Raw genomic sequence first — 130,766 nt, 5'->3', positions numbered from 1 at the left:
TTGGTCAACTTGATGATAATACAGCCTCTTTTAAGTGAAATATGAACCCTCGAATACATAGTAAAGAATAAAAAATGCAAGTTATATTTTATTGTGAAATTATGGCTGTAGTTGTATACTTTGCGATGTAGTGCATAGAGAGTTTCCCTTCTAAACGACTACTTACAAACAAGTGTTTTGTTTCCATACTGTTAAATCTCAGTTAGTTGAAAGAAATGTACCAAGCAAATAAACTCCTTTTTTTTTTCTTCTCCAATAGGCTCTCATCTCTTTGCTTGCAGGGCTATCAAATTTTTGAATTTTTGTCGCCAATTTAATTCTGTAGCGAAGCTCCTCCATCATGGTCATAGCTCTCATCTTATTTCTCAAGAAGTTTAGCATATTACCATGGGGCTTACTTCCCTGCTCTTATAATGGGGAATCCCTTAAGCTGAGCCCTATGTCCTCATTTCCTAGCTTTGTCTACTGACATGCCTTTTTGGGATTTGGTTCCTTTTTTCAGGGACAAGAACCGATCAGTTACTCCCCTTCAAGTTTTATCCTGTTTCTTAGCAATTGCAAGCTCCTTCAATCTATCAAGTGTACATTTTTCTAGAGTTTCTAACAACATACAGGGTCAGTTTTCTCACTTATTGGTTCAAAATCTTCAACTCTTTTCAAGCCAACAATTTTAAGATAACTCTTCTTCTTGACGGCCAAGGTCCCATACCACAATTCAACACCTTCACATTATTCTGGATTTTCACCTGCCCACAAGGCAATACTTCAATCTGCCTCTAGTACCATTCTTCGGATCACATGTTTTTTTTTTTTGTTTTTTTTGTTTTTTTTTCTGAAACCACGTTTAAGTATATGGAATCTCAGTTTTTGGTACCTAAATAATGGCTCTATTGTTTAACCCTTTAAGTGCCGATGTCGTATATATACGACATGGGCTATATAGGAGGGCGAAGCCCTCCTGTAATGCCCAGTTTGAGTTAGAAATCGTTATTTTTGGTCGAACTCGTAGGAATTAGATTGTCCTTTATGGTCAAGCAAAAAGAATTTCAAAAATGAGTCTTTCCAGCGAGATTTTAAGCAAAAAAGTCAAAAAAATGCAAAAAATTGACAAAAATTCACTTTTTTGAGATTCTGACCGTTTTTAGACTATTTTTGGTCAACGAGTGATCCAAGAACCTCCAATTTGCCCTGTTTTACTTTATTCTGTCTTCTAGTGAATTGATTGAGTTTTTACACTGGCCTTCCATCAGTAGTCAGGTCCGCGCAGCGGGGCTGACTGCTTTAATTCCTAACCTACCCCCCCCCTTGGCCGCCGCCACCACCCTTTCCTCAATCGGGCGGCGCCGGAGGCGCCCAAAAGAAAGAGGAGACTCTAAGCTATCCAACGAGCTATATACGAGCTTCTAATTCTTTCTAGATCAGGAGATATAAGCCCTTAAAGTTTGAACTAGCGATTTTTAAAAAAAAACTTAGAAAAAAAGACCCTGGCACTCAAAGGGTTAAGAACAATAGTATGTTAAGCATAAGAATGTGAAGGGCAGACAAAATATTTAGAAAGGGAGGGAAATTATGTACTTTAAGTATCAAGTACACATGCCTGTTCCCTGGCAGTTTTATCCAACCTCTCACCTTCAGTATTAAATGTTTCCTCCAACACAAACTTTACAATGATATACCTGTCAGAATCAAGCCACAAACCTTAACCATTCAAACAATTAGATACATGCCCTTTCCTATCAATTATGCCCAGTTGCTATGAGAACATTTCCAACCAATTATGCAATCCAGTTCTCATTTCATCCAATGGCAATTTTAACACGGCCCCCAACTTTAACCATTGAGTTAACCCTTCCCGGTAACATAACCAACATCGTACCACGTTTTTTTTTTTTTTTTTTTTTTTGATTGGTCGAGCTTGGCGCTTTGGACAGTTATTGGGTGCTCTTGAGTCATTGATCTGCTTACTAAGACCCTGACCCAGCGAACATTTTGTACAATTTCTGGATGGTCAGACACTAACAAACACAATTTCAGTCCCACATTTACCTTTTCTATTGGGACCAACATGAATGGTGAAGTTGTATTACCAGCAACTGTGTTAAGTTTTTCGTTTTATCTATGGTGTATGCTATGTTGCTGTTTTTGGATTTGGGGTGGCTTTGGGGGTGTTGGCTTACCTTCGGTAACCTTAGGGCCTAAATATTTCCCGCCAATACTTTTCCGCCATGTTTCTTCTCAATGATCGGCTGACGGCAATTATCTCTGAAACTACGGCCAATATAGATCCTATAAAATAGACTCCACTTGCATTCTCCACCTCTGCCAAATAACTCAAAAATAATTTTACCGCCCACCCACCCAACGCATGTCCTTTCTTGGTTTGCTCCTTTTTTTTCTTTTCTCTTTTCAGGTTACACGACGGGTCGATGTCATCAACCAATCGCCACCCAGCGCCTCGGTCCTAGAGTTTTTCCTGATGGCAGGTTTTTTAGCCCAAGGACCGACCATTTGGGATGTGCTGTGCAAATTTTAGCCGGTGGTTTCATTTCTGAATCTACCCTTTTCAACAATCCTAATTATGTGGTCTCTTACACTGCTTGGCCACGGTCCACAGTGCTCACATATACAATTTTTACACTGCCTGGCCACGGTCCACAGTGCTTACAGATACAAACTTTACACTGCCTGGCCACGGTCCACAGTGCTTACAGATACATTACAGCTTGACCACGGTCCACAGTGCTCACAGAACTTTTTTACACTGCTGGGCCACAGTGCTTACGATACAAACTTTACACTGCCTGGCCACGGTCCACAGGCTTACAGATTACTATTACACTGCTTGACCACGGTTCACAGTGCTTACAGATACAATTACACTGCCTGGCCACGGTCCACAGTGCTTACATATACAATTTTACACTGCCTGGCCACGGTCCACAGTGCTTACATATACAATTTTTACACTGCTTGACCACGGTCACAGTGCACAGTACACTTTCCACATACACATTTTACACTGCCTGGCCACGGTCCACAGTGCTTACATATACAATTTTTACACTGCCTGACCACGGTCCACAGTGCTTACAGATACTATTACACTGCTTGACCACGGTTCACAGTGCTTACAGTTACAATTTTTTTTTTTTTACACTGCATGGCCACGGTCCACAGTAATTTTTTTTTTCTCTTTGTTAGTCTCACCTCCTTTAGGGGTGTTGGCTTACCTTCGGTAACCTTAGGGCCTCCTTACATTCCTAGTGTCATTGTCCTGGCTGCTCAGCCCATACAGTGCACAGGATATCATGGCTCACTTGTTTGATTAGAATTAAGGTACACAGCACATCCCCAATGTTACCCCAAAGCAATCCATTGATTTTCATGCTATTTCATTTAATAAATTTCGACTTCATTCAATTATCTTGTCTCCATTTTATTTTCACTCAGATCCATTCTAGGCAAAACAGGATCTTCATTTCGAACAATAGACTAAGTAAAATTTTAATCCAGCCTTATCATTCGATCCCCATTAGGTAAAATAGGATCATCATTTTGGAATACTACTCATGATACTTTTACTGTGTTTATTTCGAACCGTTTTATCAATCGTTGCCCACAGGTCAGATAATTAACACTGGATAAACGACTCATAAAATGATGGAGAGCGATCATTGTATTTTCATTGTTTCGGAAAACAATTGATGTTCTAGCTTTGTCCGCAAAGGACAACTGTCATGGCGGCTAGAAGATGTCTGATTTTTTTAAATGTTTATCAGTCTTATTTTTAAAAAGTTCTCTAGCTCTTTCTTTTTGAACATTTGCAGAAAAAAAGTTTGAAAGTAAGGCTAGCATTCCAAGTTGGATACAATCTATTGTGAGAAAAACATCATTAGACAAGAAATTCAGACAAAATGCTTATAGTGTCACGAAATTGTCAATTGGAAATATCTTTCCAATACTGTCCCCAGAAGAGCTGAAATTAACATACATAAGACTTGAGTGTCTTGACTCCGCTGTGGTATGAAAATCCTTTGAGGTTGAAGCAAATCANAAAAGACTGAGTGTCCTGGCTTCACTGTGGTATAAATCCTTTGAGGCACGTGGTGGCAAGGTGGTTTTTTTTAGGTTGAAGTTTGAAAATTTCCGGTGTCAACATTAAATTTCTTATACACAACACGTCTTTTGCATCTTTCTCACATCTTGAAAAGTCATAACGACTTATAATTTTAAGTTAAGTGGGAAAATCTAACTCTCACAGGAAAGTTTTAAGTCTCTTTTGGGAATTGGATGAGTGATTTTCGTGAAGAAATGCAATAAAAATGCTTCGAAAAATCATTAAATGAGGGAAGGAGAGTGAACAATAATATTATTACTGCGGACATAGCTAGTACACGAGAAATCGGCCAAAATCTGTTACTTGTATATCCAGTGTATAATAAATCTTTGGCTTTTCTTTGTTTATCAAAGGGACTAATCTATAGAATAAACTTTCACACGTAACCTTGTTAGCATTGGCTGCGTGTATTATCATGCGAAAATTAAACTTGTCATATTTTAAAAAGACTGGGAATTTTGACGAGGACAAAAACTGCTTTATGATGTTTTAATTGATAAATTTGAATATCTCTAAAAGTACCTATTGAAAGATTGTGAAATTTGTGATTGTGATGGGCTTTGAACCAAGGCGTCATGGAAATATCAGACGTGTCTCATGGGGCTAGAGTTGGGGCTTTTAAGCAATTTCCATAGTTTTGCCAAAAAACTTACATTCTTATAGTGTATTTTGGGAAGACTTTAAAAAGAACCCTGTAAGACACTCCGCCTCTGGGAAACCAATGCAACCCTACGATAGAACATGTTACTTTCCCTAAGATTAACACCTAGCATAACATGTCCATGACAAAAACAAAATCTTGGATTAGAATGCAAGTAAAATGATTAATTATTTCTTAAAAAAACAGATTAAAAATTACAAAATTGTTTAAAATGACATTTTTGCAACAGTATTTTCGTTTTAGCACAAATTAATTTTGAAAATTATTTAGTGCTCTGGCTCGGTCTTGTATTTTCCTTTGAACAAAAGGGTTCATTTTCGTTAAATTCCAATCCCTTGGGCACGGCATCACATTTGTCCGTGGAAGCAAGAAGTATGGTGTGGGTGTTGGGTCTTCAATGTTTCCACTGAAGTGTGGTCCACGGGCTGGCATTTTTGGCAAGCAACTGGTGGGGGTGCCATTTTCGGTGGTAACACGTCGTCATGTTTGCTGTACAAACATTGGTTGCATTTTTCACTGAATTCCAAGGACAATGGCCAGCAGGCTTGACAGTAAGCTAATCCGTTTGAGCATTGGAGAAAGTAGTTTTTGTTGAGTCGTCCATAGTAGATGTATTGGAAGTTTCCGTCAGCTTTTCCTTTGCAGAGAGAATCGGGACATGGGACAGCAGGAGGTGTGGTGCCAGTTTGGGTTCCAACCTCGAGGGCGGCGGCAACTATAAGTAATAAAAAGAAGTTGTGAGAGCTCTATTGTAGGTACATTCTAGAGGATTTGTTTCGCTCTGAATAATCTACGACACAAGGCTGTTAAAAGTTTAAGCAGATTTGGAAATAAAAATATCAAAATTTAACTTACCAGCCAAGAGAGCAAGAGAGACAATGACAATCTTCATTTTTTGTTTGTTATATGGTCAGTTGATGAGAATCGATCAAGTGATGCTGAACTGGTATATGGTTTAGCCTTTTATACATTTTCGATAATCCCTTTGTGACATAACATTCTTAAAAACCTAACGCATTTATTTAAGTTCCGCTTTAGTTAAAATCCTTGAAATTAGCGAGACTGAATTAACTTTGATCACTTCAATTAACTACTTTCAATACTTTAATTGCAGAATATAAACTGTTTTAAGGAACGGCTAAAAGATTTTATTATTCTTATTCCTTAGCATTGAATATTATGTAATGCTCAATAATTATATAACGTAGAATGAAAATTCTAAGCTGATGAAAACAGGTGCATTTTTTTAATTAGTTATGGCTCATTTTAAAAATTTTAAGAAATTTAGTTGAGCGGTTACTTCATTCCAGTTTATCTTTCTAACAAGGTTTTTACTTTAATCTGATTTTATTCATTCTTATTCAAAAAATTCTTCACAAAATATATAAGTTACAACCAGAAAAACTGCAAATGTAAGAGTATTATGCATTCAAGGTAAATTAATTTCAAATGTTTGTGTCATCCCTGACAATGGGTGTAAAAGTTTTCGATGCTACCAACTTCCTTTGATGAAAGTCTATTTTTGAATTATTAAAATCTTCATTCCCAAATTTTTTCCTATTGTGCATCGGGAGGCAAAACAGGTGACAGGTATGTGCAAACCATATGGTACCCTTATTCATACCTTAAAAGCCCATCAAAATCACTAAAATCGAGAATTTTCCTCTAAAAAGGTCACGATTTTTGAAAATTTTGACCAAATTTTGGGAAAAAATCGCCTAAAACTTTGACAAAAATATCAGAGTGTTTCAAAAATTTCAAGGCTTTTCCTCTTTAAGGGTCGATTTTCAACTTTTTGGCTCGGGCATATCCGCCACCTTACAAACCTGCTAACACCACCCCCACCCCCGGATCACCTATCCTGCACGATGTTTTTAATAAAGAAAGTTCTTCAATAGCACATTATCGGTAAAAAAATGGACGGAAGGTTTTTTATCGATAAAGTGTACTGTATATCTACAAGTTTCCCAAGATTCAACATATTGTGTCTTTATTTCTTGCAACTATCATCATATGTATAATAGCTTTCCAGAAGTATCATTGCTGTAGATCTTATTGGTCTGTGCAGCGATGGTGGCACACGAGCCTGAATTTAAAAGAAAAACTAATTTAGAGTAACTTCTTTTAACCTTTTTATACTGTTTTATTTTAGCTTCGTATTTTTTTTGCTATTCTGAAATTTCTGATCAAATCAAATGAAATGTCTTGTTAATAAGAGGGCATAAAGTTACAACTTTTTTAAACATTCCTGTGTTGCAAACCCACTGGAAATGTTGACTAAAAATTCATCCCTGATTTTCTCTGCAAAGGAAAAGCTGACGGAAACTTCCAATACATCTACTATGGGCGACTCAACAAAAACTACTTCCTCCAATGCTCAAACGTCTCTTATACCAATTGCTGGAGACCGCACATACGATACATTTATTGTGGATTTAATTCCCCAGTATCGCATCACATCTAAAGGAAAATCGAAATTATTTGGAGATCTGGTCACTCGATTGGTATCATCTTTACCAAAAGGATATACCAGAGTCGACTTGGTGGCCGATTGCTATCGAAATTTTAACATCAAGGCAGGTGAGATAGCTAAACGTGGGGCGCCGGAGTCAGAAAAAGTATTGATCAAGTCTATCAACACAGCTACCTAATGATTTGAATGCATTATATTCGAACGCTGAAAACAAAAATCGTCTTATAAACCTAACTAGCGAACACATCAAGACAAACCCAAAGCAATTAATTGAAATTCTTGAATGTGACACCATAGTAATGTCTGGGGATGAATATTTTCAAAAAGCTACACAAAAGAATGTGACAGATGCGGAAAGTTTGGTATCAAATCAAGAGGAAGCGGATACTAAAGTTGTATTACACGTCTTGGATGCCTGAAGAATGATGGAAATGTTTGCATTCGCTTGCCATCAGGACATACTGATATTTTGGTAATTGCTATTGCATTGTTGAGTCAATTCTCGTGTTTTGATCAAAATGGGAAATGGGGACAACAGGAAGAAAGTTTGGCTTGATTTCATCACTCTGACAAGCAGACAATACATACACGCTTTTTTTTATAAGAATGGTGTAAATCCATTTCATCATGGATATTCTTAACTTTTTTGGGAAAATTATCTTAAAATATTCTTACAGCATATTCTTAGGTTAGAATCCTAATTCAGACTAGAGTCTTTTAACATTTAGTTCATACTTCTCAAGCATAAGATGGCATTTTTGTGAAAGGAGTGAGCCTTACTTGTGGGTAATTGACAATTTATAATTGAAAATGCTCAAAAAATGGCATTCTTAGCTTGTGTAGCAAAATTTCATGATGGTGATATTCTTAGCATTATTCTTAATTTTTTTGCCATTTTCATCATGGACATTCTTATAAAGTGTATTCTTATTAAAAAAAAGCGTTAATGCTTTAATGGGGTTTTCATCCTTTTACCGGAAATCATTATGTCTCTGCTTTTTTCGTAAAAGTAAACAAATATGCTGGGATAAGATGGTTGAGGAAGGAGAATGACTGGATTGAAATGTTTGCAAACCTTGGAGAAACATGGACACTCTCTCAGAGTCAAAAGCATGACTGCAAAAAGCTTGTTTGCCATCTATATTCTTCAAAGAGGTCAAATGTTAATCAAGCAAGATTTGAAATTTTTGAGAAAAGTATCTTAAATCAAAGCAAGTAGCTGACCTCTCTCTAATACCACCTTGTCAACGGACCTTAATGCTACATTTTGAGAGAGCCGCCAATTATGTTGCAAAGATTTGGAAGTCTACTAGTGTAGCAATGGATGATCTACCAAGCCCAGCTCAACATGGATAGACTGAAGATTGGGACATCTTATGGACTAATGAAATGTTCCCTGAAAGCATGACTGATTACGTTTTTTTTAAACGTAGATGACGACGAGAATTATTTTGAGGACGATATTGAAGGGGATGTTTTTGATGAATCAGATGAAGAGGGTGCAACGATAGCAGTGATGATGAGAAAAATAATGAATAGAACTTTAGAGTGACCATAAAACAGGCACGACGGAAGCTTTTTATCTGGTACGGCGATGAGGAAATTATTTAAGCGATTTTATAGCGATTTGACCGACGAAGAGGAAAATTCGGGTATTTTTTGTGAAAATCTGGTTACGGCGGCCGCCGACCTGCCGTACCCGTTGCGTCGTGCCTGAATAAAAACGATTTAAATTAGATTTTGATTACTTTTTGAACAGTTTTAAAATAAACTCGTTTGTCTTGAACTTGAAACTCGAACTTGAAAATCTAAAAATAAGATCTTTCAGAATCAAATGAATCAATCATTCTATAACCCTAAAAGAATTATTTTTATCAGAACTTTTCAATACGTTTGTTAGTCTTAAAAGTTGAACTTTTCAAAAGCTTGAATAGTTGAATAAAAGCTTCTAAATTATCATCAGAAAACAGTGTCCATATATTTATAGCAAAATCTTTAAAAAAATCAAATCTTGAGTATTCTGGTCTGTCTGTATCTCTTAGTACAGATTTTTCAGAAATCATTTCTAGTTATATACCTTTTTGTAAAATTTGAACACGATCAGGGGGCCTAAAATGGCACTTATGCTGTGTTTTTGTGATGAAATTGCCCAGATTCGTTGTTCATATGTCAAGGTTCCCAAAAAAATCCAAATAATTAGACGACAATTTCAAAATTTTCTGTATGAAAATGTATGGGCATTTTTTCGGAAAATCATGAAAAAAGCAAAAATTTGAATATTCCGGTCTGTAAATTATGACTGAATGAGTTAAAATTTCTGAAATTTTTGCATGAATCGTTTCAAGTTATATAGCTACATGTTCATAAAGTTCAAAACAAATCGAATAAACAGTTTTTGAGATATGACATATTTTCGTGACAAACCCCATGATAAAAACAAAATATTTGATTTGAATGCAAGTAAAATGGTTAATTATTTCTTTAAAAAACAGATTAAAAATTACAAAATTGTTAAAAATGACATTTTTGCAACAGTATTTTCGTTTTAGCACAAATTAATTTTGAAAATTATTTAGTGCTCTGGCTCGGTCTTGTATTTTCCTTTGAACAAACAGGCGTTCCATTTCTCGTTGAATTCCAATCCCTTTGGGCAAGCGATGCACCCGACAGTTTGTCCGTGGAAGCAAGCGATGTATTGGTGTGGGTTGTGTGGGTCTTCAATGTTTCCACTGAAGTGTGGTCCACGGGCTGGGCATTTGTCTGGGCAAGCAAAGGTGGTGGCTGGGTGCCATTTCTCGGTGGTGACACAGTCGTCATGTTTGCTGTACAAACATTGGTTGCAGTTTTCGCTGAATTCCAAGGACAATGGCCAGCAGGCTTGACAGTAAGCTAATCCGTTTGAGCATTGGAGGAAGTAGTTTTTGTTGAGTCGTCCATAGTAGATGTATTGGAAGTTTCCGTCAGCTTTTCCTTTGCAGAGAGAATCTGGACATGGGACAGCTGGTGGTGTGGTACCAGTTTGGGTTCCAACCTCGAGGGCAGCGGCAACTATAAGTAATTGAAAAGAAGTTGTGAGAGCTCTATTGTAGGTACATTCTTAAGCATTTGTTTCGCTCTGAATAATCTACGACACAAGGCTGTTAAAAGTTTAAGCAGAATTTGGAAATAAAAATATCAAAATTTAACTTACCAGCCAAGAGAGCAAGAGAGACAATTACAATCTTCATTTTTTTGTTTGTTATATGGTCAGTTGATGAGATCAAGTGATGCTGAACTGGTATATAGTTTGGCTTTTTATACATTTTTGATAATCCCTTAGTGATGTAACCTTCTTAAAAACCTAACGTATTTATTTAAGTTCCGGTTTAGTTAAAATCCTTGAAATTAGCGAGACAGAATTAACTTTGATCACTTCAATTAACTGCTTTCAAAAATTTAATTGTGGAAACAAACTAATTTTAGAATGGGCTAAAAGATTTTATTCCATACTTATTCTTTAGCATTGAATGGTCATTTATTATGTAATGCTCAATTATATAACGTAAAATTAAAAATTTAAGCTGACCATAACTTTTAGTTCGTTATGGCTCATTGGGCTTTTCCAGAAAAAAACCGTGCACCCCCTGTTGAGTAGGTCCAACCTTTTGTGACCTACCCCCTTGGAATTCCAGGCAATTTTTGGATCATACCCCTCTGGAATTCCGAATTTTTACAAATTTTCAATCACTACCCCCTTGAAATTCCGCTTATTTTTGACGGATTTTCGTCTACCCTTATGGAATTCCACTGCATTTCAAACCTTACCCCCCTTGGAACGGAAATGGACCTCCTCAACAGGGGGTGTACGATTTTTTGCTGGAAAAGCCCATTTTAAAAATTTTAAGAAAGTTGGTTGAGCGGTTGTATTATTCCACTCAAAATGATCTTTCTAACAAGGTTTTTACTTTCACGCCTGATTTTATTTATTCTTATTCAAAAAATTCTTCACAAAATATATAGGTTACAACTAAAAAAACTACAACTATAAATATTACACATTCAAATTCATTTCAAATGTTTGTGTCATCCCTATGACAACGGGTGTAAAGGTTTTCTATGCTACCAAACCATTAAATGATGCAGGTCTCCGATGAATGCCCATATTTGAATTATTAAGACCTTCATTCCCAAAATGTTTCCCATCGTGCATCTACAGAGTTACCCCCGGGAGGGAGGGAGATACTTAGGCAAAATAGGTGACGAATATGTGCGAAGTAAATGGGTTCCCTTTCTTATACCATAAATGCCCCTCAAAGGTTCCCAAAATCACTAAAATCGAGAATTTTCCCTCTTAAAAGGTCAAGATTTTTGAAAATTTTGAGCAAATTTTAAGAAAAGTCGCCTAAAGCTTTGACAAAAATCTCAAAGAGTCACAAAAAAGTCAAAACTTTTCTCTCTTTTATCGATTAAGGTACATTAAGGGTACTGTTTATTTACAAGTTTCTCAAGATTCAATGCCAACAAAGTATGTCTTTATTTCTTTTGACTATCATCATATGTATAGTAGCTTTCCAGGTCTGAAGTATCATTGCTGTAGATGTCATTGGTCTGTGCAGCGATGGTGGCACAAGAGCCTGAATTAAAAAAATAAAAGATAAATTTTAAGTAAATTCTTTTAATAACCCTATTTATACCAGGTTTTATAGTTTTGTATTTTTTATTTTTTAGAAATCTACCGGTACCAAATCGAATGATATGCTTGTTAAAAAGAGGGACTAACAATTTTTTAAACACCCCTGTGTCACAGGCCCGGTGGGTTTGACCAAAACTACGTTCCCGGCTTGAAAAAAGCCTACAGCTTCAGCTTCACTGGGAAGTTTACTTTAATTTCATTCCTATTGGAAAAGTTTCTACCGGGCTGTGAGACAGTTGTATTTTGGAATTTGCAGGTAAGTAAAACTATCGCGACTATTTTCTGAAGAAGATGATCATAATTCTTGATATGTGTAAGTCAAGATGACGTCATATTTTCAAACGGAAGTACCCTAAAAAGCTGGATACTGATCCCATGTTTACCTTTTTAGTAATAGGTAGGGGGTCAAATCCCGGCTTTTTTGGGTCTTTTCGCTAAAAGAATGACCTGCGAATATCAAAAATGAATTATTTGAGAAATTACTCACATTTGTTGATGCGTTTTTCCAGCATGTCCAATTTTTCGACCAACTTGTTGAAAATGAGGTAGGTTGCTGGTGACTAAAAATAAATAAATAAATAAAAATCAGTTAAAATAGTTTCGGACTTTTGTTGGCCTCCGAAAAGAGGGTGGACGAGGAGGGTTCTAATTCCTGAAAAACCGAAAAATATTGTAGAGTAAAAATGTTCTAGTTATAAAACACATTGTTTTTTATAAGCAACTCTATTTTTCGGATCGGGACTGGGTTGATAAACCAGCTCATATTCTGCCAATTTCAACCCTGATTATACCATATTTATGCTTTATTGGGTCAAAAGCTATCATCTGCAATGGTTAGACTATCTAATACTTTGTGAGAAGAAATTGGCTAATTTGTCCTTATAAACTATTTGACAACTTGATTGCTTATAAAAAGAAATGTGTATCAATTTTTCTTTTCTTTTTTGAGCCATTTCGCAAAAAAATAGGTCTTTTTCCAATATCGAACCAATTTTAGAATTCTGAAAATACCGAAAGGTTTTTGACAGATTTCCGAAATTTCGAAATAAAAACGGTCGATTTCTGCAGTATTCAAATCTCCTAAGTCCCTCATATTTAAGGGAACTTCCTTAAAAATAGATTTGAACAATAGTTTCTTTGTGGGAGTGATGCTTCAGTTGTTTTTCGGTATTCTTAGTTTTAGTCATGTATGAGAAAATTCGGTCGACTGAATTAAAAAAAAATTAAGCAAAAGTTTCTCGTTTTAGGCTCAAATGAGGAAGAAATTACTCCAAAAAAGTGTTTCAAAATATCCCTTTAAATTCCCCAAAATCCCCGGATATTCCCAGAGTAATATTTAACATTATGTGAATTCCGTGAATCTATAAAATGATCTCTACCTCAAGAGCTCCAAGAACGTCCTGAAAGTCCCGATATATTCAAAGAATCCCAGAAAACCCTACAGTCTCCAAAGAAATTCCCAATAGCCAATGTCCATTCCAAAGAAATCCAAAAATTGCAAAAAAATCATCAAAATGCTTATTCACAAAATTCTCTAAGCTACCTACCCACTTTAAGGTTGGCGGGTCCAACAAGAAAAAATGGACTTAGAGATTTTTCTACCCAACCTTCTTGAATCTAAAGAAAATTGAAAATTGAGACTCTCGGGCTCAGTATGTTGCCAGATTCTTTTCAATGAGAGTTTCGGAAACAAATAGAAAAAATGTGGAGATTACAGGTAGAACATTAGCTCACGTAGATACTATTGCATCTTGGATTGTAATTATGATAATGACCTTAAATTAATATTGACACAGACCACATACATAAATCTTATGATGAGCCTCAAATATTCTTCATTAACGTCACACATCACCAAATAATTCGACCTACCGCTGCAAGATCACGTAGTCATTTTCCACACACAAACTCTTCTAATGTGTTTTTAATAATATTTCTAGCCTTAAGTATTTTATTTAATAGTGATAGCTTTTTATTGCATACAATGAAGATATGCTGCCTCCGGAACTACCCCTATTACTTCAGCCGCAATAATTTAAAGGCTTTCAAACGCTCACACAGTCACTTATGCGTAATTCTGGTAAATTGATTTCCTGTCAATAAATTTGCATATTTTCTCTGGAGGGTAGAATTGTTCCTTGTTAGTTAGGTTGATTAATATACGCACACGTCTCGAAAACATTTATGAATCTCTTTCAGTAATGACCTATTAAATATGGTTTATTCCACAATGATTCATAATTTGTTTCCCTACCGCATAGATAACCAATTTCTAACAACTTCACATTCTCACTTCGCCAATAACTGAAAGTTACTTTGGGTGATGTAACAAATGGCGAAATTCAACCCTTCCTTCCTTTCAGTAAAGGGCTGGTATTCTCAGTAAGATATTTTAAGGGGGGTTTGTACTTTTACGGTGTGACGGGATTGGCCCTTTTTTAGTACGGTATTGCGGGATTTGACAAAAAAAAAGACGGGAAAACTTTATTTTAAAATCAGACGGTGACGGTATTTGACCTTATTTTTTTGTCATTATGCCGGTATTTGAATCTGTACAAACCGGTGTGACGGTGTTATTATTTTTTTCAATTTTGGGGATTCCGGGATTCAGCAAAATTTTGACGGGAAAACGGTTTTTCGAACCCCTACAAACCCCCCTTTTAAGTAAGTTTGCACAAGATTGTGGGTCCAACCCCCAGTCGGTTCTTCATACCAAAGATTCCCAAAATGCCTCTCTCCTTGATACTCAGCAATTAAGAGAAGGATCAAGGGTAAGTGGAGCAATCCAGGGAGAAAGTTTGGCGCCTTCCCCTACCTTCGGGTAGATAGCTATCGAAAGAAGAGCCTTTGGGTCGCCTTCGAATGCAGTCACAGACTTAGTTACTTTACTTATTGGCCATTTTATTTTTAAGCCGGCCATGAGATTTTAATCTGAGCACTAAGCCGAGGGCTGTTTATTTGAATAGACCCTTGAAAAATATTTTTAACCCTATTCATAATAGACTTTTAGGGGTTGTTCAAAACCAGGGGGGCTTTTCCTGTACCACTCCTTAACTTTTGATCTAGTTGGTCTTTTTGATCTTTGTCATATAAGGTAACTTTTGACAAAGAAGTGAGTAAAAACCGAAAATTTATTCATAAATTTTCGGTTTTTTTCATACTAAGGCTTTAAAAATATTTTTCTGGATAAAGTGCAAAAAATCAATCGAAGCTGAAGGAAACGGTTATCAAATACAATAATGTCCGCAAGCTCGGTCGTTACTTGACCTCGGGCAATATTTCTCTGTAAAGCCCTCACAAACCGGTCATTATTGTATTAGAATAACATGCAGTTGCGTCCCACGAATCCTACGGATCCTAAGGATTGGCCCCCTACTATGCGCATAATTCAATATACCAAACGTAACAGAAAAAATCCCTCCTCTTCCTCTTCCTTCAGTTACAACAACAAAGTAACGCTTTTTGAAATCAAATTTATGACAGTGTATCAAAAATAAACAAAACCTCATAATTCACCCACTTAGAAAAGCCAACCCCAGCCACGGGGGTGTAATTAACTGTTATAAAAATTTCAACCACAAAAGTTGCTATGGCAATGTAAACAAATTGCTATAGCAACAAAGAAGAACCCACTCATTGTTTCATATACTCAATCATTAATTACTTTGAAGCCACTAATGACTTTTATGATGCACTAATTTATGTGAATTTACTGCAAGAACTTTACATTAAACCAACAGAAACGAATTTGGAACTTATGCTATATTTTGGAATTTTTCCAGCACGAAACAACGAAAGAATAGTATGGACTCTCTCAATTTATAAATGAGAACTTTGGGATTTAATTTTATTTTCGAAGGGAAATTTTTAATGGAACTAAAAATGCACTAAACTAAATGATCTGACTCTGACTCTTGACTTTTAGATTTGGGGTAAGAGTAAAATTACATCTATTCATGATATGCACCATTGCAATGTCTTCCACGCATCCAACAGCTGATTGGTTAAAAGTGACGTATTGACGGATTTTACGTTATCATTAATCAATCAGCTATTGGGTCCTTGATGTAATGTAATCTGTTAACTTTTTAACCTCTATATAACACCCTATTCTCACAGACCCGGTAGGATTTTTTCAGCCAGTAGGGGGTAAAAAACTCAATGGGGTCGATATTCCCATGTTTTTACTGGCTTGGGGACTTAAAAACCATTGCTTTCGAGCCAAAAAATTCAGAAGGGATAAAAAAATAGCACATTTAATTATTTTACAGTGAGGATTTGCTTATCCACTGGGGACAATACTTTCACCAGTTTTCTCCGGTGGGAAAGGGTCCCAGTAGCTGTGTGAGAATTGGGTACTTTTTTCTGTAGTAAAATTGCTTCATAGTATTTACCATAGTTTACGCAATACTCATCAGAAATTTTGAAATACTAAGTAAAAAAGGTCATTAATCTCATAATTAAATTTAAGTGCACTTAAGTGGAAGCTATTTTAATTTGGTTCAATGGAAATTATGTTGCGGCTATCTGCAGTTTGAAGAAAAATGGTCATCATTTTCTAGTAGACAGGAAAAGCTCTAAATAGATGTGTCAATTGATATGTTGCAATTTTGATGGAAAATGAACAGTTAGTCTTAAGGTTTGTATTAGAGGAACAAAAGATGACAAAAGATTTTTAGACCCACAGGCAGAGAAATCAAAATCCAAGTTTTATGGTTAAATTGTTTAATGGCTGCCGAATCCAATATCTAAATTGTAGCCCACTAAAGATGATGTAAACACCCCTGTCTCTCAGCCCGGTAGAACTTCTTCCCACAGTAGGGATGAAAATTTCTATCGAAATCCTAAGGAAGATAGAAATTCTATTGTCTTCAGGTAAAAAAAATCAGTGGGGTTGTTTTGAAGTGCAATATTTTCTATTGAATTTCATTAACTGGGATGAAATCAAAGTCAATTTTCCAGTGGGGCTGGGGTCCCAGCGGGTCTGTGACACAGGGTGTATGTAATGATGTAATGTATAATCTTTATAGCTTTCTATTGATGAGGTAATTTCTTGAAGCAGATTACTGTATATCGTTTTTTTTTTTATTTGGATAAAATTACTTTTCTCTGATTTCAAGATTTCAGCACGTTTACCGAATATCGTCCTGCGGGTAAAAAGGATGAATGTTTCAAACCCTTCCAAAATGTACATTAAAATTACCTCAAGCATTTAGCCATTCAGGTATTAATAACACTATTAAAGTGCGCTTCAATCCGATATAAATTAGCGGTTACTTTATTTTTCATGATCACCTTGAAAAAAATTAATCATCCGTTTTGGCAATGGCATTTCGCTATTACGTAATAATGCTTTCTCATGCTTTACTTGTTATATTTTAAATTCAAAATACACGCAAAATTATTATTAGGGTGAAAAACTTCTCCCGGTAAACTTAAAATTATTTTCTCCATAACTCGAACTACCTCCCTTGATTTTCAAATCATCCCTTTAACTGCCGATGTCGGCATATCTATGTTGAAAAATAACTATTAAACAATGTTCAACTCAAAATTATAGTCCTTGGCTGATATTTCATATATTATTCAGAAAATAAAGTCAAAATCGCTACGACATCTGGCAAATAGGTCGAACTAGACTGGAGTCGTTTATCATGCGTGTAATACTAATAATACCAATACTACTAATAATAGTACGGGATTTAGTTTGTATAAACGACTGGAAGAATCCGGTGTTCCAGCCTTATGGATACCCCGGCTAGCTACGCAGAAACTTGCGTGGCGAGAAAACAATTTATCAAGCAACAACAAACTCTCAAAACAAAATCAACTCAAATGAAAAACTTTCAATACACAAATCCACACATATTTTTTTTCTCAAGAATTATTTTGAGCATAGGAAAAAATTATAATTGCAATATTGACACTTTTCTTTTGTTTGGAGTTAGTGTACAAAGGTTTCTAGACGACTAAAATTGTTCCATTCATTACTTTTTGCTTTATTTCTACTATATATAAATTATGTAGTCGTCCAGCTTGCTAGACTAAGGTCGAACCTTCTTTTTTTCCCGCGGTAAATAGGTCGAACCTTAAAAAATACGAACGGCAGTTAAAGGGTTATGGAGGACTTGACTGTAGATTAATTGCTATTATGTTCATCGTTATTGAATACATCGTACATCAAAAAATAAAGTTAGAATAATTGATGGTAGTCTGATCAACAAATGCGCAAGATTAGAAACAAAAGGAGCTGGTTGACCAAGTATTTAAACTTCTAAGATCGACCAAAATAAAACCAAAAAATTTAACAGTACCACAAGTAGACCTTTCTAGGGAGGCGGTATATGGGGGTCACTGGGCCACAGATACCAAAGTATCAGCACATTTTTCCTTGAATCACACGTTCAACACCACTACAAAAGTTGCAGAAATCCTTATTTTTCACCACATATCTTGTTTGACACCAAAATTTCCTCACATTTTTTCAAACACTGAAACAACGATATTAAAACGGCCAATGCCACCACATCGTCAAACCTGTAACCTCTTTTTACCAATCTATTTTTTTGAATCTTATTTCTGATGAATTTCTTTTTATTTAGTAGAGGCCAATGGTGAAATAATTGTAAACAACATAGGGTAAAAGCAGAAATATTGATCCAAATAAAGTCTTGAAAAATTCAAAATCCAGATATTTTTATCAGTTATTTTTCTTTGTTCAAAATGCGGAAATTAATCACCCCCACGCTTAAAAAGAAATTATTTCCTCTTGGTTTCAAAAAATTCTCATTGGATCTTAATGAGACAGAAGTTCTTTCCTTTTTATACATCATAGACATACTTCCCAAAACTTTTTGAAACTTTACCCTAAAACGCCCACGTCTTACGGATTTTTTTAGACCCCTGCTCCATTGGAAAATTTAACCAAAATTTATAGTCCCCAAAGAAAAAAAATCCTTACAATTCCAACCCCATTATAAAATTGATTTTGATTTCATTTCTATCCCCCACTAGATTTTTTAAGCTAGGAACAAAAGAATTTCTATTCCAATTGGGATTTCAATACAATAGAAGTTTTTATCACTACTAGTATGGAAAAAAAAATTCCACCTGGGCTATGAGACAGGGTCCTATATTAAAGGTAGAACATCTGATTTAAATATTTTTAATATGTTTTGGTTAATATCACAAAGGTAGATTGTCGTGGTTCCTATAACAAGCCGAATGCCTCTCATGCTATAATGATAATTAATTCCTCGCAGAAAATGACTTTTGGTTCTACGTATAAACCACAAGTAAATAAGCTTCGGAAGTCGTTGGGCTCATTTGAAATAATGATCTTCCTTCTGCAAAATACTTCAAGGAGATACGTGACTACAGTTACCTATTTTACTCTGATTTCTTCAAAATTCTGAATATTTTCCTTATAATTGTTACCTTATTTAGTATATGCCAATACTTTGCTCTTTCTGTGGCGAGACCTCATTAATTAATACGAATTTCTTTCAATTTTACTTTTACAGGGACCTTCTTAAATGCATCTTGCTTTAACGGTAGATATTTTCTTTCACTAAATATGGAAAAGGTAAGATAATTTTCTCGTTTGATTGTTCAGTCAGCGCACTATTTAAATTCTATACTAAGTGCTAAGCTAAGAAGGTGATAATTTAGGAAAAACTTAAAGTAATCTCTTCTTTTTAGTCAGGGAAATGAGTTGATCGAAAATTCCAAAAAATATGATTTGCTCTTGTAAGATTTTCTCTCTTTATCTCCATTTTTCTCCGATAAAATATTTGAGCAGTCGCCTTTCGTTCGCTGCCTCTCTTAGGCAATTAATATTTCAAAGTTTGCTAAATAGTGCCACTTTATGCTTTGTTTACGCAATATATATTGATGCGCCACAAATCATCAACGCGAATGTTAATGTTTTGATTTTCCTGCAAAAACATTTATAGATTTTTCCGTTAACTCTAATCATCCGTGTATGAAAACGTCCATTCGATTGTTGGCCAATTTTCAATATTTTGAAAATTGAAAATTGATTTTTTGCAGCAATTTTCAATATTTCAAAAAGTTCAAAAATTGAATTTTAGATTTTTATCCAATTTTAGATTTTTTTTCACGCTAAAAAAAATTTGAAAATGTAATTTCGGTCTTATTTTTAATTTCATAAAAAATATTGACCTTCGAAATTTATTGAAATTCCAATAGTCGAAAGGGAATGGCACTAGCGGTAGGGAGGAAGCCTGTGAACTAAATCCATAACACAACCTTTTGTCTTTGGGGATCTGGGAGCAAGAAAACATGTGTGTAGTTATGATACGATACAGAATACAATAATCGTTAAACGAATCCAACTGTTGACTCGTAGATTTACTTATTTGAAAACACTTATTCATAACAGTGTCCCTGTCAGGTCCGCCCCGGTGAATAACCTGGTGAAAAAAATTGCCTAAATTTAAGCTCAATTGAAGAAATGACTCACCCCAGGTAATTGAAGCTGAGTGATCTCAACCCCAGTGAGAAATTGAAATAAAAACTGTCCACCCCCGGTGAAATTTTATATAAACCAGGCTACCCGGTCAAAAAGCACACTTGCACTTGGCAAAAAAACAGGTAGAAAAGTGTATATATCAACTAGAAAATCCCCCAAAAAACTAGAGTCGCAAAAAAGTGTACCTTTAGTAGATCTGGAGATTCAGAACGCCATATGAGTAATCCCCAAGAACCTAATCGAAAATCACACCAATCAAAAAAGGCTCAAATTTCCACCCCAGTGGAAAGTTTCTTTAAAAATCTTCCCGCAGCCGATTTTAATCCTTTATCAGACTCACTCCGGTGAAGTTTTATTTTCCACCAGGTCATGGGTCCAGGGGTGTTTTATACGAAATTATAAATAGATATCCATCTGACATGTGTTAATTTGTTTTGTTTTGAATTTGGTTCCCAGGCCTCCTCACTAGTGCCATTCCCTTTTGACCCCTATCGGAATTTCAATAAATTTTAAAAGTCAACATATTTTCTGAAATTAAAAATAATAGACCGAAATTACATTTTCAATATTTTTTGAGACTGAAAAATAGTGAAAACTGGATGAATATTCAATTCTCAATTTTTTTTGGCGTGGAAAAAAATGTAAATTGGATCAAAATTTGAAATTCAATTTTTGAACTTTATGAAATATTGAAAATTGCTGCAAAAAATCAATTTTCAATTTTCAAAATATTGAAAATTGACCAAAAATCGAACGGACGTTTTCATACACGGATGTCTAATTCTACAAAAAAATTACTTGAAAGCTACAAAACTGTCTAGCCGGATAAAAAATGGAGCTCGTTAATTGAATTCTCAAAATAATTTTTGACTAAAGTCTGTTCCAAAAAAATGGTGTTGTATATTTTGATACATTCCTATTGAAATGTAAAGGAAATAACAATAAGTGATACCTTGTTGAAAAGATAGTCTTAAGTGGATGATTTTGAGACTTCAAAATTTCGAAACAATGTTGAAAATAAAGGAAGATAGACCAAAACTTTTCTTTATACTTTTCTGAAAATTGGAAGTTCGCCGATTTCAAAACTTTTTATTCATATCTTTCATAGATCTCTCTAAAGTAGGCTAAAGTAGGCAAAATCTGATTTTTTCTGGTCACATTGTATAAAAATTTCAAACAGAAGAACTTTCCAATCTTGAAGGTTTCTATTCAGGGGTTTGATATCGAACTAAGATGTACATTCTTATACCCCTGATAGAACCACTGCACTGGAGAGAAATTATTGTTTCGATCACAACAAAAAATCTAAAGAAGTGAGCAAGTTTTCTTGAAGGATATCCGATACCAAGGAAATCTTAACCTTTATGCAAGTCAGATCCGACGACCATTTATTTCAAGGTTATCGGCAGAGAAAGAATGTTAAATCAGGAAAGAACCTATTAGACCTAATTTTTATTTTTCATAAATTGTAATGATTAGCACTTTCTTTTCTACCCTTACTAAGGAAACAGTTATAAAAAGTTGAAAGAAACCGCCGTGGAAATCAACGGTGGGATTCTTGAATAAATTTTCAACGTCTCAAATCTTTTTTATTTTTCTAGCTATTTATAAAGGTCATTTAGATATTCCTGCGGAAACTCATTTTATTCATAAAAGCAGAAATCCTGAAGCATCAAAAACTTTTACCGGTATGTCATGTACAATGTACTCCCCGAAGTAGAAACCTAATGTTTGTTTTCAATGACTCTGCATAATTTTGAAAAAACACTTATGACTCATCCTACACTCATGTGTCACAAACCCGCTGGGACCCCAGCCCTACTGGAAAATTTGGCAAAAGTTTCGTCCCCGCAGTGAAAATATCCTGGAATTTCAGCCCCTTCGGTGAAATTGACTTTGATTTCATCCCCTCTGGAAATTCAATATGTTTAAAAATTGCACTTTTTTGGATTTTTTAATCTTGGAACAATAGAATTTCTATCCCAATTTGGATTTCAATAGGATTTTTTATCCCTATTGAGGAAAAAAGTTCCACCGGGGCTGTAAGACATGGGTTTCATCCTCTGGTCAGACATTTGATGTGGACTATTCATCTTTATGTGCGTACCTCTGATGCTTGAAATAATGTTAACGTGTAAAAACATTGAAATCGGTGACAAACAATGGGGCATATCAATAGATGAACACATGCTAGTATATATATTTTTAGCAAAAAATTGAGCCTGACGAATAAAATTGGAATTAATAACAGACGAAATTTAAACCTGTCAGATGCAAATGTTAATATTTTTCTAAAACACCCTCAAAAATGATTAAAGAAAGCAAAGGTTTTCCCTAAAATTTGATACTTTTTAGAAATTAATGAATCTCCAATCCTCTTTGATATTTTCGGTGGCTAAACAATAAAAGAACCTCACTAATGACACACCCCTGTACCCAAGTTTACAAAACAAGAGCGACCATACTTGCGAACAGTGTTGGATACCGGACTCGAATATACTACTGTAGATAAAGTTCTACTTGTGCGAGATGTGTAAGGGGTGTGAAACCGCAATGCAAAGTGCTTTTGATGTCTGATGTTTTGTCTGATTTGTGATTTATACATATATTGGCATTTAGAGAACTTACTGCCGATTTCTAAAAATATAGATGTCATTTCTGGCTGTTCTTCCAGCTGTTTTTTCATTATAAAAAATTTTCATATCTTTAATGAAATCCTTTTGTTTGTTGTCAACTCATTAACAAGTCATCAGAAATAATTAATTACATTTTGTTGTTTTTATGAAGAACACAAAACAAATCAATTGAAGAACATTAAAAGATCAGTTTTGAACTTATATTCAGTATTCATATAGAATATAATTTTTAAATTATTAAATTTTGAAAATTATTAGAACTTAAACTTAAACTTTAAATTAATAAAGTTTCTTAGATTTTGATTATTTTTGTGAGTGTTTGATTCTTATAAAAAACTTTCTAATCTTCATGATGAAGAACATTTAAATAGGAAAACACTTATTTACATCTTCACATGTAGCATTTCCTTATATTAATTGTATCCCGTTTCCTTCCCTAAAAATGTTTTTGATATGATTTACTACACTGACACCGCTTAGCTATCCACAACTAACCATTTTTAATACAATTTTATAAGCTTTTTTTTACTTATTGCGTGCGATCCAAATTTTATAAGCTCTTGTCGTTAAGGAACCAAATAAAGATTTGATAGATTACCTGATTTTTTTTATGATCTTTATGTGAGCCGCGCGGCGGGTCTTTTAAACTTTGCGTGTTTTGCAAATGTATACTAGTAAGAGCCGGCTCCGCGGAAAGTTTTTGCATAGCGGAGCGGTATATAAGAAAATTGAAATCGCATTTTAATGTTTGTCGCATAAAAAGTTTTAGAATTACTTATTAATCCTTACTTTACACAATAAATTAATCGCTCAAAGAGGTTTTTACCCTTGTTTACAAATAAAGAAACTTGCTTTAAAACTTTAAACCAAGATAATTATGTCTTGGTAGAATACATCTTTTTGACCGTAGTCGAGCCGTCAGGCACCTGCCACTTTATTATTTAATCTACCACCTTAAACTCGATCCAATCCTTTTTACACACATTTTTCTAATGTCTTGAAGGTGCGAAAAATAGGACTGGGATGGTTTTAGGGTGGTAAAACGGACAAAAAAAATGCCCACGCGGTAAAATGACGGCTACGGTCAAAAAGGTGTATTGAACAATACTAGACCAAGGAACTTGACTAGACATTGCTATTTTCTATTCGATTTACAGGGGGAAACACAGAAACAAGGGAAAATTTCCCTTCAAAAGAAATTACTTTTTTGCCCTTCTTCCATTGACTTTAGAATTCAAAAACCCTTCCATTGTCGTTGTGTTTGAAATACTTGTACCTCAATTCACATAAGAGTGTTTCAACAAAAAATCTTTGATGCCCAGTATAATAGGATATGTCAGAAGGTAGTTCTCTCATTTTTCAGGACTAAAAGTTCAAAGTGAAACAAATGACATTGGGGTATATCTCGCCTAGGGTTCGAGGACCCTTGTGCCATAATTTTACCGAACCAGATTAGGAAAAAAAGTTACCTGTACTCCTAGAAACACCCCTTTCTCACAGACCCGGTAAGACTTTTTTGGCCAGTGGGGCTAAAAATAACGGACTGAAGCTCGATGGGGATCAATATTCCCGTATTATTTATTTTGAAGTCAGAAAATTCAGTGGGGATGGGCAAAATAGCATAATAATTTGCAGCGAGGATTGGTTTATTTGATTATTTTCAGTGGGGACAAAAATTGGAGTATAATTTTTTACCGGGGACGATATTTTGGCCGATTTTTCCAGTGGGAAGGGCCCCCAGTGGGTCTGTGAGAAGAGGGTGTCTAGAAGTATTAATGTTTGAATAGGTCGTTGTCGTTGCTAAAAGGGGTTAATATTTTTGAATCTTTACATATTGTCGTGACTATAAAAAGGTGGAATCTTTCAAGAAAAAGAAAATTTTAATGATGGACCATAACGATCAATTAACCTTCATTTGATGTGACCAAAACCGAAATCGTTAAAATATTGTACAAGTAATTATCACTTCACCGTGCTCCGGATATTTTATACATATATTGGATCTTGAAATTTTATCTCTCAAACTTAAATGGAAGCTTCCAACAGGCTTTGAGATACCACCCATCAACTTATCTTAGCAAAATAGACGATATTGTCTTAACGTGAAAACTTAGATTTGACCCCCGAGAATTCCCCACAATGCTTTGTGCGGACAAAAGTTCACGGTGAAATTTTTTCCGCACAAAGCATTGTGGAGAATTCTCGGGGGTCAAATCTGAGTTTTTATGTGAAGTCAATATCGTCTATAGGAACCCGTTTCGAGTCTTTTTTTACTAACTATCCTTCTAATAAAACTCGATTTAACATCAACCAAGGTCTTATTCGCTTTGTGGGCGAGCGAAGTTCTAAAGAAATAATTAAAGAATATTTATAATAATTATAGTGTATTACGCAAAGCTTCTAAACAACGTAAGGATTTTATGCAAAATAAGACTCTCGGAAATGAAACCGATGAAAAAATAATAAATCTAAATCATTTATTGTGGAGCAACTGTTGTTTCAAAGCTTGTAGGTCCATGTCTTGAAGACCCACAGTAGTGCAGAAATTAGTGTAGGGAAGCAGATTTTGCACAAATTTTGCGCCGCTCTTGTCTACGCTACTGGCTCCTATAGTTCAATTAATTCATCTTTCGTTGCCAACCCGTTACAAAAAGAGACTTTCGGCATTTAATCTTAAAACTTAAGCAAAACAAAAGTAATTGTATGACCAGCAACAAGAAGTCGGTCAAAATTTTTCAAAAATAGATTTTTCAAGCTCCTAGAAGAAATGAGCGCCGACACGAGCGAAACAATCATAAACACTAATCTAGCGTAGTAAACAGATTGATCGAAACGGGTGCGGCAGATTATCTTTGATAATTGATATCCTTATTTTGAGGATACGAGGATACACGTTTTTTTTTTATAAGGAACATGTTTATAAGGAACTCGAGGCTGAAAATGGTTCAAAAAATAAGGAATTGTTAAAGAACTGCTCAGGCTGAGAATAAGTGGATTTGAAAATAATGTACCTTATTGGGACTAATTTGACCAAATTTTGATCTTTCAAGGGGCAAAAAGTTCAAAATTTCCTATGTAGTAAGGAACTCGATAAGGAACTTTGAGACTGAAATTCTCTGTAAAAATAAGGAACTCCAGGCTCAGAGCAAAGTTAAGGTTCCTTATAAAAAAAAAAACGTGTACATACACTTTTCCTCTCTCTTAAAACAATTTTGATTGTTGAATGTAGGGTCTTCTACCTTGAGTACACGTTTTTTTTATAAGAACATCTTTGAAGGGGCTTTGAAGCCTTCGGATGTTCTTAACTTTTTGAGTTTTAAGCTTAAAAAATGTTTTTAACATGTTCTTATTTTGACCATTTTGTGAATATTTTTGACCATTTTCCGAAGAAATCGGGTGTTCTCGATTCCACAAAGCCTTAAAATTTCCACATTTTGGCCAGCGAAGCCTTATGTTCTTATATAGTTTGTTCTTATAAAAGAACGCGTATCACAGTTTGTAGGACTTTCTCTAAAATACAACCTGTGAAAGCAAATACTCCAATAACTTTTTTGAGTTGGCTGTCACCAAGGAATCGATGAGTAAACAACTAGAATTGTTTCACAATTGTCAAAAAAAATTGACCTGCTAGCATTGTCCCCAAAGGACAACTGCTTTGAGGCTCAAAGGTTTCTAATTTTAAATTTTTTCATTTTTTCACGCTGGAAATTCGAAAATAAAGCTAGAATTCTCAATTGGGATGTACATTTATGAAACTGGCATGAGAAAAACATTATTAAACAAAAAAAAAATCAAACAAAATTCCTGCAATGACTAGAAATTTCAATTTATGAATATCTTTCCAACGCAAGTATAAGAAGAACTGGAACCTTAATTAAGCTTTATTCGTTTTCTTTGACCGAAGATTTAGAAAAAGCTACTAACAGCACTACTCGAAGTGAGACAATTTACTACAAAATTTTCTATGTCAAACCTTTATAACCATCAATATGATGTAGTGGTAATACAGGTACTATTATAGTGTCACACTAGTGTCACAAAAACTCATATCAAAAATTTTGGTTGACTAAGATCAAAAAATTACCTCCAAGATATAAACAACACTCAGTGGCTAAGATTTCGGCTCAACTGTGTATCAGGCTTGATCGGTTGGAAAAATATATGAATGAAACTTCAATCATAAAAGCTTAAAAACTAACATTAGGTGATTAGATGATAAACCTACTAGTATTTTTCTGACAATGAACTTACCAGATCAATGGATTGCTCTTCAAATCTTTGTGCAACCGTATGACCAAAGAATAACTATACTCTAACCGAAATCTTCAATTGATGAGTCTTTACTGCCCCGTGTGCCACTTTTTATACCTTATCTCAGAGATGAAGTAATGTTACAATTTCAAATTGATTAGTGTTAAACGAACAAATTAATAGTTTTTGCGATCTTTTCCGAAATTGCGCCGCTTCAAAAAAACCTTAGTCACCGAAACGCAACTTTGAAAAAAGATCACATTTGACCTTCGTTTTATATATTTTTTTTACAAGAACCACCGAATTTTGGCTACCTTAGCTGTTCTTAATCTTTTGAAATGTTAAGGCTGAAATGTTCTTACAATATTCTTGATACGCTTAGTTTCTTTTCTTAAAAACTTAAAATGACTTTAAAATCTGTTAAGATCAGTAAGGCCTTAGTAATTTCTGAATTCTGAGGCACAGAAGGTTCTTAGTTTTGGCCAATTTTCATTCTTAAGTTCTTATAAAATTGTTCTTTTAAGAAAAAAGGGTGAAAAGATGATCTCTCCTTAATGTCTTGCACAATACATTCTCCTACCATTTTAAATGGGGACTTTGTAGCGCGCTTTCAGCAAATTCAAAATGTTCCCTAAAACACATCCTTCGCAAAAAACGCCCTTGCTAATCAAATCTAATTGAAATGCCTTTAATACCTACCATTAAATGAAGGAGGGGTTGAAAGGACTGCCGAGTAACGACTTTTGGTTTTCTTTAGCTATTTAAAAACCAATGATTTACGCTACTTTAATTTGAGAAAATTGTGGGTGCATTTTGTATTTAAATGGTAATGTTCAGGTAGTAGGCGTTCTGCTCATTGCAAAATAAGTCATGTTCTTTGATGTCGTAATTCAGCCAGAAAATTTAGGTAAGGGAAAACTGATGAGGAGTTTAATACGTTGTTTTTAATTATTTTGCCATTAATTTTGAAGTTAATTTGGTTTAATAGGATGCGTTGTCATTCTTCAGCACTGACCTTAAACCTCTTCCTTATCTCCCGAACTTTCATTGCACAAATTTGTTTTAGTTTTTGTTTAAGAAACACGAAGACTTGAGACTAGAATTCCCAGGTATCCTTACAGTTCTTTTTATGAGCAAATCTTTTCATGGGCTTGTATTTGACACCCCTGGCTCACAGCCCCGCTGGAATTTTTTCCTCGATGGGGATAAAAACTCCTATCGAAATCCCAATGGGGATAGAAATTCTATTATTTGGATGGTTTTGGAGTGCATATTTTAAACTTTGAATTTCTAATGGAGATGAAATCAAAATCAATATCGGGGATATGGGGCTGAAATTTCAGGGTATTTTCCCACTGAGTAAAAAAAATTCTGCCAAATTTACCAGTGGGGCTGGTCCCAGCAGGTCTGTGACAGTGGGGTGTTATTTGAATTCCTATGCTCCATCCTTCATCTTTGACACTGCAGCTGACGCTTTTCTTACGCTTACTACGTTCGCTTAACATACATAGTCAAAACTGTTTTCAAACTAAACTTATGGCATTTTCCCGATAATTGTTATTATTATCCTGTTTCGATTTATTTCCCCGTTTTGTGAGTGCGAAAAACATATTTTCTGCGGTAAATGTTTCCAAAATACTTAAAATATAGAATTTCCAAAGTTTTCTAGGATATTTTGTTGAACTATCCAGCTTTTTTAAGAACTGTTTTAAAAATTTGTCAATCTTGTTATTTGCGCATTATTTTATGTAACTATAAAATAGAAGGGAACAAGGAAATGAAAAGACGTTGAGTAAAGCGAGTCAGCCGAAAGTGAAAGTTATATCACTTTCTCTAATCAGGAGCCGCCCATACCAACTGAAACGACTGTGCCACTCCAGCTTGGAGGTTTCAAATTATTTTAAACGGTCATTAACTCTTTCAGCGAGTATGCTCAGTCAAATTTTCTGTATTTATGAACTATTCTTTCGGCTGCCGGTAATTTAGATATTAATTTAGATTCTAAAAATCAGCAAAAAAGAGCTTTCCAACGAACCTAAACATGAAATATTTATTGCTTTATCCAAAGCCGAGAAAATTGCACTTGAAGTTGACGTACCGTGGTTTTGAAAACGCCCTTAAATTTCAGTATCCCAAAGTAGTGAAGGAGCTAATAGCTCATCTCATTGCCTCAGAAAAGTGAAATTATTCATATATTTCAGAATATTTTTCTAACTGGAATTATCTTTTTCACGAGATTATATTTTTCATCCCTTTTCAAGAGATTTGCCCCGCACTATATGTGAGGATGTCCTTCTCAAACACAATGACAGAGCAAAAACTCAAAGATGAAATCAAACCGACAAAATAACAGGCACACACAGAAAGAAAAAACAATTTATACAAATATTTTCAGATTTACGACTTTCCGAATTCAGTTTTTATTGTTCCTTTCTTCATTCTATTTCCAACCAAAATGTGTCTTCTCTTTTTGCCAAGGACAACAAAATTTTCAGGGTTGACAACATTATTGTATTTCCTTAATGATTTTTCACTTCAAATCCGTAAACAATAGGAAATTTACATGTCTACTGTGTCAAAAAAGCAGTTTGGAAATTTGAATAGACAAAAGGAGGCCAAGGAAATACCGTGTAGGCTTTTGTTTTTTCCATGAATGGGATATGCCCAATATAACACCTCTTTTTTTTAAAAACAAAATGAAGATGAATTCGAGATTTACTGAACATGTTCTTCATAAATATTACACGTTTTTTTCATTAGAACAAACTATGTAAGAGCATAAGGCTTTGATAGCCAAAATGTTAAGAACAATTTAAGAAGATTTTAAGGCTTCGCAGACTCGAAGCAGCCAATTTCTTAGGAAAATGGACATAAATACATAAGAAATGGGAATAATAAGAACATGTTAAGAACATTTTTAGCCTTGAAACTCAAAAAGTTAAGAACATCACGAAAGCTACAAAAATTTTGGATCTTCTTACAAAAAAGAGTGTACTTTCAAAAACTAAACTGTAACACATGTAACTAAATGGGATGTTCCATTTCAATACAGTAGGAGAAGGGCTTGGGCGAACCTCCTTTTGCTTGGAAAAATTCTACTTGACACAGTGTAATAATGAACAAAACTAAAATTAGTAGTTTGCCTCTTGGAAATTCCCGAATAGCTTTTACCCACCCCCCCCCCTGTAACGCCTGTATAAAACTTTCGACTAAAATTTGTTTCAAAATATAATTGATGTTTTACATAGTTAGTAAGGCATAGGTTTCATTATGTATTTGTCAGCTTAGAGTTATGTTACAAGCTTCATACTTAATATTTATCAAATGTCAATAATCAAAAATTCTAATGTGATGAAATAATTTAATATGCGAAATGTTTTTCCGCAATATGGGGCGTGTCTGATTTAATTGGAGTTTTTCTTAATAATTATATTAACAAAAACAAGACAAAAAGTATCAAAAACTAGAGGGAAGTTCTATGCGACCAAACTTCTTTCCGTTACCAATTTTCAAAATGGATCTTATGGACAGATTGAAAAATGGCTTGTTAATAAGTTATCAATTATCGACCGTAAAACATTTAACACAATAGAATGAAAAATCACAAACTTTTCAAAAAGACAATAGAAAAAGCTATTAAAACTCATTGACACAGCAGTTTGTTTTAAATGGCCTGCATCGAGGTATAATTATAACTTGTTACAATTATTGACTGAAAAAGACAAAAAAAAATTGAAAAGCTGAAATTCCAGACAAGAAAAAGAATAGAAAGTATCTTTATTTTCATTTGTTAATATTTTTCATCATTAAATTTTCAAGATTAAAATTTTTGCATTTCTAAAATATTCAATATAATTATTTACAATCATTTCCAATGAAGATAAACTAAAGCATTGGATAAAATATTCTTTTCTTAAAAAAAATCAAAATTACAAACTTAAGAATTAAAAACAAACAAACAAACAAACGATGTAACGTAAACATAAAAGACTATGTATGTCATTGCATAATAATTTATGTGTTTTTTCTGTTTTTGTTGTTGTTAATGTTTCTTTTAAAATCAAATACCAGCAATTGCTTTAATCTCTCGCATTATCCTACCGATAGAGTTCTTTCCCATTGGGACTTTATTGAACCAGACGTTTCCTTTCGGTTTGTGTTTGGGAGTTAAGTAAAACGATGAGATCCCTTCTGGACGATGCGCTTTGTAGATTTCGAACGCTCTAATAGGATCACGTTCGCCTCCATCCGTTTCCTTAACGACACCTTTGAATTTCTTCTTTTTCGGTGGTTCAAGCTTTGGTGAGATTGATGCAGGATCGTTTTGGCCGTTCTTGGTGTATTCCATAAGAATCTTTCCATCCATTGCTCTGGAGATTGCAAAGTCCTCGGTGGTTAAATCATGATGAGCCATGCGTCCTCTGACCCCGTGATAAACAGTGTTATACCACCATTGGAGTCGCAGTAGGGGCCGAGGAGCATGTGTCCCGATAGCGCCAGATGCCCACATTTTCTCAAGCTGTTCAGCTGTGATACTTTCAATAGCATTCGGATGATTCCCTTTGCCCTTGCGTTTTAAATCGTCTCTTTTGGTAACTAAATGTCGATTGACAATGTCAAATGTTTTATCAGTTAAATCGAAATTATCTGGAGCTGGTGGACATTTTCGGTACAGAAAGTAACGACGAAGACCATTTCTGTAAGTTGTCAGAGTCACCGGTTCATATTCGTTACCAACTCGTCCCGGACGTGTATCGCGGATATCCAGGAAGAAGTCTTTTAAGAGTTCAGGTGCATTGTAACTGTTCACGCTGTTCATATCAATTTCTTTGTTGTAGCGTTCTTTGTACCATCTCTTGAATCTGCGAACTGAAGTTTTGGTGCCTTCGATTGTGTTCTTGCATTTTTGTGCATCGTTGACTTGTTCAACATCTGTATCGCGATGTTTGTTTTCCGAAGGTTGTGTAAAGATTGGTGGTACACGGGAAAGGTTGTTTGGCATTGAGTTCGAGATACTACCATTAACATTGTTCATTAAGTTAGTTTGTTCGTTGTACCCGTGGTATAAACTGTTTTGATATTCCTCGTTTGATTTGATCGGTGATGTGATAGGTAACGGATGGTCTGGTGATGGGAATTTAGTGAGGCTTGGAATGTTATATTCGGTTGGTGATGATTTCATGGTAGAATGATTGTATCCTTGGGATGAATGATACATGCTCATGAATTGATCGTTTGGTGATTGGTTGTTCATCATTTGTTGAGGTGGTGAATATGACTCTCCATGGTTGCTGGCGGTGTAAGAACTGGCTGAATTAAGGCGAGATACTACAGCATTGTTTGGTGAAGATCTTGAGAATTGATTATTTGTTGTATGATGTGATACTGGTGATATATTCATACCCATAGCTGTTGTTGAATCACTCATTGGGAAGTCATGTGTTGAAGTATTGTTGTTGTATTGGTGTGCTGCTGGGATATCTATTTGGAATCTGTTATTGATAAGGTTAACATGTGTAACATTATGGTTGAATGTGAAATTATTGGCTGGACCATTCGGTGAAGTTTGTTGTTGGTAATTTTGTGAAATGCTCCGTAAGACATCAACATTTCCTGAATGTTTATTTGAAAGATTAGATTCGTCATTGAACATATGATAATTGTTATTGTAATTGTACTCTTCTAAAGTTGTTGCTGAGTGTTTTCGGTGTGGCATATCAAAGTTAAGCCCTGCATGGAAATCAAAGGAACTTCCAAAAGAACTGCGTGTGTGTATGTATGCCGCCATTTTATCTTCTTCTTTCCTCATTTATAAATTGTCTGAAAAAATCATTGTTTATTTTCCTTAGATTGTTATGGTTAGCAAACAAACAATTCTAAACCAATGTCCGTGGTCTTTGGTCAGTTTCACCAATGATGTCAATAGACCAAAAAGCAGCAGTTGATCATAAAAGTAATTCGATCCAAAAACTATATTATCAATTTCATGTGTCAGTCACCAAGAAACGTAATATCAATATTTCAAAAATATACAGTAACTGCTCCAATCTCCTATATCAATCTTTGTGTTACTTATTTTCTGATTTACCCTGTTTTCGACCTAGAGAGGTCTTTTCGGAAAGGTAGTTAAAGAGATATATAAAACTGATATCAGCCTTCGCATTGCATATATTTGTTTTCCAAACACGAAAACGAGGCTATGTAATTACTTATAGTCTTTTAAAAGAAACATTTATTTACTGAGCATTAATTGTTTTTTTATGAAATTCAAACAATGGAGGCGTAATTATATCTGTCAATCAAAAACGCGAGCCAATTAAAAGTAGCGATTAATATTAAAAACAAAGCCTCTGTTTCGTTCGTACTCAGACCTTCGGAAACACTTCAATACTTTGTTTTAACATTAATGTACAGAAAAGTTGTATTTTCAGATTTAGAAAAAAAGTTATCAAGTTGTACATGAAAATGGTATTGTACAACACGTAGCAGCTTATTTTGAAAATGAAATTTTTCTCGCAAATTCGAGTAAAGTTGCGATATCTACTTTGTTAAAAAGTGACAAAATAGCATTATGAAGCTATTAAAAGAAAATTCAAAACAAGGGCAAACACTCGTAAATAATTTTCGATGAAAAAAAAAATTAAAAGAAAAATGTTCTAAATAGTGATTGTAAAACAACAATTAACATGTCATTTACAAAGTCATTAGCATTGTCTAGTGTGGAAGTAACCGCATTTAATGACACAATGTCAAAAGATAAATACTATGGGTAACCCAGAGTGGTTGGGAAGGAGGTCCTTTCTATATAAGTGTTCATAGTCGGTATTGTCAGATCCTAGCCAAAAAGTTCAAAGCCTAACAATTAAGACCTAATCAAGCTGAAATTGTCGTTTGCACAACTTTAATAATGACTAAATGTTTTGAGGGCGCCTTTAGCCATTTTAATCAATAATTAAGGCTGGTTTCATTTGTGTAGGCTTTTATTTTCGATGATATAACTCTTTCTAAGAATATCCTGAACCCCTGAAACCTTAGGCCATTCTTATTTTTTTTTGTTTTTTTTTACAATTATTTAGGTCGCCTGATCTCTTTTTACCCATCGAGCTCTTTTTGGCGTGATGTCCAATTGAATTAAGTAAATTTTATCAAATATGTTTATCATTAAAAATATTGATCGTCAGACAAAGTCAGTATTGCATTGCTAATTAAAATCAATACCACGTATCATTGGTTGTTTATGTTAAATCATCAGAACGTTGACCAAAATTCATGATATTGTACTCTGTTATGTTGCTTTCCTAGTTTTGGCATTTCAAACCTAAAAAATATTATAATAATTCTCGATCAAGTTTTGTCAAGATTTTCTAAATTCACGTTTTTTTATAAGAACAAACTATATAAGAACATAAGGCTTCGATGGCCTAAATGTTATGAACAAGGCTTTGTGGTCTCAAAAACACCCTTTTCCTTAGAAAAATGGCCAAAAATACTCACAAAATGGTCAAAATAAGAACATGCTAAGAATATTTTTAGGCTTAAAACTCAAAAAGTTTTAAGAATATCCGAAGGCTTCAAAGATTTTGGATGTTCTTATAAATATACTTTCCAAGCAGCTGTTATTTTCCCTTAAACTTTATGAAGGAATATATTGGGCATCTTAGCACTTTTCCATTTTGAGCTCTAAAAACTCAAAATCTTTGAAGTCGCAACTTTGAAATCACCCGTCATTAAGTTTAACGACCAAAATAACATATTGTGCGATTTTTGTCTCTTTATTTTTCCCATTCTTCAAATTTTAGTCCAGAGTTTCCTTTTTTAACACTTTTTTCGACCCTCAAAGCAAATATCGAAATATAAGCGTGAAAAAAAACTTTTACAGGAATCAACATCATACGCAACATTTAATCCTAGCGTGAAAATATTGTACATCTTTTCCTAAGTATAAATTTTTAATGATCGTCCATGGAAAAGGTGCTTTAAATTTTCTCTTTTGTACGAAATTTCAACTTTCGATATTGACTTTGAAATATGCGAAATCATAGTTCAAAGATATTGGACATACTAGATTAAACCATCTGCCAAGATGGGATTTGATCGTTATTAATGAAAAGCAGTTTACCATGTGCATTACTGAATATTCAAATATTTTCTAGTAAGCCAATATCATGAGTTTTGTATTCAAATTGAGAGATACTTAACTGCGAATCCAACTCTTGTGTTTGAACTTCCACAGGGTATACATATGTGTAAAAAAGGTTAAAATTTCTCAATGAAAGCTAAGCCCAGCATCAAAAATGGGGATTTTTGTACTTTTACAGTGTGGGAAAACAGTATTTCAAAATCAGACAGTGATGGTGTTTTGCCTTATTTTTGTCATTATTCCGGTATTCTAAACTATACAAGCCGGTGTGATGGTGTTTATTATTTTTTCAATTGACGGGATTCCGGGATTCAGCCAAAATTTTGAATCATAAAATACAGTAAAATAGGAAAAACGTCGCTAAACTATGCTTTGGTGTGAAAGAGGCCAGTGTCGTAAAAATCATAGGAATCGTTGATGTCCCCGACAACACGTCCATCAGAATCATAAAGGGGTCAGATAAGCCATGGGATCGAGGAAAGATTGTGCGCTATAAACAATATGCTCAGACCGTCATCACGCACAATAAAGTTCCTACAATTCTGGCATTTAATGTTGGCACAAAATCAAATTTTTGGATATTTTTCCCCCGGACCCCCTAGTTCAACGTTGGAAGACCCTATCGCAAGACCTTAAGACACGGGATTTCTCCCGCAACTCAACATTGAACCAGGGGGGCGGGGGGCGGGGGGAGTCACTTTTATCAATTTTTCACTTAAAAAGTGTGCCAACAATTAAATGCCGGGATTGTACCTACCAGTGGAAATTGACCTCTTGATTTATCCACAGTGATGGGCAATTCAGGCAATAGTCATAATCTTTAATACTTCCAAAGCCATTTAGTAAAACAACTCTGCATCTTAATTTCTAATTTGCTTGAAAAAGTGTTTTTGTTTCTTCTATTAAATTGTGGACCCAGTCAAGTAAGTTTCAATCGTTCTTGATAAATTCTCACAATTTGTCAGATTTTATTGATCCATGTTGTGAAAAATAACACGTCGATTCTCTTTAATAAACAGATTATGGGATTATGGACTTTAATTTCTTGAAATCAGTTTTCACTTTCCTAATGATGACATCTGTCTATGTACCGGGTATGAGTCTGCATATTTTTTTGCTGAAATCAACGCTGATAAGTCATTAAAAGCAGCTAATTTCTACTTAATTGATGGGTCGTAAAATGCCCTGTTGTTTCCCTTGTTTATCTAATATTACGTAATGACCTTCTAGGCTTAAAAACTGGTCGAAATTTTGAAAAGAAATCTCTATGGCCAATACAAATATTTATAACACTTTTAGCATTGAACTTGATCAAATATCAATAGGTAAGTTTTCACAAATCTGCTTACAAATAATGAGAATAAAGCTAGAAAAGATTGTACTATGTAACATGTGTAATAAAAAAGCTTGCATCGAGTAAGTGGGAGGTACCATTGCCAAAACTATTTCACATTCAAAGTCAATATCCACCTATTTCATTTTTTTGTTTTAGATCATTGGCACTAATTATCGTGAAATCGACAATGTTTCATTTTTTTTCTTTCTTTTTCTTTCAATCTTTATTTCTTCTTGTCTGATAATTGAGAAACACTTCGCACATTTTTTCAAAGTTTTAATTGTTTGAAACAAGATCCCACCTACTTTATATTGTACCCTTTGTCTTCTATGTTGAGAGGTAATTAAATTACAAGCGCAAAATAAGACACATTTCGTATCTATTTGTCTTGCAATTATTTTAGATTTAATATTTCACAGTCATTGGCGCAACTAATTTTCTACTTGACGAAACAGATGTACTTTTTCCGTATACGTCAACGAGATAACATAAAGAACTTTTTGAAAAATAACTCCCATGCTTTATTAGAAAGAAATGATTGAAAATCCTACTTCACCTGCATCATTACATTAAAATATTCCTCAAAAGTAAAGAACTTTGTTGTGAAAAATGGTTGTTGCCTATATAAAAGCACAACAAGTTTTTGATTAACATAAACAACACCTCTTACCGACCCTTATTAGACATCTTATTAGATGCGACTCAACAATAAAACCTTCATGTCTATCACAAGAACAAACGAAGTCTTCTTCATAAATGTATTTTAAAGTTTATTCGCTATACAAACCCTATTTCTATTGTTTATTGAATAACTCATAAAATAAATCTACAACGCAGACTTTTATTACTCTTTGCAAATGTTTGGCGGTGGAAACACTCAGTAATCGTGCATTAAAATGTTTAATTATTTCGACTTAGGTTCAATATCTTTTTAAATACAAACAGTTATACTTTAGTGGTTTCCGCACTGTATATATTTGGACAGTATTCCTTTCCCAGTTTTTGCAATTTCAATTTTTACAGGAAATTAAGCGCACAAGGGGTTCAATATCACGCCATAAACTAAGCTATCAGTATTGAAACTTTATAATGAAAGAATCTTAATAACCCCAAGGGACAAGACAAATAAAAAGAAAAGTCATTAATGAGATATGAACCCGGATATTCGTCAAACATAGCGGAAACAGAAAAATTAATTTCAAGATTTGTTTCAACGTTAATGGCTCATAAATAATTTACACAACAAACGTTTTCGTTAACAACTCTTTTCAACGAGCTCTTCTTCAAAATAGGGCTAATAAGTTACTATTGTCTAGCCCTCATTTTCGGTAGTCAATATTTTTCATTCTATCTTTAATTTCTTTAGAATTGGTTTGTTTTTCTTGTCTGTTAAAAACAAATATCATTGAAAAGGAAATCGTTAAAGATTACGCATCAGCCCATTTAGAACTTTTAGCATACGGAAGTTAAATTCGAAACTCATTACAGAACTACCTTCGCCCAAGAGATTTTCATATCGAAAGCTGTTACGCTCCCTAAGCCCAGTTTCATATCTAAATGGGGGTCTACTTGACCAATGTTCACATCTTTTATTGCTATAGTTACTGGTCAGTAAACACAAGTTACCCCGCTCTAACCTGTAAAACCTCACCTTAATAGCTAACTCATTATAAGCCCACTTCTTAGAGCTATTATCTAATAGGACGATAATCACTATCAGACCTTAATAAACATCATTAATTATGAATTCTATCCAATAATTTCTATCTGCTTTGACTTGAACATTATTGAACCCGAAAATTCAGACGATACCAACTTGTTTACCTTGAGGTTGTGTAAGTTCAAAGTTGTATTGGTGTGATTGTTGTGATTTTTTATACAAGAACAAACTATATAAGAAGAAGTTAAGAACATCCAAAGGCTTCAAACATTTTGGAGTTCTTATAAAAAACGTGTAGTATGCTTTAGGGATAATTAACTCTTTCCATAACTTTTTGATTAAATTCTTTTGGCAGTATCGCCAAACATTTTGCTATTTAATCCACCCTTTTGGGGGATAGTAATGAAGCTAAACTATTTGAGGAAATTATGGATGCTTGATACGTCTCTATTTATCATAAATAGTGGACACTACCTCTATTTGTGATAAACAGAGACGTAATTTCATCATTAGCATCATTTCATCCTTTTTTGTCACCGGAGATAAGTATATTACTGTATATAATACACGTTTTTTTTTTATAAGAACAAACTATATAAGAACATAAGGCTTCGAGGCCCAAAAATTTAAGAACATTCTAAGAACATACAAAGGCTTTGGAGACTTAAAAACATGCAATTTCTTAAGAAATTACATCAAAATGCTCAAAAAATGCTGAAAATAAGAACATTTTAAGAACATTTTTAGGCTTCAAATCCAAAAAACTAAGAACATCCGAAGGCTTCAAAAATTTTTGATGTTCTTATAAAAAAAAAAACGTGTAGCAACATCTAGATGTGGCAGATCTTTTGTTGGGCGTAATTTCCAGGTTCAATGTCTCAAACAACTCTAAAAAATATTTCTTTATACATCGTTACACCTTCTTTATTCCTGGTTATATTTAGATACTACGTGATAGTGTAAATTAGAGCCGGGTGATGAATAACCGAATCTTTAATTGCTTTATTCCTGGTGATATAGAAGAGGGTAATTCCTGTTTATTGTCAGTTGTCAGTTAATAATTGACTTTATCTTTAGGTTCTGTTAATTGCTGCTAGTTGCTGCGGTTAGAATTTTAGCTCTTTTTTTACCTATGGTTAGTATGATATCTCTGAGAAAAGTAAATTTGGTGTTTTGCTTAACGCAAGCTTGAGCCCTAGAAAAATTGCTTGCTTATGATAAGTTCTCGACTTAATTACTTTAATTTTCCCAACCTTTAAGCCTGTATTTTTTTCCTTGCCTTGTTCACTATTGACAAATGTGACCTTTTTAGCCCAATTGCAGCGCTACTTTTAATATTCTAGGGAACCCTAGTTCGAAGAATAACGTCGCCATATAAACCTTTTCATGCTTTGCAATTCATGTATTTCCCTTAGACAAATTCACACGTATCAAGTTGTCAATTCCTGTTGATCTTCCCCTTGTTATTTTTTTTCAAATGCCTAAAGAGAATAGTATTTATTTTTAGGAGTATAATAAACTTCGGATTTTAATGACTTCCGAAGATATCCGTTTTTTGTTACATGTCGTAGAATTCGGATGAACAAAATAATGAAAAACATTTTTCTTGGTTGCCAAAGGAAAAACAATTTTATTTCTTCCTGCACAAATTCTATTTTTCCTCTCGTTTGCTGGGCTATCATTAGTGTTAGAATCTCCGCCAGAATGTCCACTAGAGGCTTATCTTGATTTATATTAGTTAAGAAGGTGAAAATATGATTAATTTAGGGCTGTTTTTATGGAGGCGGCGTGGCCCGGCTAAGTGAGGTGGGATAGATTTTCGAACGTTACGTTGCAGGTTTTGACGAATCAGATGATGCAGAAAAATATATCACTGGATGTTTGAAAATCTATCCCACCTCACCTAAGCAGGCCAGCCCACCTCCTTATGAACAGTCCCTTGAGTAACATGTTGTGGATTCAAATTTAAGTTTGCATTTGCATTCCTGAGGAAGGAGCAAATGGAGAGCATATTTATGTTGACCTTATCAAAGGTCGTTGAAACAAAAGCTAATTTCAGTCCTTCGTCTAGAGTTACAAAAAGGCGAAATTCCAGAAACATTCCCACTGGCACGTAGGCACATAACATCTTGTCATCTCACAAACCTAGCAGCTCCTGGGTTCGAATTTCAAAGCATGGATTTAAGTAAGATTCTAGTAATTTAATTATTTGTTGGATGAAGAATTTGTAGGATACATAATTGAATTTGAAACCTTCAACCATTGGTTGGCCTTAGTTTGCTGTAATGATGGCAATGAATCCCATGTAGCAGGAACTAATTTAAAAATGCAATTATATTTTTTGAATGTAAATGACGGTCATTTAAGGTGTATTTAACTCTGATTGTAAATTTTTGAATGCAAACAATCACATACACGAGTAAATTTCTTACCAACCCTTCTTTAAAAATATCTATCAATCTCGCAACCAGAGCATTTCGGATCTCTCATTGTTTTTTTTATGTACGTTGGTACAATCGTACTTTTGCGAGCGTTTTGTGAAAGGAATAATGAAAGAAATGAAAAAGCAAATACCTGGATAAGGCTGAAGAACTAAAATGTTAATTTATTTCAGAAATAAATAGCCATCACTAAGGGTGTGTATGAATTTGAAGCAGGAAAATACTTTTAGGGCACAAGTGTCTTGTCTAAAAGGCGGTTTCATATTCTTCCATGCACGCATTGATCAATTCACGAGATTAGATTTTACCGGTGTAAAGAAAAAGAAAGAAGTAGCCACGAACCTCCACATTGTATCAAAGATGCTTTAAATGAGCAATTAAAGACCATTAATATGTCATTAAATGGTCAACCGCATTGAATTTAAATTCTTGAACTGCTAATCTAGAGCTCGTTAATATCGATGTAAATGATTCTGATGAATTTCAATGACTTCACTGTGTGTTGTTGCGTCACTCGGGAAATAAACAAATTCGCTGTTTTTTTTGCGCAGGCGGCTTTGCTTTGGAAATAACAAAATAAAAACATCAAAACTTTAAACATTGAATAAATACGCATAGAACAACAAAGTGATCAGGGTTTTTTAATGTATTTCTACCTACTCGTTCTGAAGTTTAATATGCACATTTCGGCAGGACCGAAAATACCCATAAAATCGGAAATTTTGATCGATTAAGACACCTCGCCCTTAATTTAAACCACCTACTGGAAATTAGCCTGCGGGGGTTGAGATGTTTTTCATTATTCGGCCTCACCTAAAACACATTAACCTCCAGAATAGCTCATTAGAATCTGTGAATCATCCGATTAATGGTCTCTCGAGTACTGATTTGGTCAATGTATTAAAATATTGGTGCATGTTTTCCGTCTTAGGTGCCACACCTGCAAAAATACTCTAATTTATAACTCACATTAACTATATTAAAACACCTGAAATATCTACCAGGCTTTTCACTTTAGACCAAGCTACATGGAGATTGTGTACAGAGCTGACTATATTAAAACACTTGAAATATCTACCAGGCTTTTCACTTTAGACCAAGCTACATGGAGATTGTGTATAGAGCTGACTATATTAAAACACTTGAAATATCTACCAGGCTTTTCACTTTAGATCAAGCTACATGGAGATTGTGTATAGAGCTGACTATATTAAAACACTTGAAATATCTACCAGGCTTTTCACTTTAGACCAAGCTACATAGAGATTGTGTATAGAGCTGAAGAATATGTAAGTGCACCATTACCTCGTTTAAACATTCTATTGAAGTAAGTTTCTTCTTAAGATGTACTTGAAATTGACTAATAGGTTACTTCTGCCATGAACGGTGAATTTCCTTTTCAAAAGAAATATTTTCTAACATATTTTTCACTTTATCATGCTAGATGCTCGAAAGAGGCCTCGAAATTGTTTTTGACAAGACCAGTACTGTTGCATTTTTATCATCGTCAAAGACCTTTCACAGAATGCAGACTTTTGAAAAAGTTTAGCAAACTGATTATTTTCATCTTATTTCTTTGCAGATTCTTTTTGGAAGAGTCCGTTTTATTTTGTTAATATTGTCTCGCCCCTCTTGCACCTAATTCTTGTTTTGTTTGCTATATTTCAACCAATGCTTCAATTCTATCAAATTATAATCTTTGAAAAGATAATTCATAGGTCTATAATATTTGAGCTTAAAAGTCTTAAAACCAGAGAAATCTAATTAATTGCATGTCAAGTTCCTTGAGTAGAGAAATGAAGTTCCTTGATTTAGTTTAAGTCATAACTTGGATATTTGGGTTTAGCTATTGCTAAATCTTCGTTTTAAAAGTTTTTTGAATTATTTTTTCAACGGTATATCACTTGTTGGAAGTGAAAAATTGGTTGAAGAATGTCAAACAAAAAAGAAATACATTAGACTCCCGGTCATTCGAACCTGCACTTATTCGAATAATTCGGTTATTTGAAGTGAGATCGCGTTCCCCTTGGATCTGCTTACTCAACCCAGGCAAAAACACTCTCGGCTATTCGAACTTCAGTTATTCAAACTTTCAGTTATTCGTATTTTTGAAAAAATTAAACGGTATTAAATTTCGCGAAATTTGGCCAAAAAAATCGCGAAATTAAGTACCCGCGAAATTTTGTAACACGCGAAATATAATACCAATAAGGTACATTACAGGCTAAATCATCCTCAGTTATTCAAATTTTTACCCTCAACTGAACCGCAATGCCTCATTACTTCAGAAAATTCCCTCCAATTAAGGGTAAGTTGAGAATCTGGTGGGAAAACGAATTTTTCGGTTATTCGAACTCCCGGTTATTCGAATTATATTCTTACCCCACTTGGAGCTTCGAATAACCGAGAGTCTACTGATTTAAAGCAATAGTTTAAAAATAGGAATTTTTACGTTCCCGTACAATTTAATTTTTTCAATTCAAAATTTTTTTTTTTCGATATTCAAGCATTCTTCCAATAAAAATTCAAATCAGATTTTAAGAAGTCCAACCAGAAAAGTTTTATTCCTTTTTTATAAGCCAGGAAAAAGTAGTTTGGTGAACATCTAAAATAACTTTAAAAACAACCCGTGCACAAATGAGATTTTTTTCAAACCAAAAAATATTTAACTCGCTGAAACAAATTCTCTATACAGAAAACTGATGAAGAAATATTCTTACAAGTAAAAAAATGCTCACAAAATGGTGAGAATAAGAAACATTTTTTGGCTTAAGAATCAAAAAGTTAAGAACATCCGATGGTTTCAAAAGTTTTGGGTGTTTTTATAAAAAACGTTTCATATATATTTTGAAACACAATATTGTTTATCCTGACCTATAAAGATGCATGCACAAACTTTTAATGTTTATTTTTAATGAGGACATATTTTGATGAAAACTGAAATTATCTCTCAATCAAAAGTTATATTTTTCCTTTTAATCTTGACCTTTAAGGATGCATGTTTTCAAGGAAGAAATTTTGCTTAATGAGGACGTTTTTTGATGAAAATTGAAATTATTTGGTACTTAATCAAACTTATAGTTTTCCTAAAAAAGCACCACTAACTAATCCCCTTGAATGTGTTTATAATTGAACGTGATGATAATAAACTGTCAGAGTGCAACTGCTATTGGTGTAAACTGAATTAGGGACATTATATTTTACTAAAACAAATTGGAAATTAAATGAAACGTTAATTGAAGATACATCAGTTGCACAAACTACAATCATGGTCGAAATATATTGAGATTTTAGTGTATTTTAACGTTTTTCAGAATTTAAAGTCCGAGCGAGAATCGCTATTTTAGCACTTTCACTTTCTTTCATTGAACATTTTGATTTTGGAGGGGTTCGGTGGCTTCTAGGCTATATTCCAAGTTATATTGGAACAAATTTGAGCTTTTAAATCCTGAGATCCTAAGGCCTAAGTCTCATGTTAAAACTCAGAGTTAGAACTCTATTTTCAACTTTAGTTTAACGCGCTTAAAAATCATTTGTGGTGTTTAAAGTTTCTCAGGGAAATCCCCTCTGTCTCAAATATTTTGTCCATGATTGTAGGGGATAGACAACATTTTAGATTCAGAATTTTTACTTCATACTCTGTGATCAAGGAACAACTCCATCCTTTATAAAACAGCTGATGTGTTTGGTGAATCTTAATTCTAAAGAAAAACCCTACAAGGCGGTTTTAGACCATGTCGAACTTTTCAGTTGAAGAGATTTGTAATTGTAATTTCATTGTATTTTAAAAACGACTGGGACCGTTATAGTAGGATAAAGTGGACAAAAGAATACCCGCGCGGCAATTGGCAGCCACGGTCGAAAAGGCAGTATACAGAACTTGAAGGAAATTGAAACATAGGTTAGCCTACTATAATTTGTTAGATAACTTAAGCTAGACTAAAAGAATGTCATTAGTTTTCTCTATCATCTTCATTACCTTTATTGCTAAGTATCCGTTTGCACTATGCCCAACATTTCTTAAAATTATTGAAATTAATGACCTCTCAATAACGTCAGAGATAATGATTTGAATTTAACTAGGTCATTTTCTAAACATTCAAATCTGAGCCCTTAGTTTAAAGAAAAACTCGTAAAAAGTAATCAAAAATGCCTTCCAATTACGTGGTCTACCCGACCTTTATGGCTATTTGCCACAGTAAAAATGTCTAAATTTAAGCATTAACTTTTATGACATGAATTAATTACTCAAACATTTAAAAGGCAGCTCACGAGATCCCAATATCTAATGGCAATACACCTTTTTTCAACTGTAGTTGTGCGGTCAGCGAGTGCCACTTTATTATTTAATTTACCACCCTAAACTCGATCCCCATCCTTTTTTAGACTTTTTTTCTATTGTCTTTAGACGCGAAAAAAAGACTGAGACGGTTTTTGGGTGGTAAAATGGACAAAATAATGCCTGCGTGGCAATTAATAGGTTGCTGGCATCCACTAACGGATTCGAGCTCCTATATACTACCTGGGATTTTTTAGAGGTCTGCGATTCAGACTAGGCAATTGGTGGCTACGATCGAAAAGGTGTATATACATAGGATGCAAAACTTTAACTGCAAAGTTTCACCCCCAATACACAAATTCGATAAGTTTACATAGATGTGTAGCATCACTAAGCAATTGAGTTTATTTTTAACGGAAAGATTTTTACTTACTAGTCTACAGACATAATGAGTCACATTCCGGTGTCAGCAATACCATTGACTTCCAAGCACGAAGGGCTAGACTCAAGACTCCTGGATTTCAAAAAATACAGTTCTCAAAAACAAAGAAACATCCAGAACGCGCCTGGAACGCACCGCAATCATGACGACAGATTGTATCTCCCAGGCGCGTTCTGGATGGGAAATAAGTAGATTCACTTTTTCTTGCCTGAGAAAGGTTAAAGATTCTACTCTAGTCCTTCGGACTTTAAACTCAATGGTCAATACCTCTTTCGAGTTTCCTTTCAATGGTTGGCTCAAGTCAATAATTTCACAATTGTGGAATTTGGTAAAGATCACCTGAATTCTTCCTTGTTTTTGCAGACAGTAAATAATTGAACTAATTGTTTTCGAAACCTTGGATGTCGAACAGGGCAGGTTTTAAGTTGACAGTGCTCATTGATTATAATTGGATCCGGCTATTGTTTTTCATCTTTATAAGAAAATCTTCAGGAATTCATAAATTTCGAATCGCCAAACATACCAAAACCAGCCTTCCAGAATACAATGACTGAAAACACAATGCCTTAATATAAATTAAAAAACATAAAAAATAAAACCCACATTGAAAAAGTCTTTTTGCGGTATTGTCAGGCGATTGTTTGGTTTTAGGCTCCTAAAATAGTTCATTAAACCATTTTACCACTTATCAAAATTGTCAGGATTTAAAAATAGACATCAATTTATTTTCAGCTCAAACCGTTGCATGATGGAGAGAAACTGTTTTGTAGGTGAGACAACCAATAATTATGCAACCATGCAGATATTCAAAACAAAAACATTTGGAAAACACACAGACAGCTACTGACTCACTTCCTATAAAAAGCATCAGGTGCATCTCTATGCAGAGAATACAAGCTTCTAGCAGATGAAATTGCGTTCGTTCTGGCGCATCTCCATGCAGAGAATACGAGCTTCCAGCAGATGAAATTGCCTTCGTTCTTTGAAGAAAATGTTCTGTATTTCAAAAGAAATCTTATGACATTTCATTATTAGGTTATCTAGACGGTGTTACCGTCCGTTACAGTGATATTAACCCTTAGGAGGCGAAAGACGTATATATATGATGAACTTTTTGGCCTTTTTCAAAAAAGTTAGCGGCTTTGAAAGGTTAAAGACGGGAAAATAGCGGTATGTCGTTATGGCGTTATATGCCTTTGGGCTTATTTCTTAGATAGTGATTTGTCTTTAGACTATAGCATAGTCTATAGGTTATCTCGCGATTTAGAAACTTTCCACGATAAACGCTTTTTATATAAGAAAAACTATATAAAAACATAAGGCTTCGACGGCCAAAAGGCTTTGAGGACCCTAAAACACCCGATTTCTTAAGAAAATGGACAACAATTCTCAGAAAATGGCGAAAATAAGAACATGTTAAGAACATTTTCAGGCTTGAAAAATTTGGATGTTCTTATAAAAAAACGTGTAACAGACCAAGGATTCAATTTTTGCCCCCGCAACGAGCGTAGCGAGTGAGGAGGCCTTCATAGCTTCACGCAAGGATATTGGACAGGAATCTCGAATCTTTGCGCGCGCGTTTGTTCGTATTGTATGTTCCGGCCAATTAAGTGTTCCGCAAAAATATGGCGGTAAATTATACAGCTGTAAATGTTATACACATTTTCATATTACGTTATATGCTATTACCATTATTATATATTGCATTTCATTAGTTTTGATTTAGGATTGAAAAGCTGAAGCGAGTGTTATAAATGCAAATTATGTATTTTCCAAAAATCAAAATGTTAAAAACATAACTAAAAGTTTCATGCACTTACGTACAATCATCAGATGTGACTAAAAACAGTGTTGAAAAGAAATTTATGTACAAGAAAAAAATTTCGATTCATTAAAAAGTGATTAAAACATGTGATGGGTAATTATTAAAAGATCGTTAAAAGATAAACTAGCAATTAGCTGTCGCTATGAATGCCCAGCCGATAGCAGATATTAGCCCAGAGGAACTTAGTCATGAAGAGAGCAAGGGAATCATAATCAGACTATAAATTGGTGAAATGAGTCTTCATAAAAAGTGCTCAATGTTACTAGAGCTGTTTAAAGTTAAGAAGCACGAGCCGATGCGGTTAAAATTTTCTCAGTAAGATCCATACATAACGAAAGTGTCAATCCAAAAAAAACATGTTTAATCTACCCTTTCTGATGCAAAGTGACTTAAATTAAAACCATTACAGGTTTCGCAACATATTAAGAACTAGAATGATATCAAAGTTGATTTTCTTCAATCACAAGATAAAAATCTAATAAAAATCCCTTTTGAAAAACCCAAACATAAGAATGTGTACTGTGAAACTGAAAGTGCTTCCCTTTCATAAAGAATATACATAATGCAGATTAAAAGGTGAATTTGAAAATGAAATTGAATATAATTTCAGTCATTTGATTTGAAATTTAAAAAGTAAGTAACTTTGGACTGGTGGCATACTGTAGATATAATTTCTTTGTATCAAAGGTTACTGAAAATTATCTGAAAAACTTTAACAATCTTTATACGTGTTTCTGCAAAAAGTTTTCAGTTAGAATAAAATTTCTTCATGGTTACTAAAGATATGAATTTGATAGTTGCTCTCAAAATTGCCAGGGGAATTTTCAGATACCGTGTCCTGTTACAACCACCGTCAACATGGTTAAAAACTTTTCACTTCACATGTAGGTACAACATTGTGTTTGTATTTTATTGGACGTCTGGTTCTAAAAAGTCAAAAAGTTTGTTCAGATTTGATTTGAGCAAAGTATACTCCTGTGTTCAACATCAATACGGTACAATGTGCCGTGGGGGTATTAGTAGAGAGAGTGTTCGAGTCTGTTCATAATATGAGGCTGAAAATCTTCGGCGTACATTACATATCGAAGTACCGTTCTGACACAGTGACATAAACAGCATTTTCAAAGTTTGCTTTTTAAGCTTCAATATTGGCGTAAAGAATTATTCACAAAATAGCATCAAATACTTCATAATCCATCGTTTTCCGCTTTTTTTCTGCTTCTGTTTACATTTTTCTGCTCGCTGCTTCCCATGCACAACCATTTTTTTTGCTGTAACACTGTGCTTCATTCAAATGTCCACGAGAATGAATCAGTTCATGTTAGTCATAGTATATTTTCATTCATTGGCATGTCTCACTCACTAAACCTTTTGTAAGAAACGCGATGTTGGTACCAGTTTTTGGCACGTTTTGGCGCAAGGCTTACTCTTTGAAAAATTACTTTCGGCGCATGCAATATCCATATAATTATAGGGTACTCTGGGTTTTGTCTTTCCACCAAAAATTTCAATTTAATTTCCTTCAAAATGAAATCACTATAGGTAAACAATATGAATTAACGGTCAATTTCCTTTTTGTCTATGCCTTTTATATATCAGCAGGGTTTCGTTAGAGCAGCGCATAACACTCTGTCTGTGTGTGTGTGTAACAAACTGTCATTGAAGATGTCCATCGTCCATTCTGACAATTGTATAAGGTTTGATCTAATATCAGTAGTTTGATAGTTATTCATTCAGTAGCAAACAATGTCCCTCAAGTAAATCCAGTTGAGCAACTACGTTAAAAAGATATTAACCAAGCAAAAATAAAATCTTGTGTGCTGTTTGTTGTTTGTGAAAGCTTTTAGCTGTGTGGACTGGCAGTGCAGACGGGAAGCTACCTTCTCTGTCCGTGCATAGCTAGGAAATCAATACAAGTAGCAGCAAAAGAGATATCGCGCGCGAACATTTTTTAACCGCGCGCGGCCCGCTCAGAATCGGAAGAAACAACATGAACATGAATCTGAATCATGAATATTTTTCTGGCGAGCAGGTCCGCTACGTGAAGCAACAAAAGCCCCTGCGGGGCAAAAAGACAAAGGTAGTAAAACTGTAAAATTCTCAAGGGTCTGGTGGGACATCTTTGAAGTTTTTTAATAAATACTTTGCCGCATGACGACACGTAGAAATTAATTCAGATCGTTTATTTAATAGTTTTTCCTTTGACGAAATAATGTGGTACTTTTCCGTAAGGCATAGGTCACATGATTTGCTTCCATTTTTGTACGGTTGGGCGTGGTCGATAACTTTCCACTTCAGAATTGGTTCGATGTTCTTATTCTGTAGAGACCATACATATTTTGAGAGCTCCGTGGAATTTAACTTGTCTTCGTGACGAAAAGTGTGTTTGTGTTGGTACCATCTTGTTTTGAACGTGTTTTCCGTCAAACCGATTATACTGAACCCCTTCGTCATTTTCTGATTTTTTGACCGTACATTGGTAAATCAATTTGCTCTTTTGACAGTTACCGTCAAGTGGGCATGATGCTTTTTTGCGGCAATTACACATTTTTTCTTGAAGAGGTTTGTGGTTTTACTGAAAGCACTTTCTTGTTGTGGCCGGTTATGATTCTTGCGACGTTAGGTAGACAACTATAACTCACTTTCACATTATTGCGATTGAACAATTTATGTAGTCGGTGGTGTTTTGGAAAGTTTTTGTCGAGTATTTTGAGAAATCGCTTTGCTATGTCCGTTCGAACGTTAAGGCTGTAGGGAGGGTTGAACCATATGATATTTCTCCATCATTGTCGTTTAGGTCGTTCGGCTTTTTTGTTGAATTTGATTTTCGACTTGTAACCACTGTTGCTCAAAGCATCATTGTAGAAGGGTGCAGCACGTTTGAAGATCTTTTCGTTCGACGATATGGTGCTGATACGATCTGCGATCATTTCAGGTATCCGTTTTATAATGTTTGGTGGGTGGTTTGAGTTGACGTGAACATATACTGGTTGACTGTTTGGCTTTGAGTAAGGTTCGTATGTGCCGTTATTGAGGTTTAGGGTGAGATCTAGGAAGTTGACGATTTTAAGTTTTGTTGTGATTGTTATTTTAAGATCAAATTCTTTCTGAAACATTTCAATCATTTCTTTCCGGATGTGGTCTGCTTGCGGGCCACTGATCCGGATGTGGTCTGCTTGCGGGCCACTGATTCCGGATGTGGTCTGCTTGCGGGCCACTGATTCCGGATGTGGTCTGCTTGCGGGCCACTGATTCCGGATGTGGTCTGCTTGCGGGCCACTGATTCGGATGTGGTCTGCTTGCGGGCCACTGATTCCGGATGTGGTCTGCTTGCGGGCCACTGATTCCGGATGTGGTCTGCTTGCGGGCCACTGATATGGCCACTATAAATGCAAATTATAGAAAAAGTATATAATTACACCATAACAAGGATTACAATATTACTTTAGCAAATCAAAACAAACAAAATGGCAGACTGGTTATGATGATGAGCTGATTCGATTCATTGAATGGAAAAAGTGTTTTGTATGTCTAATTTTGTTTCTTGTCTTTAAAACTGAATAAATACTGTAATTTAGTCAGAAGTTCATTTCAGCAATGATTTCAATTCTTTTTCGGGAATCTTTAAAGAAATTTGCTCAAGTTTTCAAATGTACATTTTGTTGATATTTTTGTTCAAACTTATCAAACTGTAATTTATATTGTCTGTTATTTTATTAATAACTACCTTATTGTTTATAGAGCTTCTTAAGCTTTAAAGACCATTATATGGTCGTAACTCGGGAATATCTTTCTTAACTCGGTAAAACAAGATACCGGCAAAGTACAAAAAAGTAGAATGTAGCATATGAATCCAAAATTGAATGTGAATCGATGTAAACAAACTTTTTTTTGGTCTTCAAAATAGATTTACCTCACTTAGAGTGTTTTCACTGTTGTTCAGTGTGGTAAATCTATTTGGAAAACCTGAAAAAAAGTTTGTATAGGCGCATACATTCAACTTTTTCAGTTGTGATAGCCTACGTAATAACTTGCGCTCCAGTAGTTTGGTGAAATAGCTCCAATTCTGGCTTTCCAAGTTAGGAGGGACCTTCCCGAAGGCATTTAACGGTGGTTAGACTAGGCACACAGACAGTCATACAGAAACACCATAAAGTGAAAGTATATAGCTATAAACTCAAAAAGTCTAGCTTCCTGAAGGCACGTCTCTTCATTGTCTGCGCTGCGATCATCTTAATGGATTCAATCAGCTTTTAGTTTGGAGAAAAGATTGCATCATGAAAAAGTACTATGCACTTTAAAAAAAATTAGGCGCATTTCAACTTTTCTCGACTGTACGTCTGAATGGACCACAATGGCATATCTTTATTTTTCTTTTGACCAACAACATAAAAGATTTTGCTTGAGAAGTACAATCAAAGCGTAGGCGAGTGGAGTCCGGGCCTTAGCTAGGATTGGTTTCTATTTCGCCCTATTTAAGATGGCGCAGAACTTTTTGATAAATTTTATCCGCAGTATCCTCTTGACTATTGTTTATTAGGCAAAGTAGCAATAGAGAATCAATCAATCAGTAATTAAATCAATCAATAATCAAATCAATTAATTATTCCTGATTATTTTTTATGTTTCAATCTTTAAAGCATTAAAAGCTTTATCTCGTCAACCTGTTCCGACAAGCTCGTTTCTTGAACCTGTATTACATTTAAAATATATTCCATGTAAATTGGAAGTTTGTTTTAACAAAAATTTTCCTCAATTTCAAGTGCCTACTTTTGTTTCTAATGATAAATATCCATCTTTGAATTTTGAGGTTTGTTCTACTCGTCAAAAGAAAGCAAATTACCCAATATTTACCCCCTCATTAAAAAGATCCTTCAATCTTGCAATTGACATTGTTATGATTATACAATTTATTATAGAATTCTTTAAATATTATATTGCTGCGGTGGCATGTTAGTGTAAGCTATGTACTAAAGTCTGTTCACGATAAGTGTGCACTCTTTTTTCTTTTACCTATAACTTTTGAAGGAATTCTTAAATCTTTATAAATTTGGTATCGTTGGAGAGATATTTGGGAGTGGAACAATTTGAAATAAAAAAGTCTTTAAAAAAATTCTAAAAACGAAGATGAAAATGAAGAAGAAAAAAATGAAGATCTTGTAGAGAAGTGCTATAACTTTCATTTTCATTGGAAAGATTCTTTGATCTTAGGAGGTCATCACTGTGAAAAAATTTGGTTGTATCAAACAAAATGTTATGCTATTTTCCCATCTACACTGAATTTTCTAACTTGAAAACAAAAGAATTTAAATCCCCAATCATCATTGTGTTTCATTCCGTTATATTTACCCCCCCCATTGGCTGAAATAAATCCTACCAGGTCTGTGAGAAGGGGGTGTTACAGTTTGTTCAGAAAAAGCTTCACAGATTCGTTCAGAATATCTTATCATTTTTCTGGAGCTAAGAAATTATTGCAATAAGATGGAATTTCAAATGATGATGTAATCAACTTCCAATAGAATCTCGTTAACTCTTGTCTCTTTGGATTTTAATAAACTATATGGGAATTTCAATCATCATTGTGTTTCACTCCGTTATTATTTAAAAAAAATTCTACCGGGTCTGAGAGAAGGGGGTGTAAGAAATCACTTGATGATAATCTTAATCTATTCTCGCATTAGCAGCCTGCCCAACTGTCTCAAAATATCCCCAATTATTAGAGATTTCCACCTGTCAAAATTTAGCGTTTTTTTACATAATCACTTTGATTACATAATTGGCTTAAGGTAACAGAGATAAGAACTAAATGGAATCTCTTTGTCCTAAAAGAGACCCCCAAGCGGGTTGCGTGATGTCGTGATAGGAAATTTTTTCGTGATTGCGTGATCAGAGGTCAAAACATGATCGTGATTTGACAGATTTTTGAGCCGTGATGCGTGATTTGTATTTTTCCAAAGGGATGCGTGATTATCCAAATTCTTTGCTTTTTACGTGATCGTGATTGAAGACAAAAAATTGCTTGATATCGTGATCAGAGTTACCGCTGGGGTCGCCTCCTAAAAGTAGTTTAACTCCATAAATATGCAATGAAATCTAACATAATTGCAGTTGTAAATCCACTCTCGTTAATTTCAGGGGTTTTAACGAAAACAATATATAAAGAGTGTCCCAAAGGAATTATCGAAAATGTATAATTCTTCAGACAGCTATCAGTTCAGCATCCCTTGATCGATTCTCATCAACTGACCATAAAAAAAAACAAAAATATGAAGATTGTCATTGTTTCTCTTGCTCTCTTGGCTGGCAAGTTGGTTAATTGTTCTCAAGTGCCGTAAAAAGGCTTTTCTTTGTTTATCAAAGGGACTAATCTATAGAATAAACTCTCACACGTAACCTTGTCAGCTTTGGTTGCGTGTATTATCATGTGGAAATTAAACTTGTCGTACTTTACAAAGACTGGGGATTTTAACAAGGACAAAAACTGCTTTATGACGTCCTAATTGATGAATTTGAATATCTCTAAAAGTACCTATTGAAAGATTGTGAAATTTTGCCTAAGGTCCCCTGTTTTTTCCGCTAAACTTGTGGAATTATTTGACAAGTGAATTCCCTTGAAATTGCTTGTCTTTTAAGCAATTTTTAATACTATTATGCTGTTCAGGGTTTCAGTAGCGTGTGAAGATCTACCCCACAACACAGAAACCCTGAAAGCAGACGGGTAATCTATATCAATCTAATTTTACCAGTAGTAGGTTTGTTAAAAAAAAAAAAATTGAAGTCAGTGCTGCTTAAGGAAGAGCTGAGAAAGTGTTCTTGGAGCAGATTGGGCTGCTTGAAAATGAATAGAGAGGGATTGCTTGAGCATAGAAGGTGTAATCAGAACAATGTTTTGAAGAAAAGAAGATGAGATTGGGATGGGCTTTGAACCAAGGTGTCATGGAAATGTCAGACGTGTATGCTAAATAAATCATAACATGGGGCTATGTCTCATGGGGCTAGAGTTGGGGCTTTTAAGCAATTTTCCATAGTTTTGCCAAAAAACTTACACCCTTATAGTGTATTTTGGGAAGCCTTAAAAAAGAACCCTGTAAGACACTCCGCCTCCGGGAAACCAATGCAACCCTATGATCGACAATGTTACTCTCCCTATTTAACACCTAATCCATAATAAAAACAAAATCTTTGATTTGAATGCAAGTAAAATGGTTAATTATTTCTTTAAACTACAGATTAAAAATTACAAAATTGTTAAGAATGACATTTTTGCAACAGTATTTTCGTTTTAGCATAAATTTATTTTGAAAATTATTTAGTGCTCTGGCTCGGTCTTGTATTTTCCTTTGAACAAACAGGCGTTCCATTTCTCGTTGAATTCCAATCCCTTTGGGCAAGCGATGCATCCGACAGTTTGTCCGTGGAAGCAAGCAATGTATTGGTGTGGGTTGTGTGGGTCTTCAATGTTTCCACTGAAGTGTGGTCCACGGGCTGGGCATTTGTCTGGACAAGCAAAGGTGGTGGCTGGGTGCCATTTTTCGGTGGTAACACAGTCGTCATGTTTGCTGTACAAACATTGGTTGCATTTTTCACTGAATTCCAAGGACAATGGCCAGCAGGCTTGACAGTAAGCTAATCCGTTTGAGCATTGGAGGAAGTAGTTTTTGTTGAGTCGTCCATAGTAGATGTATTGGAAGTTTCCGTCAGCTTTTCCTTTGCAGAGAGAATCTGGACATGGGACAGCTGGTGGTGTGGTACCAGTTTGGGTTCCAACCTCGAGGGCAGCGGCAACTATAAGTAATTGTAATCGGTCTATTGTAGGTACATTCTAAAGGATTTGTTTCGCTCTGAATACTCTACGACAACAAGGCTGTTAAAATTTTAAGCAGATTTGGAAATAAAAATATCAAAATTTAACTTACCAGCCAAGAGAGCAAGAGAGACAATAATAATCTTCATTTTTTGTTTGTTTTACGGTCAGTTGATGAGAATCGATCAAGTGATGCTGAACTGGTATATAGTCTGGCCTTTTATACATTTTTGATAATCCCTTTGTGACATAACCTTCTTAAAACCTACTGTATTTGTTTAACTTCTGCTTTAGTTAAAATCCTTGAAATTAGCGAGACAGAATTAACTTTGATCACTTCAATTAACTACTTTCGATACTTTAATTGTAGAATAATATAAACTATTTTAAGGAACGGCTATAAGATTTTATTCTTATTCCTTAGCATTGAATGGCCATCTATTATGTAAGGCTCTATTATATAACGTAAAATTGAAATGTTAAGCTGGTCATAACAGGAATTTTTTTAGTTAGTTATGGCTCATTTTAAATGTTTTAAGAAAGTTGGTTGAGCAGTTACATTATTCCACTCTAATTTATCTTTCTAGCAAAGTATAACTTTCACCTGATTCTTATTCAAAAAATTCGTCACAAAATATATAGGTTACAACTATAGAAACTACAAATATAAATATCATACATTCACATCCAATTCATTTCAAATCTTTGTGTCATTCCTGACACTGTGTGTAAAATTTTTCGATGTTACCAACCATTAAATGATGCAGGTATTTTTGAATTATTAAGATACGGGGTTACCCGGGAGGGAGGGAGATACTTAGTCAAAACAGGTGATGGATATGTGCAAACCATAGGGGTACCCTTAAACGCCCCTCAAAGGTTCCCAAAATCACTAAAATTGAAAATTTCCCTCTAAAACGCTATAGTTTTTGAAAATTTTGAATAGATTTTGGGAAAAATCGCCTAAAACTTTGAAAAAAAATCTCAAAAGGTCTCAAAAAAGTCAAGATCTTTTTCTCTCTAAAGGTTTGGGGACACGAGGAGTTTTTTTCGTGTTGGTGCAATGCAACACGCTCCATCCCACCAACACAGGACAAAAAGTGCGTGTCTCATGGTTTCTTTTTTTTTTCATGAGACAAAAAGATAATCAATTTTGCTCCATTGTCCCAGGGATATAAGTGAGACAAGCACAAATATCATTATAAGAAAAATGGGGTGGAGACACGAGAAATCGTTTCAGGTTGATGGTATGAAGCATGTTGCATTGCACCAACGTGAAAAAAAGCTTCTTGTGTCCCCAAGCCTTAAGGGTCTATTTTAAATTTTTGGCTCGGGCATATTCGTCACCTCAAAAACCTAGTACCCTTTTCCCCGGTGGATTACCTATCCTGTGTGATGTTTTTTAAACAAAGAAAGGTCTTCAAATATCACCTCATCGGTTAAAAAATAGACGGAAGGTTTTTATCGATGAAGTGTACTGTATATCTACAAGTTACTCAAGATTCAATGTCAACAAATTATTTCTTCATTTCTTTTGGCTATTATCATATGTATAGTAGCTGTCCAGGTCTGAAGTATTATTGCTGTAGATGTCATTGGTCTGTGCAGCAATGGTGGCACACGAGCCTGAATTTAAAAGAAAGTGATGAATCTTAAGTATTTTGCTTTAACCCTTTTTATACTAGGGTTTTTAAGTTGTTTGTTTAACCCCCGGGGGGGGGGGTACTTAGGCAAAAATAGGTGCTGGGTATGTGCGGACGGTAAGGGTCGGGTTTTTCACCTTTCAAAGTCTCTCTAAGGGTTACAAAAATCAGGAAATTTCAAAATAGTCTCTCTAAGGGTGGGAAAAATAACGATTTTTAGAAAAAAATTTTGATTTTGAGAGAAAAAATTACAAAAAAGTCTCACTAAGGGTAGGAAATTTTTGAAAATCAGAGAAAATCAGAGAAAAAGTCTCTCTAAGGGTCACTTTTTCACTAAAATTTGGTCTCTCTAAGGGTCGGCTTTCGGAGGTCCCGTCCGCACATACCCCTCATTCACCAACCCTAGTACCCCCCCCCCCCCCCCCCGGTTTAACCCTTTTTATACTAGGGTTTTTAAGTTGTTTGTTTCATCCACAAATTTTCGTACCAAATCAAATGACGTGCTTGTCAATAAGAGGACTTAAAAATACTAGTTTTTTAAACACCCCTGTGTCAAAGAAGCCCTGGTGGGTTTAGCCAGGTTTATTTCGTCCTCGGCTAGAGAACATCCTACTGTTTCATTCCTCCTTTCAAGGTAAAAATTGGAATAATTTCCACTGGGGCTTTGAGACAGTGGTATTTTTGAATTTGCAGGTAAGCAAAACTATCGACTATTTTCTGAAGAAGATGAAAATAGTTCTTGATATGTGTAAGTCAAGATGACGCCATATTTTCAAACGGAAGCACCCCAAAAAGCTGGATTTCGAACATTGCGTTTATATCGTTAATATCAGGTAAGGTCAATATCAATATCAAAATGAATCATTTGAGGAATTACTCACATTTGTTGATGCGTTTTTCCAGCATGTCTAATTTTTCGACCAACTTGTTGAAAATGAGGTAGGTTGCTGGTGACTAAAAGAAAGATAAAAACAAAAATAGTTAAAGTAATTTCAAACTTTTGTTGGTCTCCTAAGCTGGGTGGGTGGGTGTATGAGTGTTTTGATACCGAAGAATTTTGTCAGGGTAAAAATGTTTTAGTTATAACTAGACGGTTCCTGTCGTCGCAAACGCCGGTTTAGCTTGCGCACCAAAAGCCTTTAGGATAATAAGATGGTATTGTTGATGCTGTCTAGGTCTAACTTTAATCTGAAGTGGAATTTGAATTAGTTTTTGGAGTACATCAAGTAGTTGGAAGATACCTTTTTATGCTTCAAATTGAATGTGAGAATATGACTTGAAATCTTCACAATAAAATTAGCTTAGTAAACAATAAACTGTCAATTATGAGAGTTTCTTCAGGAAGTTTGAAGGCGATTTCAACTTAAATTTTTCCCACTTTCACCCCTGATAGTATTCCATATTTATGCTTATTGGGTCAAGAGTTTTCATCTGCAATGGTTAGGGAGCGGTCATAAAGTATCTACTAGAGGGGGGTGTGCATAGCACTACTTCGTCACATATCCTTACTTAGTCTCCTATTGTTATTTTCTCTTTTACGTCATAATATATGCATGAATAATCGTATAAATTATTTCTGATCGATCTTGAAATTAGAGGTGGTTTCTACTTGCTTTTTTTTATTGTATTGTTCTGTAACACCCGGTGGAACATAAATGCATCTAAATTGCATTGTGCAACTTTGACGGTAGAAGTTCTTCGGAAACGTTGACTAAGCTGAGAGTTTTAAAGGTGACAGACTATGCGTTGAGAGTCATAACACTAACAGCTGTGGCTAATGCATGTTGCTTTCCAGCACGTCACCACGCAGAATATTATAACGTACATAAATGCAACAGCGATATGATAAGATTGGAGCCAAAAGGGAGTTGTCCCTGTGAGTTCAGCGAAACAATTTTAATTAGTTCGGGGTGGCGGGTGGGTTTCACCATTTATGTTCCACCGGGCGGAAACCATGTATGTTTAGCTGTTTAATTTTTAAGCATAAATTATGACGTAGAAAAGAAAATAACAATAGGAGACGAAGTAAGGATATGTGACGAAGTAGTGCTATGCACAGGGGGGTGGAGGATATTTTGAAAAATCCAAAAAAAATTTCGCACCCCCTCCCCTAACCTGGAAAAAACTTTCGAACCCCCCCCCCCCTCATAAGGCCCAATGCCCAATATTTTTTCGCACCCCCCCCCCCCCCTACTAAGAAAATTTTTACGCGAAAAAGAATTCATCCAGATGCGGTACAAAGAGTATTATTTGTTTGTATGACAGTTTTTTATGTCAAAATAAGGTAAGGGAGATAGTTTAGCCCTGTTAAGTTAAAGTATAACAGGGTTAAGACAAGAATCATCAAGTGGTTTTCTCCGAGTTTCTGTAAAATTTGGAAAAAAATGCGGCTTATTTTCCCCAGTAGCGACCTGGCTTAATTTTCTGGGGGTGCAAACTATGAAATTGGCGCCCCTGGTATTTTTTGTCCCTACTTGCGCCCTCCATTATTAAGTGAAAATATTAAACTGTAAGAACAGTATGGTTGAAAGTAACGCCCGGAATCTTTGAGTCAAGAAACTTGGAATTTGTTTTTTGTATTTTGAAATGTTAAGTTGTTTTGACATTAGCAGATGCTAAGGAGGCGCAACCATGGTTTGCGCCGACGGGCGAAAATTTCAATATTTTTCACCACCATTTTAGCTAAAAGACACTTTGTTTTGACAAATTTCTTTTAAGAAGTACTTTTTCAAACCACTCTGATGAGCTGTGAGAGCCACTAATCTACTTCCCTCACCTAGCTCAATGTTACAAACCAAAAGGGCAAGGCGATGATGCCCAAATAATGCCAATATGAAATTGTACATATATCCAATAAGATAAATTATGAGTTTTTGAAATCTTCAAACGTAAAACTATGAAATTAGACTTCCTATATTTTCTCTTGAGTTTCCAAAAAAAAATTGGACCCCCCCCCCTATACCCTCAAAAAGATTTTGGAACCCCCCCTAAACCCCTCGAAAAAAAATTTCGAGCCCCCCCCCCTAGAATCCTCCACCCCCCCCTAGAAGATACTTTATAACCGCTCCCTTAGACTACTAAAAAGCTTTAGGTATTTTTCTAATATCGAACCAGGATGCCGAAAATACCAAAATTATTTTGTAAGATTCCAAAATTTTAAAGAATAAACACCACCCTCTCGATATATTTAAGGGTAGTTCCTTAAAAATAAATTTGAGAAATAATTTATTTAGTTTAGCGAGGAATTTTGGAATTTCTGGCAATAACTCTACTATAAATGATCTGAAAATTTTGTCTTTGTTTGTTTATCCCTCGAAACCTTGAGCAAGGTAGAGTAATTTACACCAGAAATGGAGTTTTAATCCCGACTATGAAGCACAATTGAAACTATCTTGATTTTCAGAAGGCTTTTCCTGAAAGGCAAATTTTGCCAATAATTTTCCAAATTTAATCTAGTATGTGAAAACGAATCCCTTGATAAAGCTTTACGTGAACACAAAACATGGAAATAATTTTATTAAATCCCTTGTGAAATTTCATGGAATCCCAGTAGGTTCAAAGATTCACTTTTTTCTATATTTCCCTTGGGAAGTAAAATTTTCATTGTTTTAACCAGACAAATAACTGACAAATGAAATGATAAGATTTTCGTTGAATACAGTAACCAACTGTGGTGTAACAAGTACTGTAAGAAGTTTTTGATGTGGTATCATGTATCTGGTAAGATAAAACTTTTTTGTCTTATGAGTATTTTTCGCCCAAATATTACTACGCCCATTATTAAATGCCCATAGAGGGATGACTGAGAAATACATTCTCGACAGACCATTAGGTAGCATGGTGGCAAATTTGGTGAGCTGAAGGCGTTGAGTCTTCAACCTTTTCCAGGTAAGAGAAAGGATGTCTAGTGCTTTTTTGCTTCCGTGTGGCAAATTCTTTGAAATTTAGTCTTTTGTGTGAAAACTACGCAGGCCGTACAAATCACTGAAGTGTTACAAAAAGATGGCTTCAATGGGCCACAAGGTATTGAAAGACGGGGAACTCCGAAAGTATGATTTTCTTTTAGGCTCAAATGAGGAGAAAATTACTCCAAAATATCTTTTACAGTAAATTTCTTAGACATCCACAAAATTTCTTAAAATAAAAGAATTCCTAAATCCCTGAATGTTTGACCTTATACGAGCTCTAAAAATTAAAAAACTTTCAAAAGTCATGAATCTGTGGAAGTGTCCCTGAACCTCAAAAGTTTCATAAAGCTCCTGAAAAGTTCTAGCATATTTAAAGAATCCTAGAAAAATAGCCTTGAAAAATCCAATCGCAAAATATCCTAAAATGCTCATCAACATAATAAATACTTTAAAACAATCTCTAAGACACACCTCCTAAACTTGCGGGTCCAACAAGAAAGAATAGACTAAGAGAGTTTTCTACCCAGCCTTCCTAAAAATAGAAAAAAATCAGAGTTTAGACTCTCGGGTTAAGACTGTTGCCAGATTTTTTCAATATGAGTTTCGGAAACAAAGAGAAGAAATTAGGAGATTACAGGTAGAACATTAGCTCACGTAGATACTATTGCATCTTGGATTGTAATTATGATAATGACCTTAAATTAATATTGATACAGACCACATACATAAATCTTATGATGAGCCTCAAATATTCTTCATTAACGTCACACATCACCAAAAAATTCGACCTACCGCTGCAAGAGCACGTAGTCATTTTCCACACACAAACTCTTCTAATGTGTTTTTAATAATATTTCTAGCCTTAAGTATTTTATTTAATAGTGATAGCTTTTTATTGCATACAATGAAGATATTCTGCCTCCGGAACTACCCCTATTACTTTAGCCGCAATAATTTAAAGCCTTTCAAACGCTCACACAGTCACTTATGCGTAATTCTGGTAAATTGATTTCCTGTCAATAAATTTGCATATTTTCTCTGGAGAGTAGAATTGTTCCTTGTTAGTTAGGTTGATTAATATACGCACACGTCTCGAAAACATTTATGAATTTCTTTCGGTAATGATCTATTAAATATGGTTTATTCCACAATGATTCATAATTTGTTTCCCTACCGCATAGATAACCAAATTCTAACAACTTTACATTCTCACCAAAAACTGAAAGCTACTTTGGGTGACGTAACAAATTTCGAATTTCAACCCTTCCTTCCTTTCAGTAAAAGGCTGGTATTCTCAGTAAGATATTTTAAGGGGGATTTACTTTTACGGTGTGACGGGATTGGCCCTTTTTTAGTACGGTATTGCGGGATTTGACAAAAAAAAAGACGGGAAAACTTTATTTTAAAATCAGACGGTGACGGTATTTGACCTTATTTTTTTGTCATTATGCCGGTATTTGAACCTGTACAAACCAGTGTGACGGTGTTATTATTTTTTTCGATTTTCAATTTTCGGGATTCCGGGATTGAGCAAAATTTTGACGGGAAAACGGTTTTTCGAACCCCTACAAACCCAAGGGTTTAAGTAAGTTTGCGCAAGATTGTGGGTCCAACCCGCAGTCGGTTCTTCATACCAAAGATTCCCAAAATGTTAATTAATGCCTCTCTCCTTGATACTCAGCAATTAAGAGAAGGATCAAGGGTAAGTGGAGCAATCCAGGGAGAAAGTTTGGCGCCTTCCTCTACCTTCGGGTAGATAGCTATCGAAAGAAGAGCCTTTGGGTCGCCTTCGATTGCAGTCACAGACTTAGTTACTTTACGTATTGGCCATTTCATTTTTAAGCCGGCCATGAGATTTCAATCTGAGCACTAAGCCGAGGGCTGTTTATTTGAATAGACCCTTGATAAATATTTTTAACCCTATTCATACGCTTTTAGGGGTGGTTCAAAACCAGGGGGGCTTTTCCACCACCCTTAACTTTTGATCTAAAGTCTGTCTCAAAATAACTTGCAGCTGGAGAAAAAAATGGCTGTAACTTTTGATAGAATTCGAATCAAGTTGCGATTTTGTGCTCGTTAAAAAGATATTCGTGAGTGGAATATTATCAAGTAAGAAATTTGAGAAAAAAAAAGGAAAAAGAAAATGAAAAATGAAGAAGAAAAAAATAAACTTTTTGTAGAAATGTGGTATAATTACCATTTTCACAGGAGTGACTGATCGACAAAAGGCTGTTTTTTTGTCGTTTTTTAACGTACTTGCTAATTTTTTATTTGCTAATTAAGTTGAATTTGTTTGTTTTAATCATAACAATGATATGTATTTCCCCATAAACGTTTTTTTCTCAAAAGGGTAGACCTCGCTGGTCTGCTTTCACGTGCATACAGCTTAAAATAGTCGAATTTATCATACCTGAGCCATAAACTTCTTTGCTTCTTCCATCATTTCTTTGTCTCCCATTTCCTTCTTTTCGTCTTTCTTCTTCTCTTCTTCATCCTCCTCTTTCGTTTCTTCGTTATCCTCAGCAGATAATCCCTCCTGAACATTCCCTTGATCAAAAACTTTCAAACTTGCTTCATTGCTACTTTTATCAGGAACAGTTTCCTGTTGTCCTTTAATAGGCTCTGGCGAATATGGCGCTGGTTGTGTAGGTTTTTGTTCTGATTGCTGTTGCTCGTGGTCTTCTTTCATCTTTTCTTGGATTTTGGATATTGATTTCAATTGGTTTTGATGCTCTAAAGCATTTACCTGTCAAAAAATATATTGAAAAACTTTTTAGACACCAAATCGTATCTTATCTTCAATGAATGTATTCTATGGATACTATTGAAGAGAAGAGAGATTTTGAAAGCATATAGCCAGGTAAGTTTCATTCTAATTTTAAAAAACCATAGTCCCTCTGTATTTAGTAATGTCCAAGTAAGCCAGACAGATTTTAACATTTAGGGGAATTCGCATTCTGAAAAGTCGAAAGAATTGAAAATCTCACCATTATCTCATCTTGTTGTTTTTGCAATGTGGTATCGATATGGTTCTAGAAAAAGCAACACACACGGGTATTTACAATAACTTTACAATTGATATTTATCAGAGATTTGGAAAATGGAGATATGAAACGCATTCATTTTACAATCGGCTCCATTTCGAACTATACATCAAAAGAGACTACTTAGGACTCGTATATGGTGATGACGAATATCGAATCTTAAAATTTCTCGAATAATCACTTGTATTTTAGTATAATTCACCAACAAATATTTCTTGTATCAAATGAAATTGTGATTTTTCAGATCTCACTCTACTAACTATTATTATCCATATAGTGGTCATTAAGTAAGCCATTAAAGGTTCAATCGGCGGGCGGTATTGAAAGGTTTTGTGACTCAAATTGTCATACCCGCGCTAGCTAGAGGAAACTAAAGCGCCAGGCTTCAGAGGGCTCCGCTTCGCGTCGGGCTCAAATGACACTATCGGGCGAATAATCATACTACGCGTGCAGAAAATAACAACAACGACCTCAAACTGAACGCTATTGTTATATTGGTTTCTGACCGAAAAGAAAAGGTTTTATCATAATTTTCATGGTTTAAGAACGATGTAGAACCTTAAATATAAAGTTTTTAGAATGTACTCTAACTTACAATTTCAGATTTCAGTTTCTTGTTCTCAGTCTTCAATGTCGATGTTTCCTGAAAAAAAAATTCGACCAGTCTTAACTGCCGTGATACTTTGAAATTTCTTATCAAAGTGATGATGGCCCAGAAGCGTCACATAGGCAGATAGAGGTTACGGGAATGCCCGCTCTTTCGGCAAAAAGTTCCGCCATTAGAGGGTCGATAATTTTCCAAATTATCGGCTTTTCTTTTCGATTTCTTTCAAAATTCTTGGGTCGGTGCATATCGAATTAATCTGCAACTTTTTGAGCCATTATAACTTGGCTATCTTTGAGTTAATTATGGTAAGCTCTTTCTATTAAGATCAGATTTGGATTATATGCTTTCTATCAAAATAACCAGCAGCGAAAAAGATCGCTCAGAGTATTCAAATCAAAGGAAATACAGCTGGAGAAAGCAGTGCACACCGGTTATTGGATTGGAAAAATTTGCAAGAAAATTCACCTCTTATCTAATCAGGTTGTTTTTCTTTTCTGTCCAAAGAGATGGTCTCATTCAAAATAATTACCTTTTCAACGTTTGTCATTCTCTTCTCAAGTTGTTGATATTCTTCACTGCATTTGATGCAGACTGAAATAAGGTAAGGAATAAAAACTCGATATACTCCCCGGCTATCAAATATGCTGGTTTGAAAGCACAATATTTAACCAATGACAGTGGTCCAGCTACAGTCAACTCTCTCTAATTCGAACTAAGATGCTCTCTCAGCTGAATAGTAGTATAAATCAATCATCGTAATCCTAATTATTCTCTACTTCGACAAAGATTTTTGGTCCCTTGAGGATTGAATTAGAGAGAGTTAACTGTTAAAATAAACATCATCATTCTCAGGCTTTAGTGCCACCAAAAGGATGTTCAATATTATTCGAATCCTCTCCTCGTGTGATTCTCAAATGGAACAAAGATATTAGCTGGCTGGCTGTGGACTTTATAAAAACATTCTTATAAATGTTGACATGGTTTTTAAAAAAGTAAAGCCTTCTTACATTTACAAGATCTACCATCTTTTTGTAAGATGTATCCTGGATCACATTGACACTTGAACGTTCCTCGATAATTGATGCATTTTTGTTGGCATTTCCCATTGTTTTTTAGACATTCGTTGATATCTAAAAAGTTGTAAAATGCTATACAGTGGTGTCTCTTTAACTCGAACCTCTATAACGCGAATGTTTCCATAAACTCGAACAAGCTTTATTAGTCCCTTCAGCTAACAATACTTTACTCTATAACTCGACATTTCCTTACTTCGAACAAATTTTCTTCCCCATTTTAGGCTGTGATCCCCTGAATGGATTTTGTTAAAGCTAAAGGGGATGCGTATCTCAATTCTGGGGTAAGCTCCAGAAATCCAATGATTGTATTATTAACCTCTAGTCATTCAAATTTTTAATTTAAAGATCTCTCATACAAAACCTATGAAAGTAGCTTCAGATTATTGTCTCAGAGGTTCAAGATGAACATTTTACAAGAATTTTTGTCATTGGATTGGTCGTTAACTATTCAAACAAAAACTTTTATTATATTTTTCTGAAGAACGCATCATCTCTACTATTTTGAATAACCAATTATGTGAGCATCTTATAAAAACTTCAATACAACTGGTTTCAGAAGGGATATTGAGCTATCAGACGTCCATACCTTTGCGTAAGAATAATTTAGTTCGTTGACAGTAGACTTATATTTACCAAGAAGCCACCTCCGAGCTTGAAACAATAACAATGAAATACTGGTCATACCTGTTTGACAAGATGGACCCTGCCATCCCGGTGTACATGCACATTTATTTGGTCCTGTGCATAAACCGTTCCCATTACAATTGCCTTTGCACGTTGCTAAAATAAAAAGGGATTTTGGTCGTTTGGAGCGGGAGAGAATAATCAATAGACCTTTTCATAAATTACGTCATGAACATTATTTGCATCGTATTCAAATAATTACCATGGTGGTTATGTTCCTTGAGACATTAAATGATTTTTTTATGAATTTCAAAACGAGGCAAGTGATGTTCGTGACGTAATTCATGGAAAGGTTTATTGGTTGATCTATTTTCTATATCAACATGAAGGTACCTTCATGATATCAATAAGTGAGCGGTTCATTCCTAGACTCTAGCGTTTTTTTTACGCTGGAAAGTCTACTGTAGAGGTAGACTAGAGTCTACTTCTGGCTGAACTTTGCTTTTTGATAATTCTTGATGACGCTGAGTCCAGTGAAGTAGACTAGGAGCGTTTGGAGCCATTATGAAAAAGAATGTTTAAAATCCAAATAACAAAAAAACTACTTGGAGTTGAAAGATATAATCAAAAATGAGAAATAAACATCAACAACAGATTTGCAATCCTTTATTCTCAAATAAAAACGTTGCTTCATACTGTTTTTACCTTCCAAAATCAACTAAAATCTGGCGGACTGTTTTACAGTCCGCCTAAGCAAAAGCATATTACCATATACTACCGGGCCACTTAATCGCGCCATCCAGTCTATAAAAAAGCTTTAAGTGGACCCCGGGCTACTGTAGAGGATGAAAATTTCTATCGAAATCTTAATGGGGATAGAAGTTATATTGTTTCCAAATCGAACAATCCAATGAGATGGTTTTAGAGTGCAAAAGATTTTTCTTGGATTCCAAATGGGGATAAAATCAAAAACGACTTCTAGTTGGGCTGTAACTGTAAGATATCTTTTCCACTGGTTCCCATTGGGCGGGCGTCCAACCAGGTCTGCGAGACAGGGGAGTAGAAGCTTTTTCAAACAGTTTTCTGATATAATTTTAGACTAGCAAACTAGACTAGCTTTCAGCCCTTGCCGCCGACAAAATTTCTTCACACGCTTACCTTACTACTACGCTCACTTATCCCACGTGATACCGTTCCAGCCCGACTAACGTGCCAGTCTTACACAGTTTCGACGATTTATTAAGTCAAGTTGGAATTCTTGTTAGCATTTAATAGAAAATGTACAGTTAATACTTACGCTGGGTACAGCCTTTCTTTCCAGGGACTTTCTTCCATCCAGCACAACAAGAAAACTCCACTTTTGATTCTTTGTGTTTTTGATAAAATGTCTTGATCACTTTGGTGTATTTCTGCCTGAAATTGTTATATGAACCGTAATCGGTAATGAGTTTTGTAATGGAATAGAACTACCCTGAGTATCGAGGTTAAGTTTTCAAAGAAAATAGTAACCTCTGAAGACAAAAAATATAAATTTTATCGCGCATGTGCCAATCTAATCACTGTAGAAAAAATCAAAGATGAAGACCAAATATTACCATATTAATGTCTAGCAGACTGTATCAGTATGCAGTTTACTATTTACGAATTCCCCAGAAACCTCCAAGTGTAGTTGAAATGAGTTTATTTCAAAAGAAATCTTTTACATGATCCCCAAATGTATAACAGTAATTACTAAACTTTTAATTATGGAAAGGTCACTTTAATTGAATCGAAATAATAGACAGACTTTATGTTATGATTCTCTATCACTGACTCTGGCTGCGTTTAGACCAACTGGCATTTGTAATTTGGCATTTGCTCATGAGGGATTCGATTTTAATAGCTTTTCCATTGTATTTTCTGTCATGGCATTTAAGGAATCGTCTTTTTAGAGTCATTACTGAAAGGGTGATTCCCTCAAGTTCAACTTTGACAGATCAAACAATGAAAAGTATGGAATTTCTCAAAAACTGCAGTCATTAAGACTGAAACTTTTTGCCGTAGGGCTAGGCTATGGCAAATCTTGCAAATTTTACAATCTATAGAAAGAACTGAATTAAAAAACGTACAAATACTTTAAAAAATCAAAAATGTCATTTTTTCTCTTTGTTTTGGTTCCTTTGTTTGATTTGAAATGCCAGAAAAGGGGATTCTTTTGCTCAAAATGGCATTTCAAATGCCAACGAAATGCCAACACACTGGCATCATTAGGCATTTGACAAACCGAACAATTGCGCGGAACAATAGAATTCAAAAGAATACTGCAAGCAATTACAAATGCCAGGCTGGTCTAAACGCAGCCTTTTTACAAAGCATTGATGAATTTTTGTAAGTTGTGTTTTCAACGAAGGGAATAAAAATATCGACTATGACGCTCATCCAAGATCTTGGATGGTCGTCATGGTTACTTTTGTCTTCGCTGATTGCGTGATGAATAGAATCTCGATTCGTCGGCACAGAGTAAATATATGATTTTGAGCTGTGCTTTTCACGGTAGAATAGAACCTCTTTTGATGGCCATCCACCCAAAGGTATGAGAGGGTGTCACTTTTTCTCCCTGGATTGCTTCCCTTACCCTTAACCTCTATTTGATTGCTGAGCATTAGCAGAGGCGTTAAGTAGACCATTTGGATAATCTTTGGTATGACCCGAAAGATTGAATCCGTTACCCTGCACACCGTAGCCCAGTGCTGTAGCTTTATACTAGGGCAACTAAATACTAGCATGTTAAAATTGCTTTGATAATACCTCAATATTTCACAGATAAAAAACTTTTACGGAGTAGTATAGAATCAAAATATTTAAACTTCGACCTTACCTGTATGCAGTGCACATTCCTTTCGTTTTCTTTCCCCATCGATCGGTGCATGGTCGGAGAAAAGTGATGAACTTAGGTATACAAAGTGTTCTTTCTACTGGATAATATTTGAAGCTTTCTTTCGTTCTTGAACATACATGACGGCTAGATAAAGAAGAATATAGATGAACCAGGTCCGGTGGAACAACCGTAAAAGTGAGGTGGCTGACGATTCAAATGAGATAAAATTCTGAAGAAAATCTCATTTGCTCAAAAGAAGGGAGGCTGAAGTCTCCCCAATACCCCCGTTTCCACCGGGTCTGTGAACCCCTAGCTTCAAGTGTACTCCATACTTAGCTTTACTATCGATTTATTATCAATGCGATATAGCTAGACTACTCCAATCCTAATCTATCAATACTACATTAGTTGTCCGCTACGTATCAGTTTGAACTATAATAGCATTTTATATACATTACAGATACATAAAACATAAAACTTTACTGTCAGAGGAACCAATATATTTTTAGAGATCAAGAAAATCATTTTTAAAAAAAGACTTGGTTCTGAAAGCGTTAGCGTTATCGAATTATTCTTATTTGAGGCCGTCATTGAGCTAGGATAATGGAGTAGATTTAGAGAACTTATATTCATCGGGGTAGCGAGAATGGGTTAAACGACGATCCGGGTTGTTATTCATATAATGAGGGTATTGGTATTTCGAAGCTTTTTAAAAAGATATCCCTGTCTCACAGCCTCGGTGGAACCTTTTCCTCAGTGAGGATAAAAATTCCTATTGAAATCCGAATGGGAATAGAAATTATATTGATCCAAGGTTAAAAAATCCAGTGGTGAGGTTTTGGAGTGCAATTTTTAAAGACTAAATTTCGAGTGGGAATGAAACCAAAGTCAATTTTGAAGTAGGGCTGAAATTCCAGGGTATTTTCCCAACGGGGACGGAATTTTTGCCGAATTTTCCAGCGGGGCCATGAATCTACTAGGATAAATTTTGAGTCAATTTTTCTTATATTCGTCGATTTTGACGTGGCCGGGGTCCTAGTGGGTCCGTGACACAGGGGTGTAATAAGGTTAAGAAGGTTAGGTATAATTAAGGTAGTAAAGCAAGTTATATTACGATATACTTTGTGACACCCGTCTATGCGACATATATACCTCCTTTGTAAGGCTTTTTAAAAAACAAAAGGAAAGGTTTTATGGTTCGAATGTCGATATGTCATGAAAGATTGGCAAAAATTAGGCTTGTAACTTAATATGAATGTAATGCCGTTGTGTTTTGTGAAAAATCAGAAAATATATTTAGCTGCAAAAGCCCTTCCAAATAATAAGGCTTTCTATTAGGTGTTTTATATGGCGTGACGAACAAATACAAAGTTTCCAAAACAGCTCAAAATCTTTCTGACCAATCTTTATAATGTGGTGTAATGATTCATGTTTTTGGAAAAAAAAATAAAGTGTCTTTAAAATTAAGGTCAAACACCTAACACCTAACACCTTTATTTGGGGAGGGGTTGTACTTTTACGGTGTGACGGAATTGGCCTTTTTTTAGTACGGTATTACGGGATTTGAAGAAAAAAGAAACGGGAAAACGGTATTTTAAAATCAGACGGTGACGGTATCTAGCCTTATTTTTTGTCATTGTGCCGGTATTTTAACCTCTACAAACCGGTGTGACGGTGTTATTATATTTTTCATTTTTCGGGATTCCGGGATTCAGCCAAAAGTTTTCAACCCCTACAAACCCCCTCCGCCTTTATTGTGGAAAGTCTAAGGCTTTGTCGAAGGTTTTTTTCGACATTATGGGGCGTTACTTAGGAGCAAAAAGGGATTGTCTCGGACTATTCTTAAAATAGAAATTTCAGGCTTGGAATTTCTTTCTTTCTTCCTACTATACCTGGATGATGAAAGCTTCAATAAGAGGGACGCCCCCTGAAGGGACAATTCTACCACTAGATAGAATCTAAAATAGTGGCCACAAATTCAGAGGTTATTAAATTAAATTTCTTTATTTGCAAGATCTTGGCGATAAAGGCAACCTAAGGAATTTCAAATTTTGTAACAATTCACAGTCACAAACGAAATAGACCCGTTATGTAAATGAACTCTGATATGGTTCATGGTTTCTAATTTCAACCATAGTAATTTACACAAGATCTTTTATCACCACATTTTAGTGGCCAAATCTATACCATCAATAAGACTGAGAGGATGGTCATAATATCAAGACGGAATGTTGTCAAGCAAAAAGTGAATAAAACGTTCAATTTCTAAGAGATGGCTGAATGGTCGAAGGCATTAACTCAAAACCAACGGTTGATTGATTTCGTTAATTCCATGGGCCTCCCTCCTAACTACTAGAAAGAAACTCCGATTAAAAATTCCCCTTAGACTTTATTCTTATCGCGGAAAATTAAATTCCTAGCAGGGGAAAAGAAGAAGAAGATTTTGAGGTTGAACGAATGGAATAAATGGAATCCAAAAGATTCCTTGACCTGAAAAAATGCCTCTTGATCTGGACTACATTTGAATCTCTATAGCTCCAAAGAAATTTAATATTCTTGAGAGTAAAATTTGTAAAAAAAACTTAAGGGCTCTGACCATAGCGAATGTTTGATATTTGCCACTTACAAAATATAAAGTTCTACTTGATGTAGCACACAAAACTGTGGCATGTTATACATTTTCTGTTAGGCCAATTATCCGTGAGAGTGAAGATTTAAAAATCGCAATGAAAAAATTTGATGAAGAAGAAAATGAAGACTTTTGCAAAGAAGAGTATTTCAACTTTGAAGAGCTTATTTTCGACGATTTACCGAACTAAAGTTATTTTTTCGGAAAATTTTTCTAAAAGCTTATTTGCTTCAAAATCTTGAAAATATAATAATGGCTTTTTGACCAATTTTCCATCCCAAACTTTTCATAGAAAAACAGCCATAACTTTTGATACATTAATTTAGAAAGATTTTCCGAAAAATTTAAAACAGTTTATATTTTAAAATGGTTCATTTCAATGTTTTTAAACTGATGATGGTGGTCGGATGACACCGAAACGTCTTAAATAAATTTTGATTTTATGAAAATAAAATGAAGTCGCTTCTGTGTTTGAAATTTTTATTGAAATCATTCAGGAGGATCAACCAATTTGATTGAAAATGGTTCTCCCTAGTAGGATCCATTCTTCTGAACTCAGTGGACCATCTCCGTCAGTCGGAAAGAGTAGTACCCCCCCCTTGGATAAAATACATTAATTTTTCCCTAAAAAATAGGAATAACACGATAAGAACAATTTGAGGCAGAAATTGTTTGAACAAAAAATAAGTTGGATATCAACAAAGATTTACTGGTTTTTGTGGAGCTTAAACTTCACATCGGAAGCAATCATTGATATATCTTACCCAGACATGTGCGTGTGCTGTGTGTCTTTTTTGCTTGTCTTTCCAGCTTCACTACAACCAAAACATACTGCTTGAAAAAGCAACAAACCGAAAATATGAAATTGCATCGTTCTGACCAAATTACAAATTACAATATGCAACACCTGGTATTGAAACAAATAATTTGTAGATTTGCCAATACTGCTGTAAACCCTGTAGCTTATTCTCCGACAAAGCGTTTGAGGATTCAATCAAGAAAATGTCATATACAAAAAGCAATCAAAACGGACATGAAAATTATGTCAAATCTCTTCAATCTTTATCACTTGAAGTAGTATAATGAAAACCCTATGGAACCGCAAGATTTATCACTTTCATTTAATCTTATATCTTAGCCTTTACTTTCTTTCTTATTTATTATTCACCCATAAAGTTAAAGAAAAAACTCTTTGTGTTAAAAAAATCATTGATTGAGATATCAACCAAAAGTCTTTGGGACTTTAAAAAGTCTACATTTAAAGCCGCAAAAATATGTGACGAATTGATTTTTCACTTTGAATATGTACAATTTTGCAAGTTTTATACAACTGACAAGCTGTTTTAAGAAAGTGTTTTATAATAACGAATTCTCTTGATAACAGATCGTAACCACTTGCTTTACCACTTGCAAACATTTTAGCCATCTAGAAACAACAGACAGTGTCAGTCTCTTCAAGGTGTTGATAGCCAGTATGTAACTCTCATTCACATCATTTACTTTTGTCGCTTAATTTAAGCAAAACAATCATGTACTGGCTAACGTTAAAGCGGTGTCAACTCTTTCCTCAAAGGATCACGCTAAATTTAATGTTAAGTCTTTCTACGCCAATTTTAGAACTGCTTTTCATTCAAATGGAAATATGGAAATTTTTCTAGTATTTTGATTCCTATCCTACGACTCGTGTTGCGACAGGTCATATTTAATGGTGAGTCCACTTGAAGTTCAAACAAATTATAGAATCTCTATCTAAAATTTGGGAAAGAGATGTAGAAAATGCCAGAATTAGCCGGAAAAACGATAAACGGTAAATAGACTGATTCTTTTGTATTGTTTATGTGAACCTACTCCACACGAATCGCTCTTCCACAATGTGTTGTTAATCCATATTCAAACATATTAGTTTTAAGGTGTTTGACTTTTCCTGCTTAAATAACTGGTAATTCATTGGACTATAGAATTATGAGTAAAATGAAAAATTGCATATTTTTCTTTAATTAAAACTAAGGCAGACTCCCAAAGCTTTGGAGAAATGGTAGCCACAACTGTTATCAATGAAAATAGCATTAATAGATTTTTTCGAAAATCAATTTGCTGCTTAAAATTTTAGGGTATTTTCCTCTAAGGTCAATACCCGGCCGATGATAAACGAATAAAAATGTCTAAGTTAGCATATTGATATAACATCAGTGACTAATCTTATGAGGTTTTCTACCCTTATCTTGGTGAAATCTGCTGATAATTTTTTCCTTACACATTTCCAAACTAAGTCATCATACATGTAAAGTAGCCCCATTGTGCTTTCATTTACTTATGAACTTGGTCCCACTGAGATTTTAAGATAAGAATCTAACTTGCTTAACTACTTAATGACAAGCGCAGATGCATATAAGACGTATTGGGCAAGTAATGTCTGTTTGGGGACAAGTACCTAAGCAAAAAAATCTTATCGCAATTTCTTCCTTACTCCGCTAGAAAAAAGACGTAGTACGTCTGGTACAGATATAAACCAAAATATAATCGAGTTTTACACAAACAAATTCAAAAATTTTAGCACAAGCTAATTAAATTTTTAAAATTATGGAATTCTTAAATAAACATTTGTTGAAAAACATAAAAAGCATCCCACCGGAGACACTTGAATCAATTTAAAGTTTTATAGTTTTTATCGCCTAATTTGTCATAATTGCTTTTAATCATTTTTATCACCTAAATTTGTCATAATTGCTTTTAACCTTTTTACGATTTTTTTACGATTTTTTCCACACTTCAAATCTGTACATAAGACGGTTTTTTTAAAAATGTTTTTACACATCTGATGATTGCGATAAGCATGAAACTTTAAGTAATGTATTTTTAACCTTGTAAATTTTCGAAAGATATAATCTAGGAATTCTTAAATAAAAAGAAACCACAAATGATTTTCAAAATGCCCCAACTCTTGTTTTAACTCTTAAAAGTTTAGGATGTCTCAATCAAAAGCTCCAAACGTTCCAGTAAGACTGAGAATTGCGCCTGGAAACACTAAACCCCTCCAAAATAAAAATATCCAATAAAAATGAAGTGAAAGTACTGACATTTCTATTCTCACCCGAACTTTGAATTTGAATAACGTTACCCAAAGTTCTCAATAAATTATGACCTTTATTGCAGAGCTCTTTCACGTGATGCAATTCATTTTAGCAGTGGAAATTTTACTAATTTTAATTTCAACTCCCAAAACAGCAACGATAGGGCGACAATAGAGTGTTTAACTTTCGTATCTTATAGGAGGCCCCCAGCAGTTTTCATGATGGCGTGATTGGCGTTTTTCAAGTTCGCGATTTCGTGATTGAAGATTCTTAAGTGCGTGATTGCGTGATCAACGTGATCGTGATAGAAAGGAAATTTAACTCATGATAATGTGATTTGAGAATTTTTACGTGATTACGTGATTTGAAAGTTGACTGGAGGCCTCTTATAGTCTGGTTGTTTCAGTGTATGGATTCTCAACAACAAGTCTTTGTGAAAGTCTCTTTTGGTGCACCAATGATTTCACACGGGTAGCTTTTCTCGGTTTAGTCTCCTTGTTATCAATAACATCGTCTGTCGAGCTTGGTTCGAAGTTTTTATCTTCATTCGTTTGAAAGTCAGTATCATTTTTTCTTGAAGCTTCGGAAATATACTCATCTTCAAGTATTAAACTTTTTCGTTGTTCATAGCTGAAAATATTACTATTAGATCGTCGCAAACTTATATTCCTCCCCGTTCTATCCTTTCTATTTGGTAACCTCTCTGATTTGGTTCTGCGAAATGGAATATCCTGTTCTGCAAATTCTCTTTCACAATTTGTGTACTGGTTCGACACAACTTCATCATGGATATAAAAAACATCTTCTTTGTTCGAGTCCTCAGTTTCAACCTTCACAGTTTCATTAGCACGTTTAATTTCATCAATACCTATTGCTCCCAAGAGCGTCAAAACAGTATGTCGATTCTCAGTCACCAAGTCAAAATCTGGAGAACTTGGTCGTTTTGATGCAAACACATTCCAACGTCTGAGTTGTTTATTATCAAAAGTAAGCGTCGCTTCAAGATTCTTTTTCTGTACGGAACCATTCAAAATCTTAGTTGCGTAATGATTCAATTTCTTATGTGCAGGATTTGGTTTAGATACTATAAGATGTAGAACTTCACTTGAGGCTAGCCTCTCTTTCAGTTTTCGTATTTCACGTTGTGATCGTTGGAAGAGGAGGACTACAAAGATGACGATGAAGACGATCATGGTGATTGGGATGGTGATGAAAATGATCGCACGCCGTGTCTCATCTTCGTCCTCCAGCGATGATTCTGTGAAAAGAAGTCAACAGTTACAGTGGAATCTCCATAACTCGAACACGCAGGGGGGACAAATATTTGTTCGAGTTGTGGAAGTTTCGAGATATGGAATACAAGTTTTTTTTTATAAGAACATTCACAATTTTTGAAGCCTTTGGATGTTCTTTACTTTTTTAGTTTTGAGCCTAAAAATGTTCTTAACATGTTCTTATTTTCACCATTTTGTGATCATTTTTACCCATATTCTTAAGAAATCGGGTGTTTCCGAGACTGCAAAGCTTTAAAATGTGCTTAACTTGTTCTTAACATTTCATTTTTGCCAGAACAAGCTATATAAGAACATACTTATATAGCTTGTTCTTATAAAAAAACGTGTAAGCCATTGTTAACTGAAGAGAATAGAAAGTTTGTTTGAGTTATTAAGTGATTTCAAATACACTACCCCCAAAATTGTACAAAATAGACAAAAGTGCGAATCTCATTACAGCTTTTTATTCGGGTGGGGTCAAAATTAGGACGGCATGGGTTGCGAAAAAAATTAGCAGAATAAAGTAGGGTTATATGAAAATGAGATTTTCTTGTATGATATGATGCAACTTTAGGGGTTGCCTTTATACTGTGCGTGACAAATATATGAGAAGCTTTTTGTTATCTACCACTCGCAACAACAAGGTGAAGATTAACCTTTTTGCTTATTTGTAACTCCTCAGAGATTATGGCTTATTTAACGGTTACTATCGAATTTCAACACGTTTTTTGAGGTTTTTTATAGAAAACGAGAATAAACAAACTGTTGATGAAAGATTGCAATAGATTCAAAATAAAAATGTGAAAGGTTGTTCCTCAATATAATTGCTGTTTTAATAAGGAAAAAGGATTGAAATTGAAAACTGGTTCTGTTTCTCAACGTTTAACGGCTATAACCAAACCCATTAGTCGATTCTTTGCCTAAAAAAGCCCTTTTTGATTTCACGTGGACCTTGAAGAATTTAGAAAGAAATTAGGTTTTTTTGGAGCTGGATACTGTGCAGCTACCCCTCCTGTTGGGATGGTTGCGAGACGCTTCTATATATAACTCGCTTACACGCATCAAAATAGCTTTAAAGGACAAAGCTTTTAGACCCCGACGCATATTTTAAACGGGTTAAACCATCAACGGTATAACCCTTACACACCTCAATATAGCTTCAAAGGACAGTTTATGGACCACAACGCGTACTGTAAACTGATAAAACTATCGACGGTGAATTCGACCTTGGATTATCATTAGAAACGTACCTTTCTTACAAACAAAAGGATGTTCTCCATTACAATTCGTTTCCAACCAGAAGCCACTTTCCATCATAATGGAACAATCACCATTTCGAAAAGGGGGTCTACTAAAAGCCCAATTCTTAAAATTACCCTCGCCATTATTTCGAATCCAACTGGAAGAATTTTGACTTGTGATCATCAATCCTATCCATATTGGATCCTTTCTAATCATGTTTGTCTTGATATACTCGTTTTCTGTGTCATCCACATTATAAACAATGTCAGCTGTCCCTCCGAGAAAACCTTGGCAATACTTTCGTGCCTCCTTGAAATGTAGATGTTTATTTACATACACTAGACAAGACGATTTGTAATGTATCCAGCCTTCGGCTTCGTCTCCACAGGCTAAAAAAAGAATAAAAAAAAGAGAAAATATTTAAAATACGTTCCATAAGTTGACACGTTTTTGATACTAGTATAAATTCGCAAAATTACAGGAAAGTTTCTTGTCAAATTCCTTTTCTATTAAGAAGCATCTAAGACCTTCATTGGTTGGGCATTGAAACACCTCCAAATTTTTCAAAGAATAAATGGTCTAATTATTACACCTCCTTCTCACAGACCTACTGGGACCCCTTCCCACTGGAAAAATTGGCAGAAATATCGTCCCCAGTGAAAAATTTTCCTTCAATTTTTGTCCCCACTGAAAATAATCAAATAAACCAATCCTCACTCAGTGCCGTAGCAACTGGGGGGCAAGGGGGGGCTATGCCCCCCAATAATGTTTTCAAAAATGGTTATTTTGCAAAATGCAAAGTTTTTCTTTTTTAATTTGTCATAATTGTCTTTATGTGCATGTTTTGATTGTATTTTTAAGCAATCTAGAGCTCAAATTTTCAAAATTCCCCCCCTCGGGCCAAACCATGGTTGGCCCTCGCGGTGTCACTAAACTTCACCCCCCCCCCCCAATATGAAAATGCTTCTTACGGCACTGTCACTGCAAAATATTGTGCTATTTTTCCCATCCCCACTTGATTTTCTGACTTGAAAATAAAAGAATTGAAATCCTCAGCAATAAATAATATCAACCCCTTTTCGAGTTTCAGTCCTATTTAAAAAGCCAAGAAAAAGAAAATACATACGTTTTATCTCTGCATTTGCTTTGGCCAACCTCAATATAGAAGTCAAGTAAAAACATTGAAGCAGTCTTGAGTAATTCATCTTCTACCAGCAGTCGTTTGCTTTGAAATGATACAATGAAAGGAGTAGTTAAGCAAGTAAGAAGCTAGTCTGTTATTACGAATACTCGTAGAAGTCAAGTACCATCGCTAAACTAATCAAACGATCCTGCCTAACTTGTGCTAAATTCGAACAAAAAAAATTACAAAATGAATATTTATATATGTGAACTTTTTCGATTGAATTTTTTGACATGGTAGTACTCACAATAAAGCATCTTGTTATCCAAGTATCAACTTTTGATTGAAATTTCTATTAACTATAGTATGATGATTTGGCAGTACTTGAGCTTTTTACAAATGAAAGATCTGAAAACTCTGAAAGCTTTACTAAAAAACAAACACTGTATTTCAAAACTGACAAGCTATCTATCAAATTCAAAGATTTTGTCCAGTGAAAGTGTCTTGTTATCCCAACAAGCAAATTTATAAGACCCATAAAAGAATAAACCCATTCAAACTTTCAAATTCATCAACCTTTAAAACGTAATGAAAATACTTCTTAAATGCTGCCGAAGAAAATATTTAAGCCTCAAAATCAACATTGAGGATTTGCAAGCACAAGATTTTCACTGTTGTTAAATAACATTCTCACTCAACACTTATGATACATGGATTTCTTACATAGCCTAAAGGTAACAAGACATTAGAAATAAACTAAAACAATTTAACCTGGAACGGTGTAAGACTAAGAGTCAATAAAATGGTTTCAAATATTTGCGATTGGGACTTAAGGGATCATCAGATGATTTTTTACATTTTGCTTAGAGATACCTTTTATGGCACTAAGAAACACCTCCAAAGTTTTTGACCCAATTATTTTCCAAAGCTGAGATATTCGACTTTGAATTTTCAAATTTTTACTTGAAAACAATAGAAATTCAACGTAAATACTGCGTAAAGACTTTTTAGAGATTTCTAAGTCAAATATCTCCGAAAATCCCAATGCGGGTAAAAATTCTATTGTTCCCAGGTCAAAAAATTCAGTTAGAATTGTTTTGGAGTGCAATTTCTTTTTACATTGAGTTTTGAATGATAATCAAAAGAAAGTCAATTATCCAGTTGGCTGAAATTGTAGGGTATTTTTCACAAATGGGGACAAAGTTTTAGCCAAATTTTCCAGTGATACTGCGGTCCAAGCGAGTCCCAGACACAGAGGTTTGTGTGACTTTTTCATTCTAACTGAGGTGACTAAATGACGACTTCTGACTATGTATACCTTGAAAATACACGTTTTTTAATAAGAACATCCAAATTTTTGAAGCTTTGTACTTTTTGAGTTTTGAGCCTAAAGATGTTCTTTACATGTTCTTATTTTCACCATTTTTTGAGTATTTTTGTCCATTTTTCTACGAAATTGAGTGTTCTAGAGTCTACGAGGCCTTAAAATGTTCTTCACTTGTTCTTAACAATTTGGCCATCGAAGCCTTATGTTCTTATATAGTTTGTACTTATAAAAAAACATGTACATCATCCTCAAAATGAATCAAACATTTTAAATCTCCCAAAAAAGCAGAATTGTCTGAAAAATGAATTATGAATTTTTTTCAAGGACTCCTTCTTGCCCCCAACATCTAACCAATAAAAAACCTCATTACGGTTAATGAAAAATAAGTCCCAAAAACACAAGAAAGGAAATTCCTTGGAACCTTTACAATTATTAAGCTTTATATATTAATAGAAAAAGAAAATATATATCTAAAAAGAAAAACAATTGACATCTATATACGATAGATAAGCAAAGATAAGCTTGTCTGCCTTCCTTCCAACTTAGTTCCGAACTATTTTTCATTTTCCACCTCTAATTTTCCTGTATAATTTTTCATATCTTTTGTATAAGTACGTAATCTCAATTCGTATCTCTATCAAGCCTTCCTATAGTAAAAGTCCTAAAACTTCTAATATTATGAAATATTTCTATCACTCTATATACTAAAATTTCTCTGATATTAGCGATTAACTCCTAAAAAGTCTTATTCTTCTTTTCTTCGGTTTTACTAACTTTTTTTTACTCATGCTACATTTTGTTAAATTCACATAGATAAGTTAAAAAAAGTTTCAACATATAAATATTGCTTTTTTTAAAGGGCGAAAATTACGAAATTCTATATTCTCATTTTGGAACAACAAACAAAAGACGTATTGTTTTAGTCTCAGAAAACAATCAACAAATGATGCCATCATGAGGCATCTTGATAAAAACACAAAAGCTTCCATTTTATGTTTCAGAGTAATAAGAATAATGATTTCTTAGCCCATCAGTTGAACCAAATGCCAAAATTTGTTTTAGAACAATAGATTTCTGTTCTATATTAATCTTCCTACTGTTCTTTAACAAATTTTTATTGTTTTTAGAAAATCGAATTTTTTTAGATATGCTTATAGAAAGCTTTCACCTTGTTCAAAAATACACGCTTTCTTTTTGTAAGAATATACTTTATAAGAACATTCATGATGCTAAGAAAATTGTCATCATTGAATTTGGCAACAGAGCCTAAGAATGCCATTTAAGAGAATTTTAACGGGATTTTAACTGTGAATTACCAACAGTCCCAAAGAAATGTTTCCCAAAAAGATTTTGCCATTTTATGCTTCATGTACGTTTTACAAATTTAACGTAAGAATGATTTGGGATTATGTCCCCAAAAAAAGTTAAGCTAAAGGGATAATCAGATGGTTTGTAATATTTGGCATGTGGGATCCTATTGTCTTGAACAAAATCACAAAAAAATAATTTCCTAACTATTAGTTGAGGTATTTTTTGACTTTTAGGATGAAAATAATAGAATTTCAACATAAGAACTGTGTAAGAACACATTTTCAAAAATCTCAAATTTTGATATCTCGATTTTGGAAGATTATTAAACAAAAATACTTTGAGGTTTTACTAAAGACCACTGAAGGTTTCTGTAATTAAATATATCAAATCATCTGATTATCCCTTTTAAGAATGTCTAAGATGAAATGAAAAAAAAAAAAAAAACATTCTTATAAAAAAATGCATGTATGATGCTCCATACCGAGGAGTATGGCACACGGTCACTTTCTCATAATTTTGTTTTTGCATTGTTTTTTTCACAAAGATATATTTTAATCTCTTTTTCTCCTCAATTGCTGCTTTCTCTAATTCTTTTAAACCTAAAAGATTTTCAAAACCGTCCGATTCGGAATCAAGGTATTATACAACTTAGGATATGAGAATCCCTGCTGCTGGAAACGTTCTTTATTTGCCATTGGGAATTTGTATTAGTAGGCTTACAACACGTGTAACAGCCGTTGCGGTAAAAGAGTTTTTTTTCGCTTTAATAATCTTAACTCATAAAATGATAGAAAAATAAAACTCGTAATAACTCTTAATCTCAAATTTTGTATTTTGAAAAAATTATTTTTAATCGGATTGAATTTCGTAGATTTGAACGTTTTCAATTCCACGATCGATCTAAAACACCCCAAAAAATTTTCCATTGAATTTCAAATAGGGATGAAAACTAATTAAATTTTTCAGTGGATCTGAAGTTATAGGGTATTTTTCCCACTGGCGACGAATTTTAGTCACATTTTACTCTATACCTTAAGGGCTCTGACCATAGTGAATTTTTCATTATTGACTTGTTTAAAATGTGTTTTCTGACTGATGTAACCAACAAAACTATGGCATGTTATATATTTTCTGTTAGACAAACTATTCCTGAATCTGAAAATTTAAAAATTGCATTGAAAAAATTCGATGAAGAAGAAAATGAAGACTTTTGCGAGGAAGAGTATTTCAACTTTGAAGAGCTTAGTTTCGGCGAAGAAAAAACATTTTGAAAAGTTTTCGCAGTAGATGGTGTATCTTTTACCGAACAATAAAAATTTTTGCGGAAAACTTTTGTAAATGCTTCTTTGTCTCGAAATCTTCAAAATAGTGGTTTTTCGTCAATTTTTCATCTGGATTTTGCTTGAAAAAACAGTCATAACTTTTGACGCATCTTTTTAGAAAATTTTTCCGCAAAATTTTAAATAGTTCAATTTATTGCGGACAGTTTGAAAAAAGTTCGAAACAAAAAGGTTAATTACCCATTAAAACTTAGCACTTTTTATAAAAGAAGGTGATGCAACATATTATTAACGTCTTTTTAAAGTTCATAACGTCATTTTTGCAATTAAGTTCTTAATTACTCTTAAGGGGTTTGATTAAAAAGCAATTTATAAAAGCAATTCTTCTTGTTAAAAGTGTTAAAGAATCTAAAATATAACTTTTATGTTCAGATACTAAAATCAATTTTCTGACTATGGTCAGAGCCCTTAAAAATTACGCGTTTTTTTATAAAGACGTAGAAGATAAAGAAGGTCCAAGATTTTTGAAGCCTTCGGATGTTCTTAATTTTAAGTTTTAAGCCTGGATATTTTCTTAAAATGTTTCTATTTTCAATATTTTTTGAGTATCTTTGTGCAATTTTTTAAAAAATTGGGACAAAAGAAATAAGTAATTTTTAGAGTCCGAAACACCTTAAAATGTTCTCAAGTTGTTCTTGATATTTTAGCTGTAGAAGTCATATGCTCTTATATAGTTTGTTTTATATACAGTTTTTTGCTTAGGATTACATTGATGATGATGACTGGCTGCTCTTTGCAGAGGACACCCGGTTCCGTATTGAGCGGTCTAGGAGTCGTCTCATTAGAACCGTCTACGCGATGGTTTATACTGCGACCAGCTTGCGAGACACTGACATACAGTTTTTGGATCGAGTGCGTTAATTCCAGCGTGAACCGCTAGGGAACAAGGCCAGCGCACTCTCACCTCATTCACGATGGATTGTGGAATCGATACCTAGCACAGTCACCGACAAGCTTCTTGAATTTCTGTCTACCCAATTCCCCTCACATGGCATGGGTTGGCCCGGGCGAAGGTACATTCACTTGCCAAGTGAATCACAGCACCGAGCGGGAATCGAACCCCGACCTCCTGGACGGCAGTCAAGATTGATAACCACTACACTACTGCGCCTACAGGATTACATTACATACATATATACATAACAAGCATGTTAGTTGTCAATATATAAACTATCGTTAGGTTTTCTATTCGTCCCGAATTCGTTCGATTTTTTCGACTGTCCCAAACTTTCTGACAAACTTTCCTGGTCTGTAACAAGTATTAACCAAGCTATAAATGAGCTTGTTTTTACTCTAATTTCTATCAAACTTTTGGAGGCAGGCATTGGGAACCTTTTTATTTTAAACTTGTTCTACTGATAATCGAGACAAAACAGAATAAATTAAGGTATTTTGCCTTTCTTATCCAGTACTTAACCAAATTTAACGGACTTCTCGTGGGCAGTACATGAATTACTGTAGACGGGTAAATACAGGAGGGACTTTATACAAAGACATGTTTTTGATTAGATTTTCTCCCAATGTAACCATACTAAAAGGTTTTTACAGAAGGGACCTTCGATTGTGACAGTACTAAACTTTTATACCGTTGGTGGTTCGGTGTTTGAAGGAAAAGGTAACAGTATTTCGGTGTGTGAAACGTGCTATACGGCTATGAAATAAGAATCTTCAGCAATTTTTGCCGTCAGTGTAAACGGTAAAGAAAAATGCGTCGGTAGTTCAAACTCAGTCCTTTAGTTCGCTCTTTTTATGGTTCCGATAAAGCTCACAAGAAAGGATTGTACCAACGTTCATCAGTAAAATCAAAAATTGGTGCAAGTCGTTCTGGGTAAGAGATTCCTTTACATATGGGGAAAGTTGGAATGGTCCCAAATCAATTCAAAAGAAAACCTATGCCTTTCCATCACATTTCCGTCGTCATGGTAGATTGTTCTTTCGGTGGGCGTGAACTCAATCTCGCAGTTGTTGAAGCCGTAAATTTCGATTTGTCTATACATTTAAACAACACTTTTAAGTGTTGTCGAAAATCTCTGTTGAACCAAACAAAAATCACCGCATCAGATATAGGATTTAAATTGGCAACAGCGACCGAATAAGAAAAAGCCGACATTTTGATTTGAACCTTGGCAAAAAATTCCAAAATTTTCATTACCAAAGAAGGTAACCATAATAAAACATAAGTAAGAACGCATCCAAAGCAAACGTAGAACGCCATAACCTCTTTTGCTTTTGGGCCTGATTTCCGAGTTTTCTCCGATCCCTCCATTTTGACTGTTTGTGTCTGAATCTTTCTCTTTTGTTTCCGTAACGTGTGATATACCAAACCATTAGCTGTTAGTAAACAAACCATCAATATCAGTATACCAAAGATGAAAGTTAACATAGCTCTGTCATCTTTAGAGACATTGGTTTTCAAAGATTCTTCAGTGGCAGTCATATAATGATTACAAATGTAGAGGATTGAACAAATAGGTGGAAAAGCTAGAAAACAGATATGTACTCCGCGATGCAATCGCTCGTATCGGAAAGGCCATTTGATAAACATGCAACGATCCACTGTTAATACTACCAAAGATAGATTTGCATACGTATATCCTCCAAATCCAATATGACTTATATAGGGTATAAAGTGACCCACAACATTTAGGAATCCACAGAAGAAATGACCGATACTTAAGCTTAGAATCAACTGGATTGGTTTCTTAGATCTGATTCGTGATGAAGTCAGTATAACAACGATAATAGCGAAATGGATTAATAAATATATGAAACTGAACACCGCATTCACTATTTCTCCAGTTCTTTGGCCCTCGTCTTCGTGCTCGTGAACTTCCGTCATAATTCAAAGATTTCTTTCAGCTTTGCTGATCTGATGTTACAAACTGTACCAAACTGTTCTTAAAACAAGGATCTGAAAGTTCAGACAGACGAAGACTGTTCGACTTTGTTCCCTTGTATTCCAGGTTTTTTTATTACGCTACTGGACGCAAGAGTATACCCTGGTGTTGGCTGTATCTACGAAGAATGTTAATTTGATTGGTCGACAGCTTATTCGTAGGTTTCAGTTCGTAGAGTTTATTTCTATATTCTAAGTGATCTTCTTCGTCAACCGTCTTTGATACCTTTTAGCTAATACATTCCTGATACGAATTATTTATATTGTAAAATTTTATTGTTTTTATTTTTCTCCATAATGGTTTTTTATATTGATATATTCGTGGTTCTTCAAATTCAATTTTTTTCCAGTACACAAAATCAAAATCAAATTTCTTGATATTTTGACTTAAACAATAAAAGATTTCATAAATTAAAAACCAAACTCTAAAGGCAGGTGCAAGTACTTGAGAAAGAATCACCAGGAATAGCTTGATATCTTTTAACCAAATCAGCCAATAAATTGATAAAATTTCGGTAAGTTATAATCAAAATATTTAATTAAGGATATTTTAAACTTAAACGAAAATATATCTTGGCTTTGAGGCGAAAATGAAAAAATATTATTTTAGATCTTTTAGGTAAAATGACGAACTTGCTCAATCAAGATTTGAAGAATATTCCGAGAATTTCAAAATAAACGTTTTATTTTTTATAAGAACATCCAAAATTTTTGAAGCCTTCGGATGTTCTTAACTTTTAAGTTTTAGAATTTTAAGCTTAAAAATGTTCTTGAGCATGTTCTTAAGTTCACCATTTTGTGAGTATTTTTTGTCAATCTTTCTAAGAAACCGGGTGTTTTAGAGCCTGCGAATGCTTAAAATATTCTTAACTTGTTCTTATTATTTTGGCCATCAAAGCCTTATGTTTTAATATAGTTTGTTCTTATTAAAAAAGTGTACTTCAATAGGATAGAAATTGCCCCTGCTGGTGCACTGGACTTACGAAAGCACCGAGCGCAAATGTTTTAGACGTCACCGAATAACAAAACTCATTAACACGGTTTCATTCGAAACACCGGGCGTGAATTACCGTACGCCCGGTGTGAAAACTCTCCTTTTTCGCACCGGACACAATTGTCCGATTTCCCCTCATTAACCAACCCGGTACATCCCATGAAATAAAATCTCTGTAAAATATCATACAATACAGCATCGAAGTACGAACAAAAGCAAAGAGACAGTATGACTATAAAAAAAATCAGCTGGCACACAAGGACACAACGATTATTTAACGTTCACAACGTCCATATAACGTTAGATGACCGTTAAAACAACGTTGTTCCCAGCCGGGAACATTTTTAACCAATATCAAAGTTCTTGAATATTGAAACTGTCCTAATCAAGGGTCCACCATCCTTACAACAGACTCAAAATATTGAAATTAGACGAGAGTGTGATATCATATTGACCTCCAATAACGATGTCGACTCTTCTGTGAAATTTTAAACATTAAAGGCACCCCTTGAAATCATAATCATTCGCCATAAATCTAAAGAATCTGCTAATTGAGGGTCTATATATTTCAAAAAAATAATTAGAGAAAACATCCCTGATTAGTTTCCGCAGCTCAAAATAGATATAACTTTGAGGATATGAATTATTCATTTGGCTTTCATAGGTCACGTTTTTCATTCCTGCCTGGTGGCCAATGATGGAATTTTTCCGACGTAGAAAAGCCAAGGAACACAACATAGGCAAAGCAAGTAATCAGTGAGATACGTGAGGTATGGGACCCAGATGAGGGTACAAAATAGCTAAATTCTTTAAGGAGCATTGATTTTTTATTGAGCAAATTTCTAAACACTTATTAGATCATATGAACCAACAAAGATTCTTCAATGTCAATCCCAGATAAGTCTTTTTGAGAGGCCCCCCCAGCGGACCCTAAATTCACGCATTCACGCAAAATTTTTTCGCAATTCACGCATTCACGCAAGTTTTTCTCGAAATTCACGCAAACCCGATTTTTTGGGAAACTGGGGAAATTTTCGAAATTATCAGAGAAGTCGTTTGTTTTTGTTAATTAGTCGAGAGTGGGGCAGACGTTAGAAATTACAATCTACTATAAATGGTAAAATGTCCTCGTATACGAGGCCCCCCAGCGGAACCAAAATAGCAAGGCTGCTACACTCAAGATATTTTCGCCCGGATCTGGTCATGCACTTGAGAAAAACTTAACTCAGTAGTGATTTTTTCCTGTACACCTGACTATAAAATAGGTCAAACAAACTCCAGGGTGACACCATAATGCTTAGCTAAGGGGTAAGGAGGCGCAACCATGGTTTGAGCAGAGAGGGAATTTTTTGCATTTCTGTCACCTCGCGTTTGGATAAAAATGCTATCTTTAATACCATTGAAAAAGAATGTAGTCTAAATTCGTTAAGAGGCGAGGTACGATCGCTTGATAGTTTGCAAAATGAGGTAAAAGGATGAACATTTGTTGCGAGCGAAGCGAGCAAACAAAATTTTTAAAAAGAATAGTTTTAATCAGGGCTCGCGTCTTGATTTCCTAACGTGTAGGGGTCGAAAACATAGTGATAAGGGAGGCGCAACGCGCAACCATGGTTTGCGCCGACAGGGGAAAATTTCTATTTTCACACTCTGATGTGCTTAAATACGACTCCATTTCAGACTGATTTTGCCAAGAAATGAGGTTCTCAAAAGTCTGCATCATGGGTATTAAATATTTCTTTGAATTAAAAATTTTTGGTGAGGCCTGACTAAACTATACTTGCACTCGACTTTTGGCGAGTGCCGCACTCAAAATCTCGGACAAACGTGCCACGTTCTGCAAACTGGGTGAAAAGGGAAATTCCCCGAGTTCACGTAAAAAACAGGGCAGATTCACGCATTCACGCAGTTGAAATGGATTTTCACGTTCACGCAAGTTTTTTTAATTCACGCATTCACGCAATTTTTTTTCAATTTTCACGCATTCACGCAACCAAAAAAGCCCATTCACGCATTCACGCAAACCGCTGGGGGGGGGCCCTTTTGATGACGTCTTCTTGCTTGCATATATATAACATAGAGTTGGGGAGAATTTTGTAGCTATATCGTCAGCATAACAGTTTAATTTTCTCTGAAATTAAACTGTGAAGACAAACTATCCAAGAATTTTATCGCGTATGTCTTAATCATATTGCTATTCAAAGAAACGAAGAAGGTGACCGCACAAGTTAGGCTTAAGAAGGTAGTTATTTTTCGATGAGTGAAAATATAATTGGAAATAGTGTGCATAAAATATCATCGTCAAATTGCTTTCAAAGAATAGTGTGACTTTGTGTTTTAATAATTCTTTATATTTACGATATGACAAAATAAAAAATATACATTCTAGAAAACATCGTTTGTCACTTCAGGACTGAAGGTATAACATCTCAACAGAACCCAAGGGTCTGAAATTGGAGAGAAAAATGATTTTATATCCAACATCGAATTTTGGGTACTTGATCCTTAATTAGTATTAGACTGCTCAGTTGGGAATCAAAGCAGGTGTTATCTAGGTGCAATGTTATCGTCTTCACATGAATAGTTTACGTGAAATGATATTTGCAGAGTTTACATATTGGTCATATAAAGTATGATACGGTAGAATTTCTAAAAAAGCTGCCAACTATCTTACAGGACTGTAAACATTCCGCTCACAAATTTGCCTATCGGCTTGGAGGTTACTTCTTTAGACTACAACATAACATAGTCTGGGATTCTCCTTTAATATGTTTTTTAAGTCAATGGTACAGAATAGATGCCTACGAAGGATTCTATGATGGTGATGTAACTTTGCTTCATAAATTCTCTTGCAAAATAGAACTTAGAACTAAACTAGAATGTACTTACTGGGCAGACTTTATCGGAAGAGATTTGAGCGGCAGCGAGTTCGATCAATTTATCACCGTATTTCTCGACCAAAACAATGCACTAAAATGTAAGATTTTTGAGATTTTAAATTTTTGAAACAGTTGATCTCCCTCTTTTTACAAATGCCTTGGCTGTCTAGATTTCCCTTTCAAACCTATAACATTATTTTCGTCTGGAAGATAGATTATGCATTATTCAAATATGGGCAATGCAAATTCGTTTGAGCTATAGTAAGCTGGAGCTAAGCAGACAATCCCCGGTGAGTACTAGGTTTGCGAGATGTCTGAGAAAGTTTGACTTAATTTTCTTTTTAATGGTTTTTGTGCCCCTTTGAGGGGATTTCGAGGGTGTGAAAAAGGGACCCTTATAGCTTCGCACATACCGGCACCCATTTTGCCTAATCCTCCCCCCCTCCAGGAGACAACCCAAAGTCAGTAAGGTGGTAACTCAACTGATCTTCTTTTTCTCGATTATAATGAGATTTCATTGTTGTTTCTCCGTTGGAAGCACACCCTTTTCTGATATAATACTTCCAAAAAGTTGAATGTTATATTTTATACTCACTTCGTTCTTGAAGACATCAGGGAAATAGGTGCATAATTTTTCAACGGCTGCTTCAATTGCTTTTTCACTCTTGTCAGAAACAAGAAGACCATCTAAATAACCGACAGCGTATTGGCAAGCCTTGCAAGAGACTTCTTTGGTAGGGAAAAACCAAGCTGAAAAAATATTGAAAAAATAAGTATAAAGTCACGCTTTTTTTCATAAGAATGGTGTAAATCCATTTCATCATGGATATTTATAACTTTTTTGGAAAAATCCACCTAAAATATTCTTAAAGCATTCACCTAATTCAGACTAGATTTAACATACATACATACATACATATAGATACATCTCAAGCATAAAATGGTATTTTTGTGAAAGGAGTGAGTCTGACTTGGGTGGTAATTGACAATTTATAATTGAAAGTGCTCTAAAAATGACATTCTTAGCTTGAGCAGCAAAATTCCATGATGGTGATATTTTTAGCATATTCTTAATTTTTTGGCCATTTTCATCATGGACACTCTTATAAAGTGTATTCTTATTAAAAAAGCATGTATTACCGCAACCCCGTCTCTGTGTCCCACTTGAGATAAGAAAACGGACGACTCTTTCGAGTTTTAATCTATTTAATCCCAACCTTCCATACATGTTTCATATTTCTACTCATTGCAAATTCATAGGGACGGATTAAGAAGGTGTATTTAACACTCTATTTGGGTAGATTTAAAGTGGTAACAGATTACGTATTTTCTGGCCCAGTACGCTAAGGCTTTAAAGAAGTGGGCAAAATATACAGATTAGTTTTTAGCAATCTTTAGAGCTTCAAGCGTGTCGCATTAAGAAAACTCCACATCTATTATATCAGGTAAGGTTAGATTAAGCCTCACTCAGAAAAGTTCAATCAGAACTTGTTTTAAATGGAACAAAATAATCCATACCTTGTGAGCTGATAACTGCTCCGAGAAGGACAACGAACATTAAGGTAGTCTTCATTTTGAGATCAAGAAATATTCTTCTAGTCACCAAACAATGAGCTTTGAATGAGATGTAGATGAATAAGGGATTTGAATGCCGAAATCTTCCATTTTTATACTGTGGCGTTTGCAATCTGAAACGTGGTTTAAGTAATATTGTTATTTCAGTTAAGTATATATTTTGCCACATTGTAACATCATTAGAATCTTTTTCATGGTATCAAATTTAATGATTGAATGATTGTCGAAATTATTTGAAATCGATAGAAAAAGAAAATGAATATTTGACATAGAGGTCATCTGTGTGTTGTGTAATACGTGAATCATATACTCCCCGTGAATTTTTTTCCCGCGATACTAGAACCGCGTACAAAATATTTTAATACGGCATTTAATTACCTTTTAGTATTTTCCGACGTTCTGACTGAGGGATTGGACGTGTGCGAAAGTATATAGATGTCCGGCGTCTCAAATAACCTCTTAATTTAGAAGTCATAACATTCTCCCTCCTCGATGGAATTTACTAGATAACGCAAATCGAGGGCTCTGACGACAGGGCGAGTATTCGGCACCCCTTATAAACATAAATCGTTAACTTGTTGGAAATCAATGGTAGCAGGTTGATGGATTTTGACAGCAGCCTTCAACTGAATGCCTGGTGAGATTCAACACTGGTGTTTGCCAAAGGACAATGGTCGAGCTGGAATGCAAAGCTGAATACTGCGTATGGAGTAGTGCACTGTGTTCTTACTTAACGCGCAACATAAACTTGAAATGATTACACACACTCGAAACACCATGGTCGAAGTCCCTGACAACGCACAACCTGATAGTCTTGTTTTTTTGGGGCGCCCTGAAAGGCTCTGTAATTAGGATCTGCAAAGCATAGAAGGAGAAAATTAGATTTTTCATCCTATAACCAAAATCACAAGGATCACAATTGACAATGTCTGTGGTCAATTTCTGCCCCTTATGTTATCCATAATCAAAGTCATAATGTTTGATAAAATTCCCTGCAAAGTTTTAAAATTCATTGGTTATACTTTTTCAAATTTTCTTCGAATTTTCTTGAGCACTACAGTATGTGATTCTATTTATTTCGCACTGTAGAATAATATTTGAGTGCTCGAATTTACTTCTGGAGTGTAGAGTTTTAACTCTGAGTTTTTATAATAGACTTAAGAATTAAGACCTTGGGATCTCGGAAACGAAAAGTTCAAAATGTTCCATGAAGGCTGAATTAATGATAATGTAGTCTGGAAGCCACTAACTTTTCCCAAATCAAAATATCTAATGAAAAAGGGGGAATTACTGAAATCGCATTTCTCGCACGACTTTAAATTCTGAAAAACGTTATTATATATTTAGTAGGAGGCTAATCCTTATAATCTGTAGCATATTTCGTGGGACTCCCACGGACTGCATGCGATTGGTTCGAAAGAAGATAGGATTGATTTTAAAACTTTTTTGAGAGAGGTCCACAAATTAGGCCTGGCAAACGTTTTTATGGCCGAAAACCAAAAAAAACTGAAGTTGTAGGCAAAACTCCTAACCCCCAAAATGAGGAAAAATTTGATGATTTTTTAAAAGTCATAATTCAACAAAATTCATTGCTAACATCGAATGGAGCATGAAATTCTGAGCAAAAAAGTATACTACAACAAGTCTCATATTATACTCCAACACACAAAAAGATATGATACCATTTAGTTCGAAGTCCTGTGAAATGAGTTTGATTGGGGTCAAAAGTCTGAGCTAGGCTAAGACTAGGCTAAATATCATGTGTAGAAAAATCGAAAATATACCCTTAGCCATGTTTGGAAATGTTTAATGTTATCAGAAAACAAAAATTCTTTACCCATATAATTTGAGCACCTATTTTCAATACAGTATTGAAAATGATATGTTTAAGTTTCGAGAGGAATCAGCTGCCTGTAATGATTCGATTATTGACACTCTTGTAACGTATTACGTTTTCATAATGCAAGCCTTTCAGAATCGGTGTTACGTTGCACGAAAACCTAAAATGAAAGTTCTAAAGCATAAAATGGTTTACAAGGTTACAAGAATCTTTGAGGTTTAAGGTGGCTCTCATTAGGGGATGCACTTACTATAGACAAAACGCCCTTTATAAAAGGCTGTGTTCTTTAGAGAGTCGCGCTCATTGGAGCAGAGTGCTGCGAAATAGTTGAAATACGGAAAAGCACACATTTTCAGAGTCCATTTTTTAGATCGGCGTAACAAGAAAAACAAGTACTCCTCCTCAGAAAAGTACTAATATTTGGCGTACCGGGACTGCTCTCCACGCAAAAGAAAAAAAGTACTCTGCCCGGAGTTTTTATTTCCAAGTAAAATATAACTTTCCGGTACTTCTTTCCTGAGAAATTTGTATCTCCTCCGCGGGAAATAGCACTCCTCGATAAAGATCCTTCGAAGAAAAATAGTGTACATCTTTAGAGAGTTGTTGGGAAATAATTCGATGCTAAAGTTTGTCGAGGTAAGCGACTTTTTCTCCCTGGCTGTACGATTAAACTTATTTATAGTCTGCTGACCTTTTTTCTTACAAGATAAAATAAACTCCAAATAGGGGGGGGGTTTCAGGGGGTACCCGATTCCGCTCCTCCGCCAACCATGAAACCCCCCCCCAAATACCGTCACCCGAAAATTTATAGGTTTTATTTTAGGCCTATTTCGTGCGGAAAGGTATTCCACTGCAAGAAGAGGCATATACGGACGACTCTGTACCAATTTGTATTATTACTAGCCATAGCTTTCACTAACTGCCACCCGCTAGTACAAATTCTTGTAAAAACTAATTAATGCTAATTAAGGCTTTGTAATGCTTTATAGCAAAAGTTTGGAAATTATTTGGAATAGTTAGAATGATTCTTCTCAACAGCATTTTCTTTGAGATATCAATGAATAAGCTAACATATAAATGAAACATATTTTTTTTCTAAAAATGTGAATTACTTTTTACAAAGAATAAAATACGAATCTTAAAACATTCATTAGGAAAAGTGTCCATGTAGAATCAATTACAGATACTAAACCAGTCAAAAGACATGCAACTATATTTATTTCAACCAATTTGAAATATAAATGAAACATAGTAGAACCAAACAGCATAAGAAATGCTATGAGCCAGAAACATAACGAGCAGGAACCAAAAATTGACAGGTAACAACGTAACGTCAACTGCTCCAACTTGGGACTATCTTACGCAACATGGGACGGCCATTCCACCACCATTTCATCGAACCTCCAGAGTCATTTGAATTGAGTTTAATGAACCACGTATTAAAAAATACACGATTCTCTTTCGATTTTACAGTAAGTGAAAATACAGACCAGATATCAACAAGTCCCAAGTTGCGTACACTTGTCCCAAGTTGGAGCAGTTGACGGTACTTAGGAGTTTTTCCAACGGTTTAACAACGTGTTTAACAAAGGATATCGTGATCCAAAATTGTTTACATTAAATGGATTTTACCAGTAATCTAGAAGCTGTAACAGCGTCGTGTAAAAGATGGAAGATGATAGGACGTAGCGTTGTAATAGTATCAGTAACGAGGCAATATTGATGAGCAGGAAGCAGGTATTAACAGGAAATAGCGTACATTCAGGACTTTTTCCAACGGCATGATAAGGGATCTCATGGACAAAATTGTTTTTACATTCAAAAGATATGCCAGTTATCTTGCAGTTGTAACAGCAATATCGTGTAGGAGGATGGAAAATCATGACGTAACGTGGTAATAGTAGCAGTAAAGAGGTAATATTGCGTTGTCAAGGTAAACGAATCCACATTCATAAAATAAGAGCTTTAAATTGAAAATAAGAAACATGAAATTAGATTCTATATGATGAGTGTACTGAAATTTCCTCAAAATAGTACACAAAAGGTTCTTTCAATTTCCGATAATAATTTCCCAAATAGTGCCTGGTAAGTGTCAACAAGACACAAGAACAAATGCTAAACATAAAACTGCATAATAGATCTATAAAAAAAGCACACTTTTAATGAAAAAATGTACTTACTGTCAAAGTACTATAATACAGGATCTTTATGCATTCTTGTTGGGAGTAGAGTATGCTGAATGACGAGTGTTAGAATTTTGTTGCCAATTCAATTTCCAACAATAATCACTTTTGTTCATTTTATTCATTCATTATTATTGTTCTACTATTATCATTTTAATCATTGTTCATTATCGCTCTGTGGTAAAAATTAAACATCAATTCGTTCACATTATTGTAATCACTTAGAACTTGGAAGTAATAAATGTAAGGTATTTATATCTAGTTGTATCTCACTCAAAGTCACAAATAATACGTCTTGACTGCAGGAGAGACTACTTGTTTTTAAATTCTTCCAGAAATTTCCACGCATCTACATTTTCTTCCTTTCCTGAATGTTAACCAATCGGACAAATTTTATATATAAGCGGATAAGAAGAAATGAAAACCCGCCCTAAAAAGCAGTGTAAAATTCCCGCGGCGCCTGACGTGAAAAATAAAAGCTGTAAAAAACCGGCGGAAGATACCGAACATTTACGGAAGAGACTAACTACGGGTAGGCTTGCGCGACAACAACAACAAAACAAAAATGCGAGATTCCAGTCCAACAATCCTTGCGCCTGAAGCTATGAGTGCCTCCTCACTCGCTGCGCTCGTTGCGGGGGCAATTATTTTTTTTCTCTCGCTCTTAGTATCAGTCTTTTTTTGGTTCGTTTTTTCTTTGTGATGATTGGTATTCTATACTATACTTCTGATGTATCTTTCTAACAAGCACAGTCATTTTTTAATTTTGCAGACATCGGAGACCTGTTATAACAGAAAAGCTACTTATATCATCCAAAAAGATCATCTGAAATTCGTTGTACGACGTCCAATCAACGCAAAGATCCGGAATTCCGGTCTATGGGTTTTCGGTCTTTGTTTTAGTTTTATTCAAACGATTACGAAAAAGGCGCTATTTTCTCCAAAATTCATTGATACAAAATGGCGGCAGAAAATGTTCCAGACAGTCGACGTGGAAAGGCTGATCTAATCTGCTCGTATCTCATTCAATCAGTTTTGCTAGTATTGTTTTTCAGTTGTGAACCCTTCATGCATCAGTTTTGAAAATACTATTACTGGTATTTTTTTATATTTCTACAGTGATACTAAACAAAAAAGCTAAATCAACATGGCCGATGCTACCTTGGAAGAAGATTTCATTCCAGATTACGAAGAAACCAGTGACAATGAAGCAGCTGCAGAAGAAGCTGCTCAAAGTACTGAGCCAGCCAAAAAAGATGTCAAAGGAACCTATGTCAGTATCCATAGCTCCGGCTTTCGCGATTTCCTTTTGAAACCAGAGTTGTTGCGCGCAATTGTTGATTGTGGTTTTGAACATCCATCTGAAGGTATATGTCTTTTTGAATAAACAAAAAATGTTCTAGTATGGTCCTTTAAAACAATACTATAAGCAGCTATACCGAGGGGGATTACTAGGGTTGGCGAATGAGGGGTATGTGCGGACGGGACCTCCGAAAACCGACCCTTAGAGAGACTGATTTTTGCTGAAAAGGTGACCCTTAGAGAGACTTTTGAATTTTTTTTTTCGATATTTGTAAAAACTTTAAACACTTGGAGAGACTTTATTACAAATTTTTCTCTGGAAATCAAAAATTTTCCTAAAAATCCTGAATTTTCTGACCCTTAGGCTAATGGAATTTAATGTTATGTTTACCGTAAGCCGCCCGCGTGTTCAAAAACCTGCCGCATCAAGTTGTCATTATTTGCCATTTTCTCGAAAAGTTGTCATTATTTTTCCTCCCACTTGAGCAGAGAACAAAAATTTTCGAAGTTGATATCAAAACAAACAGCCCGTGGCTTTTTTAGATTGTTAACAACCCGAACGGCCCTCTAGTAGTCTTTACCGTGTGAATTTAATTTTTAAGCTCGTACAAACAGGAACCAAAAGAATCAATAAAAACACGAGAGTTCCGGAGACACAAGAGGAGATTGTGTATCTATAACAGGCAAAATTCCAAGCACTTTTCCCACTGGCCGTTTTTTGATCTAGAAATTGAGTTTCAGCCATGTCATTGCTATTATCTGAGACCCCCCCCTAACGGACTCCTAGTTAAGAGTTTATTAATGATATCAAGAATTAAAATAAAACAAAAATTAGTACTTTTCTTTTGTAATATAAAAAAAATTATCGTTTACTACTTACTTTTGGATACTTTTGGCAGGGCTCGAAATAACGGTCGGACATCGGACATTGTCCGACCCGATTGCTGAAATGTCCGACCCAAATCGATTCTAGTCGGACATCATGTCCGACCCAATTACTTTCGGTGCCTTCGAAAAATTTGTCAGATGCGCTGTGAAATTTCCAAAAGAAATTGTAATTTACATAGAATTAGTAACTTCTTTATTTACACACAAAAACTCTCAAAGTTGCGATCATTAGTGTTAGATATTCATTTTGTGTGATGCTTTTTCTCAACAAATGAAAGCATGCTTCAAGTAAAAATCATGGGCTTCTGACCATTAATTGACATTTGTTTAGCTTCTTCGTGATCAATGTAAAATTCTATCAGAAGCTTGTATTAGACTTGAAGTATACCCCACATAAAAACCAATCGGACATGTCCGACCCATTTTACTTTAAAAGCCTTAGGACATGTCCGACCCAAATCAATTTTTGATCGGACAGTGTGTCCGACCACCTAAATATCGTTATTTCGAGCCCTGTTTGGATGTGTTTGAGCGTACCGCTCTGGCAAGAATCTTTTGATCCACACCACAATCTTCATTCAATCCATAATTCCTGAAGGAAGAAATGGATCAGCAGAGAGATTTCATGTCTAAAATTGAGTTTGAGTCAACTCTCCTGCACCCTGTATAACCACGGATTTGGGGTTCATCGGGAATTTTTTGCAAGTGTTTGTCAAGTGCATTTTTGAATTTGTCAACAGTTAAATTTTTCAAGTTTCTAATGCTCTTTGGCATTGCATTGAAAAGTTTTGCTCCTTGTATAGTCAGGGTACTGTCGCGTAATTTTGAATTGTTTGGACCGGCGTATTTGCTAAAACACATTCGTCCTAATCTTGGATGGTCTTTAGATTTGAAGCAATCATTGATATTTGGCACAAGATTTTCCAATATTTTCCAGGTGTATATGATCCTGTAGCGTTCTCTCCTTCTTTGAAGTGAGTATATTCTAAGCTTCTTTAGACTTTCCCAATAATTTTGGTGTGTTCCTTTTATTTGTTTCAAGAATGATTTCTGGATCTCTTCAAGTCTTTGAATAAGACTAATAGTACTGGGGCTCCATAACGCTGAGCAATATTCCAGTATAGGGATCACAAGTGATTTATAGAGAGTGATCATGGTATGTGTAGAGCGGGAAGTGAAGGTACGTAATATCCAAGAAATGATGTTTTTGGCTTTTTCAATTATTGATTCAATTTGATGTTTAAATAGACAATCATTGGACATAAGAACTCCCAGGTCTTTAACATATTCCTTTCCTTCAATTCTATCTCCTGGTGGTGAGGTATAGTGAGATTCATTTTTGATTTCTGTATTTGAGCCATAACGTAGCAATTCAAATTTTGCATCATTCAATTTCATATTGTTTGCGATTGTCCATTGATATAAAATCTGAAGGTCTTGTTGCAATATTTTTACATCTTCAGCATTCTTTATTGACTTGGTTGTGCGAGTGTCATCTGCAAAGGACTTGACGATAGATTGGATAACATTCTCATCTATGTCTCCAATGAGTATCAGGAAAATCAGGGGTCCAAGTACACTTCCTTGTGGTACACCTGAGATAACTTCTTGGATGTTTGATTTCACACCATTAACCACTACAGTTTGTTGCCTGTCTCTCAAAAAGGACTCTATCCAATTATAGATTTTACCAGTTATTCCTAGCCTTTTGAATTTCGACAGAACAATTGAATGATCCACTTTATCAAAAGCTTTAGAAAAGTCTAAGTAAACAACATCTACATTGGTCTCTTTGTCAAGTAAGTTTAATATAAGATCATGTTGTTCAAGGAGCTGACTCAGACAAGATCTTCCACTTCTAAAGCCATGCTGATTTGGGTTGAAAAAGTTATTTTCGTCCATGTGTTTGACAATGTGTTTTCTGATGACTTTCTCAAAGATCTTTATAACGTGTGATGTTAAGGCGACTGGTCGGTAGTTTGCAGCCAGTGATTTGTTTCCTCCTTTGTAGATTGGGGTTATAGTTGATATTTTCAATTTGTTTGGAACAATTCCTTTTTCCAGACTGTTTTTCCATAGATGGCACAATGGGATGGCTAATTCTTCTTTACATTGTTTCAGGACTATTGCTGGGAAACCATCTGGACCAGCAGCTGAGGATGGTGATAATTCGTCAATGGCTTTCATTATGTCATTTTCAGTGACTACCATTTCTGATATTTCAGTGGTTTGTGTGTTGAAAGCTTGATCGTCAGGTGACATGGGTTCACTGAAGACTTTAGCATATTGATTTGAAAGGATGTCAGCCATTTCTTTATTCTTCATTGTAAGGTTCCCGTTTTTGTCTATTAGTGGTCCAATTTTAGTTCTCACTTTTGATTTCTTCTTGGCGTATGCAAAAAAATATTTAGAATTCTTTTTGATTGATTCAATAGCTTTATTTTCCGCAAACTTTTTTGAATCTTGGAAGGATTTTTGCAATTTTTTTTCGATTTGCAGCAGCTCCTCTTTGATTTTTTTCTTTCGGGTTTGAGAATTTGTGAGTATAAGTTTTTTTGTGATTTTTCTCCGTCTTTTGGTTAAGGATCTACGATACCTTTCAACTTTTGATCTCCTTTTGCCTTCTATTGGTGTTCTGGTTGGTACATTATCTTTACAGATTTTGAAACACAGAGCATTTATGGTTTCCAATAATTCGTTTGGGTCGTCACTAAGTGTTTCCTTCCACCTGATATGACGCATGGTCTCTTTTATATTTTCCCAGTCTATTTCATCAGCAAAGAAGTTCAGGGTGCTAAAACCTGTACGAGGTTTTGGCTGCTCATCTTCATCTGATACAGTGTTAACATTAAGACAGGTTGATACCAGGACAATTTTGTGGTGTGAGGTACTTTGAAGGACAGGAACTGTTGAGCAGTTATGGATAATGTTTTCATTGTTTGTGAAAACAAGATCAAGTATGTTTCCATCTTTATGTGTGGGAGTTTTCACGTATTGAGAGATGAAATAATCATTGCAGAATTGATTCAATGAGTTTAGGATGATTCTTTCATCCAAAGGACAACCAGGTTTAGGTGAGCCATCTGGCCAGGTAGCTTTAGGTAGGTTGAAATCACCACCAAAAATGATGTTTGGGGTGGCTCCTAGCTCTGATATTGCTGTTTTTACTCCATTGAGTGGGGTGATAAAATCATTGGATGTCGATGGATTTCCATTGCTTTTATCGTCTGGTTGGCGGTAAGCTACCAACAAAGCCATGTTTTCAGCTTTCGAGTAAATACAAAGGAGTTGTACAGTTTTAGAGGAGTAAGAATAGAGTTCTTCAAATGTTGCACCAATGTCTTCTCTTACGTAAAAGCACACTCCACCTGTGTATCTCCCTCTGTTTCTTTTCTTTCTTGAAGAATCACATCGGAATAGGGTAAAATTTTCAATCTTAAGTTCTGCTTCCATATGGCCCTTATGAAGCCATGTTTCAGACAGTCCAAGAAACAGTAAATTTTTATTGCATATATTATTTTTTATAAAAGGGACTTTGCTCTGAACAGTTTGGGGGCAAAGTCCTTGAACATTAAAGAATGCAAAATTGTTTATTGACACTGGATTGGATTGAATTGGTTTTGATGTGGTAGATTTTGTAGATGTCTTGGTATTGATATGGGTTGAATTGGATATTGTGTTGGAAATGAGGTTGGTAGAGGTGATTGGTACGTCTGTTGAATGTGTTGTATTTGATTCTGCATTGAGTCCATCTTCTGATTCAAGGTCTCCAGAATTTCTTCCCTCAACAGACGAACTACCTCTAAAAAAGAGGCAGGTTCAGCAAGTTTTTTTGGCATTTCGTCATTATTCATTAGAAGTTCATGGCCATGTGTCATATTATTCTTTATGCCTTGTGGTAGTCTTTTGGTTCCTTTAACATGGGCAAATCGGCAGTTTTCAGAGAAGCATTCACCTTTTTTGATTAGTAACTATAATAATAGAAAAAACTTTAACCATGCATGGATAGGGGCCGCGGCTCCACTTTGAAAGTGGTAGGTGTTAGGGTGATAAGGCCGTAGTTTAGTGTCCCTTAATTAGTGTCTAAGGAGGCGCCACGATGGTTGGCGCCGACGGGAAAAAGTTTTTCAAAATTAGCCCTTCTAGACTGGTCAAAACAGGTCTTTTTTAAAGCTTACAGCCCCTGATGGAAAGAAATGCTTCAAGAACAAAAGAAATGCTTCAAGAACAAAAGAAACAAAGCTTTATTTATTAAAGTAAGATTTCAAAATAAAAAAGGAGCAAACATTGTGGAATGTGCTTTCCACTATCGATATTATTCTAACAAATCTGGAGTTAAAAAAGTGAATTTAAAGGAAAAATTGATCAGAAAATGGGACATATTTCTAGTGGCCTTCTTAGTAAATCAACAAAACGAATTTTATGACTCAAAAAATTTTTTTCTTCAAATATTGAGTTTTAAAACTCAATTTAAAATTGAGTTGTCTGAACGGCCACAGAAAAGTGCTTGGAATTTTCACTGCTATAAGGAAAAACGAAAAATCTAGTAAAAATAAATGTTTAAGGGAAAATAATGAATAATGAAAACCTGGCCGCATCGAATTCTGAAAATCGTCATTACGGTAAACATATCATTAATTTCCATCAGCCTTAGAGAGACTAATTTAAAAATTTCTGATTTTTCCGACCCTTAGGGGTCACTCACATATCGATTCTTCCCACGACTAACGTCAAATTGACGCGAAGGGGTGGGTGGGTTAGAGTCTTTGACGCTAAGAAATTTCACCAGAAATATCGATTTTTAATACGTTAATTCCGTGACAAATGTTACTTTCCATATTTCTTTTCCTCCTTTCACATACCTAAATATTCATTGGCTTCGCTATTTTACAGAAACTTTAACCAAAACAAACAGCCCGATATTTACGTCTCGATTTACTTTTGTTCAGACGGTCCGCACGGCCCTTGAATATCGCCCTGTTTCGCCGACAGTCGGTCTTTTTTTTGTGAAGTGCGGCTTTTCTGTTGATTATGATTGTGGAGATAATTAATTCCGGAAACTTTCTGAAAAAAGTTTAGAAATTATCTTGGAAATTAATTTGGAAATTTTGTGAAATGCCAACAAACCTTGTTTAATTCCCTCATAGCAACTATCTGGTCTTCTAAATGGTTATTACTTCCTGAGCAAGCTGTTTAAAAACAATGGAATTAGACAAGGTATGTTGGTATTATGCCAACGGTATTTGGGGTTGGAATAAAAATGTCCTGGTGGAATATTTTTTAAAATGGGGATGATATAGCAGAATCAGGGTAAACGAGGAACTTTTAAAACTTTTTCCCAAAAATTAATAAGCAGGGGGTATGTCCTGGGTGGAAAATTTTATAAAAGGGACCCTTATTAGGTACCCAACAGTATACATAGTGGCAAAAAACCTGCTGTCTTCAAATATTCAATAGCCATACTCCATGGTTTCTGCCCCCTTAAAATAAGGGGGAGTAAAAGAATTGCCTTTTGAAAAAGGGGGATTTTTGTCATTTTTTTTTAAATAAGGGGGGGTTTTATCAAGGGCTGCAAGAATCTATCAAAGGGTTTTATTGATAATAATTCTTTATGTAATATCTTCTTTCCCGTTTTCGTGCTCACAACCTGCATCCTCTCTTCCCTCTCTCTATTGTAAAAAAGTGTTTGCTGAAGGGGATTAAAAAATCTAACTGGTTTTTTTATTTTAAGGGGGTATTCTGTACTGGTAATTTTTGTTTGATTTAGGGGGCAGTTTTCTTTAAGGGCAAAATTGCATTTTAAGGGTGGGGGGCTGAAAAAAAGTAGGCAGAAACCATGTACTCTTATCAGCATTCTGCTGGTGCGAGAGACAGATTACACATACACATCTCTTTGCCATTTGTTTTTGTTTTTCAAAAAAACTTAGCTAAAAATGTGAAAAGTCAGGAAAAGTAACACTTACTGTATCCCACAATAAAAATAAGTCAAAACAAATGAGTGGTCGGCAAAATAGTCAGATTTTCAGTTCTTCCAAGTTCCTAAATTTAAGAAAGGGAGTAACCATGTTTTTAAGGAAAAATATTTACAGCTATTGAGCCATGCACAGACTGGCACAGAGTGAATGGATGAATTTTGAAATTAAAAAAATCATTTTTCAAAAATTTTGTAACAATTAATTTCTTGTATTTCCCCTTCTAGTCCAACATGAATGTATCCCTCAAGCAATCCTTGGAATGGATATTGTCTGTCAAGCCAAAAGTGGTATGGGAAAACAGCTGTGTTTGTTTTGGCTACATTGCAACAATTGGAACCTGTTGATGGTCAAGTCAGTGTTCTTGTCATGTCACATACTCGTGAATTGGCTTTTCAAGTTAGCAAAGAATATGAAAGATTCTCCAAGTATTTGAACAACATCAAGGTTGCTGTCTTCTTTGGTGGATTGAGTGTCAAAAAAGATGAACAAGTCTTGAAAACAAATTGTCCAAATATTGTTGTTGGAACACCAGGTCGTATCTTAGCATTGGCTCGTGATAAAGTCCTCAATTTGAAGCACATCAAACATTTCATTTTGGATGAATGTGACAAGATGTTGGAGCAACTTGGTAAGAATTAAAGCTGCCATTTTATTGTTTAACATATATAGTTCAATTTAACTGTTGAACTAAGACATTGCAATCTGATTGACTAAATATTTTTTGAAAAATCAATTCTCACGTTGCTCAGACTGCTTATCTCAGTCGTTTGAAACCATCTTATTTTATTCAGGGACCAATATTTTTGCTTTCAATTTAAGTTTTGGACATATGGATTCAGAAAAAAACAAGACTTGAGATTTTCTTTATATGAACGTCTTTTTCTAATTTCAGATATGAGAAGAGATGTCCAAGAAATTTTCAGGATGACACCACATGAAAAACAAGTCATGATGTTCAGTGCCACCCTCAGTAAAGAAATGAGAACCGTCTGCAAGAAGTTTATGCAAGATGTAATTATTCCTTGTTGTCATTGTGTAGTTCACTCCATGTTGTTCCATCAAGTCATCACTTCATATTTCATCCCTGTCATTTATTCTATTCTCATATTCATAATTTCATTTTGTTGTTCATGCATTCCTGTGAACAACATTCATCACTCCATTTTGCTGTTCATACGTTTTCATGAACAGCCTTCATTGGTATACATTTGATCATCGTCAAATTCCATAATTTTCATTTTCACACCATAATACCATTTCATTAAACCACCCTCATCTATCACATTGTTGCGGTCGATACCATTGAGAAGACTCCTGGCAGAAGAAGATAGAGTATTATTCAAAGATGCTCTTCTCAAGAAGTTGATTTTCCTGCTATCAGTTGGTGGCAGAAGTATCCTCTTCATAGAATCACTCAATGTTCCTTTTGGTAAAACTATGGCCTGGCTTGGAAAAGTGAAATTAGTCATCCTCCAATACCTTATTTTGACCAGTTAACTTAATATAGCTTTTTAAAATTTGCCTATTTTAATCTTCTTGTACCTTTGAACTGAAAGCAAAATCCCGAAAGTCACGTATGACAACCCTGACAACCTTATTGTGTCAGGAGCAATTTTTAATCTTACTTTTTTTGTGTAGCCAATGGAAGTTTACGTTGATGATGAAACAAAATTGACCCTCCATGGTTTGACACAGCATTACTGCAAACTGAAAGATAGCGAGAAGAACAGAAAATTATTCGATCTTCTTGATGCACTTGAATTTAACCAGGTAAAAAATATAATCATCTAAACAGCTTTTCAGCTACTATTAAAAGAGAATAACCATTTTAGCAGGATTGTCAAAGAAACTCTTTATTGTGGGAAGAATCAATGATTTTTGGACCTACCCCGGTGGGGTGAAGGTCCTATAAATTAACCCGTGTTCGTTAGTTCGTTCGTTAGTTACCAACTTTTCTCGAGATTGGCTCATTCAATTTTTCTGATTTTTTGCACAAAGGTGCATTACTATAAACCCTCGAATGTGACGGAGCCCGATTTTCGAAAAAAAAAATTTTCCGGCCGGTAGAACCGGAAATGTCCCGAAAAAAGTGGTTTTTTGAGATTTTCTCGAGATTTTATCATTAGTTTTTTGCGATTTTTTGCACATAGATGCACATTAGTACTGCCAAAAAGGTGTCGAAAACCGTTTTGCCGAAAAAAAATTTTTTTCCGGTCTGTAGAACCGGAAATGTGCCGGAAATCGTCGTTTTTTCACATTTCCGTCACATTTTTTCAAACTTATTTAATTGTTTCTTTACAGAAAAAGTTCTTTGATGATGTGCCCAAAACTTAGCATTGTTTGATTTCCAAAAAAATCATCCTTGAATCCGGGAACTCCTTAAAAATCGCCGGAACAACAGCCGAAACCCGGCGTAAAAAGGTTTTTCCTTCATTTTTCAACTTATACTCGACAGATTTCATGATTTTTTGCACAATGATGTTAAATGGCAATGCCCAAAATGTGACAGGCCCAATTTTCGAAAAAAAAATTTTTCCGGCCGCTAGAACCGGAAATGTCCCGAAAAAGCGGGTTTTTTGAGATTTTCTCGAGATTTTCTCATTAGTTTTGCGATTTTTTTGCACATAGATGCAATTAGTACTGCGAAAGGTTGTCGAAAACCGTTTGCCGAAAAAAATTTTTTCCGGTCTGTAGAACCGGAAATGTGCCGGAAATCGTCGTTTTTTTCACATTTCCGTCACATTTTTTCAACTTATTTAATTGTTTCTTTACAGAAAAATGTTCTTTATGATGATGCCCAAAACTTAGCATCGTTTGATTTCCAAGAAAAATCATCCTTTGAATCCGGAACTCCTTAAAAATCGCCGGAACAGCCGAAAACCGGCGTAAAACGGTTTTCCTTCATTTTTTCAACTTAAACTCGACAGATTTTCATGATTTTTTGCACAATTATGTAAAATGGCAATGCCCAAAATGTGACAGAGCCCAATTTTCGAAAAAGAAATTTTTCCGGACGCTAGAACCGGAAATGTCCCGAAAAAAGCGGTTTTTTGAGATTTTCTCGAGATGAATGATTGATTAAAGTGTTGATATTATTTTTCTTTCACCGTTAAACATCGATGCGTTTCTTAATTGCTTTCTCCGTTCCAATAGATATATAAATCGAAATTTAAAATTATACATTACTTCCATTAAATTCTAATTATTCGTTTTATAAATAGGTAGGTCCATTAAAGTATTACTTGTTTTGCTTAGAAGTACTCTAAGGTATAAACAAAGCAGTGCTTAAATTTATCTCGTTCATGTGGTGTGATGTTTCTAGTTTAGAGACAGGTAAATCATTTCTGTTTTGCCAGTAGGAGGGGTTTTGGTTTGGGGCAATCCATATAGCACCGACACAGTGAAGGGAGAGAGGGGAGTTTAGCAAAAGTATATGTCCATTATTTATTGTTCTCTTCGCACAAGCATAGTATGAACCCCCCTTTTTTTAAGGGGGATCCGAGTTTTCAGGAAGGCTTAATACAGGCAATTTTCTAGTTAAAATGGGGGTTTGAGCTTATAGGGGGGATAGTAGCTTTTTGGTTAAAAAAATTGTTTATTTGCTAGTGTTTTCAAGTTCATTGACTATTGGTACGAATTCACACTGAAAAATGTATTTCATTCATCAAAATTCTTCCCCAATACTGGGAGTACAAATTATATGCTGGGGGCTCGGACCCCTGTAAATGGTGCGGGATCAAAAAATTTTAAAAATAAGGGGGATACCTTTATAGGGGGGGGGGATGAAATATTAATGGGGGGGTTCAGACCCCTCTGCACACTATGACAAGGGCTTAGGGTGGCAAAAATCTGGAAAATTTTTGCATATGCACTTTGTGGATAACCCCTACGACGGGCTGCAACACTGAATATAGCATTAACGATGAAGTGTCGATTTTTAAGACCGGTTTTGAATTTGTTTTAGGTCATCATCTTTGTTAAGTCAGTTCAAAGATGCAGTGCCTTATCTGGATTGTTAGTCGAACAGAATTTCCCAGCCATCGCCATTCATCGATCTATGCCTCAAGAAGAAAGGTATAAATTTTTGCTTTTTTCGATGATTTGTAGAGAAGTAATTAACGCTAAACATAAAGATCTATCTATATTCTTCGCCACGGCATGACATCAAAACTAGGGTACAACAGAAAACTTACTAAATATTAATTGTATGTTTTCAGTAAGCATAATCTTTTAGTGAGTTAAACCATAGTGTTTGTTTTACCCTCGAAATTATTAAATCTTATTGGTTGAAAAAGATGTCACATGACTTTCCGTGGCAAAGAATAGCAACATGTTACATAGCCCGTATCTTCATCTAACACCTTGAGTGTTTTAACTCCTGTTAACTCTTCAATTTTTTTAATGTGTCCAACAATTCTTCTCGACAGAATCTCGAGATACAGACAATTCAAAGATTTCCAGAAGAGAATTCTGGTTGCCACCAATTTATTTGGTCGTGGTATGGATATCGAAAGAGTCAACATCGTCGTCAATTATGACATGCCCGAAGATTCAGACACGTATTTGCACAGGGTAAGTGAACTTAATTCGCCACTGATAAGGAGATTGACCTATCTTAGCACGACATACTCCATAGAGTGATTTTACGCTATATACGTAAGAAGAAACTACTTAAAGTTGAAAAGTTGGAATTTATGGATTGGGATAACAGATTTTGAATCCGTTATTTTCGAATGAAAACTGCTTCATCCTATTTTTAACTTCCAAAAAAACTAAAAGGCTACGTCTGTCACTATCTCATTCTAGAAGACGGTTCTACTTTAAAGTTACTCATTACTCATTTTTCATTTCTCAGGTTGCACGTGCTGGTCGTTTCGGTACTAAAGGTCTTGCCATTTCCTTCGTCGCTGATGAAGAGGACGCAAAAACTTTGAACGACGTTCAAGATCGATTTGAAGTGAATGTCAGTGAGCTGCCAGTCGAAATTGATGTTTCCACGTACATTGAAGGTTATGAAGCACAACGATAACTATTCACCATCTGGTGTTCCAAAACGATTAATTTATTAAGATCATAAAATATGCGAACACTTGCAGACTTGCATCGGTGAAATCTATCTGAAATTCTATCATCGGATGTAAGAACCAGTAGAATGACACGTTAATTTAGGCATATGAATTGTCGCATTCATGCAATTTATGCATCGGTCAGCAAAATGAGCTGGACAAGAAAGGCTGTCGACGTTGATTTATTTTATTTTGTAAATATAGTAACACATACGAAATTTTTTTTCACGAAGATTAACTTGGCTCAACTTTTTTAAATCACAAGAAATGAAAGAAATGCGCTTTGTCTTTTTTTCCTTCCTTTTTACTGAAAGAAATGTTAAGTTCGTGCGTACTCTCAGGTTCCAAATAAACGGACGTTAATTTTTCGAAAATTTTCCAACCCCTCGGAGCTTATTAGGACCCCTCTTCCCATTTATTAAGGTATGTGTAAAAGATCAAACTTAAAAAGTGTCTTAGGATTTTATTTCTAACCGAGTTGTTTTTCCTCAATTTACAGATAACTGAAAAAATCACATTTAAATTTAAATCGTTTACTCGAAAGCAAAAATTGGAAAGGAAGAAAAAAATGTTGGCTCGAGCAAGTTAAGGCCTGCAAAAAATTAACGATTCAAATAATGCGCGACGGCCAGTTATTCCAACCCCTTTTCGGGAAAAATTTTTGGTTTTTCTCACTCGTCATATTAATGCCTTTTCAAAAAGTCCTGGGCCAAAAGTTGTGTATCAGTCATTTTGGTGAAAGAGCTCAAATTTAGTACGTAGGTAGGATTTATAAATATCTCTCGTTTCCAAAAAAAATATTCTCAAAAAATTGATGATGTCAGCAAAAATCAGCAATTTTCTTTTTTCCTCAAAAAATGCTGACGTTACCAATTTTTTTGGAAAACTTTTTTTTCGAAATAAAAGATATTCATGAACTCTACCTATGTATAAAATTTGAGCTCATTTCGATAAAAATTCCAGGAATTATTGGCATTTTAAGTTTTAATGTCAAAAATATTCGTCATGTCCATGTCAACCAACACAAAAATCCAACAAATCATAAAGCTTGGGACGGCCAATTGTTCCACCCCTTTTCTGGAAGAAATTTTTACTGTGTTATATTCTTCTCTTCATATTAATACCTTTCCAAAAAGTCCTGGGCCAAAAATTCTGTTTCAGCCATTTTGGGAAAATTAAGGAAAATAGCAAAAATTTAAATCGCTAATAACTCCTGGAATATTTATCCAAATGAACTGAAATTTGGTACGAAGGCAGAGTTTATAAATATCTTTATTTCCAAAAAATTGATGACGTCAGCATTTTTTAAAGGAAAAACGAAAATTGCTGATTTTTGCTGACGTCATCAATTTTTTGAATTTTTTTTTTTTGGAAATGAAAAACATTTATCCACCCTACCTTCTTACTAAATTTGAGCTCATTTCAATAAATATTCCAGGAGATATAAGTTTTTCAAATTTTTGCTGACGTCAGCAAAAAGTTTTTTGCTTTGAATTTCCCGAAATGGCTGAAACAGAATTTTTGGCCCAGGACTTTTTGGAAAGGTATTAATATGAAGAGTGAAAATAACGAAAAATTTTCCCATAAAAAGGGGTGGAACAACTGGCCGTCACGATTTAACGAATTTTTTGCACAGGCCGTCTGAGGGATGGGAGTTTGATCGCCATCAAATTTACTCCTTTTTTTCGTGCTGGACCTTGTTGGATTCGTTTACCCAGCTCACATCCAACATTTGAAAGGGAATGACGTCATTAGAAATAGAATTGAATGTTTTTTTGTCAAAAATTGCACAATCGTTCCGGATTTTCCGTATATTTTCCTCGCCTAAAGATTCGAAAAATATTGCACGGAAAAATCTCGGAACTCGTAAAATATTTCTCATATTGTACTCGCAACTGTCCAATAACTATTACATATTTGCTTTAACACGAATGGTGACGGCATTTTTTATTGGGTAAATTTCCGGGGAGGGTGTGTTGACAAAGTGACCAGTTATAGTACAATTACAAATAGTGAAATTGTTTCTTTCTGCAATAGAAATTAAATTACAATGTGCGATCATAAGACTTATAAAATCTAATAGCTACGAAATTTTAAATCAAAATATTCAAAAAAATTAAAACCCAGTCCAACAAAAATATACTGTATTTATTAAACAGAATTGAAAGCAGTAACAAAAGAGTATTTACATTAAAAATATAAAAAAATAACTAAAGCAGAACAGTTGATAGAAGATTTGTCCTTTCTTCAGAAAGCTTACCACCGTACGACTCTGAAAACTTTGTTATCAGCATAACACTATGGCACATCCAGATTCGTATCTTAGACAAAAATTGAGAGAATTTGAGAAAAATATTTGCGTGGTTGTTTGAATTGAAGGTCCGCTGGGAGCCTCTTTCACATATCAGAAAGATTTGTCCTGTACACTACACTACTAATCTCTAGGAACTCTGAACCGTTGTATAAAATCAACAGAACAGACGCTATGTTTCAAAGTATGAAAATATTTTTTACCAAAAATTTATCTACAGAAATATCTGACATGGATAAATTATTTATCGGCTCAACGTTTACTTTGAGCGCCAACTAATAATCCCCAATAAGCGTACACGTGTTTCAATTGGATTTCCTCAGGAATAAATTCACTGTAGGGTAAAACAGCTTTCTTTTGATCACCCAACATTTCGTTTTTATCGGCCATGTAATTGTCCAATGCTTCCCATAATCTAAAGTAATAAAAATATAATTTCATCAATTTTGTAAATCTCGTACCCAGAACAACTTGCACTACATTTTTATCTTATTGATCGACGTGTAAACTAAGTAACTGGGTTCAAGTTTCCACTGTTATGTCTCTCTAGAAATGGACTTCTCCCGAGATAATGCTTTGCCTAACATTACTGATTGTGGGAATCACAAAATTCAACTCCCCGTCAAGACCAACTGACTGAAAAGTTGCACCCAGAAGTCGGCAAAAATATTTCGTGTCTAACTGATAAAATAACTAACTTTCTGAACATGAATAAGTATCTATATATAAAGTAATCAATGGTCTCCGAGGAGGGTAACGCCCTTAAACTACATCACATTTGTTGTCTTTCTGAAATTAACTTTTTCAGAGTCCTGGTACTATCCCCGTTGGAAAATGGCCGTTGGATATCTTAGTTTAGAGAGCAAAATGACGGTATTGGGTTAAGAATACTTACTCGTAAGTATCATAATTTGCATCTTTATCGGGGAGCTCTAAAACCATGTATTCAGTCAAATGGCTCGTCATGGTCTTCTTATCAAATTTTGCGAAAGAAGATTTCGCCTCTTCCAATAATTTTCCTTCCAAAGGCTCTGTAAATATGGTCGCATCAAATGTGAATGGGTTCTGAAATTTAAAGAAAATTAAAGCTTTTATTAGTGATATGGGAAGATAAGACAAGCGAAGTCACATTACGTAATCTTAAAGAACTACTACTGAACTGCTACCGTGAAAAGCGCAGGTCGAAATCATATATTGACGCTGTGCCGACCAATCCAGATTCTATTCAGCGCGCAATCAACGCAGAGAAAAGTAACCACGACGACCATCCAAGATCTTGGATGAAGTTCAAAATGATACTTTTATTCCTGTCGTTGAAAACACAACTCAAAAATGTCATCAATGCTTTTTAAAACGAGTCAGTGATAGAGAATCATGTCTATTATTTCGATTCAATTATAATAGCATTTCCATAATTAATAGTTTAGTAACTACTGTTATACATTTGGGAATCATGTAAAAGATTTCTTTCGAAAGAAACTCATTCTAATTACACTTGGAGGTTTCTGGGGAATTCGTAAATAGGAAACTGCATACTGATGCAGTCTGCTAGACATTAATATGGTAATATTTACTCTTCATCTTTGATTTTTTCTACATTGATTAGATTGACACATGCGCGATAAAATTTCTATTATTGGTCTTCAGAGGTTGAAATATTGTTTGAAAACTCAACCTCTGATACTCAGGGTACTTTTCTGCGTTTGACACGAATCTCAAAAATTCTTCAATTTCCAAAATTAAATGAGTGTGCGAGTCTCTGAGTGCGTTTTCACTGCCGGTTATGAACTTTGGAGCAAGTTTACTCGAGGGCTTATGTAAGAAGATAAGATGGGACACAAAAAAATATTAAATTACCTGTCCGTTGTTATGAATCCGAATGGCACGCTCGACGGTCAACATCAACCATGCTGAACAAAGGTGGGTCAATCGAAGCAGTTTCTTCATCTATGAAAAGAAAAACCGTAAAGAACTGTTCTGACAGGGTGGTCGAAGGCGTCATCGCCACAAAAAAGAGGCCCTAAGTTCAAGTTTTTACCCCTTCCTATGTTCCATTCATAGTTCATAGCAAATCCGGTCATGTCTAAAAGAATTAAATTTCTGGGCTAATCCTTAAATCTAGGTAGAGTTTTCTACTTACGATTTTACGACCAGCAAGGAGCTTGCTATCAGGATTAACACTAAGCCGAACATATTAATAAGGTATATTTCGCCTGAAAAGATTACAACCCTATAAAGAAACTACTTAAAATTATAGTACATATTCAGTTTAACTGAAGATCCGTATTCACCAAATTAAAGTGAAAGATCAGCTTAACAACCTAATAAATAGCCATTTTTGCACCTATATTCCACTTTATATCCTACTGAAATCTTACCGTTTTGCTTGCTAAGTAATGTTTCGGATTATATCTCAACTTTGTATCTAAGTATTCATCATATTTTTGGTTTGGTGTTCCACCGTGAGCAGACAGAAAACCGATTGCAGTTTCAACAGCCTTCAAAGTATTGGAGAGATCGTCAATGTGTTTCAGCTCATCCAACATCTTGCGCTGTTCTTCATAAGCTATTTCAGTCTGAAATTCAAGATACCAAAGGATAATTATTAGGTGGTTTTATTAAGGTTTTTCGTCTGAGACGGTAAATGGATTTTAAACAAATGATTAGCACATATTCTTGAAATTTTGTTGAATTATACAGAGTTTTGAGACAGAAGCCTCTTTATATACTTCAATTAGGCGGAAATCTGTCTAAGACGGAAGAATTTCTAACGTTGAAATATAGTTAACAATTACTAGTAGCCCAAGGTAAGTTTTCTATCATTACCATACTGGTCCTGTAGGAAATCTAAATCTGCATCACTTGTATCAGCGAAATGCATTTTCAACGAAGATCAAGAAAGAAAAATGTGTACTTTCAAAAGGTATTACAGACATTTTTACCGGACACAAGAAAAAGCCTCAAGGACTCGTCAAAAAATCAAATCTTATGCTCTAATACTGAGCAGAACCAATTATTAAACCAGAAAAAAACCTCAAAAATTGATTTAGAAAACCTTTAAACGGGTAAGACTGATTTCATAAACCTTACGTTAATCTACAAAAAATACCTGAGGCACTTTCTTCCTCATATTGATAAATTCACGTGAGCTTTGAACGTTATCTCGATATTTGAACGGTTCCAACGTTCTCTCGATCATGCATTTACCATAACAAACTTTCTCCATGAAGCGACGTTCAATCTCTTGAAAATTGTACTCTATTTTTGTACCTTGACCGATAGCCAATGAATAATCACAATGCAGATACAGGATAGGGAGCAAGTCTTCTTCCGCTGTGTACCTACAGACAGAAGATAATATTCATGATATGCACCGTTGCAATTAGCCTAGAAATCTAAGCCAGATTGATTCAGTCACTTGGTAAAATCTAATGGTAAGTTGTGACTGAATGTCAGTTTTTCAAGGCAAATTCCGTACATCATAAAATCAATAAAGCACCGATAACACTATATTGTATAATCAGCCGTATATTGGCCTTGTAAAAACTGGCTTGGTTAACCAGGCTACGTTGCAATGTCTTCTACGGACCCAACAGCTTACTGGTTGCAAGTAACGTATTGACTGATTTTACGTCACTTACAACCAGTCAGCTATTGGACCCGTGATGAAATGTCAGAAGACATTGCAAATGGTGCATGTTATGAGTTAAAGGACATCATTTAACGTTTCCCCTATCATTTGCTTACATATCATATTTTAAACAAAAGAATCTTCCCTTTCGGCTTTCATCTATATGATAGAGAAATTATTTTAAACGTGAAATGATATTAAAAGGGTACTTTCACGTCCATCGAAAACTGTTAACATATTTCTCAACGAAACGTGCTTTAGCTAATCCCACTAATCACCAACCCTCCCTGAATAAATAAAAAACATTTCTCAGAAAAAAAAACAACATTTCAGGACTGGTTAAAACAGATGCAACATGGTATTGACAATAGTCGGGCATGGCTTTATAGAACCATTCATAACGACACAGACAGTGAGCATCGGTTGTGGTGCCAGTGACACTTAATTACTAAATACTAAATTAAATATTTAAATTAACTAAAGTTCTCCCTCTACGAAAACTGTCCTTAGAGCCCTTTACTTTTAGGTACCAACAAATAGACAAGGGGTTTGGAATAAGTCGGATGGTTGGAAAATTCTTTAAATGAAATACCCGGGGGAGGGGGTCTGTATCCTGTTTTAAAGGAGTGAAGCAAAATCAAGCAAAAGGAGGGAGATTAGAAGAATGTGTTCTAAGATCTTAATAAACATTTTCTAAAAGATAATCAGCGTGGGTGGGGACTGTTATTAGTTACCCGAGAGTTGGTTTTCCTCCCACTAAACCCTTCTTACTTTTGTCGGCTTTTATTATACGGCGATGAAAGCTTGACTTTAATTTTAAATCAAATTATAATTCTTTCTGTCGTTGAATATATCCATGAATCTGGAAGGTTCAGTGGTGCGTTATTTTAGTCTACTACAACCATGGCTCTCTCCACGTCACACCTTATTTTACTTTTTCCTTTCTTCGTAGTCTATTACCTCTGGCGATATAACTTAAGTTTCTAGCGGTGCGAGGGACTATATTAATGTGTTTAGTAGTGTTTTGTAGTATATGTTCGTAGTGAACCCTGTGTTTATGTTTCAATAAAGAAAAAAAAAAAAAGTTGGGAACTTTAATATCATATGAAAAATACTAACCTGATTACTTCTGATTCTTTTAAAACATTAATATCGACAACTTTAATGAAAGCACCAGGTAGTTGCTGGTATAATATTAAGAAATCGTTCTGGATATATTGCAAAAATCTGATCAATGACTGCAAACAACGACCGGATCCTTCATTCGAGACCAGGAAATATTCGAATTTCGTTTTGGAATCCAGTTTCTCAGGATGGAAGTTTGCATCTGGTTTGAATGGCCCTAAAAAAAATTAATCAAGCATTAAATCCAACATAGGGTTTCACTTTGTTTTGGAAAAAGATGGTTTGGGACTGTCAGATGAGAGAACTTTAACCTTTTAACCAAATTTTAACCTTCATCTCTCATCTAGGTTATTATCCACAATTGTTTTAAAAATTAATAGTACCCTATCATAAACCTAGATACGAAAACGCATAATGATCTGGAAGGTGAACTAATGGACAATTTGATCATACTTAAGTATCCAGTGGTCTAGTAGAATTTTAGTCTGAATCTCAGACCTCTATAGATTTGCTTCCTTTATATAAGAAATCTTTTCGCTAGAGGATGAGCAGAAGCCTTTACAGAAGAATTTACAGCCCGGGTACTACAGTTGAATTCAAGGGACCAAGAATTCTCTTCGAATTATAGAAATATTCGGATTTCGTAATTCGAGAGAGTACACGCTTTTTTTTTATAAGAATAACTTATATAAGAATATCAGGGTGAGATTTCAGAGTTAGAACAATAGAAAAATAAGAATAATGCTCACCCTCAGCCAAAGTACACAATTCTTATAAAAAAAGCGTGTATGTTTAAGAATAGACTATTGATACAGGATTCTTACCATGTTCTTTGAGGTCTTCTGAGAGCTGGTTCCAAACTCTAAACACAACTTTAGAAGTCTGTTGTAACTTCTTGTACAATTCTGATGAAAAATAAGAATAGAATTTATAATGAAGACAGTGATAACTAAAACCCTGGACAAGATTATAAAGCAGGAGTCCCGCTAAAGGATTTTCGGAAAATTTAATTTTTCATCATTTATTCGTCTTTACTTTTTGGTATCTATCATTTTTCGTATATATTGATTTTATATACATATTGAGGCTTTGCCGACTCTTAAACACCCAATTTGTTTCTTAGGAAAATGGACAAAAACACTAACAAAAGTGACAATAAAGCATTTTTTTGGCTTAAGGTATGTGTACATGTTTTATAAAAGTTTGAAAATTAAGAACATCCAAAGACTTAAAAAATTTGGGTTATTCTTTCATTTAAAAACATGTACTCGAAAACTTTAAAGATTCATAATTGAGACCAATCAAAAAAATAACACGAACCTTTGTTTCCCTTTTCCTTGCTGAGGTCTTTCAAAAAATCCCCGATGGTAATTTCTTTGGCTTTCTTCTTATCGATTCGATATTTGTAACGCAAATGTAAGAGTTTGTAGAACTCCACCAGCTTTGGTAGTTCTTTGACAGACTTTTCGTAATACTTCTCCTACAAAAGTGCAAGAAATTTTACCATAATTTCCAAAAGCCGAGAAAAATTGTAATAATTTAAATGGGCTCCTCCAGAAAATCAGCAAATGGGATAAAAGATTAATTTCCGAGCCCTTGATAGCTAAATAGTACTGAAATTTTATTATTCAGGTGTTATTATCGGTTTCTAAGGGGCTTGACTTGATTAGTGTCCTAGAGTAGAATGGTGTTCAGAAATTTGTTTATGTAACAAAGGATCGTAATAGCGGAAATAATGGAAAAATATTACCAATTAAGGGGAAAAACTCTGATCTACGACCATTCCAGAGGAAGGCGTGCGTTACTTCACTTTTTGACTGGAGACGGCCAGTAGGAACCTAGAAGCACCGTAACCCATGCACCATTCGACAACACCCATAGAGGCGGACTATCCCTAATCGTCGTTGACAATTTCTCGGAATGACCGTCTATTATATTCATTACCAAGATAGGTAGTCACCATTGACTTCCAAGCCCGAAGAGCTAGACTAGAGACTCCTGGATGGGAAATGAAACCACTTATTTCCCATCTAGAACGCCCGCGCGTAATTTTTACACAAACACCGAAATAAAACTAAAATCTATCGCTAGATTTAAAAAAATGCAGTTCTCAACAACAAAGGAACCGCTAGCCGCTAGATACAATATCCGTCGTCATGATTACGGCGCGTTCTAGGCGCGTTCTGGATGGAAAATACGAAGAAGCTTCGCTTTTTCTTGCCTGGGAAGGTAAAAGATTCTATCTAGCCCTTAGGGCTTTAAAATCAATGGTAGTCACATGCATTACGAGTGTGAAAGAAGCGGAGGGTGCTCGTCATTTCTAACAAACAATTCTTCTTCATACCTCATTCAAGAAACGGTAAAGCTGTCGAAATTCTTCGCCGCCATTTTGTGTGAATTTCTCTTGAAGTTTCATTCGCATATGGTTGATACTCAATGGTTGTCGATATCTCCATAATTGAGTTGCTTTCATGACGTCAAAATTGCTGGTTGGTGTTTCACGATGTTCATCGATTTCGTATAGTCTTCTGATTAAAGGATCAGCGCCTACTTGTAAATCATCAAGACACCTCCTTTTGGTTCCTTCTAAGTCGTTGTTGTAGCTCTGGAAATATGAAGACAAAATTAAAAAAAAGAGGTAAATCTTTGTTGAGGCTCCGTTGTTCTCTTTTTTCTTTCGGCACTTCGAGTGTTAAATTGTTCTTATCCTGTTCTTACTTTTAGGGTGACATAAAGACATTTTAGGCTTTATACCGTAGTTTTTACTATTTGCACCCTTAAATTCAACAATTTTGAGCATTGTCAGCATTGTTCTTATAAAGTTGTTGTTATAAAATTATTATTATAAGAAAAAGAGTGTACAGATTCGAAAAGAATTTTGAAATTAAATTTTACAACAAAATAAGAAATATTTTTGCAATTTTAAAGTTAAGGTTCAACAAATAAAATTCAAAAAGAAAATTTGAAGTTAGATATCTATCAGAGGGGGGTCGGACTCGAAATCTTCGAACCGATAAAGCATCTGGGATGACCATCCGGCCGTCGCACTAAGCATCCAGCCGTTGAATCGGAATGAGCATCCGGTCGTCGAATGGAGCTTCCAGCCGTCAAAATGACCACCCGGCCGTTGAAACGAACATCCAGTCGTCGAAAGGAGCATCCGGCCGCCAAAGCGAGTAGGCGGGCATAAAGCTCAAAAGCAGACCTAGCCAGGACCCCAGGACCCTAACGAGGATGATCCTAATCTTGTTAAAATCCTCAATGGGGGATCCCAGATTTTTCCTTCTGTTGAAATTAAAATAAATTCAAAGCACTTACCTGGACAAAAGATTGTACAAAGATGAGATCGAAATCGTTTTCGAATTGATTTCTTCCATTTGGTTGAGGAAGTTGGGTGACAGTTGCACCTATATATGAAATAGATCGATACGATATAGTGAGGTATCATATACTAGCCGCTATGGATTCCAGCGTCAAAGAACCTCTGATTGTCAATTTCAGCGCTCCTTTGCTTTTTTACACCAAAAGACCCAGCTGGCACACAACGTCACAACAACGTCCATCCCTAACGTTCATAAAATGTTAGAAGAACGTTAAAACAACGTTATGTGTCAGCTGAGGAGGAAATATATCCAGTCTAGCATGCTAGATGATTAATACAGGCAGAGTAAAAATAAGTCGAAACAAGCAAAATACAATGTAAGGAACCAACTGTAAGATCGCGTAATACACTTATCGTATTATCATACAACACTCACATAACTATATTACACGGATTATCCAGCCAAAAAAGTATGACTCCAATTTCACGAAAATTCTGCTTTAAACGCTTGTTATTTGGGCGAAAATCCATGTTGAAAAATTACACTGGACGGATTTCCTTCTACAACGGGACGGGAAAGTTGCAATACTGTACCAAAAAAGTATGCACTCTAACCGCGAACAAACTGAAACTTTTCATACCTTGTTGGTCAAGATGATTGAGATTAAGCGTCCTCAAATGTCGTATGAACAAGTGAATAAGTAATATAATATCCTCATTGTTTTTACCAAGGACTTCTCTTAACAATCGAAAGTCTAATCTTAGATGGTTCACAAAGAAGCCAACAACATCATGGTCTGGTGCTTGGTGGATCAAGGCTAGAATGCTCTGAAATCATAAAAAATTAAATTTAAAAGAAATTCTTTGGAACAAGACATATTGTGGGTTACCTTACCTTGAATTAGAATAAAGATTACCAGATTACCACATTGGTTCCGTTCCCAAATCACAATGTCTAACTGTTAAGTATAGTTAATTTATTATGTCAAGAAAAAGGGAGTGTAGGGAATCTACATACATTTGGGTTGGATTCAAAGCAGCCAAGAAGCATGGAAAGATTGATGAGAAGTCGTTGAAGGAGATTGTTCAATGGTTTCAATTGACGTTCAGGAGCTGCAAATTGTGGTCGTTGTTGATGTGAACCACAACTGTAGCCAGCTAATGTGTTGTTTCTAGGAAAAAAATGTTTATCTTATTACACAAATATTACTACGCAAGTATTCAACGGTCTTTAAATTAACACGCAAAAAATTAACACGAATTTTATTTGCTTTTTCAAGGACACCGCGGCTGGTTTTAATTAAGGGGGTTTTTATTAACACGAATTTTTTCAATCTGCGTTAATAAAATTACTAGTAATATTCGTGTAATAAGGTAGTTACTTTTTGATGTGATGTGTAATATATAGAAGAATTATAAGCTGTAAGAAGTACAAAACATTGTCTAGATGCAGGATGGATTTTCATGGCGACCATAAAATGGGTGCAGATGTGGAAGTAGGAAGAGAGACATTACTTCTGATGGTGATAAAGAAAAGTTAAAAGAAGATCCTCCTGTTGCGCAGGAGGCGAAACAAATTCACTCATTCTTCTGTTTCAAAAACGATGTTTAATCAAATGGTATTCATGATATGCACCATTTTGCAATGTTTTCTGATATTACACCACGGACCCAATAGCTGATTGGTTGTAAATGACGTAATAACTGATTTTACGTCAATTTTCATGATTAGAACCCTATAACATGGAGTACCTTTGTCCATCGACTCGTTTGTTTTGTTGGTCTAGAGTGTGATCACGTCCACCGATGTTTGCACCACATTCGGGACATGGTCTGTTCGTCATTGCACGACCACACTATAAATCAAACGTCAAGAGATTAAATACAAGGTAAGAATAGCAACGTCTCAAAAAGACTTTGTTCGAGTCATCAGCGAACACAAATCAATGATAACTAGAGGGGCTGAAACTTAAACTGAACTTGCGTTTCTTTTCACTTTTCAAGATCTTCGTTGTCCGTAAAGAGACCCGATAATTTCATACACGTTGTTTTTATAAGAACAAAAGGCTTCGATGGTCAAAATGTTAAGAACAAGTTAAGAACATTTGAAGGCTTTACGGAATCGGAAACAACCAATTTTTTTAGGAAAATGGGTAAGACTTTTCACAAAATGGAGAAAATAAGAACATTTTAAGAACATATTTAGGCTTAAAACCCAAATAGTTAAGAACAATCAAAGGCTTCAAAGTTTTTGGTTGTTCTTATAACAAAACGTGTACTGCGCTATGTTACACGTGAGATGCACTCTGGTACAGAGCCTGATTCTCATGGTTTAAAAGGCGGAACGAGAAGAAAAAAATGGTGAAAATCAAAACCAATACCTCAGTGATGACATACACGTGACCATTTGGACATTCTAAATAAAAAGAGAGTGAAACAGAAAAAGAAATTATGTCTTCTATAATTGAAATTTGCCTTTGATGCCAGAAAATCTTGCGAATTAGGCAGAAATCTTTCGTATTTTGATTGAAGTTCAAAGTTAATTGTTTCGTGGGAATAGATTATCCCAAAACAACGGATACTAAAGTCTGTTCACGATAAGTGTGCACTCTTTTTTCTTTCACCTATAACTTTTGAAAGAATTTTTCAATCTTTATAAATTTGGTATCGTTGGAGAGATATTTGTGAGTGGAACAATTTGAAATAAAAAAGTCTTTAAAAAAATTCTAAAAATGAAGATGAAAATGAAGAAGAAAAAAATGAAGATCTTGTAGAAAAATGCTATAACTTTCATTTTCACTGGAGAGATTCTTTGATCTTAGGAGATCATCACTATGAAGTAATTTTACTAAAATATTTATTCAATAAAAAGTTATGATACAAAGTTAATAAGTGATTGACCCCAAAAAACAGCAGAAAACAGCAGAAAACAGCGTTTTTAGACGTCAATCAGCTTATAACTTTGCTTGATATCTTTTGACTGAATGATTATTTTTGAGAAATTTTTTACAGTAATAATGTTCGATAATCAAGGATTCACTTCAGTGAAAATGATAGTTATAGCACCTTTCAACAAGATCTTCATTTTTTTCTTCTTCATTTTCATCTTCATTTTTAGAATTATTTTAAAGATTTTTTCATTTCAAATTGTTCCACTCACTAACATCTTTCCAATGATACCAAATTTATAAAAATTGAAGAATTCCTTCAAAAGTTATAGGTAAATGAAAAAAGAGTGCACACTTATCGTGAATAGACTTTAATTTCTTATATTTAGTGGTCATTTACGACATTTCTGGACGCGAAAATCAATGACCTGAAAGTAATATCATGAAAATCTTTAACACCCAATTACCAAATTACCAAACTGGGAAGTGGAGGAAATCCCATAGGAAAGGTTTGACTACTTTAAGGGCAGATCCTTTCACGATTCTTGCCCTTTTTCGCGAAAGTTTCTGCCAAGTAATAAATTAAAGAGAAATTCGCGAAAGTTTTTTTCGCGAAAAGTACACTTTTTTTGCTATTTTATACTCAGTTTTCAGTTTTTGTGAATTTTTATCGCTTTTTTGCCTGCAAAATGAAATAACCGTCTAAAATTCGCGAAAGTTATATCCGCTGAAATCGTTTCAAAAGTAAATTTTGCGAAAGTTAAATCTGCGAAATTTCGCGATATTGCAACCTCGCGAAAGTTTCTGCCCGCGAAAATTTCTGCCCTTAAAGTACTTACGATAAGGAACAAACTGGTTCAAACCATCATGGCGACCTCTTCTTCTGTTGGTATTGAAAATCTCTTGAAAGTTATCACTTGGCATTGTGGGTAGATACCATCCCTTAATGAAGAAAAAGAATCTACCAATGAGATAATATTACTAGAAAAGTATTACTATTTAACAAATTCGTAAATTTAAATTTAACTTAGTGAGTTTGGCCGTAGGACTTTCGAATCGTTCGAAAAGTTGCAAATTTGAAAAATTCAACACGCATAGTATTGATTTTCGGGTTAATTTCGGTTTTTTCTCGCAGCCCGCCCGCCGGTATTATGCCGATAAAGATTTAGATATTTATTAAATGAAAAAAGAAAAAAACGACAAAAATATTAGCAGGCATTATCTCTAGAAAATAATTAAAGATACAAATACACATTTTACAGAATTTCAAGAACAGCTCGTCAGAGTTGTCCGCTATCTGGATAGGGAACATCTCCTTCTCACAGACCCATTGGGACCCCTTCCCGCTGGAAAAATTAGCCAAAATATAGTCCCCAGTGGAAAATTATATCCTGATTTTTGTCCCTGCTGAAAATAATCAGATAAGCTAATCCCCACTGCAAAATATTGTGCTATTTTTTCCATCTCCACTGAATTTTCCTGCTCGAAAATAATGGAATTCAATTCCCCTGCCATAAAAATTATGGGAATATCAATCCCCATCGAGCTTTGGGCCGTTATTTTTACCCCCACTGGCTGGAAAAATCCAACCAGGTCTGTGAGAAAGGGGTGTTTTTCAATGTTTGATTCAATCCTTTCACAAACCTGGCAAGCATCGGGCTGTCGAGCAAGCAAATAGAATAATCGCAGCATCCCAACACCATTGCTGACTTCATTTAAAAACAAAGAGAAGTGGTATAGTATTTCCACAATATCTCGCTCCAATTGACATGGTTGGAGGTTTGCAATAGTCTCCTGTAGTGCCTAAAAAATTAAATTAGAGTATTTTTTATTTTCCCAGCTGACACACAATGTTGTTTAAACGTTAAAATAACGTTATATGGACGTTGTGAACGTTAGATAAACGTTGAAACAACGTTGTGTACCAGCTGGGTTAACTTTCAATCGTTTTGGTGTTATTTGTCAGCTAAAATATTATTTATATCTATTACACGTTTTTTTTTATAAAAACAAACTATATAAGAACATTCTAAGGCTTTGGAGACTTAAAAACATGCATTTTCTTAAGAAATTACATCAAAATGCTCAAAAAATGCTGAAAATAAGAACATTTTAAGAACATTTTTAGGCTTCAAATCCAAAAAACTAAGAACATCTGAAGACTTCCAAAATTTTTGACGTTCTTATTAAAAGAAAACGTGTATTCCAATAATTCGATGTCAATAGTTAGCTCCGAAACGAGAAATATTTGATTTTGACCGGCCAGCACAAGAAGGCTTTTACAGATCACAGTCCTACATGGTCATGAGCTTTAAGCAGGTTTTACGAGTCAAACAAAGAGAATAAATCGAATATAGAAAGAAATTTAGTCATATTAATGGATGAAAATTTCAGGAATTGTTATAAATAATAATAACAGTTTTACAAATTAGCAGGCCACCGTGTGGACACATAGGCCTCTATGAATCGCTCATACATTTTGGGTTAATTAGTCATTAGGTAAATAGGTTTTTAGTAATAAGGTAAATAGGTTAGATTCAAAATCAATCGAAGAATTCAAAGCTTACATTTGCTTGGTAACGGTTCATCATTTGATTCAATTGCTAAGGCAGAGAAATCAAATGAATTATCATAACGAATGAAGATTATTTGGACCTTGATCTTGAGAACAATAGACCATTTCATCTCATATCCATACAAGGGATGGACGATTTTGCTATTTTCCAGGGGGTATCTACACATTTTCAAGAATTTTTTGGTCTGAAAAGGTTCGTCCGATCCCTCCTTTTATCAACTTTATGCAAAACCTTAGGATTATTGGTGGCAGCTTGACATTCTATGGTTTAACATAAGATGGTAGATTGATGGTCCCATACCTCAGGCTTGGGTTGATAATTGGCGAAAACGCTTTCATGCAATAATGCCAAACTGGTCGTTAATTCATCAACCACAGCAACCTAGAATAAAATGATTTTATATCAGAGGTTGTAAGTATCACTTTTTGTTAGATACTTCGAGGAAAAGAAAACTATTCTTTTTCAGGCCTCTTTTTCCAAAACTCAGATATTGTGACGTGCCGTGGCACTCATAAAGTTCGACCTCAAGTAAGCATTGCTCTCCCAGTGTCGTTCGAGTGTCATGGTATACGCAATGGCTTGGCAGCGTCTGTCAAATCGCAGTGTCTCACAGCGCCGTGATTCCTACTCTTTCGTAGGCAGGACCCATTCCAAATGCATTAGGAGGGCTCATATTTATCTATCTATCTTCCAAAACTCTTGGACATCAAGTTGGACAACAATATCATTACGCTGTGGAAAAAAAAACAACAAAATGTATGAATTATTTCTCAAAATTTTTGTCTCGTTTTTTTTTTAAAGAGTCAAATCATACCGGCTCCAAGTCAGCATTCAAATTTCTTTGTAGAGCTTCTTTTGCCATCTGGTCTCGAATCTCTTTGTAAGCAATCCCATACACCAAAAACCGGTCGTTTCCCGTGTTCTAGATTAAAAGATTCTAAATTGACAATCCCACTCGGAATACTCCCCTACAGAGATCATTCAAGTTTTCTCTACATAGACCAAGAAAAAATCTAATTAAGTTCCCAGTACTGTTTGGCAATTAAGGAAACGAGGCTTGCGAAGAGGAGACTTTTTTACATTCTCGATAATGAAAATAAAAATTTTGGTCAGGAAAGAATATTACCTGACTAAAGGATAAGACTTATAATTATAAACACCACACTGTCTTAAAAGTTAAAATACTATATTACTCCGAATAAACCCCCCTTCTTTCAAATGCGGGTCCCATTCACTTTGTTGAAGTGACCTTGGTTATAAATTATAAAATAAACGCCGATCCTAAAATCCAAAAAACTTGATAAACACCCGAGGAGTTTATTCGAAGTAATACAAAACAATGCACAACGATTATCTCCGAAACACTCAACAGAAAATTGTTTCATACATTAGCAGGATCAGTGTTCTCTCTTTCCATGTTCAGCCAATCATATTCCGACATTTCAATCACGTGATCAAGTTCTCGGTAGCCATGCTCGAAGACAATTTGTTTTAAAATGAACAAATGCATTTCGGTGTTCTTGCAACCCTCTTGACAAAACCTTCAAAGGAGAAAATAGTTTAGATCAATTCATTGGACCCAGATTAAACACACATCTATTGCACTCCTCATAATTGGTCAGCCTAAGCTGAGCATTCAAATAGGTAAAATTTTCCAGTTCCTCCATGAGACGGCAAAAAAAAAATCCGATTTTCCGATCTCACTTTGATTTCTAAACTTTCTTCCGATCGGGTTAACTTTTTGGGTACTTTTAGCGTGCGTTGTTTATACAGATCATAATGTAGTTTCAAGATGGCGGCTTGAGCGATAGTCAGATGTGATAAGTCAGTGTTGTACCAAAGTACCAAAGTATTTCCAGTGTAAATCTGTTGCAAGATTCAATTTCTGTCATTTATTTTTTTAACTCGGCAAATCAAACACATGATCTTCATCAAGGGGATTCTTTTTCTACATCCTTTGAAGGTTTATTAAAGCCGTTTGCTCAAGTTTTTGTGTTGAATTTTCTGATACTTTTTATTGCTGCTTTTTAATAGTTTTTGTAATAATAACATATTTTCTTGTTTGCCTCTAGGGGGATTCATGGTGTTATAATGTTATTGGAATTTGATAAAGTTTACAAAAGTACAGCTACTGTATAAATTTGATATAAAGACTGGATGCAATCGTGCTTTTTTGGACTTGGACGTGTTTGTGATAAAGGCGAATCGCAAAAAACTGTTTGACTCCCGTCATTTCTACTTTAAAAAGTGGGAGTCGTTCGGCCGGTCAGTCGAAAATATTTTTCTGTTAAGAAGCAGCTATACATCTTGTTGAAAGGGAATTCGTGTGGACTGATCTGAATTTTAGAATTGAGAAACCATGGATAAACTGGTGTTTTCGGTTTACTCTCCATTAGCATGCGGCTCTCTACTTCGATTTGAAAACTTTTAAACACAGAGCGTGCAGAGGTCGACAGTGGAAATCCAGCAAAGCAGCGGAAAAGCTTTCTGACTCTCCAGCTCTACCTGCTGACCGTAAATCAGATGAGGGGAACCAAATGATGACATCACATCTCCTATTATTAGACTTGCAAAATTATGACAAATGGTCTTTGGAATTTGATCATTTATATTAATATTAATATATACAGTTCTTGTTCAAATTGATCAAACTATTTTTCACGCAGTTCCGGACGCAGATTGTGTTTTTCTAACCTTTTCTAACCTTGGCGCACATTTTGACTGAATGATGGAATGGAATGAATGGCGATAACAGTTTATAGATATCTCTTATCAGACTTGCAGAAAGCGGGCTGCCGTCAAGTTACACAACATGCACACTCTCGTCACAACTTGCACAGCCATAACAAACAGATCAATCTGGTCTTCATTTAACATTGTTTTAAAGTTTAAAAAACACTGCCAGTGCTTGGCACAGAAGAGAGGACTCCCAGTTGAAATTAATTGCTACACCGCTGCCCTGTTGAATTTATTTATTATGGTTGTGTGTTTATTCCGCCAAGGCGGTAAATCAATCGCCCAAATTCATAGACCAATCAAAAGCGAGTTTAAAGCAAAACGGGGGGAAAATGAGCTTCCCCGCATAGTTATGAATTTTAAGTTTTGCTTTCGATTATCATTTGCGACCAGCAAAGTCTTCAAGATGGTTGTGTGCATGTTGTGTAACTTGACGGTACTAAACTACAACATTTATTTACCCAGACTGGAGGGGCCATCCATATAGTACGTACACAGTGAAGGGGGGAGAGGGGGTTTAGCAAAAGCGTACATCTATTGTTTAAACAAAGTCATTTCTATTGTTCTCTGCATACAAGGGGGGAGGGGGTGTCAAATATTTGGAAAATCTTTGCGTACGTACTATATGGACAATGCTAAAGAGAAGTATACTTTGAGCTTCTCGAGGGGGGGGGGGGGGTCGGAGGAGCTCTCAGGCTTGTTTTACATAATTTTAAATCAAGTTATCAAATGTTTCACATTTTGTACATTATTCAAAATATTTAGTCTACTCTGTTTCAGTGCATGTTAACCCACTTTTTAAAGCTATCTAGCTAAGCTCTATTGGCTGACCTTCCAGCCTCGGCTGGTTTATTAACCCTTTAAAGTGCCACCGTCATTTGTTTCTAATTTTTTTAAAGAAAATCGCTAGTTCAAACTTTAAAGGCTTATATCTCCAGATCTAGAAGCAGTTACAAGCTCGTTTATAGTCCGTTGGATAGCTAAGAGTCTCCTCTTTCTTTTAGGCGCCTAGGAAGTGCTGGGTGGGCGGCGGCTAAAGGAGGGGGGGGGGTAGGTAAGGGAAATTAAAGCAGTCAAGCGGGCCTACCTGAATGATAAAAAAGTGTCCAGTGGTAAAACTTCAAATTAATTCGCTGGTGGACAGAATCAAGTAAATCAGGGCCAAATTTGGAGGTTCTTGGCTCACTCGTTGACCAAAAATGGTCAAAGAAACGGTCAAAATCTTAAAAAAGTGAATTTTTGCATTTTTTTGACTTTTTAGCTTAAAATCTCCCTGGTCTAGAAGTCGGCTTGTTTTGAATTTTAAGGTTGTTATTCTTTTCCCATCGTTTTTTATCTCATGATCAAAATCCAAATCAGAGAGTGGGCCATAGAATAGGAAAAAGCCGTTGCAGTGAGAGGACAATATGTGACGTCACCCTGAAGCGACTGTGAATTGCTCATCGATATTGATCATGTGGTCAAAATAAAACGAATTTTTCTACAGTTGACTAATTCAATCTTCAAGGGGCCCAAAAATTCCTTCGAATTACAGAAAGATTCAGTTCGAATTAAAGAGAGATTCGAATAATAGAGGATCGAATTAGAGAGATTGGACTGTATTTGCTTGCGCTTCCTATTCAATTGAAAGTTATAGAACGAGAAAAAGACTTAATTGCCTTGCTTTCATACTACAGGAGTCTCCTGTTCACTAAGTTCTCATTTTTATTCATAAACAAAATATACCTCATCAATAATGGAAAGAATGTTCTCAATATATCTTTATCTGCATCTTTGTTCTCGTGATCGCCAATATAAAGCTTTGTAAGCAAAGCACACGAATGAGTTATGGCAACTCTAGCTCTGGCAACATCCTTGAGAAGACTGGCAGAGATCTCATGAACGTTCCGATTTATGGTTAATTGCTGGATACTGGTGTTTAGAAAATTTGATAGTTGAGTGATGTATTCTTCAGTAATAAACTTGTTTCCTCGTTGAAAAGCTAATTCAGCACTTTGGTTATCCTAAAATTTCGAAAACAGTAACCGTATTGATTCTTTTAAACAGCCCTCCTAAAGATTTAATAAACGACCAGGGCTTTAATTTGAAGTAATACGGTAGGGGCTTTTTAAAACCTTTGTTGACAACCTTTGCAATTGATATCTTAAGTTATTTATGAATATGACAATATTAATGTTATTCTTCTAGTGGCATTGAAGTACAATACAATACTGATGTTTTTAACCATCGGACCGTTGTTCTTAAATCAAGCCCGAAAGAAATCACAAATTTCGACCGATTTTATTTCAGTTGATGTAAATTATCAATTTAATGGATAACTTTTGATCGTCTTACTTTATGCAATGTTAAAATGTGTTACGAAAAAAGAAAGAAATTGTTAGTTATTTTACCTCGTAGCAATTGACAAACAATTTGCACATATTCCATTTGTCTTCGTCATTTTGAGCGAACTGCATGTTATCTCGAAGATATTGATCGAAATATACATCCACCTCAACTTCCCTGGAATGAATGAATGAATGAATGAATGAATAAACGAACGAACGAACGAACGAACGAACGAACGAACGAACGAACGAACGAACGAACGAACGAACGAACGAACGAACGAACGAACGAACGAACGAACGAACGAACGAACGAACGAACGAACGAACGAACGAACCAACGAACGAACCAACGAACGAACGAACGAACCAACGAACCAACGAACGAACGAACGTTTGAGTGAGTGAGTGAGTGAAGTGTTAAAATGAACGAACGAATAGACAAAAAAACTAACAAAAATGAACGAATCAATATAACTGACCTTTTCATAAGTTGTTGGAGTATAAAAGACCGGATGACAGGTGAATTATCTGCTTCATCAGCGATGGGAGAAAATTCTCTTGTTTGATCACCTCTTGATGTGAAAGTATATCGCATGATTTTCTTCAGAACTTCTTCATTTTGCTGAGTGTTGGTGTCGTTGTTATGTTTGCTGAAACAGAACTCTTCAACGATGTCCACGAAAAACTGAGCACAATTTTTCTTGAATGATGTTTTCAGTGATTTGGATCTATTGAATAAGAGGTTTCGAAAAAATTTGAAATCCATGAAGAAAGAGTTACGATGATACGGGTTTTTAGAAAGGGTCGTTTCTCAAAATTGAATACCCGATAACAATCCTACAAAGCACTTAGAAAAACATTTTGTTGTAAAAACTTTGTATTTAATATTCGGATTTATATAAAATTTACCTTGGGGGTTGCCTTTGTTCATTTTCATTCAGAACATTTTGAAGAAATTTTTCGATTTGATCCCATGCTCGAGTCTCTTTCATTCCATTCTTCATATCTCTCAAAACCTGTAAAGAAAATGCAGAAACATTTTTTTATTTTACAATAAGCAACCAGGTTACTATAAGGCAAGAGCCCTGAAATTAGCCAATTTTTTCACTATACTTTTTTTATAAGAACAATTTTATAAGAACAATCTCAAAGGCTCAAAATCGCCAAAAAATAAGAACAATTCAACAACAATGCTGAGCCTAAAATTACTCAATTTTAAGCAAATTAGGGGTCGAAGTAGTAAAGATTGGTTATAACGTCTAAAATACCTCAACTACACCCTATAACAGAACAGGATGAAAACCATTTGAGGCTCAGAGTGCCAAAAAGAAATAAGAACAGCCGAGCCTCAGAAAAATTTTACTGGTAGTTATATAAAAAAGTAAATTTCGTAAAGTAAAAGCTTTTTAGATAATCTAAATGCTACCCCAGCCCTGAGTCGAAAAGTGTATAGTAACTCTTTGCTTACTAAGTCAAACACCGTATCATTGTCACTCAAAAAATGATGGACAGCAAAGTCCTATACCTTCCAAAATTCGAACACAGTCTCCTGTTCAAATGAGCTTTCGTTTTCTTCTTCAATGGAAAAATGTCGGACACTGATTTCATATAATTGAAGGATTCGTAATTGTGTCCAAATCAATCTAAATTGATAATAATCAAATTATTTGCTAAGAAAATAAGTTACAATCTCGGTCAAAATATATTGGGAATTTTGGTAATTCCTCGTTTTCAGCAATTTAAAGTTCGGGCGAAAAAGTCGCTTTTGGGCAAATTTATCCGAATATTTCAATTTGGGAGGGGTTTATAGACTTCCTGGCCCTATTGAGCCCTATTGGACTATTCTTGGACTTTTAGTTCCTCAGATCCTAAGCTCCTAACTTAAGTCTAGCGTTAAAAATCAGAGTTAAAACTCTACCCGCCCAACCTAATTTAGAGCACTTCC

At 35.0% G+C, this 130,766-nt stretch overlaps 7 protein-coding genes and 2 long non-coding RNA genes across 9 annotated transcripts; 1 reads left to right on the top strand and 8 right to left on the bottom strand.

Moving 5' to 3' along the window:
* Positions 1 to 9,743: 9,743 nt before the first annotated feature.
* LOC136815022 (uncharacterized) lies at positions 9,744 to 10,503 on the bottom strand. Its single transcript, XM_067071456.1, has 2 exons — positions 10,442 to 10,503; positions 9,744 to 10,299 (listed from the first exon to the last, which is right to left on the bottom strand). The coding sequence occupies exons 1-2, from the start codon at positions 10,476 to 10,478 to the stop codon at positions 9,824 to 9,826; spliced, it is 513 nt and encodes a 170-aa protein (XP_066927557.1). The 5' UTR covers positions 10,479 to 10,503; the 3' UTR covers positions 9,744 to 9,823.
* Positions 10,504 to 11,615: 1,112 nt separating this feature from the next.
* LOC136815031 (uncharacterized) lies at positions 11,616 to 36,345 on the bottom strand. The gene is made up of 3 exons (XR_010847670.1): positions 36,202 to 36,345; positions 12,411 to 12,483; positions 11,616 to 11,864 (listed from the first exon to the last, which is right to left on the bottom strand). It is a non-coding gene; the product is annotated as an uncharacterized lncRNA (long non-coding RNA).
* Positions 31,081 to 33,448, bottom strand: LOC136815030 (hybrid signal transduction histidine kinase M-like). Its single transcript, XM_067071463.1, has one exon. The coding sequence runs from the start codon at positions 33,111 to 33,113 to the stop codon at positions 31,365 to 31,367; it is 1,749 nt and encodes a 582-aa protein (XP_066927564.1). The 5' UTR covers positions 33,114 to 33,448; the 3' UTR covers positions 31,081 to 31,364.
* Positions 36,346 to 56,756: 20,411 nt separating the features above from the next.
* On the bottom strand, positions 56,757 to 72,743 carry LOC136815077 (uncharacterized). Its single transcript, XM_067071521.1, has 11 exons — positions 72,384 to 72,743; positions 68,991 to 69,134; positions 67,431 to 67,546; positions 66,194 to 66,289; positions 65,441 to 65,563; positions 64,963 to 65,024; positions 64,422 to 64,469; positions 63,770 to 63,814; positions 63,193 to 63,528; positions 57,756 to 57,828; positions 56,757 to 56,857 (listed from the first exon to the last, which is right to left on the bottom strand). The coding sequence occupies exons 1-11, from the start codon at positions 72,488 to 72,490 to the stop codon at positions 56,757 to 56,759; spliced, it is 1,251 nt and encodes a 416-aa protein (XP_066927622.1). The 5' UTR covers positions 72,491 to 72,743.
* A 1,748-nt stretch (positions 72,744 to 74,491) lies between these two features.
* LOC136815029 (uncharacterized) lies at positions 74,492 to 78,550 on the bottom strand. The gene is made up of 3 exons (XM_067071462.1): positions 78,333 to 78,550; positions 77,215 to 77,595; positions 74,492 to 75,948 (listed from the first exon to the last, which is right to left on the bottom strand). The coding sequence occupies exons 1-3, from the start codon at positions 78,409 to 78,411 to the stop codon at positions 75,077 to 75,079; spliced, it is 1,332 nt and encodes a 443-aa protein (XP_066927563.1). The 5' UTR covers positions 78,412 to 78,550; the 3' UTR covers positions 74,492 to 75,076.
* A 9,954-nt stretch (positions 78,551 to 88,504) lies between these two features.
* On the bottom strand, positions 88,505 to 90,729 carry LOC136815021 (saposin-C-like). The gene is made up of 4 exons (XM_067071454.1): positions 90,592 to 90,729; positions 89,669 to 89,823; positions 89,084 to 89,164; positions 88,505 to 88,641 (listed from the first exon to the last, which is right to left on the bottom strand). The coding sequence occupies exons 1-4, from the start codon at positions 90,644 to 90,646 to the stop codon at positions 88,624 to 88,626; spliced, it is 309 nt and encodes a 102-aa protein (XP_066927555.1). The 5' UTR covers positions 90,647 to 90,729; the 3' UTR covers positions 88,505 to 88,623.
* Positions 90,730 to 93,562: 2,833 nt separating this feature from the next.
* Positions 93,563 to 95,146, bottom strand: LOC136815028 (uncharacterized). Its single transcript, XR_010847669.1, has 2 exons — positions 94,669 to 95,146; positions 93,563 to 94,451 (listed from the first exon to the last, which is right to left on the bottom strand). It is a non-coding gene; the product is annotated as an uncharacterized lncRNA (long non-coding RNA).
* Positions 95,147 to 95,755: 609 nt separating this feature from the next.
* Positions 95,756 to 108,179, top strand: LOC136815027 (spliceosome RNA helicase DDX39B-like). The gene is given in 8 exon segments (XM_067071460.1): positions 95,756 to 96,038; positions 103,061 to 103,123; positions 103,126 to 103,464; positions 103,729 to 103,847; positions 104,475 to 104,606; positions 106,801 to 106,910; positions 107,264 to 107,408; positions 107,692 to 108,179. Coding segments are annotated over 8 exon segments (1,302 nt in total). The 5' UTR covers positions 95,756 to 95,818; the 3' UTR covers positions 107,866 to 108,179.
* Positions 108,180 to 109,905: 1,726 nt separating this feature from the next.
* LOC136815026 (E3 ubiquitin-protein ligase rnf213-alpha-like) lies at positions 109,906 to 130,464 on the bottom strand (the record flags this gene model as incomplete). The annotated part of the gene is given in 25 exon segments (XM_067071459.1): positions 109,906 to 110,628; positions 111,109 to 111,278; positions 112,071 to 112,160; positions 112,592 to 112,789; positions 113,323 to 113,554; positions 114,964 to 115,186; positions 115,794 to 115,874; positions 116,290 to 116,449; positions 117,314 to 117,574; positions 118,288 to 118,376; positions 118,933 to 119,119; positions 119,310 to 119,463; positions 120,044 to 120,147; positions 120,673 to 120,707; positions 122,019 to 122,121; positions 122,824 to 122,982; positions 123,747 to 123,782; positions 124,056 to 124,136; positions 124,570 to 124,677; positions 125,143 to 125,296; positions 128,217 to 128,494; positions 128,882 to 128,993; positions 129,301 to 129,549; positions 129,731 to 129,837; positions 130,347 to 130,464. Coding segments are annotated over 25 exon segments (3,652 nt in total), but the record flags the coding sequence as incomplete, so codon positions are not given.
* Positions 130,465 to 130,766: the final 302 nt, after the last annotated feature.

Source organism: Clytia hemisphaerica, unplaced genomic scaffold, assembly GCF_902728285.1.
Source record: "Clytia hemisphaerica strain Z4C2 unplaced genomic scaffold, Clytia hemisphaerica genome assembly, whole genome shotgun sequence".
Lineage (NCBI taxonomy): Eukaryota > Metazoa > Cnidaria > Hydrozoa > Leptothecata > Clytiidae > Clytia > Clytia hemisphaerica.
Note: the sequence above shows the minus strand (reverse complement) of the source record. Positions and strands in the feature narration are given on the sequence as shown.

What these genes read in the sequence shown, in the direction of transcription:
- LOC136815022 (XM_067071456.1), bottom strand. Translation starts at nt 10,478, where the DNA reads ATGAAGATTGTAATTGTCTCTCTTGCTCTCTTGGCTG. An exon ending in CTCTCTTGCTCTCTTGGCTG is followed by an intron (nt 10,300 to 10,441) that starts GTAAGTTAAATT and finishes AATTACTTATAG; the next exon opens with TTGCCGCTGCCCTCGAGGTT.
- LOC136815030 (XM_067071463.1), bottom strand. Translation starts at nt 33,113, where the DNA reads ATGAGGAAAGAAGAAGATAAAATGGCGGCATACATACACACACGCAGT.
- LOC136815077 (XM_067071521.1), bottom strand. Translation starts at nt 72,490, where the DNA reads ATGCAATTTCATATTTTCGGTTTGTTGCTTTTTCAAGCAGTATGTTTT. An exon ending in CAGCACACGCACATGTCTGG is followed by an intron (nt 69,135 to 72,383) that starts GTAAGATATATC and finishes TTCTTTATCTAG; the next exon opens with CCGTCATGTATGTTCAAGAA. An exon ending in GAATGACAAACGTTGAAAAG is followed by an intron (nt 64,470 to 64,962) that starts GTAATTATTTTG and finishes TTTTTTTTTCAG; the next exon opens with GAAACATCGACATTGAAGAC.
- LOC136815029 (XM_067071462.1), bottom strand. Translation starts at nt 78,411, where the DNA reads ATGAATTACTCAAGACTGCTTCAATGTTTTTACTTGACTTCTATATTG. An exon ending in AGCAAATGCAGAGATAAAAC is followed by an intron (nt 77,596 to 78,332) that starts GTATGTATTTTC and finishes TTCTTTTTTTAG; the next exon opens with CCTGTGGAGACGAAGCCGAA. An exon ending in TCCTTTTGTTTGTAAGAAAG is followed by an intron (nt 75,949 to 77,214) that starts GTACGTTTCTAA and finishes TTCTTTTCACAG; the next exon opens with AATCATCGCTGGAGGACGAA.
- LOC136815021 (XM_067071454.1), bottom strand. Translation starts at nt 90,646, where the DNA reads ATGAAGACTACCTTAATGTTCGTTGTCCTTCTCGGAGCAGTTATCAGC. An exon ending in AGCAGTTATCAGCTCACAAG is followed by an intron (nt 89,824 to 90,591) that starts GTATGGATTATT and finishes ATATTTTTTCAG; the next exon opens with CTTGGTTTTTCCCTACCAAA. An exon ending in CTGATGTCTTCAAGAACGAA is followed by an intron (nt 89,165 to 89,668) that starts GTGAGTATAAAA and finishes CTTACATTTTAG; the next exon opens with TGCATTGTTTTGGTCGAGAA.